Consider the following 119,868-nt stretch of genomic DNA (forward strand, 5'->3'; position numbering starts at 1 on the left):
TTTTGGTGCAAGATGTAGCCATGGACATGCTATGTGATCTGATGGTGAATTTGGGGTGACCCAATGCAAAGATCCTGAGGATCCATGTGGATCCGTGCTTTGTAACCACGTTTTAAATGGGGAGGGAAGGAAAAACACAGAAGGGACAAGAAGCACAAGAGGGGTGTGCGGAGAAGCAGCTGGCTAAGAATGCAGGGGAGGAGTTTAACGGGGTGGGGGGGAGGAAAGGAAGGCAAAAGTCCCCCCCCCCAAGCCAGCCCTCTCTCTCTCTCTCTCCCATCTGCATGTTTTCTCGGCTGCCTGCGAGTCCCTAGAGCACGGAGAGGAGGAGGTGGTGGGCTGGAGCCTGCACGCAGTGTGACTAGGAAAGAATTAGAAGGAAGGACTCGATCCTTTCCTTAACCCTCTGCTTGCCAGGAGGGCAGGGGATTCCCTGCTCTTTGTTGAGTTTGAGCAAACGCAGCAACAGAAGCGGGTGGGCAGTAAGACCCTGAGGCAGAATGCAGGAAAGCAGCAGCTTCCGCCTTCCCTCCGCCCGACCGCCCGATCTTATTTTTGCCTGATTTTTGCCTATTTTTGCCCCTGCGCTCTGGAGTCAGCTCCAGGGACCACACATTCGCTCAATAACACGCACAGACATTTCCCCTTACTTTTTAGGAGAAAAAATCTGCGTGTTATAGAGCGAAATTTAAGGTAATAATTTTTTTAAATTATTGGGGGGGCTGAGCCCCCCCAAACGAATTTTTGAGGGGGCTCGGGCCTCCTCAGGCCCCATGGAGTCGGCACCTATGTTGCCAATCATTGGCTGTGGCTTCACATGCTGTTAGTCTCCTTGCCTTCTGCTTAGGGCCTCTCCTGGTATGCCCCACAAAGGACCCTGCTTGTGGTTAACGCTTAGCTGGAATGAAATATTCAACGCAGCAATAGAGAAATTAAAATAGTAATTTATTTGTCAGACAAATAAATGAGAGGCTCAGTGGTACGTGGTTACCAAGCTCTGGCCTGGCCTCCTGCCATTCTGGCTAGCACTTATATTTCCTTAATCCAGCCCCCTTGCTCCTCCTGTGGCTGCCTCTGTCCAATCAGCCTGGTTGAAATTCCTATTGGCTGTTTGGTAGAACCAATCACAAGAGATACACCCACTTCCTTCTGTCCTTTTATGGAACACAAAGAGCTATATATTCTTATCTATAAATGACAAATAAGTAGTAATATATCTTACATATGTCTCAACAAGGAATCTTAATTACCAGCTCACCTCTTGCCCTCCTTGCCCTATTGCCTTCTAAAACAGATGGTTAATCTTAAATTTTTATCTTCAACAGATGTCAAGGATCTTGAGTTCACATCAACATTGAAAGATCTCCTTCATTTGATGGTTTCTAAACAAAAAGGCCTGACAACTATATATCAGGAGTGCTCGATGGCGTCTCCTGTCTGGCAGGAGGCTGGGCTCATTTGCCCCTCTGGTCTCCTATTGCAATATGACTCTATGAAATAAGAATCTAGCATTTCTTAAATCCTTTGCATAATTACATTTAAGCCAATATATTTAAGCTAATATATTTCATACATTATCATAGGTAGCCTTTTAAAAGGAAAAGAAATCTTAAAAGGATCTCAGTTTAAGAAAGAAACAGCTTTAAAAGAAGCCTCTTCAGTTTACACCCCTCCTTTCACAGCCAGCTAGATGCTTCTCCATTGCTCTTGGCCTTTCAACCTTAGGAAGAAGATATGGCTCATTTTACTGGGAGGCAAATGGTATTATTTTACTATTTATCCACCCTTAATTTAGTACTTTGCAATATGCAAGGTCAGTGTCTGTAACTCCCTTTTTTTACGACTTTGAGAATTGTTTTCTGCTATAAATCAGGGGGCCCCTTTCCTAGGAGGAAAAACATTGCCAAGGCCTTTTCTAAGCAGCTGGTCTTCTGCCTGGCATGAAACATTTGAAAATCTTTAAGCTTATTTTAAAATGCAAGCCCTGATTAAACATATAGAAGCTTTGATAAAAATGCAGGCTTATGATTAGATGCCTCACCACAAAGGACCTTAAGGTCCATGAATAATCATAGTTTAGAGGTCCAGGGCCCTAAGGAAGTCAGATTATCCTCCACCAGGGCCAGCGCCAGCGCCAGGGCCTTCTCAGTGATGGCTGCGACCTGGTGGAATGCATTGTCCCATGAGACCAGGGCCCTGCAGGATTTAACTTCCTTCCGCAGGGCCTCTAAGACAGAGCTATTCTGCCTGGCTTTCAATTTGAACTTAGCCTGATCTTTTATTCCCCTTCCTTCCCTCCCCTTCCCCATTTTAGGAAGATTTACCGCTCTGGGATCCCACAGCTAATTCTCCCCTGGCCTCCTTGCTGGCCCAAATAGGACTAATTTAGCCAGCTAGCCCTGGTGATCATCTAATGTTTATTGGATGGATTTCCCCTGTAAATTGATTTTTGAATTCTGAATTTATTGTTATTTGTGTTTTATACCGTATTTTATGCTGTTTTTTGTTGCATCAATTAAGTGTTTTAAATTTGATGTTAGCCGCCCTGAGCCCGGTTTTCTGAACTGGGAAGGGCGGGGTATAAATAAAAAAATATTATTTATTATTACCCATCTCAATGGACACCAGCCACCACTGCTTGCAGGTCTAAAGAACCAACAGAACAGACCTTGCTGAGCTTGATGGATAAACAGTCTGCTCTGCTCTAAAGCACCTTCCGATGATTCACACAATCAGGAACTTGAAGCCAAACTAGATAAAGCGATGGAGGGGAAGCCCATATATGTCCTGCCAAGGAAAAATGGTTTCCTCTGCATAAATCAATACATTTTGGTCTACAGAACTGAGACTGACGTGCTGTGGCTCAGCAAGCATTTGAAAAGGATTTTGCCTTCCAGGCAGCAGACTGATTGGAACACAAGGCTGGCTAGATCCAGTGATAGATTTTGAACTGCAGGAGCTCTCATCACAACCGTGCTTCATATATCACACTCATGCAGACAGGCAGAGAGTGAGCGAGCAAAGCACAACAGGCCATTGCAAAATACACAATTTATTAGGACCAGCATAACTGCAATCAACCTGTGTGTGGTTTCCTAGTAATAAGCACTATTGAACTCAATAGAACTTACCCCTGGCTAGGGATGTGAAGAAAGTTGACTTCTTTTGAAACTGCTTATGAAATACCATGTAAATTGCTATTTCATGCCCTCATTGAAGTACAGTGGTACCTCGGGTTAAGAACTTAATTCGTTCTGGAGGTCCGTTCTTAACCTGAAACTGTTCTTAACCTGAGGTACCACTTTAGCTAATGGGGCCTCCTGCTGCTGCCTCGCCGCTGCTGCGCGATTTCTGTTCTCATCCTGAAGCAAAGTTCTTAACCCGAGGTACTATTTCTGGGTTAGCGGAGTCTGTAACCTGAAGCGTCTGTAACCCGAGGTACCACTGTATGCACCTTGAGATTCTGTTAGCCTTCATGGGGTTACTGGAAAGAAGAAAAAGTCCCTACCCAGTGGTGGAACAAGCTGATTGGGCGCCTGGGGCGGCACGCATGTCTTGCGCCCAGAGGTGGGGCCAGTCACTCATGGGGCGGGGCCAGCCGGGGCAGGAAGCTCCGTGGGGCCTCCGAGGAGTCTGCCTGCCTCTTCGCACTCAGCCGCCCTACAGCTGAGGGGGAGGCAGAGGGCGGACTGTTTGGGGCAGCGCAGAGCCTGCACGCATAATCCACTGTGGCTCTCCCAGGAAAGATGTGTGGCTCAGGGGTGCTGCAGGCCCTGCGGTGAGTGCTGTCTGGCATTTTGTCACCCCCCCTCAGTGGTGACACCCGGGGCGTACCACCCCCACCGCCCCCCTTTCCTCCACCCCTGTCCCTACCAGAGAGGAATGGCAAGCTAAGCTGATGGACTATGCCAAAATGGCAAAGCTGACTGGAAAGCTCAGGAACCAAGAGGACAAAAACTTTTTAAAAAATAATGGGGAAAATTCATAATCTATTTAAGAGACCACTACAAGCAGATGAAAACATTAGCAGGATTTTAATCTCACTTGTAATGTAACAAATACTATGGGTAATGGGGTTGGATGCAAAATATAGAATATGGAATGATATGCAGTTGTAAATGTTGACAATAGGAGCCTGGAGGGGATGGGGGAAATCTTGAGATTCAGAGTAATCTCTATATATAGATATGTATTTGGATTATTATAAACTTTTATTTGTAAAATCAAATAAAAATGAGTTTTAAAAAAGCATTCATGGGGTTACAATGCCCTGGACCATATTTTCAATTCCCTCCCGGTAAATATTCAAATAATAATAAATAATAAATCTTTCTACATTAGCTTTGCTTTATGCAAGTAATCTCCTTTCCACATGCATGGGACATCGATATTAAAATTACATAAACCCAAACAAGTTTTCTGAAATCCTTTTCTGCTAGAATAGTGAATAAATATAACAATAAAATATAACTAGTAGAAAACCACAAGGGCAGCCTTGTTTTGTGTGATCTTCCTTGGGTGTCATCAAGCACATTCATTGATTTTAGCATGCTTTGAGTCAAGGGTTAGCTGGAGGAAAGGTATCCGAGAGGGTAAATAACAGGACAAGAGTATAAAGTCAAGAAACCAGACACATGACATATTGATTTCCATGGGGTGCTAGAAAAAGTCACTATTTGATCTTAGTGAGACTTATCAGCTGATGCCCAGAGATATCTGTTGGTGAAATAAAAACAGCACATAGCCTTCATTTGTGGTACTGTAATAAATAATAATATATGTCAGTCATTCAGAATCTTGTGTTTTCAGTCTGCAAAAAAAAAAAAGGCCAGGGTTGGGGAAGCTCTGTTCCTCCCTACAAATCTTTTGGTACTCCAGCTCCCATCAGTCCCGGCCAAACAACATCTAGAGAAACCACAGTCTCCCCATTCCTGCTACAGACTATTAAATTAGACAGCAAGAGAATTTGGAGACACTGAGATGGGATGTTTGACTCATCCTGGGAACAGAAGAAAATATACACTCTAGCAATGTATCCATTTCAATGTGGCTGCCCCTGTTCTGTGGAACAGCACACCTGTCGAGTTATGACAGGTGCTCATTATCTATACTTTCCAGAAACAACTGTCTTCTGATGGACTGTCCTAGCTGGATGTATGAGTCTCTACCATGGGTATCTACTTTGCATTACACACACACACACACACACACACACACACTTTGCAGCTCAGTGATAACAGCATCTGCTTTGCATGCAGAAGGTCCTAGGTTCAGCCCATGCCTGGAATCCCTGGAGAGCTGCTGCCAGCCAGCATAGACAATAGCAGCAAGTGGTGGGCCATTTTCTTTAGGACCGTGACATAGTTGGAAAGGGTTAAATTCTGCCTCCCTGTCTACAGTACTTACATTTTTCAAAACTGGATTTTTGCATTCATGCAATGAGCCAGGTGGTTCACACTGTCTCCCCTACATAGTGTATTGGTTAGTGTGTTGGAGGGGGCAGCAAACATTTTCAGCAGGGGTCCGGTCTGCTGTACCTCAGACCTTGTGGGGGGCTGGACTATATTTTTTGGGGGGAAATGAACGAATTCCTATGCCCCACAAATAACTCAGAGATGCATTTTAAATAAAAGCACACATTCTACTCATGTAAAAACACGCTGGTTCCTGGATCGTCTGAGTTATGTACTGAAGTTCTCACCCTGGGCCAGCAGGGGGATACTACTGTAGATAGTTCAGGTCCACATATGCAAATAAGGGATTGAACGTGACGTTCAGTGATTGGATAGTTATAGAAAATGGTTACTGTTGCGTTCTAGTGGAGCTCTATATAAGCAGGCTGGGTGAACCCTTCAGTTCTGTTCTGTTCTGGCCTGTGAATAAACAAGAGCTGTTTGAAGAATCGCTGTGTCGTCTGATATGTTCACCCACAACTTAACAGTCCGCAGGCTGAATTTAGAAGGATATTGAGCCAGATCCGGCCCCCGGGCCTTAGTTTGCCTACCTAGGACCTGTGAGAGCAGGGTTCAAATCTCATCCCTGAAACTCCCTGGGTGACTGACACGGGTCAGGTCAAACCCTTAAGCTTCCCTGGACTGAGACGATAAAACCTGAAGAGTAGCACACCATCCACAAAGAAGACTTGAGGGTATCTCTACCGAAATAACTGCTCGTTAACATCAAATTTGCTTCCTTTGCATTGTGACTCTGGCACAGCAGCCCTCAGCAAAAATACCTTCCGTTTCTCACTTGCCAGACCGGATTTGTGAGCACAGTCTTCTAGCTCAATTCTTCCAGTCAAAAGCTGCTCCTTTGCATCTATTTCCAGTCCTGCTTGAATGCCAGGAAGCAGAAGAACTATGGAATACAGTGTTGAGCGCTTTAATCAGTCCAGATACTTTATTAAATTGCTTATACTTTTCTCCAGTTCTGAGATTAGGCACACACAGTGATTCTTCCTTCAAGTTCTTAATTAGTCTTCCAATTTGTGGCTTGCCTGTAGCTTTTCATTGTAAGAGACAGAAGGGAGGGTTAGGAGACTGTATGATGAGAGAGAGAGAGAGAGAGAGAGAGAGAGAGAGAGAGAGGTCTCTAAACTGCGGTTGCTCAGAATGGAGGCTTTCAGTATTTGCTTATCCATTAACAACGCTCCCCCCCTTCAGTTTTGCAGCATATACCGTAACTTTCAGTTGTACCCTTCATTAAGCAGATGCCTCGCGCACACATAAGGAAGGTTGCTATACTCCCTGTTGTTGTTTTTAAACTACCTAAATTGGTAGAGTCTCAAACAGGTCTGGTCAAAGGTAGCCTAGACCAGTTCTGAATTGTGATTGCGCTTGTGTGCATGTCAGAGCACATAAAGTTAATTTTAAAAAGGAACAAGTTTAAGATGTCCAAAAAGGAACTAATTTCAGTTCACGTTTGTCCCTTTACAAAATGAACTAATTTGGTCCATTCGAGTGATCTTTGGCAAAATCTGCTATGCTGAAATACAAAATGTAAGTGAAGGCACTCCTGGGCTCCTCAGGGACGAAGGGGTGGGGCCTTAATGTAATAGGAAAACATTAAAACACAGAGGAATATGAATCATGATCTCTTATAAATTAATAATTTTATTGTCATTGTTATTTGTTTTGGTTTTTTTACATCTTAAGTGTGACCACTTTAGCCTTTCAGGCCTTGCCCGACAATGTGCAATTCAACAAGGGAGATATAAGCCGGTCTCTTTGAATGGTTTATAGTATAACAAAGCCCTTTATTTGCTACCCGCTTCAGAGTTCTGAATGTGGCTGCATGCATACAACCATCCACCCACATACTCCTACACAGAAAGGCTAATTTCTTCCCTAAAGACTCCCTATTTCCCTCCCAGAGCTATAATTCCCCAAGTTCCCTGTGAAGAGGGATTGCTTGTCAAACCACTCTGGAAACTGTGGCTCTGTGAGGGGAACAGGGGTCTCCTTACCACTCTCAGCAACCATCACAAACTCCTTCTCCCAGAATTATTGGGGGGAAGCCATGATTGTTTAAAGAGGCATCGTGGCGCTTTAAATGAATGGTGTGAACATGGCCTTGGTTGCACCACACTGGTTCTCATACGAGAATCTGTCGTTTTCAGTTTCTTCCAGTTTCTCGTTTTTCCACCCTTGAGTTTGGTTCTCCACATTTCCACATCAGTCTGCAATTTTTAAAAAACAACAACACACACACCCAAAAAGTCCTCATGAGAACTCATCAACATTTTAGGGCAAATGGTAACACCACATCACCCAATACATAGCATTACACCAGGATGGGAGACCTTTCATAGCCTGAGAGCCGCATTAATGCCTGGGCAATGTCCCAAGGGCCACCTGTCAGTGGTGGGTGGGGCCAGAGGCTAAAGTGGGAGGAGCAGAGAACGCAAATTTCCCCTTTGTCTAGTTCTATCCACAAACACATCTCTCTTATCTCTCCCTTCCAGGCAAGCAAGAGGCATTTTCAGGAGTTCAAGGGCACTTTCCAGCCAGGCAAAAACACTCCAGGGAGAGGGTAAAGCAGGGCTGTTATCTGTGTTCTTAGAACAGACATGAGCCAGAAGCTAAGAAAAGGCGCTTTTTTTCTACGTTACATAAAAAGGTGTAGTAGCAGGAAAAAGCACGGCCAGATGAGGGCTGCAGGCAGTTACCAAGATTTCTCTGCCAACCATCTCTTCCCATGGAGCCTCAAGTTGCTTTCTGCTTTTTGAGCTGTCTGCTTCTTTGTCCGCACCAGAGCTTTGATCTCGATGCCGCCAGCAGCTCTAACAAGCAAATCGCAGCAAGTGGCTCTGGTTCTCCCAGGGAACTGTTTCCAATTACACAATCTGCATTTTTGTTTCGGGATGAAAGGGCAGCGAAGTTGGCTGCCTGAGAGTGCCATAAACTCTCAGGGAGCAGAGCCTGTTTTGTCACTTCAAAGCGTCAGAAGCATCTGGCTTGTTAAAAGCCTAGTAGCAATTAACGAGTACACAAAATGCTATCAATTCAACCAAGAGTTCTTACCCGCCAACATTTCTCCGATGAAACTAGGGATGATGATGATGATGATGATAATACACTGCTCATCTGTCTGGGTTGCCCCAGCCACTGTGGGCGGCTTCCAACATATATGAAAACATAATAAAACATTAAACATTCAAAAACTTCCCTGTACAGGACTGCCTTCAGATGTCTTCAGATTTCCTTGGCTCGGGAGTTGCATAACTCCATACCCTCCAACATTTCTCTGATGAAAATACGGACATCCTAAGGAAAAGCGGGACATTCTGGGATCACGGCTCTCTTGAACAGCATTCTTTCTGTGGCACTCCTGTGGGGCTCAGGAGCCCAGTTATGTCACCCCTTTGCATGCAGAGCTGGCAGCCCCTCACCGTTTTTTGAACACCCTCCCTTGTGGAGTGTTCCTTCAGCCTCCTCTCCCCTCTCCTTGGGAGTCCTCCAGGCATCCGCTGCTGCTGCTGCCCGTGGTCTCTGAGCTGCCCCCTGCCTCAGGGGCATGGGACTACAGCAAGGGCTGGCGGACTGGCTGGCTGGGTTCCCTTGCCTGCTTGCTTGCTTGCTTACTCTGAGGCCACCTAAGCTCCTGGCAACCATCAACCCCTGGCAGTGGCGGAGCTTCATGCTCTGGCACCGGGAGGTGGAGAGCAGGTGGGGCGGGGCTGGCGTGTGTCCCAGGGGCGTGGCTTGCATTGTGGGGGCATGGTGGGGGTGTGGTGTCCAGCGCGGGCGAAGGGGGCAACCGCGATGGCACCCCACCGGGATCGCGCTGCCAGGGGTGGTGCGCTCCCCCTCACTCCTCTTCCTCTACCAGTGCCCCCTGGCCAATCCCGGAGGCACGATTTGCCTGAGGAGCTTGTAGCTGCGGCTGCTGCAACAAACAGCCCTACAAGCCTTTGGGAGGCAGAAAATGCAAGAGGGCATCAGAGAAGGGAAGGAAGTGTTACGGTAAAATCTGGGTGCGAGGCTGCTCTGCCACCCAGCTCGTCGGACTAAGTCCGCGGGTCCCTGCGGAGGAAAATGAGCTCAGCCGGAGACAGGAGCAAGCAGCAGAAGATCCAAGTTTATTGCGCAACAGGTTCAAGGCGAGATTGAACCGCGAGAAAGGGCTGACATAAACTTTTGAAACTTCCCTCCATGTCCCAGAATACAGTGCAAAATACATCCCAGTTACATCATGAATTAAAGAGAGGTTGGGTTACACAGGATTAACATATGGAGGAGGGAGGGGGGAATATGCAGAGCTGGAGATATGCGCAGATAAGCACATGCTGAGTACCGGTGATGAGAAGACAATGGTCCATGTACTGGCATTGCCCGGAGGAAAGGCTTGGCAGAGTGATTTGACAGGATTAGGGTCTTGACACCTTGCTTGAGGGATTATGCAGGACAGGGGAGGTGTGATGGAGTCCTAGAGAAATTGAGCAAATTGGCACGTTGATTTTCTATGAATTTTATAGATTTTAATCCCTTTTGACATTGACAATTGGAAATAAATTGATATATTGTAGCGAAGAAGAAGGTGAAGAAGACATGCCCCCCCTTCCGTATCAGTAGGAAAGAAGGACAGAGGCCAGTGTTGCCCAAGGCACCCCTGACCAGCATTCAAGGTACTTCAGGGTGCCCATAGCTGTCAACTTACAGATTTGAAAATAAGGGACCAGCAGCCTCGAAAATAAGGGATCCGCAGCCAAAATAAGGGATTTCCCCAGCACAGGTATGTTCAACTTCTGAGCCCCTCCAAGCCAAAGGCAGAAAGCCCAGCCAGCAGCCAAATGAAGCCTCAAGCGGTGGTTCCCACAGCACAGCAACCTGGCAAAGGGGATGCAGCAAGGAAAACCACTGTCACCTCTCTGCTGGGAAGCGCTGAGCAAAGGCGAGTCCCCAGGCAACGCGGCCGATTTGATTGGCACAAGGCATGCCAGCTCCACCCCCCCCCATCGTTCTTAGACTCCTTATTGGGTGAGCAACGCAGTCAAGCAACACAATTGGAGCCTCCCTCCTCCCTGGCCGGCAGGGAGGGAGGGAGAGGAGCTGCTTCCTTTGAAACCCGGGAAATTTAAGGGACATCATCAATAAGGGATAAGGGACTTTCCCACCAAATAAGGGACGGTTGACAGCTATGAGTATGCCCCGCACACTGGTTGAAAAACCACTGGTTTAAACTATTATTGCTCAGCCAGTTATGTTAATGATTATTTTGTCTTGTATTATTACTGATGTTTAATGTTTTATGTTACATATATTATGTTTTATGTTACATATATGCTTTACCACACAATTTCTTGATGAGATTGTGGTATATAAATATGTCTATAAATAAATAAAATTATTGAATGAAATACAGCAGTGGTGGGAAAGCTCGGCCTTGTAGACCTAACTACACCCAGTAGGCCAAATTAACAAAATTTTAACAATCCATTTCCAAAAGCTATAAATAGGGGCAATAATTTATATAGAGCAGGGATAAGAAAACAAACTCTCCCAGGTAAACAGATAAATCTGGAGTACTTGGCTCAACACAATGCAGAAAAAACATATTTGTGTCTGTTTTTGTAGGATGGTGCTCTCAGCAGCTCTAAATAATTGTTTTGATACAAACTTTTTTATATAAAAAAACCCCCAGTCCTCTCCCCCAACTCCCCACCCCACCCCAAGGCTGCAGTGCTTAGTGCTTACAAGGGAGTAAGACCCACAAAGCCACTCCCAACATAAAGAGGGGGGGTTGCGGGCTCACGCCCCCACCTACATTCTCACGGGGCTGGCTGCAGCTCCGGGGGATTCAGGGAATCCCCCGGGTCATTATTATTCATCACCCACAGCGGCCAGCCAATCGTCTGGTGGTAGGGGCGGGGTTACTAGAGGGCACTTAAGGTCGGGGCAGCCCTGGCTCGCCCCTTTCTTTCTTCTCAACAGCTGCGGTTTCCCACACACCCACCCTCTAGGTTTTCACTTGGACTTTGCTATGGACTTCGGCTGGTCGCCGCAAGGGGCCTGGTAGGAGTTTTTCCATTTGGCTAATTGGCTGTATTTTGGAAGCCACTTGGTTTTTTCGCCTACCTCGTAGCAAAACGTCACAACACCTTTGGTTTGGGCGGTTAGGCAATGGCAGGGGTATTGTTATGCAAATGAGTTGGGGGGGAGGAGCGCCATCACCTCCCCCGAGATCTTGAAGGGTAGTTCGTTAAAGGACTCCGGGGGGCGTCGCCTCGTCCGAAACCTATGGAGGCTAGGGCCTAAAGCGCGCTCCCGAGCGGTAACCCCTCGGGGAACGCCTAGGGATGTGCATCTCGGGGGCTCCCCCTGTTGGTGCTTAACCCTTCCCGGTTTTACCGGATAGTCTGATAGGTCCAATGCCTAAAGCCAATACCGCTCTTACCTGTAATCAATAAAGTTGTGGCCATTTTTCGCCCATTAACCTAAATTCTGGTGTCCAGTGTCTTTATTTCATCTGGAGGAGGGGGCGGGAATTGCCATGCAACACACTGAAATGTACTTCCTTTCAGGAAACTTGCTTGCACTACAAGGATAAGGTATCAAACAACTATAAGAAGTTTAAAAGCATCCTTTCAAATAACTGTCAAGTTCCTCCTAATCAGTCCCACACACAGAAGCTTCATTTCCCCATTTCAGAGCGAAATGATTTGGGCCTTGGATTATCTTTCTGAGGATGAAAGGGGAAAGAATCGTTCTGCTAGCTCAAAACACCATTCAATGTTGATTCAACACTTACAAAAAGAGGAAGAAGAAAGATTCCCACTCAAATGAAGCTCATTCTTTAAGAGATTTGCAAGGGTCTATAATGGAAGGGCTAATAAAGTCCTCCCAAGAGGGAATTTGCAAATTTGCAGTGAGTCTCATTGGATCTTTTCCAAACTGCTTGACAGAACCGACAGTGTGACTCATTAGGCATTAAGTCTCTTCTCCTTCTCCTTCTCCTTCTCCTTCTCCTGTCTGGTTTCCTTATAACGGGCCAAAAAACTCATATAACGCCCCCTCCCCTGCTGCTGGTCGCTCAATATATTCAGTTGTAACACAGGATGTTGGAACACAGCCCTCCTAGCCAAGGATGCCAACTCGAATAAAATATTGGGGGGGGGGTAAGCAGGTAAGCCCCACCCTGTATAATTAATCACATGATGTAGCACACACAACCATTTGCATGGAAATGGTTCCCCTCAACTTTGAGGGAGATCACAGCACCCAAAATGGCTGACACGATCTTGTGTTTAAAAACGGGATGTCCCGTTTCCCCCCCAGGACAGTTGACAGGTATACTATTGAACCACTCAGAGAACTGTAACTCTGGGAGGGGAGCAAGGGTCTCCTCACAGCTTTGGGGGAAGCTGTGAGCATTTAAAGTGGTATAATACCGCTTTAAATGTGCAGTGTGGATGTACGTAGCTGCAGTATAAGGCAGCTTCCTTTGTTAGGAGAGGCCTTCATTTATAACACAAATAGGCCTATTTCCCCCTTGTCAAACGCTGAAGAAAATGGAGTTGGATGGGGTGCCCTTACAGGCATTTGGGCATTGTGAGAACTACAGTGAACGTCCCTCAAGGTTATGACTGAGGAGATGACATTTTCAAGAACGGTGCAAACAGGAGTGACCTTTGCTTCCTCGTTTTTTTATCTTGCCGCCCTGCTGCCTGCGGCTATTAATTAACTAGCTGTGTTTCCGGAAGCATTCAGCCATTGAATCCAACGGCTACACTTTGTGAGGGGGATTCTGCCTCAGACAGATCCTACCAGCGGGGAAGATGTCCACCCGGTACCACCAGGCAGCTGCTGACGGCAATTTGGACCTACTCAGAGAAGCCACCAGAAAAGACCTGAACACCTCAGACGCGGATGGGATGACACCGACCTTGCTGGTGGCTTACCATGGCAACCTGGAGGCTATGGAAATAATCTGCCGAAGAGGGTAAATTCAGCAGGCTTTGATAGATGCCACAATGTGTGTGGTTTGTTTGTATTTTAAAATCCTAAAACCTGCAGGGAGAGGGATGGGATAACAGGCAATAGGTTCTTTGTTTTAGAGATGATCAGATTTCAGGAGATGAGGAAGGAAAATCTATATAAGAAACCCCACCCAGAAGTTGTATCCCATGCTAGTCCTACACAGAGCAGACCTATTGAAATTAATGGGCATTGATTTCAGTGATTCTAGTGGGAGTCGAACCTAGTTAGATACAACTTTTTGCCTTGTGTTTAAGACATAAAAGAGCCTGTTGGTGGTGCTGTCAGTTTGGGCTACCTGCTTGGTGGTGGAAGTCATGGCAGAGCCTTTTTAGTGGTGGTTCCTCATTTGTGGAATGCCCTCTCTACTGAGGTGTGTCTGTTTCCCTCATTAAGCACTTCTAGGGGGAATTTCTTTTTTTAAAAAATCCTGTTTACCCAGGCATTTGATGGATGAAAGATTCCTTGGAATTATCAGTTCTGAGAGCTGGTGATCCTTTTAGAAGGTAAGCTGTCGTTAGAAGTGTTTAACTGTATTCTTTCATCATTTACATGTTTGCCACTGTGGGCTCCTTTGGAAGGAAGGGTGGGATATAAATTTATTAAATAATAACAGCAGCAACCTAAGTAAAACCTGCTGGGTAAGGCCAATGACCCATCGAGTCCAGCATCCTGTTCTCACAGTGGCCAACCAGATGTCAATAACACTCCCTCCTTCAGTGGTTTCCATTTGCTGGTATTCAAAGGCATTACTATTTCTGATCGTGGAAGCAGACCATAGCCATCATGACTAGTGGCCGCTGGTATTTGTGTGCTCCATTAATTTCTCTAATTCTCTTATAAAGTAATCCAAGTTGGTGGCCATCATGGGGCTCCTGTGGGTTCGAATTCTGTGTTTAACTTGTCACTGTGTGAATAAGGACTTCTGTTCATCTGTCCTGGATCTTCCAATGTTCGGCTTCATGAGATGTCCATGAAGTCTGGGGTTAGGAGATAGGGAGATACACTTTTCGCCATCCACTTTCTCCCATGTCATGCATTATTTTATAAGCTTCCTTCAGGTCACCTCTTATTCCCCTTTTCTCTAAGCTTAAAAGCCCCAAACGCTGTAAGCTTTGCTTGTAGATGGATTCGCTCTACCTCTTGCTCATTTTGGTTGCCCTTTTTCCCTGAACCTTTTCCAACTCCACAATAACCAGAGCAGGTCCCAGGTTCTTGGTGGACTTCCTGCAGGGGTGTGGGCACTCAACACATGCCTAACTATTCTGACCCTTGAGGAAAGAAGGCATCATTTTGTAGAGCCAGGGTGCATGCAGAAATACTGAAGAAGGCTAGAAGAAAGGGCCATAGCTCAGTGGTAACGCATCTGCTTTGCATCCAGAAGGTCTCTGGTGCAGTTCCCCAGTTATCAGGTTTAGCACGTCTGTCACACAAGACACGCAATGCTGGCAGTTTTACTAATTGAGGTATTTAGCAATAACAGACTTTCAGCAGTCCGAGTTCCCACAACTCATTCCTCAGTGTCTGAGTCAGTTGATTCAACTGGCTTCCGGCTCCTCCCAAGGCCAGATATACGCCATGGTCCTCCTCCGCTTCCTGCTGGTCTTCTTTTGTTCTAATTGCTTGCTCTGCCTCCTACTTCTTGGAGACTCAGGTGCAGCCAATTCCTCCTCCTCTGGAGCTGAATCCAACCCGCTCCTACCACCTGCCTCTTGTTCCTGCATCTCCGTGCTGCTGCAAAAACCGAGAAGGGCTTATCTCACTTTTGTTGTGTAAAAGAATCAAGTTCCTGTTTTCCTCTGCCTCTTCCTCCCCCTCTAGAGACTCCTCTCTGCCGGCCAGGTCTCTGACACCAGTTGAACCCTACCTGGAACCCTGGAGAACCCTGCGCACAGTCTATGTAGACAAAACATTGCTAGATGGTCCCATGATCTGACTCAGAAAGGCAGGTTCCTAGAATCATAGAGCTGGAAAGGACCCTATGCTTCATCTAGTCCATTCCTCTGCAATGCAGGAATCTGCAACCATACGGGGATCAAGCATGTGACCTTACCATTATCAGCACCAAGCTCTAACCAACTGAGCTATCCTGGGCCACACCAGAACCATGGCTAGGAGAAAGTGGGGTGTACATGGTGAGCCTTCCTCCTGAACACTGGAAGGAATGCTCCCAACAAGGAAACCTGTTTAACTCAGAGGTTTCCAGTCCAAAGAATTCAGAACAAGGAAGACAATAATTTCTGTAGACTCAAAATTGCTTGTAGACTTAGAAATGGATTGAACAGAATTCAACCACGCTTATTTTATATATATATATATATATATATAGAGAGAGAGAGAGAGAGAGAGAGAGAGAGAGAATACCTGCAATAATGCCTTTAGCACTGACATGCGTTTGTGGAGGATGTAGGTGATCGAAATCCAGTTAAGAAGCAATCTTCTTCTAATTAGATTCACACAAAGGTACCTCAACCACTGCTTTGCAGTCTCTATTCATCTCTTTCAATCTGCTTGGTTTGGAATCTGCGTCAGTGCGTTGAACTGCTCTCTTGAACTTTCACAATGAAGGGCTGACTGAACGGGGGAGATGAATGTGGATTTTTGGACACATGTTGAATTGTTCAACGGGCCCAATGAGGAGGATAAGTATCAACAAGGAGGAAATGATAGTATGAGTTGGCGTGGACCCCAAGGGTCATGTAGTCCAACCCCCAGCAATGCAGGAATCTCAACACATGGTCTCCCATCCAATTTGAAACCATACCAGACCCTGCTTAGCTTTGCAAATGTGCTAGCAGTTTTATTGCTGCATCAGCAAGAAAGGAACCCACCAGCTTCCTTTTTATGTGTTAGCCCCAGTTTTTAAAATACATTATTGTTATTTATTTCATTTATGAATTGCCTCCTATGAGGCATCTCAAAGCGATTTCACAACCCAATAAAAACGTGTATGAAACAATTGCATATATGAAACAGGTAAAAACTGTTACACATACGAAAACAGATTAAAAAGTTACATATATAAAAACAATTACAAATCCAATAAGGATATTGACTGGGGGCCGTAGTACTGGGGGGGGGGTTGTCTGTGTAGAATAAAAGACTGATATGAGCTATGCTGAAATAATCCATAAAGCGAAGGTGGCTCAAGCCTAGGAGGCAATAGAGGCAGTTTTAGGGTAGTGTGACTGGTTCAGCTGCAGGGGGTGTTGTGCTGAGGGGGCGCCACAACAGTGCAGTATAGAACAGAGCATGAGATGTGGCAGGCACCAAATTTTAGTCTTGCACAGGGTGTCACTGAAATTTGACAGCCCACTGGGGACAAATGTACCCCTCTGTCTAGCCCTTGGGATTGTCCTCAGGCCCCAACTTCCCCAACCAACCACAAGCCTCACTTGTCCTGCTTTGCGTCCTCCTGACGTAATTTTGTCGGGCTGGAATGTGCCCTTGAATTGTAACAGTGCCTCTTGCTTGCCCGGTTAGAAATATGACTCTTGCTCATCCGCAATGCAGTTCACAATGCAAAAGCAACGGCAGATCCATTTAAAGGACATCAGGTGCACATTTAAAGCACATGATCCCTCCTCCGGGGGAAAAAAAAAAGAAAGAATCACCAGAAATGTAGTTTTGCTCTCACAGAGCTCCAGTTCCCAGCCCCTCTGACAAAATTCAGTTCACAAGATTTTTGGGGGGAAGAATCTTGTGTGCTGAATGTGCTTTAAATGTATGGTATGCCCTCACATGTGTAGATCCACCTGCTTTTTGCCTCTGAACCCACCTGTCAGTGCTGTTGTGCATTTTAAAATGCATGCAGGAAAATATTTCTTCAGCTGCATGTAAGCTTTATTTGTGCACATACAATCAGTGATCACTGGAGAGTCTCAGAAAAAGAGAACTCCAAATTCTCTGATGGAAAGCAGGTATACTTACAGAAAAACATACTCTGCAGCATCAGGTTCGGATAAAAAATAAGCTTCTAATAGGTTCGGTTCCTCTCTTTTTTATACGGGGAGGGAACTTGTCTCCTTCCTAGGCAGATGACATTAGGAGCAGAATACAAATCCCAGGAAGTCCAACTCCTGTTACGCTTATCAGTAAAAGCTCAGTGGCATGTTGGCCCCAGAAAGTTGTTCAGAACAGAATGTGGCCCTCAATTCCTCACTGCTGGCTTAGAGTGTTAGAACAGAAGGCAAACTTCAAGTATAGGAAGATAAAGCATTTCTTAGTACCTGGCTTTTGGGTGTGCCTTGCTCTGTCATATGCTATGTTTTATTGCCAATAAAAGCAACCTTTAAACAGTACAATTGCTTATCCTAAATTTACAGCCTAGTAAAATGAATTATCACTCTGTAGGCTTCACTAATGAAAAAAGGAACCAAGGCTTGTCATTGCCAAGGTGGTCAATCTATATAGCCTGCTTGGGCTATACCACTTTGAACTGACCTGGGTTGGGTGGGATGTCACATGATGAAATGTTCCCCTATGCCAGGGATTCCCAAACTGTGGTCTATGGCCCACTAGTGGTCTGCAAACATCATTCAGGTGGTCCATGGTGAACCTGTTAAAATGCAGTTAAAAATCATGTAGTGTCTAGTACAGTGCATTACAATGACTGCAAGAGGCGGAAAGATCATGACGTGGTCAGTAAATGTCAAGTGGTCCATTGGAGAGCAGCAGGAATTGGAATCCACTCCTCAGTGCAAAATGACATTTTGAGGAAAGGCCATCGCCAAGTGGCAGAGCATCTACTTTGCATGCAGAAGGTCCCAGGTTCAGTCCCTGTCATCTCCAGGTAGGGCTGGGAGACTCCCTCAAAACCTGAAGAGCCACTGTAACTCAGCGCTCATCCAGACTTCCTTTTGCACAGCACGTTCCAGGCACAACTCTGTGCTTTAAAGCTGCGTGTTGGAGTGGTTTTGTTTTTTGTTTTGGTCACAGTGCTTTCCCCAGGAAAACACATATCTTGCCCCTGAATCAGAGCAAAAGCCCAATTGCATTTGCTCCTATTCAATGGTAAAAGGGAAAACCCCAGGACAAAAAAAAAAAAAAGCCACTGCTCAGACATGGAGCTTTAAAGCCTAAGAAAAAGTGGCACAAAAGGAAGTCTGGATGAGCCCTTAGTGAAGACAGCAATGAGCTCGATTTTCAAAATAATGTTGCATGCCACTTCAATCTCAGAGCAATGCAAGATTCCTGGGGCTCCAGGCGTTCACCCACGGCTCGTGTTTCCTTTTGGAAATGAGGTACAGCGGAGACTGTGCTGTCTTTAGGATGCATGTTATTTGCATATATATATATATATATATATATATATATATATATATATACACACACACACACACACACACCGTATATAGGGACGCGGGTGGAGCTGTGGGTTAAACCACAGAGCCCAGGACTTGCCGATCAGAAGATCGGCGGTTCAAATCCCCACGACGGGGTGAGCTCCTGTTGCTCGGTCCCTGCTCCTGCCAACCTAGCAGTTCAAAAGCACGTAAAAAGTGCAAGTAGATAAATAGATACCGCTCCGGCGGGAAGCTAAATGGCGTTTCTGTGTGCTGCACTGGTTTGCCAGAAGCAGCTTAGTCATGCTGGTCACATGACCTGGAAGCTGTACGCCGGCTCCCTCAGCCAATAAAGCAAGATGAGTGCCGCAACCCCAGAGTCAGCCACGACTGGACCTAATGGTCATGGGTCCCTTTACCATACACACACACACACACACACACACACACACACCTGAGCCTATGATGGAGGGGCTCACAGCATTAACACGCCAAGAAGGTTTTGCTTCTTCCATGGCCACAGTCTTGGATGCCAGCAGAAATCAGCCATTACTCTCCCTAGAGCCATCCGACGCACAGTCCCTGCTTTCTTAATGTCTTATCACCATGCTTTTGTTAAATTAGTGACTCATACTTAGTGGCCATTTTCATGCTGACCTGGCTGTTCCGGCAATTGAATCCCAGCTGGAGCTGGGGATTCTGGGGGCTTGATTAAATTTTAACACTTACTAAATCCAGGAATTATGGGGAATCTGGCACCCCCAAAGCCTAAATTCTTTGTTCTCCATCACAAAGGCAAATCCTAAATCTCAACGAGCGAAACTATCATTTATAAAATGGGTCATCTTCCTGACTTGTGACTGATCACATTAAATTATCTAAGAGACAAACTCAATAAAAGTTTGTGCCTGGCCTGGATTTTATATAAAACCCTTTGGTATAAGACAACAGATGCCCTGCAGCTTATGTTGGAGAACATTGAATCACTGTGACCCGGTCTGCAGGGAAACCTATTTGCACAGACAGGCCCTTAATTTCACTGACATCAATAGGTGTAAAATGAGATTTTAACAGTTTAGCTTAACCCAGTTATGGGTAAACTCATGAGAAGCTATATAGTAGCCCTATGTCTGGATACAAAGCAATCAAAGGTAATTAGCAATAATACTTAGCATCTGTGTAGTGCTTTCGAGTGTTGACATGCTTCATGTGCATTATCTAGCTTACAACAACCCTGTCAGGTAGTATTATTGCCACCCATATTGCTCAGAGAGTGGCTTGCCTAGTGAGTTCACAGCAGAAGCAAGATCCAAACCATGGGTTGTGATATTTGTAGCTTACAACATGATCCAGTATAAATCTACCCAGAAGTTAATCCTGCTGAGTTCTATGAAACTTTCTTCCCAGTTAAGTGTGACTGTGTTTCTGATGCCTTACACAAGATCAGTCCTCTTAAAACGATTTAGTTCAGCAATTCCCAAACTGCTTTCCTCTACAGAGCACTTGAACGTTGTTGAGAGTTTTGGTGGAGCACTTAATCATTTTTCTGCCTGTTGTAGCAACTGCCAGTTCTCTGTGCTAGGTGATTTGAAATTGCATTTTTATTGCTTCTGTTTCTTGAATTGTATTTTATTGTATTGTAATAACGATGTACTTTGCCCTGAGTTGCTTAGGCTGCATCCGCATCGCACTTTCACAACCTTTCCCTAACTGTTAATTCCACATTACATTTGAGCACAAACACTTGTGCTCATTATATTTGAGCACAAACACAACATAAAAGGCACTTCTGAAACTATAGTGGAATACCTGCACAAGTTTAGCAACCATTTCCATATTATTTGCAGGTGGGGTGTTGTTGTTTTTTTTTGGAAGCAAATAACACTGAAATTAGCACTTAACTTGCACACTATGGTTCCAGAACATAAACACAAAATGCATTGTAAAATCAAGAACGAAAGCAAAACAAACCAATAACACCACCCCATAAGAAGGACGGACAGTTAAACTAGTATACATACCTATGTTGCCTGACCCCCAATTATAGGTGGCATCCCACTAAATTCTACTCAGAGAAACCCATTAAAATGAATGAGTATGACCAACCGGGGCCCATTAATATAAGCGGGTTGCACTGAGCAGAGCCTGGCAGGATGCAATCCCCCGTGGCGAGCTAGGGAAGGTAGACGTGATGGCATTGAGTGTTCTTTCCAGTTCGGTGACTCTGTAATTGTATGATTGCAAGATTGGGGTCTGGGCAAGAGTCTGCTAAAGCAGTCAGACAGGAGTTTACCCAAATAGTTGCACGTGTCTCCTTTGTCCAGAAGATTGTCAGATTGCTATCAATAGCTGCCTTTTGAATGACTGGAAAATTCCTGACAAGGGGGAGATCTTCCCCTGCATCCAAGCAGAGGATGTTTCAGACCGGTGTGTGTGTAAAGCACAGGGGGTCATTTTGAGCTAGGCTGAGGCTGAGGATAGGCAGAGAGCTGAAGCTTTGGGACAAACAGTATTTACTGATGCTGCCTGCCTGCCTGTCTGAGTATCTACAATAAAACAATGAACAGGATGGTGATACAATGACTACGGCAATTGACACAAGACAATATCACTAAGGCAACTATATGTAAACAAACAATAAACATCCATAAAAATGGCAATAGTAGTTTCTTTCCCAAAATAGAAAGAGGATGATGTCCTTTAGTTTGTTAAACCTCCTTTAACAAACTGAAGGACATCATCCTCTTTTTATGCTCCTCCCAATGGAAACATGCCGATGGGGATAGATATACCCCTGCTTTAAGTCGTTTACATATTGTATATTATTTACTATTGTATATTATTTACTACAAGGTTTGATGACTAAGCTCTTTAGCAACAAAACATTGGATTACCGGAATGACGTCCGAACATGGAATCACTGGTATATCACAAGTGGACTCTCTATTACTGTGTTTGCAATTGTTCAAGATAAAATCTATTTTGGAAAGAGAAGAAATGAGCACTGAAGCACTGATGTATTACAAGTGAACTCTTTATTTATTGTGTTTGCTATTAAGATAAAACCTATTTGGGAAAGAAACTACTTTTGCTGTGGCACCCCAAAACGGGACATTCTGATTTTATCAGGACAGTTGAGGGGTCTGGGATACGCTCTGAATATGTGGTGTATATTCAGCTCCAGTTGAAAACAAGTAATGCTTTCTGTGCAAATGTTTGAAAAACTTCTCAAGAGCAAATATAGTTGGGAGAACAAAGGCCTTGGGGGAAATAGATGAGTTCTATCAGAATTCAATAGCAAAGCATTAAAGTTAAGTATATAGAGCCAGGATGTGCTTCCTCTTACTGAATTTACAAGAGGCTGCCATGGATACAGACAGCTTGTCAGGAGCCACTGAATGTAAGTCTCAACAATTTATATTCAGAGAGGGAAACCTGCCCATATTGCCAAAGTCGGGGAGACAGAGATTGTAATGAGTGGGGTGCTCAGCTGCCAATGTAACTAACTGTATGCAAAAGGCTGTAAAAAGCAAATCCCTCCTCCCCTTCATGTAACATCATTGACATCATCATCATCATTAATTGAATGTATAGCTTGCCCTTCCTCTTCAAGGAGCAAACACATCCACAGCAAAACTACTTTAAAAACAAGCATTCTAAAAACAGCTGAAAGAGTTACAGTTAAAACATTCTAAAAAGTGTTAAAAACATTCAGTCACCCTGCGATCTCAGGGTTCCCAGGATCAATCATCTTCAGCCATCAAATGGCTGGGCAAACAGGAATGCTTTTCACTTCCTCCTGAAAGTCAGTAGTGAGGGAGACAGACTCATCTCACCAGGGTGGGCATTTCACAGGGAACCACCACCAAAAAGGCCTTGTCACAAGTCAGTGACAACCACATAACCCTCAGTGATTGTAGAGTTGAACCCGCTGATTGTAGAGTTGAACTAGATATTTAAAGTTTTATTTCAAAATATTTCCAGGCTGTTCCCAAGCAATGACCGGAATGGTTTAACCAGCCCTCTTCCCAGGAAACTCTGGGAATTTCAGCTCTGCAACAAAATAAAATGGGAATAAAGTGGCAAAAATTCCCCACACTTAGAAAAGTAGCTCAGCTAGGAATGTGCTGGCCTAGAAGCTGTCTCCTTAGTGAACTAGTTTTCGCCTTGCAGGGAAGAATTAAAAAATGGTGCTCCCAGCTATAGTTTGAAGTAGTACTATCCATTCTACCTTATTATGTTGCCTTTGGAAAACTCCAGAGTTGAGTTCAATTGTCTGAGTCCTTCATGTTTTGTTTCTTTCCAGAGGTAACCCAGATAAGTGTGACATTTGGGGGAACACTCCCCTCCACCACGCTGCCGCGAATGGCCACGTCCATTGCATAACATTCTTAATCAATTTTGGCGCCAATATCTTCGCCCTGGATAATGACATGCGTTCTCCTCTGGATGTGGCTGCCAGCAGGAACCAATACGAATGCGTCCGGATCCTCGACGCTGCCGCTACTGAGCAGAACCTCAAGAATCCCAAGAGAGTCTCTCAGCTCAAGACCCAGGCTCGGCGCAATGCAGAAAGGCAAATCCACGAATGCGAACTGCGTCAGGAGAAACATGAACACGAAATGGCCAGGAATTTCAGCAAAGGATCCATGCATTCAAAGAGGGGGACAGCCACCAGGACGAAAGTCTCCAGTTTCTTTGCATCCACTTCACTGGGCACACTGCCCCAAAAGATGAAAGACACCTTCACGCGAAGGATGAAAAAGAAAGAGGAGAATCTCGATGGTCAAGAAGCAAATCCCCAAGAGGGAGGTACCCCAGCCGGACGAACCGCCGTGATGGATGTGTTCAATGAAGAAGACGAGGAAGACCTGACCAAGGACTTCCAAAGAAAAAACGGCATTTCTGAAGATGACGACGAGCTGGGCCAAAGGTCCATCTTCCACCGGCCGGGTCTTGGCAACATTGTATTTAAAAACAACTTGCCCACCATGGGCAAAAACATTGACGCAATGATGCTTGAGAAAGAAGGCATCAGCTTCAAAATGCCCGATGAGTTGCTTCAGTTCAAAGAGCCTGAAGATGATGGTGGTGATGCAGATGCGGAGAACAATCCGGAAGAATCTTGGATCGAAGAGGAAATCAGGTGGGATGATGAGAAAGTGGAGACCACCCCCCTGGAGGTGTTTTTGGCGTCCCAGAACCTGAACGAATTCCTTCCCATCTTGATGAGGGAAAACATTGATTTAGAGGCCCTCGTGCTTTGCTCGGATGAAGACCTGAGGAGCATTCAGATGCAGCTAGGCCCAAGGAAGAAAATCCTTCATGCAGTTGACAGAAGAATGCAGGCTCTAGCAAACCCGGGCAAGGCTGGGGATACACAGTTATAAACCATGAAGTTCCTGCGTTGCAATAGCTCCACCAAAACCGCTGCAGGGTGCAGCTGTTGCAATGGTACTGCACCCTGCAGGGTGTTAGATCAGGGGTGAGGAACCAGTAACCATTCATCTGTTGGACTCAAACTCCCTTCAGCATGGCCAGTGAGTTGCAGTCCAGCAACAGTTTGAAGGGACACAGCTTCCTCATTCAATGTGTTTAGATTCTAGACAGCAGGGGATTTGAGCTTTTTGAAGCCGTGGTGCAACTTAACAGGTTCAACTGCAGTCTGCATGGTGATTGTTTTAGTGGCTCAGATACATGCATAGGACTGGTTTCTACAAGGGGACAGAGTACCGCCACTTCCATGATCATAATAGCAATTAAGGTTTCTACAGGTGATCTTTATATGGAAAAGCGTTGCGTGAAGAGACAGGAGAAGAAGGAGGTCATACATGCAAATGAACCCCATATTATTATTGCTAATATTATTATTTATTAAATTTCTATGCTGCCCCTCATCCGAGCACCAGAGGGTGGTTTACAACACAAAAACACAAAGCTAGATAGCATAGTAACAAACAAAAACAAAAGGTTGTAGATTGTTTAATTAGCCAAAGGCCTGGGAGAAGAGGAATGTTTGTGGTACAAGTTCCAGAGTGGTTTAACACTAAGTCTTTCTTCCAAGGGAAATCAGGGAATTGTAGCTCTGTGAGAGCTCTTCTAACAGCTGTTAACTTAACAGATTACACTCTCCATAATTCTTTGGGGGAAGCCATGACGGTTTCAAGTGGTATGATACTGTTTTAAATGTCTAGTGCAGGTGGGTCCTCACATTCCCATGCATACTATTCTAATGTGAATGTGTTTGTTAACATGCACATCTATGTATTCTCCAAATCCTAGTGATGAAACTCTAAAATGACACCATCCATGCAGCCGCTAAAATAATTTCAGTCAACACAGAGAGGGTAAAGGTAGGTTGATTGATGTGTGCTGGCAGGTTTCAGGTTATTTGCTTCTTTGAGCAAGTGTGCACAGCTTCCCCAGGGAAGCCCATTTTAAAACAAAGCAAGCATATATCTTCCCAGTACATGAAAATGAGATGTCATTCCATGAGACAGCCACTGTAATAACCAGCCTTTGTTCTCATGCAGTATATTTAAGATAGTGAAACCACCGCTGATTTATATCAGGCAAATAAAATTGGAACTTACAAAGCTGCCTTATACCAAGTCATTTGGTCTGTTTACTCCAATGCTATCAACATTCAGAGGTCTCGGGTGTTGCTCTGATTATTGGAGGGGGGAGGCTTAATGAAATCCACAGACCCCCTCCGTAACACTTCTTAATTTTAGTCATAACTTTCAAAAACACAGGCAGGGACAGAGGAAGGGGGGGAGGGGGGGCAGGCTGCCCCGGGTGTCAACACTGAGGGGGTGACAAAATGGCGGGCGGCACTCACAGCAGGGCCTGCAGCATGCCTGAGCCACGCGTCTCTCCTGGGAGTGACGTGGTGGCTTGAGCACCCGCAGGCTCTGCACTGCCCCAAACGGTTCGCCCGCCACCTCCCCCTCAGCTGTAGGGCAGCTGAGTGGGAGGAAGCAGGCAGACTCCTTGGAGGCCCCGCCACCCGCCACAGGGCACGCCCACCACCCATGGTGCCTGATCGGCTTGCTTCACCGCTGAACATAGGCCCCCACTGCCCCCGTTTAATTCAAGCACTGAATGTGAGTGGCAAAGGATTGATGTTCTGGTCCAAGTGATGTCTTCAGCAGCAGAAGTATTCTAGCAGGTGTGAGATCACAGTACAGTCTTACCTCAGGTTACAGCCGCTTCAGGTTGCGTTTTTTCGGGTTGCGGACTGCTGAAGCCCGGAAGTACCAGAACAGGTGACTTCTGGGTTTCGGCAGTTGTGCCTGCGCAGAAGCGCTAAATCGTGCTTTGTGCATGCTCAGAAGCACCGATTTGCAACCCGCGCGTGCGCAGACAAGGGTTGCGAACGCTGCAGGTTGCAAACGTGCATCCCACACAGATCATGTTCGCAACCCGAGCATCCACTGTAAATGTTCCGGGTATGGGTAAGCAGAAAAGGCAAAGCAGGGCAGAGTTCAGCTTCCAGCAATGCAAAGCAGAAGCAAACAAACAGATACTTGCTTCTGGTGATGCAAAAAAAGGTAAGACAAAGGAAAACAAAGACACATCCCTTTGTTGTTGTTGTTGTTTAGTCATTTAGTCGTGTCCGACTCTTCATGACCCCATGGACCAGAGCACGTCTCCCGCAGTTTGGTCAGACTCATGTTTGTAGCTTCGAGAACACTGTCCAACCATCTTGTCCTCTGTCGTCCCCTTCTCCTTGTGCCCTCCATCTTTCCCAACATCAGGGTCTTTTCCAGGGAGTCTTCTCTTCTCATGAGGTGGCCAAAGTATTGGAGCCTCAGCTTCAGGATCTGTGCTTCCAGTGAGCACTCAGGGCTGATTTCCTTCAGAATGGATCAGTTTGATCTTCTTGCAGTCCATGGGACTCTCAAGAGACTCCTCCAGCACCATAATTCAAAAGCATCAATTCTTCGGCAATCAGCCTTCTTGATGGTCCAGCTCTCACTTCCATACATCACTACTGGGAAAACCATGGCTTTAACTATACGGACCTTTGTTGGCAAGGTGATGTCTCTGACACATCCCTACCATACATGTAATGCATTGAAAGTGCCTGGCTTCCCCTTCCAGAATCCTGGGAGGTGAAGTTTGCTCCTCAGTTACAATTCCCAGGACTCTTAGCAAACAACAGTTCTCATGATTCTTTGGGAGGAAGACAGGTGCTTTAAATTTATAGTGTGTATATAGCCCAAGAGAGCATGGAAGTTCAGGTTGCAGATAGCACCTTGGACAGCTCCATGAGGAATTCAAGCTGGAGACTCAGAGCAGCAAGGCTCAAATGTTGCTTCAGCAACAAGCAGCCTCATAAGTAGAGCTGTACCTCAGGCTGGAAGGCTGGCACCGCCTCTGATGAGAGAAGTCTCTACACTTAACAGGGTCTCCCCAAAGATGGAGAGTCAGACCCTGGGATCACAACAGACAACCTCGGAAAACAAAGCATTGCAGAGATGAAGGCCAGACTGCCTTCTTCAGCAAGTATAAAATTACAGAGGGACATAGAGGCAGGGAGCCATGGGGATGAGTTCTCAGGCCCCTATAGCCTCTTGAAACAATAGCTTAAGACAGCTGTCACAAAAGGTATCTGGGCCAGGACTCTGGTAATTGGACCCCTGGACTCCGGCAGAAGCTTCTCCCAGCTCTGTTGACTCAGATATAGTAGCCAGGTGAGCCAAGAACTTAATATGGAGCCTTCTACATGCTGAGCATATGCTCTGCACCTGAACTGCAGGTCTTCTGCAAGTTGGCTGTAGCCCAGAAGCCCCAAGAGGAGGAAGTCAAGGTGATCAGCCTTAGACTTGATGAAGTGTACAAACGAATGAATAAAGTCAAGGTCTTTGGAATGGAATCAAATGCAAAGAAACAAACTTGAAGTCCAGATGATGAAAGACAGTTACCAGAGATGTATTTTGAATAATCTGCCTTTGTTCATTGCTGCAGGGTAATTAGTATTTGAGAGACAAATTTAGTCTGCATCGCCAGTATGTTACAATTTAGTGATATTACATACTGTGTTTGCATTGTGATGTTGTGAAGTACATAAGGAATTTTTTTTTGGGGGGGGGGGGTTGTTGGTGTACATTCTATTGGCTGCCAGGCATAGACCTTTTCTTTTTCTTTTTGCAAAGTTTTCAAATTCCTACAGACCTACATGTCAGAAATATATTGTGTTCATTTCCAGTGATGGCCAAACTTGGCCCTCCAGCTGTTTTGGGACTACAATTCCCATCATCCCTGACCACTGGTCCTGTTAGCTAGGGATGATGGGAGTTGTAGTCCAAAAACAGCTGGAGGGCCAAGTTTGGCCATCACTGATTTAGACCTTGACTTCATTTATTTGCTTGTATCCATTGATTGGTCAGAGATTAGGCCCTCCCGGTTGATAAAGTGAACTCCACGACTGGGAGCCCATTGTCTTCCAGTTGTTGCCAAACAACAATTCGCTTCACCCCTGACCATTACCCATGCTGGCTTGACTGATTGGCGTTGGAGTCCAGCAACATCTGACAGGCACCAGATCCCCCATCACTGTCAGGGGTAACCACTCTCTTGCCACCCAGCCATATGCTTGAGCCCCTAGTTGGCAACTGGCATCCTTCAGCAGCTACCACTGCCCATTAGCCATTAGAGCATATCTGCATCAGCATAACATTGTTGTTTGAGATCAGTTGGCTTCTTCAGGCTGTTAGTAAGGCTGTAAAGATCAGGTTGGCTAAAAGACACTCCATGCACACATGGGAAATAAAAGTAAAGCTGGGTCTGAAATTTTAGAACAAAACAAGCACCCTGCAGAGGTAGACCCTAAGGCCTACTGATAAGACTTCCATGAAAATGGTCCTCTCTCCTCTCAAAGCCATCTGTGCCAGAGGTCATCCTTGCAACCTGTGGCAGTGAATGCCACATATAAATTAACTGTTCTGCAAAGAAGGGCTTTTTGTTTGTCCTGAATATCCTGCCAATTAGTTTAATTGGATGACCCTGGGTTCTAGTATTCTGAGGTGAGAGCAACCTCTCTCTATCCACTTCTTAAACACCATGAATTATCTTCTGATCAAAATGCAAATAACCACTTTATCATGTAGCAAAATTCAGTAGATACCCATTACCAGAGATTTTCAACCAACACAGACTCACTTCAATTAAAAAAGAAAATAAAGTGTAAGAGGGGAAAGTCAGTACGTATTAAAGCAATACAAAATTTAGTGTTCTGTTACTCTATTTTTTCAGCAAATAGCGCTCAAAGGGATTTGACCCACATCACGATTATGATTTTTTGCAATCCTCCTTGATCCACTCAGTGTCAACAAAAGGCAGGGAAGGTAGGAGAGAATTGCAAATTCCAGTTATTATTTTACAACTGCAGCAAGCTTAATCATAGATGAGCCTCTTGAACTATTTCTCATCCTTGAGAAGATATGAAATTAAGCAGCCAAATGGGACTCGAAAATGTGGTTGGAGCCTATTATTATTATTGATAATAATTTTCAGCCTAATGCTTTGCAGCAAGAAATTATGTAACCTTCTAAAGATTTTTTTTGGGGGAGGTGAACCCTGTGTTTACCTCACAGTGAGCACAAGACAGAATTGAATAGTGTAAATCAAAACCAAAGTGGACAGAAAAACATATCGGTTATGCATGTGACAAAAGTTTGGTTTATTCTATTCTTCTATTTTAACTACTTTGTCCGCAACAGAAAGACTATAAAAAAATAAAAAGTTATACTGCAATCCTATGCATATTGATTCAAAAGAAAGCACCCCCAAATTCAATGAGATTTTCTCCCACTGTAAGTGAGCATAAGATTGTAATGCTATCATTTTTATTTTTTAAAAGACAGCTCCTGCTAAAAGTGGGAATACAACCCTAAATGCTACTTCATTCTCAATATTGTTTTGGTGCTTGGATTATTGGAAGATCTTCATTTTAGCTGCCAGCCGACCAGGAATCAAATATCATTTTCGCCGGGACTGTGTCTTCAATGGCCATTCCTAAAATAAACAACAATTGACATCACAGTCAACAAGGATGAGGGGAACCCCACAATATTTTCTGGAAGAAAAGAATGATCAGATCATATACAAGTATTTTAAAATCTGTCACTTCTACTACATTCCACAATACCCCAAAGAGTCTGCATATTAAGCAAATTTGCACATAAATTGGTCCATCTGATACAGGTGTGGGGAACCATTAATCCTCCAGATGTTGAACTCCCACCATCCTGACCATTGACCATGCTTGCTGGGGCTGATGGGAGTTGTAATTTAGCAACAGCTGTAAGACCCAAGACTCTAATACTATCTACACCAGCCTTCCCTAGTATGCTGTCCTCGAGATGTTGGACACCAACTTCCACAGTGCCACCATGCATTTGAAGCACATAACTTCCCCCAAAGAATCCTGGGAACTGTAGTTTGTTAAGAGGGCTAGGAACTGTAGCTCCCAGGGTTCTTTGGAGGAAGCCATGTGCTTTAAGTCAGGGTTTCCCAAACTCGGGTCTCCAGCTGTTTTTGGCGAGGGAGGGGACCGACCACTGGACCTGCTAGCTAGGGATTATGGGAGTTGTAGTCCAACAACAGCTGGAGAACTAGATTTGGGAAACCCTGCTATAAGTGTACAGTGTGTAAAAAGAGATGGTTGGACAGTGTTCTCGAAGCCACAAACATGAGTCTGACCAAACTGCGGGAGGCAGTGGAAGACAGGAGTGCCTGGCGTGCTCTGGTCCATGGGGTCACGAAGAGTCGGACACGACTAAATGACTAAACAACAACAAGTGTAAAAAGGTAAAGGGACCCATGACCATTAGGTCCAGTCGTGACCAACTCTGGGGTTGCGGCGCTCATCTTGCTTTATTGGCCGAGGGTGCCGGCATACAGCTTCCGGGTCATGTGGCCAGCATGACTAAGCCGCTTCTGGAGAACCTGAGCAGCGCACGGAAACACCATTTACCTTCCCGCCGGAGCGGTACCTATTTATCTACTTGCACTTTGATGTGCTTTCGAACTGCTAGGTGGGCAGGAGCAGAGACAGGCAACGGGACCTCACCCCGTCGTGGGGATTCAAACCGCCGACCTTCTGATCAGCAAGTCCTAGGCTCTGTGGTTTAACCCACAGCACCACCCACGTCCCTGTACAGTGTGTAAGCAGCCTCAATTACTCCAGAGTGGCAAAAAAGATGACAAGACCCCAAAGACCCTCACCTAATTAATTGGCCTGCTGACCAACAATTGCAACCAACCCATGTCCCATTTTCAGGAAGTTGCCCTCCATGGAGCAAGAACAAAGGCAGCATGGCCCTGCCCACTGATCAAAGGGTTGCCAGCTCCACACCCTACAGGCACGAAGTCCATCTAGACTGCCAGCTGTTCTCAGGGAAGAAAGGCACACGCACAACTATTATTTAGCACCCAGGCTGTTCCAGAAGTACTTTCATTCATTTAAGAACTCACTTCAAAGGGAACTACTTCCTCTCTGGATCACAGCTCTAAAGCTAGTCCTGCAGAAAGGGGACAGCTCAGTTGGTAGAGCACAAGTCTCTTAATCTCAGGGTAGTGGGTTCGAGCCCGACATTGGACAAAACATTCCTGCATTGCAGGGGGTTGGAATAGATCAGGGTTTCCCTAACTTGGGTCTCCAGCTGTTTGTGGACTACAGTTCCCATCATCCCTGACCACTGGTCCTGCTAGCTAGGGATGATGGGAGTTGTAGTCCCAAAACAGCTGAAAACCCAACTTTGGGAAACCCTGTACTAGATAATCCTCGTGGTCCCTTCCAATTATTATTCAAGTTGTGCCTGGTGCCGATTGGCTGATGCCCCGCTTGGTGTCACAAAAAACCTCCCACCCAGTTCCTGGAAAGATTTTGCACTTTTATTTTTTAAAAAAATGAGGCAAAGGAATGGATAAATGCTTAATGTGACAGCTTGCCTGGAAGACAGGGCTATCAGCTACTGGGGAGGAGGAGGAGGAGGAGGAGGAGGAGGAGGAGGAGGAGGAGGAGAAGAAGGAGGAGTTTGGATTTGATATCCCGCTTTATCACTACCCAAAGGAGTCTCAAAGCGGCTAACATTCTCCTTTCCCTTCCTCCCCCACAACAAACACTCTGTGAGGTGAGTGGGGCTGAGAGACTTCAGAGAAGTGTGACTGGCCCAAGGTCACCCAGCAGCTGCATGTGGAGGAGCGGGGAAGCGAACCCGGTTCACCAGATTACGAATCCACCGCTCTTAACCACTACACCACGCTGGCTCTCATGAGTGCTGTGTCACTCATGCCCTGCTCTAGGGCTTCCCAGAGGCATCTGAGACAGGATGCTGGACTCGATGGTCTAATGGCCTGATCCAGCAGGACTCTTGTTAAGTTCTTAAGTCTTGGGGGGTGGGGAGAGATAGTTACGATCAGAGCTCAAGTAGCGTACAAAGACGAACAATACATTCATTCATCTTCGCTTCCCTGTTGATTCTAATGGCTTCTGTCTTGTGTCTTCGAGGAGGGAAAGAGGCATGTCTGCCTTTGTTAAATGGGGGGAATCCGTTGTCAGTTTGAAGATAATCGCCAGCATTCTCACGCAAGGAGGGGGGGGGGATAAATAATAAAGCGTTGTCTTGCACTCTTATTCATGCACAGCAAGGGGCCATTCTTACCCAGGGATTTGAACACAGTGGTTTCCTCACGCAAAGCTGGTTTTGTTCCCAGCACCACCTCACCCAGCTCTGCAAAAATCTCTGCCTGCAAAACAAACACAGACCTTTTGTCATCTTCCGGGGCCACCGTTTTCTGAGGTTCAGACTGAGCACGGCATGGCTTTCAAAGCCAAAACAGAACCGCAAGAGGAAGGTATCGAAAGACTTCAGGGAACCTGAGATTTTGCAGGAAATCCTGTTTTGTGGAGTGGGGAAAGAGTTTCGGGGTCTCCCCACGCTGAGCTCTGGCCCTGCCTTTAAATACAGTTACAGGTTCTTAAGGGTTCTTCAGATTTCAGTCCCCACAGAAAACCAGGCCTGGCACCAGCACCTGGCACCCTCAGGTAGCTAGCAGAGACTGAGGGTCCAGATATCTACCCTGAATGGCTCAGTCTGTGTAAACCACCATTTTAACTTTCCCACAATCCCCCTGGTGTAGAGTCACTCCTGGGGATTGTGGGAAATTAAAATGGCAGCTCCAATGGAAGTAACAATGCTACAACAGGGGGATTGTGGGAAATTTAATTTGATGGAACGGTGAGGTAAACCTGTGGCCAGCGCCCCACAAAATATAGGAGTCCTTCAGAGGGTCCTTTGCCAAAATTTCCCCTCAAACTTGGGGTCATCCCCACAGAAATCTCCAAAAGTATTTGGGGCTACCTTGGGCAAAGGTGTCAGGAACTTCACTCAAAGTTTATTGGTAAAAGAAGGAGACACACAACTCTCCACTCCCCGCCCCTGCTTGCTTACCCCCGATAAAATGACGTCTCCTGATTCACGGATAGCAGCCTCTCTCGAATCGACGTACAACACAGAGTTCCTCATCACATCGTCGTCCAGCTCCCGCCAGTCAGGCCTGCTTGCTCCAATGGCTAAAAGTCAGAATCAAACAAATTGGAGATTTATCTCCCAAGATGAAAAGGGTTAAGACAATCACCCCAACCTTATGGGTACAATTTGTTCACAATTGACAATTGCCTTTAAATGACTCTTGCAGAGCAGGAGCGATATTAATGCTTAACACACAAAGGGTGCTGAATGACTCCAGGCTGAACCATGGGCTTCGTTCATGCTCTTGTATCATTTACAGTAGCCACATCTACACCATATACGGAAAGCAGTATCATACCACTTTAAACCCAGATGGCTTCCCCCAAAGAATCCTGGGTGCTGTAGTTTATTAAGGGTCATTAGGAGATCCCTGTTCTCCTCACAGACCTACGATTCTCTCTTTTTTTCATTTCACATTTATTTTCTTTTGCAACACACACACACACAACATTAAAAAAGAAAACTTAAAAAGAAAATACAAAACCAATACGAAAAAAATAATGAATATGTAACCATATTTCAGTTCTTCTTTTCTTCTAGTTGACTTCCTTCGTCCTCACCGGGGGGCTGCTTTCATATTTAGTAAACTGTTTCCTTCTCACTTCACCCCCCCCACCCCTTTTCTTTCCATTTTAAGCTTTTATACCATAATTTGTTTTGCAAAACTTAATCAAAACAAGTCCAGATATTAATTTGAGAGCACTGCTTTTTAAGATAATCTCTGTATTTTTCCCATTCTTTTTGAAATTTTTGTTTAGACTGACCCCTAATTGCATCTGCCATTCTAGCCATCTCAGTGTAATCAAATAATTTTTCTTGCCATTCTTTTTTTGTTGGTGCTGTCTCATTTTTCCAATTTTTTACAATTAGGGTTCTCGCTGCCACTGTTGCATATAGGAATTATTTTCCTGTTTTCCCTAATGATATCTGAATCTAGTATACCCAATAAAAAAGCTTCTTCCTTTTTTCTTTTTCTTTTTGCAAAAGTTTATTTAAATATTTTATTTAACTCTTCATATACCATATGCCAGAAACCCTTAAGTTTGTCACAGGTTCACCTACAATTCTCAATGAAACCTATGAACCTAGACTGGCCCCACCTCCGAGACCACTCCCCACATAAAATCCTGCCTGCGAAGATGGAAGCAGTTGGCTCAGACTGGCTCCATTCATCCTAAACTGGGATAGCTCACTTCAAGTTCAGCCAAGAGCGGAAGTGGCAAGCATACCAAAATGGAGGCAGGGTCTACTTGGTAGCACAAGGTCTCCCAGCCCCAAGTCTTCTCCTCACAACGAGGAAGCCAGACTTCTCATGTGCAATCCCAGACCCACAGATTTTGTTTTGGTTTTTTTCCCCAATAGATTTTTATTAAGATTTTAAAGGTTACAAAAAGAAAAAAATAAAGAACATATTTAAACAGAAAAAAACAAAGGGGGGAAAAAACAGAAAAAAGATGCAGATAATTAAAAAAAAATCAATCCTTTACATAACTTTATTTCCTTTGCTTATTTCCTTGACCTCCTCACACCTCCCTTTTTTGTATTCTAATTCAATTAGATATTTCAGCAAATCCTTTCCATCTTTATTTCTATCCTAATGATTTGTCTTAATATACTATAATTTAACGTTCTGTTCTTTCACCAATTAACAATCCATAAGGGCGCCTTATGAAGACATAGCTCTAAAGGGAAAGAGGGAAAGGGGGCAGGGGGAAGAAAAAACAAATTACGCATTCTTCTGCTTAACAGATCTTCAACTTACAGCTGATGCCACTGGTGGTTCTGGCTGTCTTGCCCTCAATAAAGAGCATGTAACTGTTTTACATATATTTTTACATATATTTGCGAACTGCTTCAGGGTGTCTCGTTGCAAATGAGTTGTAAGTGAAATTGACCAAAATTAATTCCAATAAAAAGAGCTCCCATCAGCTCGCAGCAAAAATATAAAATAAAATAAATAAAGAGCAGTCCTTCCCCAAAAGCACTCTTTCCTCTCAGATAAGATCCTGCCATACAGTTCTTCCTTCAGACAACTGGCATGATGTTAGTCAGAATCCTCACGAGAGGCAATAGAATCCTATACTACTGGATCAGGGCAGGCTTAGCTATTTGGCAAAGTGTTTTGTTTTGTTTTAATGTACCAATGTTGCACAATTTCAACCCATCATCTGGTTGAAAGCCCTTATTCATGTGACAATATTTGATTGCATCACTTGAAATTTTAGGAGAGATTTTGCTGTAGGGCTGTTGTTGTTGTTTTGTTTTCATCCAAAACCTATAATTAAGGAGAATAAGCCACCATCAGCCTCCTTTTAAGCCGATATAAAGAAAGCAACAGAAAGCAGCTATACAAAACAGAGAAAGACTCACATATTTTTCTGAAAACCTGCTCAAGCATTAGGAATGAGTTCCTAATGTGTGGTGACGCAAGGAGAGGCAGCCCTTTGTTTATGTGTTGCGGTGGTGAACGAGGACACCAATTGTCCCCTGACCCTTTGTGGTGTGCCTCTACACAATATGAAGAATCCATCACACAAAGCATTGATTATGAAGGGGTGGGTGGAAATCGGTCAGACAGTGATGAAATCTCGAATTGCACCTCCCATTCGCTTCCATGAATCCCTTTCTATGTCCTTGGCAGACAACGCAGGACAGAAGTGGAGTGGGCGATATGATGCAACTAGATTCTAATCAGAGAAGAAATTAATACACACAATTAGCTGAAGTTCATTAATCTCAGTGTAAAGAAGGGAGACATCTGCAGGGACCTTTTAACCCTGGGAGGTCACTTCAGGAAGTAAAATGAGAATAAACCAGAGTTCAAAGAAATTTTCCAAGAAAGAACCGGCCGGTTCTTCATCTGCTGTGAAGGTATTCATCAGAGAATAGAGCCAAACCCTGAAAAGAGATGTGATTGGTCCCCACTCAGAGAACTCACAATGGAAGGAGGAGCCAACTCCTAGAAGCCGAGGGCCCCCCCCCAATAATATACTTGAGGGGGCTGCCCCTCAAAGTTAATGGGCATTGCTGTTCAAATGGGATGTGCACGCTGTGTCTTGTGATTGACAGGGCAGGTTGGGGTGGTTTTTACCTAGGGCTCCCCAATATTATATTCAAATTGATGTGCCTATCATTAAATTCTGTACTGAATAATTAGTGAATGTGGAATACAGGTGAGCCTCAGGAATGTTTTTATGTTTTCTACATTGTGTATCCTACCGATTTTAACAGACTGCGGTACAATGTTAGTGTGCCTCGCATTGTTATTGTAAACAGATTAGCACCCCCTCTTTAAAACCAGTTAATCTGGATCAGCTAATCCTTTGCAAGATGCTTTAGCTAAAGCTCATTAAAGCAAGGTGCTTTTCTTTTTTCCTTTTCCAACTAAGCCTATTTCTGGGAGCAGTGCTAATACTTTTGTTGAATATTGACGGCCAATCTTGCACCACACCTAGATCCTTCTGCTCAAGGTTAGGACAACAGTCTCATTACTCCACTTATGCTACTGCTTCCGACTGTTTCTTGGGAAGAAAGGCTTGTTGTCACCGCTGACCAGCTGATAAGAGCATATGTAGCTAAGAGTACGGTGGATCATGTTGATGTCCCATCTAGTCCAGCATCCTGTTCTTACGGTGGCCAACCAGATGTCTGTGGCAAAGTCCCCAAGCAGGACCTGAAGCCACAGCTCTCTCCCCTTCCTGTGGTTGCCAGCAAATGGTATGCAAAAGCATTGCTACCTCTGACCATGGAGACAGAACATAGCCATCATGGCCAACAGCCATCAGTTTCCCCCTCCTCCATCATGGTGACATCAGGAGATGGACAAGTGAGTGGCTTTGCCCAGCTGAGATGTTGGCCAGAGAGGGGGAATCAAGGATCCTGACTCCTTGCTTTAAATCCTTCAGTAAAGGAGAGTCCATCACTTCCAAAGGAGCCTGCTTCTGTGTTGAACAGCTCAAATTATTTGGAAGCTCTCCCTAACGTTTAGCCAAAAAACCCTCCCTTGTCACTTTAAGGAGCTGTTTTGGAACACCAGAAAACAGGTCCCATCCCCCCTAGTGTTTGGACCACATCATGCTCCCTGGTTCCAACAAAGTCAAGCACCCCTTTACGTATCCAGAGAGAGAGAAATCCATGCACAAAGTGTACATTACCATTGATATGGGCTCCAGGCTTCACCCATTCTCCATGCAAAATTGGCTTTGTTGCCATTGTGACTGTTACGATCACGTCCGCCCCAGTGACAGCCTCCTGAGCAGAAGAGCAGACTTGGACTGGCCCATGAACTGAGTGAGCAAACTTCTCTGCCTTCTCCTTGGTCCGATTCCAGATCTTCACCTACAAGGGAAATGGAGCGGCATAAAATCTTGGCCTCAAGGAAGTCCTACAACGTGGACGGGGGACCTGTGGACACTTTTCCAGGAGAGTGCAAACACAAGAAAATGCATAAAATTAATTTGCCAGTCCCTAATGCATTCCTCGGCCAGGCTTGGCCCCATGCAATGGCAGTGAGGTCCAGGACTCCAGGACCAGGTAAAAGAAGCAGCAACATGCAATCAGAAGATGGACAGTGGCTTCAAGTGTTGTAACAGGGTATTTTATATCCCTGGGATCATAGAAGCATAGAATTGGAAGGAAACTGGAAGGTACCCCAAGGGTCATCTAGTCCAATCGCTTGCAGTGCAGGAATCATCCCTGACAGATGGCCATCCAACCCCTGTTTGAAAACCTCCAGTGAAGGAGAGTCCTTCTTCCCAGGTACAGTCTTACCTTGGTTGACAAACGCCTTGGGAGTTGAACGTTTTGGCTCCCGGACGCCACAAACCTGGAAGTGAGTGTTCTGGTTTGTGAATGTTCTTTTGGAACCCGAATGTCTGGCGTGGCTTCCACGGCTTCTGATTGGCTGCAGGAACTTCCTGCAGCCAATCGGAAGCTGCACCTTGGTTTCCAAACGTTTTGGAAGTTGAATGGACTTCTGGAACGGATTCCATTCGGCTTCCAAGGTACGACTGTAGTCCTTTCCACTATCAAACAGCTCTTACTGTCAGAGAGTTTTTCCTAATATTTAGTTAGACTCTCCTTTCTTGTCACTTGAATCCATTGGTTCAGATCCTAACCTCTGGAGAAGCAGAAAACAAGCTTGCTCCATCTTCCATGTGCCAGCCCTTGAGATGTTTGAATATGGCTCTCATATGTCCACTCAGACTTCAAACCAGCCAACCCAAGGCTTCTTAGATGTCTATTTTTTTGCTCTAAGAGGTGAGAAGAAAGGTGGGTGGTCTCTTGCCTCCACAGCTGAATTTTATTATTACCTCTGCAGCTGAATGGTATTCTTGCAATTGCTATAATCTCAAGTGGGCCTGGCCAGTCAAGGAGATAAGCAGGAGTCAACAATCTGTGCACGCACTCTAAGGAAGCCAGGCCAGAATGTCTACAAAGTAATTCCAACCTTTCCTTACTCTCTCCTCCCTTGTAGCACCAGGCCAGGCCTTGCCACCCCCACCAGGCACTAATCTGGCACAGGATACCTGATCCCATCAAAAACAACACAGAGTTCATTTCTGGAACGGAAAACAAATCCCCAGGCTACATCTTCAGCAGCTGTGAAAAACATGGAAATCATGGAAGTCAATTTGCTGGCAACGGTTTCTTTTTTGATCCCTGTAATGCTGGTGCTGACTTTGTTCTCTCTCAGATTTTCTCCGCAGGATGAGTAGAAGTGAAAGAAGAAAATAGTAATTAACTCTGTAAACTAGACTGTTGAAAGAGAAACTTATACAATATTGTAGTATACCTAAGAACCCTTGATAATTGGTTCGATTTTATCAGTGCTGCAGCCTCTGCTAAAATGTCTTATTCTTTCTTTGCAAAACTGGGAGTGGGAGGAACAAATCCCTGAGAGGCTGAGATGCCCTCAGAGATATCTTCTTGCATAACTCTATGCCATGATTTACACTTGGCTCCAGCTGGTGAATTTTGGGTGTCCTAAGAAACAAAGCAGACCCCACAATCTTGAAGTATGCCCACCCCTGATTAAGAGATTAAGGGGGGAGGGACCAAAAGGTGCCTGACAAACCAACAGGTACTCTGTGCGTGCTAGAAATACCTAAGGCAGAGGCTATTGCTGAGTGGTAAATTTGTTAAAAAATAAATAAAAATCAGTTGGTTTAATTGAACTTCCTACCTCCTTAAACGAGAACATCTCTGTGAAAATCTCATAGTGGCTGTTGGCTTGAACACCAGCTCCTAGGATACACAGCACTTCAGAATCCACCGGCATTAAGAACTGAAAATATATCCAACAGGGGAAGGTAAAAAAACTCGTTCATATGGCACCTTTCATATTAACAACTTTTGTCAACCCTAAAGTTCATAGCCTTTTATTGGGGTAGGGAACACCCAGCCTGCTGATCAATCCTGGCCTGCTGGGTGGGGGGGCGTTTCCAATTTGGCCCACCATGCCATTTTCCAGGGCCGTCTTTACCCGGGGGTGCAAGGGGTGCGAGACACCCGGGTGCTGAATTCTGGGGGGCACCAGGTCCCACTGCTGAACCCACCTAAGCTCTTAACTATCTGCCTGTTATGAAATAATAAATAATTTTGATCAAGCTAGAAAAACAAAATACATATATACCTAGGTATTACCAAAATGCATACCTACTGTTTCATTAAAGGCACTTGTCATTCACAACAGGGGTGCTTGTCAGACTCAACGACAGCTCTTGACATTAACTCTTGAAATTAACTCTTATATCAAAATATTATGTTAGGTGCCTAAACAATAAAGGTAAAGGGACCCCTGACCATTAGGTCCAGTCGTGACCGACTCTGGGCTTGCAGCAGTCAACTCGCTTTATTGGCCGAGGGAGCCGACATACAGCTTCCGGGTCATGTGGTCAGCATGACTAAGCTGCTTCTGGCGAACCAGAGCAGTGCACGGAAACGCTGTTTATCTTCCCGCCGGAGTGGTACCTATTTATCTACCTGCACTTTGATGTGCTTTCAAACTGCTAGGTTGGCAGGAGCAGGGACCCAGCAATGGGAGCTCACCCCGTCGCGGGGATTCGAACCACCGACCTTCTGATTGGCAAGTCCTAGGCTCTGTGGTTTAACCCACAGCGCCACCCGCATTCCACCTAAACAATACTTATAAGTTTAAGTGTAGTGGTGTTGTATACTTAAGTATAAGTATATTGTAAATAAATGAGCAAATAAAGAAGTTTGTTTCTTTTTCCTCCCTTCTTTCGTAAACAAGAGATAAGGCGTAAGTGTGGTGTCTGACATAAGTATAATAAAAGTTAATTTGGGGGCTAAACTAAATTTGGGGGCGCTGGGTGGATTTTTGTACCCCAACAGCGCATATGGTAAAGACAGCGCTGCCGTATTCCCCAAACCACAATCCCTTTCTTCGTCCCACTTAATAAAAAGCACCCACCTTGGTGGCTATTGCAGAAACAGCCGCCGTCCGTTTGGCTGTTATGACGCTACCATCCATGACCTTTCCAAAGGAGAACATCAAACAGAACGAAAAGAAAAACGGCAAGATGCAAGATTAAATACAAAATGCTTTTCCTCAGGCGTACAAGGCCCATCCATGCAACACCTTAAAGTTGTATCATGCCACTTTAAACAGTCATGGCTTCCTCCCAAAGGATCCTGGGAAGTGTGGCTTGTTAAGCTGAGAGGCACTAGGAGATCCATGTTCCCTGCAGAGAACTACAATTCCCAGATTGGATTGACAGCCAATCCCTCTTTCAAGGGAATACCCCTCACACATTGATAGAGGTGGGGGCCAAGCTCTTCGCCACCCTACATGTACCAGGCAGTGGTGACTAGGGCCCTGTGGGACTGATTGGAAGGGAGGCAAGGAGTCCAACAGTAGGTGGCGCCAGAGATAATGACAGACAGAGCCTGTCTATCCCCTAGTTTTGTCCCCATCTCCTACCTGATGGGTTCTGCAAGCACAACTCTGAGATTAGGGAGGAGGAGGAGGAGGAGGAGAAGGAGGAGGAGGAGGAGGAGGAGGAGGAGGAGGAGGAGGAGGAGGAGAAAGCTGACAGCCAGGGCCACCTCCTGGACTGAATGCAAGGAAAAAGGTAGGCAGGAGGTCAGCTGGTTGAGGGCAGCCTGAGGTTGGTGGAGCTAAAGCAGTTCAAATTGTGCCCACTGTTGCCTTGGGAGACTTACAGCTTTGAGAGTGCCATTGCTTGGCTCAAACAGGAGCACTGTTGCTTGATGGGAAGGAACTGCAGGATCCGTCACGTGCTCATAAAAGGTCACCAGCTTGGTTGTCAAAGCATCATCTTTCTCACTGTAGGCAGGCATGATCCCTAAAAAGCTTACAAGCAGAAGACAGAGGCGGCGCGATGATCATTCGAGTGTGGTCTCTTCCCTCAGCAACTAAGATAGCAAGTTAATCTAAAACTTTAAAGGAAGTGTAATGAATAACTTAAGTCACCAGGGCTGGCACAAGGTCTGAGGGCTCTTTCATAAGTGCTGGCCAGTGTGGCCATCTGCTTTTAGTGGCGCCCCTCCAGGAGGAGTCCTAGGAAGCTTATTTTCATGGTGCCAGCAGCTCCAGGAGGTAACAGTTTTCCCCTGCCAATGCCTTCATTGACACATACTGCCAAGCCAATGACTGGCACAGGGAGGACCAGAGATTTCCTACCCCTGTTTTATAGGCAGCCCAAGGCAGGTGTCAGCGAAAGACCTTGGAAATTATTTCTATGTTCATTTCTTTACTGAATTTTTACCCTGCCTTGTCACGAATTCTCTGCGGCGCTTTAGCAGAAATGCTCAGAGTTCCAGGTTCTTCAGTGTGGTGCAGTATATTTATTGTGAGCTATATATATACAAATATATACAATAATCTACAGGCTGTAATACACGAGCAGTTCATACAGTCAAACAGAGTACCTGGCTGCACCTTAAGGCAAATAGGAAGACCTTTCTATCTCTCTCTCTCTGACCACACACTTCTACACCACCCACTTACTGCTGGACAGGTTTCCCTTTTAAACCGATGACAGCCAATCAACAGCCAATCTTTCTGACTCAGCACTTCCATAGAAAGTATTGTAGGCTGATAGCAGCAGCTAGCAAACTCAAGCCTGCAGACTTACTATCTCACACAGCATTCTGTGAATTCCTCCCAAAGAAGCCCAGGGTAGCAAAGCGTTCAGGAACTTGTTTTCTCTTTCCCCCCACAAAAGAAGTCTTCTAAAATCGCAGGCTAAGCTTTTGCAACAATTTGTTTAAGGTTCAGCAAAGCAGGTTGGCAGGTCTGCTGTGGGTGTGTGAATTTGGAGAGCAGCATTTTCTGGGAGACAGTCCACACACACACACACACACACACACACACACACACACACACACAATGTTGCCACAATCAATCTGTTCTCATGTTCTAGCAGACCACAAGGCTGCTGACTGTCATTCTCAACAGCTCACAATTTGGTTAGCTCATTTTTACGTGCAAACTGCTTGGGTGACTGAATTCTACTTGGAAAGAACAACAGTTTGGAACTGTACAGAGTCAATCAAAGCAGAAACCTGTGTGCCATCAGCACAGTGAGCATTCATCCTCTGGGCACAACAAGGATTTTGGGGACACCCTAAAGACTCAGAGTGCAACCATAACACCCTGATTAATGTCTGCACAGGCAGTCAAGAAACTGGTGCGGAGAGTTCCAAAAATGGGCATTATGGGGTGTGTGGCAGAGCTGGGTCAGCCACAGATCTGCAGGATCCTAAGCCAATCAGTTTCCCAGAGAAGGGCTCAATTACACCACCTTGAAAGGTTGCAAAAAAAAATGTTCCTACATCTTCCAGCTTGGCCAGCAGGCTGCGGATGCTTCCTAGGCTGGCTTCATTAATTACAAACCTTGAAATTTTGGGTCCCCTCCATAAGGGTGCCAAAGTTTTGCAGCCGCTTTGTAGCGCAAACCCTGCATTTTATAGCGTGCCACGCCCCCAACTGAGTAATTAATACAACAAGCTGTGGTTCGAAGTTAACACCCAGAAATCCAAACTTGTCCAATTCACTCCAAACTGGTGCCAAAGTTTTATAGCTGTGTTGTAGGATTTTGTCGTTTCAGCGCTTGCAGTTAATGAAGCTTCCCAGGCCCTCTTCCAAGAATTCTCTGCCCATCTACAATCCTATGCCCACTTTCCTAGGAGTAAGCCCCACTGAACTCAACAGGGCTTACTTCAGAGAGCACACAGAGGCATAGAATTGTAGAGTTGGAACATACCCAATGGGTCATCTAGTCCCCAATGCTGGAATCGCATGTGCAGGCATGCACTCAAATGTGCGTTCATGGACTCTAGGGTCCAAAAGGGAACAAAATGGGGAAAGTACAGCCTTTGATGACTGTAGGTAAAAAAATTCTAAAAAGCAAAAGTGACCTTTTGCAATGGGTGGAAGACAGACAGCACAATTCTATGCATGTTCATTCACAAAACTGGATGCATGCGTTAGTCGTGCTTAGAGCGGACCCCATGAAATCACTTGTACTTAAAGTTAGTAACTGCTGAGAGCACAACTCAGCACTGCTCACTCCCTTTCTTCCCTGTGCAGCGAAAACAGCAATTGCTTTTATTATGAACACGTTATGAAATTCAGCAAAATAAAACCCAACAATTATATGACTATACCTGAAACTGGTTTGTACATGCCCGTCCGGATTCCTTATTTTGTTGTATTTACTTTACTGAACATTAACATGTGCCAATTTTAAATATATATGGTTTAAAACTTGTAAATTGTATGTGTAAGAATAGTTATTTCTTCTTCGTTGTTTGTCTTTTTTAATTGCTAAGTTGCCCCATCGATGTCAACACATCTACTCAAAGCGTGACTAACACCACAATTTTTAACCATGTCTACTCAAGGTCCATGGGGTCACAAAGAGTCAGACACAACTAAACAACAATAACTCAAAAGGAAGCTTTATTGAATGCATAGGGAGCTCATTCCCAGGTAAAGTGGGTTTAGCATAGCAGAGTATGGCTAGATCTAACCTATAACCAGATCCCATGGATTTACTCCCAGGGAAGCCCACGGAGTGCTGCGGGCACAAAAAGATCCCAGTTTCTCCAGGTTAATTTCGTCCGCTTAACGAACATCCGTAGCAAACGTCAACCAGCTTTAGTAGTGCTGGGAGCTGACCCGCGGTTGAAATTCTTGGAACGAATTCCACCGGGTCTCCTCTTATGTAAGACTTACTGTAGTTGGATTGCATTCAGCTAACTTGTACTCAGAGCGGACCAGTTAATAAGCGTGAATAAGTGGGGTCCATTAGATCCAATGGGTCTACTCTGAGTAGCAGTAACTTGAATCCAGGAGTGCCAGCTCCCGCGACCGGGGATACCCTGGGTCGTGGGTGCCAGGCACGCTGTACCGAAATATGTGGGTGCCCGGCCCCTTATGGGGAATTTTGTGGGTGCTGGGGCACCCAGAGTCCCAAGGAGTTAGCACCTATGTTTGAAACCCATTCATTATCTTTATTGCATAAGTCATGGCGGGTGGGGGGACATCCCTACAAACCGACCCCCCCCCCAAAAAAACCCTCCCACATCACCTGGGGATATACCTAGCAGGAAATCCCCATCCCGATCCCGGATCCTCACCCGCTGTACTTCTGGATCGGCACCACGGTGCGCACCGGCTGCACGACGCCTCCCTCGGCGCCGCTGGAGAAGCTGGCCAGGGCCGTGGCCAGGGCGGGGACGAGCCGGCTGGCGGCGGGGAAATGCTTCTCCACTTCTCCGGCCGCCAGGAAAACGGGAGGCGGCACGGCGAGGCTCATGGTGGGGACTGCGGAGAGCAGAGGCGGCGGCGCCCGGTGCCCCTCGACGGAGAGCCGCCCGCTGCCAGGCGCCCCCACCCGCCCCGTCTCGCCGCCCAGCACCCCCTGGCGGACGAGGCGCCTGCTGCTCCCGACGGAGCTGCTCCGGGACCTCTGAGCAGGGAACCCCCACGAAGGTCCTCGGAGGGTTGCCAGCTTCGATCTGGCAAAATACAGGACCGGTTGGGGGAAGCGGTTTTCTCCCCGCACCCGGTGCAGAAGTGACTTCAAAGCAAATAAACTGCAATCTGTTGCAACCTAACGGGGTGGCCCTCTGGAATTTGCCTCTCTCTCACACACAACTACCTGAATTTGTAAATCTGTCTGCACTTGGCTACCCAGAGCCCCGAGCGTAGCCAAGGGGGGCAGGGAGGGGCAGCTGCAACCCGTTAAATCAATAAAATTCAATAAAAATACATAGCAAACTGAGGTGTCCCCCCCCCAACAAAAATCCTGGCTAGACCCATGCCCAGAGCTTATGCATGACTTCCATTGTTGGAAGTCGCCCAGAGTGGCTGGGGAAGCCCAGCCAGATGGGCGGGGTACAAATAAATTATTGTTGTTGTTGTTGTTGTTGTTGTTGTTGTTGTTGTTGTTATTTCACGCACTCTTTCCAACACATTCGGTTGGAGAGGATCCCTAACGGCAGAGAGACAGACAGACAGAGAAGACCTGAAATAAAGGACAAAACTGTATCATTAGAGGACATAGCATTTTACACTGCAATACAGGACAATTCTGTATTATACAGGACAGGTGCAAACCCTGCTATGGACGGATCTACTGTGAAAAAAATGAAACTTAAGCTTCAGGGCCCCTAATCCTCGAGGGACCCCAGAAGCGACTTTAGTCCACATTGCTTAAGCTTTTTGGGTCTACTGGACCCAACTGGAGTTGCACGACTCAAATTGATTATTATTTTTATTGTATATATTTCAAAAGTCCCAAAGTTTGAGAGTCAGCAGCACAGGTGTTGTAAAGGTGTGGTGATCTGAATAAGGCAACAGTGGTGACCAAGACCTTGTTGTTGGTTGTGAAGGTTAGGCATGCCTGTTGATTTCGATGGGTTGCCCATAGCTAACTTTTACTTATAGCTGACCTGTTGATATTAATAGAACTAAGTTAATCATGTCTTAATTTCAAAGAGTCAACTCTGAGTAGGTCCAACAGTGCATAGAACCCAAAGGCTTTTTTTATTAGGCATTCCAGGCTGTGAAACTCTCTTCCCGCATGGGTTCCCTTAACTCTTGCACTCTTAAGCTAAAGGCAGATCCTAAAACCTTTTGACTCTGCCAGACTTAAGCTGTGGATTAATGTCCAGCCTCCCTGTTTTTATGCTCAGCTGTTTAGTCCATGCTTTGGGTCCTGTTGTGCAAATCAGACTTCGGTCATTCCAACTGGGTTTGTGTGTTTTTCCGTCATTTTGCTTTACTGTACTTCATGAACTTAAGGAAAGCAGGGAATGTATTGTGATGAAGATAAAAATGGAAAATTTAATGAAAACTATTTAAGAAAAGAAAAGCAGGGAATGAATTCTGAAATATAAATAAACTGTGTGCAAGAGAAAGAGAGAACCTTCTGTTGATGGGTGACTTGTAGATCATCCTGGGTTTAAAGTCACTGTCTTATGGTGCTTTCAGCCCTCCCAGGACAAGTGCTCTCACCAAGCTTCCCCCCCCCCAAAGAATCCTGGGAACTTTACGTACTTTGTTAAGGATTCTGAGAATTGTAGACACGGGTGGTGCTGTGGGTTAAACCACAGAGCCTAGGGCTTGCCGATCAGAAGGTTGGTGGTTCAAATCCCTGCGACGGGGTGAGCTCCCATTGCTCGGCCCTGCTCCTGCTAACCTATCAGTTCGAAAGCACGTCATGTGCAAGTAGATAAATAGGTACTGCTCCAGCGGGAAGGTAAACAGCATTTCCATGCACTGCTCTGGTTCGCCAGAAGCGGCTTAGTCATGCTGGCCACATGACCCAGAAGCTGTATGCCAGCTCCCTTGGCCAATAAAGAGAGATGAGCACCGCAACCCCAGAGTCGGCCACAACTGGACCTAATGGTCAGGGGTCCCTTTACCTTTACCTTAAGCGGAAAACACAGTTCCCAGGATTCTTTGGGGGAAGTCATGTGCTTTAAATGCATGGGGTGAACCCCCACTCCTCCTGCAAGGGTCATAATTTAACTTGCTTCCCCCAAACTGCAGTGGGGCACATACAAGACCTGGCTGCAAAGGCGCTTAAATGTGTGCTCCTGGTTGTTCCTTGACAAGTGGGTGGCAGTTTCTGGATGGTAGTACCGCAAATCACCTTTACAGAGAGAACAAGAGAAATGAATAGAGCATGCTTTAGAACAGCTGCAGATTTCGCTCCCGATCCTCGAAAATTAAAGCAATGTGAAGATTTATCAGAATTAAGGTTAATGTCCTTTCTTCTTCAAATGCAAGGGGGGGGGGGAGAAAATCAAATTTGCGAAACGATCGTGAGTTACAACTTAGGTGGCTGGAGGGTCAGCCCGCGAGCTAACTGCGCACAGCAGAGTTCCTAGTCCTCAGCTTCTGTTTTCGTCCTTTGCCATCCAGGATTCTACCAACTGCAAATGAGAACCGGACGTGTATGATGATTCTCAGCGGTGAACGATTATCCCCTTGATGGACTGGCCTGGGACGCTCTAGCCGCTTTCCTCTCCTAGTTTCCATGCTGGAACAGCGTTCCCTTACCTCTACGGGGCGGGGGCGTTTCCCTAGGCGCTGGGCGCGTAGACGCGAGATTATAGAAAGGCTCCGCTTTCTCTATGGTTCGGGCGGCGCGGAAAGAGTGGCCGCGCGGCGTGGGCCGGAAGAGCCTTCCGCTTCCTGGGCGGCCATCTTGGATTTCTTCCCCGGGGAGGCTCCGGAGGGCTCTGTGGCGGTCGGAGACCATGAAGCCCATTCCGGCGGCGGCGCGGTGCCTCTCGGTGAGTAGCAGCGCCCCAGAGGCGGCGGCGGTGAAGGGGCGGGATTCCGGAGCAAGACAGGCGCCTGGGCCGGGGAAGGCCCGATGGAGGAAGCGCGACTCCCGCTGCCCGGGAGCGACCTTGACTCGGGCCTTCGACCGGGGAAGGAGGAGAAAGGGAAGGCCGGCGCCTCATCCATCTCCGGGCGCCGCTGCTGCTTCTCGTCGCTCCTCCTTCTCAGCAGCCGCTTTGGGGAGAGAAGAGGGTGGTGGCAGACCCCTCTTTTGCGGGGAGGCTGGAGGTCCCGAGGTGGGCCTGCCCCTGGAGCCCCAGCACCATCTGAAGCGGTCAGTCGGCGTTTCCCCTTTAGGCGTACGCAGGACAGAATGCTGTTCGCTCCGGCAGGGGGAGAAATGACCGCTGAAAACGAAGGAAAGAAATCCCCGCACGAAAACACCCCCGGCCACAAATTAGTCTCCAGGGAGAACGGCTAAGCTATTTATTTATTTCGTAAAAAAATTACGCATCGCCTATTGCAAACAACGGCAACACATCCAGGTGCTTTACAAAAAGAGGAAACCAGAAAATTCAGGAGAAATTGCAAGAACAAGAAGCTAAAGCAGATTAAAATTCACATCAGCGTTTCTAACTAACCATCAGGGTAGGGTTGTCTTAAGTAAAAAGGTAAAGGACCCCCGGACGGTTAAGTCCAGTCAAAGGCGACTATGGGTTGTGGCGCTCATCTCACTTTTCGGGTCGAAGGAGCCTCCGTTTGTCCACAGACAGGTTTCTGGGTCTGCTCACCCCATTGTGCAGATTTGAACTGCTGACCTTCTGACCAGCAAGTCCACGAGGCTCAATGGTCTAACTCTAAACAATGTTTTTAGTGAATGCCTGCTTGATATCGATAGACTTGGAACATGGACATGCTTGTTCCTGGCATGTTTACTTTGTGCCAGTTATTTATTTATAACATTACTACATATATTCTCCAGGGAACTCAAGGAGCCATACATATTTTTCTTACCCAGTTTTATTCTCACAACAATCCTGTGAGGTAGTTTAGGGTGAGAGGCAGTGTTAGGCCAAAGGTCACCCAGTGAATGTCATGGATGAGTTTGAACCCTGGTCTCATAGGTCATAGTCCAACACGCTAACCACTACACCACATTGCTTATCTTTCAAATTTAATTGGTTGAAATGTGTATGGATCTAGCTTACCATTGTTCTCTCTTATTAGAGGAGATTTTATTCTCTCAAGACTGCGCCTAAAGTTGAAGCCCCTGGAGGAGCAGAGCGGTCAAAAGTACTGCTGCACCCCCAGGATCTTGAGGTTAGTCTGAAGAGGAAGTTATTTTGCATTTTGATATTTATGCTAATTAGAGCAGCACATAGCGGAGCAGTGTGATTTCACGTAGACTGATGTGTCCTCTTATAAATGCAGATTGCAAAACTACCAAATGGCTTGATGATTGCTTCTCTGGAAAATTATTCTCCAGTTTCAAGGATTGGTGTCTTCATCAAAGCAGGCAGCAGATATGAGACCGCCACCAATTTGGGAACTGCACACCTACTCCGCCTTGCATCTAACCTGGTGGGTTTCTTCTTCAACTTCTTTGACTTTAGATTAAGGAAGCAAAGTGTTATATTCAGCTTATTTAGTGTTGATATCCTAAAAGTGAAATTGGGAGGCTGGAAAGGGTGGGGAGGTGAGTGGAGTACTTTTGAAATTCTGGAAAAACAAACGTTTGTGCTACTGTGTTAAAAACCACAGAGGAGAATACTTTTTGTTATTTTCATAGGAGAAAAAAATGGTGTCAATACAAATTCAAGTAAAACAATTCTCAGGCTGTCCTGTGTGTAGCATCTACATGATGGGTTGCCATTTGCCCAGGCAGTGCTTTTGAGTATCATTATATTGCACTCTCTCAGATATCCTACTTTTTTTTTTCTGCCTCCACCCAATCAAATGTATATCCTCTCCTATCACTTCTGCTTTATGGGCCATTTGTTGTCCCTTCTGCACTGATCATACTTGTAGGTGTCACAGAGGTTGGCCACTGTAAGAACAGGATGCTGGACTAAGTGGGCCTTACTAATCCAGCCAGGCTTTTCAGTTAGTTGGCTTTAAAAGGCAAGTGGACAAATTCATTGAGGATAAGGCTATCAATGGCTGTTGATCTTCATCCCTGTGTACTGCCTCCTAGAATCAGAATGTCTCTGAACAACAAAAAGAGGGATGCTGCACTCATGCCTTGATTTTTTGTTTCTCATGAGACTCTGGTTGGCCATTGTAGGAAACTGGATGCTGAACTAGAAGGACTTTTGGTCTACTCTTATTTTCTTTTTATTTTGCTCCTTCTCTAGCCTTTTCTGCCCTTTCCTCACTCACCCTAAAAAAAATCTCCTTACCATTCCTCATTTTCTGATATTACTTTCCTCTTCTCTGCTGCCTTGACATCTTCAGGCAAAGACAGAGCTGTCTTCAAGCATACTTCTACCATCACTGAATGTCCATTGCCTCCAGCCCTGAACGCTTCTATCGCAGGGCCCCTCTTGGGCACTCAACATGGTGTCACAAGAAGTCAAGGAGGTGGCTATAGTGATCCATGCCAGCGACTGGCACAAGGCTTGGGGAACCAGCAGTTCTGCCTCCTCTTCTGCACCTGAAAGTGCAAGGTGCCAAGAGCTTGGACCAGCTGCTTGTGTCCCTTTGCTGTTACTCCCTCCTCAGCTGGAGCAGCATCAGTTTATTTGAAAGTTTTGGGCTGCACCACTTTCCATGACCACCAGAGGCCATTGGAGAACAAGACTGCTTTCTTGTGTTAAGGAACAGCAAATTAGCCTTTCTGAATCTCAGCAGACCCTGAAAATGTATCCAAGTAAACATCTTCATTTTCTAAAGAAATGATTTCTTCCCTTAAGGAGGCCCTGCTGGCAGATATTTCTAAGGACCCGCAAGCACAAAAGTGTCAGACGCTTTTCTCCTTATTCTCCTTGTCTCTAATTATTCCAAAGGCTTAGCTGGCTTTGAGGAAGACCTCCCTTTATTAATGGAGAGGCTTTTGGCCGGAGCACTAGCAGGCTATTAACATGCTCTAGCACAGCTGCTCCTGGGTCCCCTGAGCAAAGTGGAGGCTGGCCAGCTGATTAGCAGCACCTCCCACTTCACACCTGACATGTGCGGCAGCACAAAGATCTAGGCTGGCTTGCCTGCTCCTTTGCCCTAGTCCTGCACCACTAACTGTTATGAATTGCAGAGAGCCCTGCTGGATCAAGCCATTTCCATCTCTTCTAGCATCTTGTCATGGTGGCCAGCCAGATGCCTCTTCAAAGCCTCCAAGCAAGAACAGAATGCAAGAATGTAAACTCTCCTCACTTGTGATTCCCAGCAACCATGAAGGTTGAACATAGTCATCATGGCTACTAGCTGTTGATACCCTTATCCTCCATGATTTTGTCTGATCCTGTTTTAAAACCACCACATTCTATCACTGTTATCCGGGTGGGAGAAAAGGAGGTGCAGTCTTGCTACTTTCAGTTTTGTCTGGTTCCAGCATAAGGATTAAGTATATAATAAGCCTTCTGAATTTCCATAGGGTGTTTATCTTGCAGCATAACATTGACTTAACATGCTCTGGCTTACTCATTATACCTGAACAGTTTAGTGATGCAAGCATTAGCTGTGTGTATTTGGTTACAATACCCAGTGGCCAAGTTAAAAGATATGGGCTAGATATGACTGAAGTTTTGTTTTGATGCCTGCAGTTGAAAGTGTAATGTTGGTTTTTCTACAGACTACAAAAGGAGCTTCTGCTTTCAAAATCACCCGTGGTATTGAAGCTGTTGGTGGTAGCCTAAGGTTTGTAATTGTTTAATACTCAACTGTGTTTTGAATAATTACATGGAAATGGGATTCCTCTGATTATGGCAGTTCATAGTTGGATGACTTGGAATAGCCCAAGGCAGAAGTACTGAAAATAAGGGTGGGTGGGTTTTTAAAAAGTGATTTTTCATGTTTTAATCTCAAGGCCGGCTTCACTTAAACATCTCTCCACTATCCAATTTTAATTGCACTTCCCCCTGCAATAGTTCTTTCAAAAATGACTCCCAGTTTCATCCTGGAGTTTAATTATTTTGTTTTATATGTGCTTCCTCAAGCATGTTGGTATGTAGAACCGTAGCACATGGTTCAACAGTGATGATATCAGCGCAGAAAGGAAGTGTAAGGACAGTGAAAGAGAGTCCTGTATTTTTCATATATGCTCATATAAACCAGGGGAAAGGAGTCAGATCTCTAGAAACATATGACTTTGCTTGGGGCATGATTCTCGCTTAGAGTGAGAAGTCAGGAGTGGCTGTGTCTCAGCGGGACAGCGCAGGCTTTGCATACAGAATGTTTTTGGCTCAGTTCCCGGCATCTCGAGGAAGGGCTTGGAAAAAGTCTAGTAAAAAATCTTGGAGATTTTGCCAGACTTTGTAAACAGTACTGAGCTAAATAGACCAATGGTATAAGGTAACTTCCAGTGTTCCGTCTCTTTTACTGCACCTGAAGCTGGGTTGCAGGTAGAGCTGGGCAATATATTGATATATTGTCTAAAACCACTTTGAAGTTCACATCGTGATAATTGTTTCATAATATTTGAGCTGGCAATATCGTGTGAATCACAATGTGTGTAAGGGCTAGGCCAGTGATGGCCAAACTTGGCCCTCCAGCTGTTTTGGGACTACAGCTCCCATCACCCCTAGCTAACAGGACCAGTGGTCAGGGATGATGGGAATTGTAGTCCCCAAAATACCTGGAGGGCCAAGTTATCAGGCGATAGGCGATATCTGGTTTTCAACATCGCAATAAATCACCAGTTAAACACTTCAGTGTTATCACCAGCTAAACATTGCAATCTACCACAATGTCTAAAATTAGGAAGGAACTATATAGAGGTGAACAGGACAATGTCCAGGCAACTGCTATTGCTTAGGGGCCTAAAACAGATAAATGACAATCTTATCAATCATCACACACTCAGTTTCATCAGCAGACAAGCCAAAATGAATCCCAGTAGGACTTTTGGTTCTGGGCTTGCCTACCAAATGGTGATATTCAGGACAATCCAAAGTATGCCGATGAGTCAGTGAATACAAATAATGTGGGACTGCCAGGAGACCTGCTAGGAGGCAGAAGCAGCTGGCCATGGTGGTGGTATGTGTCAGCAGTAGTGGTGACAACCTGCAACGCCTGGCGGTGGCGGCACAGTCAGTGGTGGCGTGCGAGTCCTCATGGCGGCAACTGGAGGGGGCAGCAGTAGCAGCGGCTTTTATCTCCTTATTTAATATAGTGTTATTGCAAACTCTTGTGAATCAGAATCACATGGCTTGTATCCGGTGCTGACCCTACTTGGAGTAAACCAATTGAAATTAATCAACATGGGTAACTCGTGTTCATTAATTTCATTGAGTCTACTCTGAGTAGAACTTGATCAGATACAACGCTTATGTCTTGTTTTATGTTTCTCAGTCAGAAGAGTTAGCATTGCATAATTAGTAGTTTATTATATGGTTGAAAGATAACTATTCAAGGGGACTCTTACAATAGGCAGTATCCATGTGTACTAAATCTGCATGTGGGTATTGTGGTTTAAGATAGAAAACATTAATAACAAAACATTTAATTGTAAGCAAGCCCACAATAGGATTGTAAACAGAAGGAACCAGTAACCTCATATCAACTTTTGAAAAATGTACTTTTTCTTTTTTTAGTGTGACATCTACCAGAGAGAACATGGTTTATTCCGTTGAATGCCTGCGTGACTATATGTAAGCCTCTAGATGTGTAGCAAATCAGTTTTCAACGCATTCTGTAAGCATTCCCATTGATAATGCAACAGAACATCGTTGCATAAATAATTTTTGTTCCTGCCCTTGAAATACACAGTTTGACTTTATTCTGAGCTATAAATAACATGGCACATGTTTTTCTGTGGGTCTGTTCCTAAAAGGATTGTCAGGAAGAAAACACATCTATTAATTCTGCCCTTGTTTGTTACCTAACTCCCTGTGTCTCTCTCCCCCTGCCCCCCGCCAGTATTTTGATTGATTGTAAGCTTTTTGGTCCAGGAGCCGTGTGTGTTTTCCTTGAGGTTCCATGTAGAGACTAGGTAACTTTTGAGTCCGGTCTTATATTCTCAGAAGGAATGCCATTGAAATTTGTGTTAACCCACTTACCTTTAAATTTTTATATTTTAACATCAGCTTGCCCTTGATCTTCTCTCTAATATTTTGGAGCCTCAGTTGTTTGATCCTTTCTTGATATATGTTGTTCTTCCTTTATTCAGTGATACCGTTTTGGAGTATTTATTAAATGTCACAACGGCCCCAGAATTCAGGCGCTGGGAAGTGGCTGAGGCCAATCCCCGTTTAAGAATTGACAAGGCAATTGCCTTTCAGAACCCTCAAGTTGGTGAGTGTTCCTAGTCTGCTGGGGGCTACGAGGAGTATTTCTTTTAAGAATGTACAAGTATGAAACAATCCTTTTGAGTGGAATAGTTTCCCCCTGCCTATAGGTGGATATCACCGTTGGCTTTCCAGGATTGTGCTTGAGAGAGGTCTGTAAACGTCACTTCTCCAACTTAAATTTGTGTGCCCTCAACAACTGATATGGCTTTAAATTAATGATTCCTTAATCTTTTATTGCTGACATTTGCAGTGATAAAGGGGGCTGTGGAGTTCTTTCTTGGAAAACATTATTCTGTGCCAAGCAGAATTTAAGGAGCAGCATTTTTTAAAAAATAAATAAATGTAGGGCTGCTTTTTAGTGGAACAAAGGTATGTGTGATTTAAAACTCAGTGGACCCACACTAGGACCTTGGATATGCCTAAAAATATCTTTTCGATCCTTACCCAACATCTATGGTCCAGCAAACTATTTTGCAGATTGTTTAGACAGAGCTAAGTGACAGTTTGTTTCCCCAGGGTGGATTTGATTTGCATATTCTGCATGAACAGGGGCTTCCCCTTAGTATTGAAGGGGAAGCTCCATACAATCAATGAAAAACACATTTCTGCAGAGCACAGCTTGGGTACAAATGATTCCCTACAATAAGTAAACAAACCTTCCATTGTCTTATGCATAGGTGTTCTTGAAAACCTGCATGCAGCGGCTTATCGGAATGCCCTTGCCAACTCCTTGTACTGTCCAGATTATGTTATTGGGAAGATTACTTCGGAACAAGTAAGAGTTTAAACAGCACTTTTATACTCAATTATTGTAGATGAAGATAAACTTGGCACTAAAGACATCAACTTAATTGCAACGTTCGTCTCTTCCCTGCCCTCCTGCTGCTGTTTTGCTTCCAATTCTCATCAGCCCCAGTCAGCACAGCTTATGGTTAGGGATGATGGGAGTTGTAGTCTGGCAACATCTGAAGGGCCAGAGGTTCCCTGTCTTATGATTCATACTTGCTCAGCAAACCATGTGAAAACCAGGGTTTGATCCTGGTTTATGCAAGCCATCCTTTGCCTGCTTGAATGCAACTTTGGGTTCTGGAGATGTCTCTCTTCACAGAAGCAGTAGTAAAAGAACAGCTTAAATTTACCCTGAAAGTTTTTATTTGTAAGGAAGGTGCCATCTTTTTTGAGTACAGTGGTACCTCTGGTTACGAACTTAATTCGTTCTGGAGGTCCATTCTTAAGCCGAAACAGTTCATTACCCGAGGCGTGCTTTTGCTAATGGCACCTCCCACTGCTGCTACCGCGCGACTTCCACTTGCATCCTAGGGCAAGGTTCGCAACCGGGAGCATCTACTTCCAGGTTAGCGGAGCTCATAACCCCCAGCGTTCGCAAGGAGGACGATACTTAACACAAGGTTCCACTGTACTGGTTTGGAGAAGAATTTCCTCCCCTATCTGAGTGTATTGATCCTACCTGGACATTTTCCCTTACTTTGTTTTGGTTGATTTTTCAACAGTCTAATCCTATGCATGCCAACTGAGAAGCCCCAGTGAATTCAGTGGGGACTTCCCCTAGAGTAAGTGTATGGGATTGCAGTTATAAAGCATCATGTTGCATTTTATCACTTGTTTCCACAAGCCGTTGCACTTAATCAAAATATTTGTGAAGATGTTTAAAACTGGTGTCACTTAAACCAGTTCTGTTCCGAAATGCCTCAAATGCTAAGGCTCCTCCATGTGCTTTTTTGGAAGTGAAGCACAGTTATAGTCCAGGCAAACAACTTATATAAGGTAATTTTTTAAAAATGGCCCTGGGTAGCTCAGTTGGTTAGAGCTTGTTGCTGATAATGCAAAGGTTGCAGGTTCGATCCCCTATGGGACAGCTGCATATTCCTGCAGTGCAGGGGGTTGGATTAGATGATCCTCGGGGTCAGTTCCAGCTCTACAATTCTATGATTCCCATGTCCTGCTTATGAGTTTCTCGGAAGTATCTGGTTGGCCACTGTAAAAGCAGGCTGCTTGACTCGATAGACCTTTTGGTGTGATTCAGAAGGACTCTTAAGTTCTTATTTTAGTTATGTGGCAGAAATACTAACACGCACATCCTCCTTTTCATCACAGCTGCACCAGTTTGTACAGAACAACTTCACAAGTGGCAGAATGGCTCTGGTGGGGCTCGGTATGTAAGGCAAGATCTGTGTCTTGTGGCTGTACTGTGGTCTTTTAAAAGACAAAAACACCCTTTGCCGCAAACCTCTGGGTTGTTCGTCTGATGCTAACACTGCCTTTCAGGTGTCAGCCATTCTGACCTGAAGCAGATTGGAGAGCATTTCCTAAACATCCGCAGTGGGTCTGGCTCAGCTGGTGAGAAGGCCAAGTATCGTGGAGGTAAATGTGCTCTCTCTTTTTTTGGTACCTGCGTATTTCTTGATAATTCTGTAGCAGTGCTGCTGAATTAGATTGATGGGGTGTGTCCATCCTACCTTCTGACATCTTGCTGTGGGCCCATCATCTAGCCTTCAATCCTGCTGTACTTTTCACAAAGACCAGAGAATTCCAGCACATGTTATATGGCTTGTAGATAACTGTTCCCAATAGGCATATTACAGTTCGCTACGTTTTTATCACATCCTTCCTCCAAGATGTTCAGGGTGGGGCATACATGCTTCACAGGAACATAGGGGCCAATGCTCAATGCTAGAAGATCTGCTTTGCATGCAGACGGTCACAGGTTCAATTCCCGGTATCTCCAAGTACAGCTGGGAATTTCCTGTATGAAACACTGGAGAGCCACTGCCAGTCAGTGCAGACAGTACTGAGCTAGATGGCTCAATAGTCTTATTAAGCACAAAGCAGCATCTTTTCTTTGGGGGATGAATGGTAGAACATCTGGAGAGAACCTTTTCTGAACCCCTGGAGATCTACTTCCATCAGCGTAGACAATACTAAGCTGGATGGACCCAGTGGTCTGATTCGGTATAAGGCAGCTTCCTAGAACTCTGTGTTCCTAACTGCCAGGCTGGGGCTATTTTGCCATCAAGGGCATCCTTCCCCGATCAATCTGGTGCTCTCCAAACTCCCATCATCCCTGGTCATTAACCGCACTGGCTGTGGCTGATGGGGATTGTAGTTTTGGACTAGTAGTTTTGTAGTTTTGGGAAAAGCTGATCTAGGCCTTTGTCATCTGCTCTTGCTGGCAGTGATCATCCAGAGTCTTGAGTAGGGAGATGCCTTTCCAGACGCTTGCTGATGTAACTGGAGATGTCAGGAAATGAATCTGGGACCTTCCCCCTGCAAAACAGATGTTATCCCACAGTGCTGTTCCTAGTTCTCCTCACAACAGTCACAGAGCATATGACTTACCTTTCAGTGGATTCCATTGGCTGAGCAAGATGTGGACCTAGGCTGCCCTTATCTTAAGACCAACATTAGCCATCACACCATTTTGGCCTGTGCACTTTGACCTGCTGCCTGCTGGGCAAGTGCCAGATTCTAAGGCTGCTGTAGTTTTTCAGGGTACAGAAGAAAATGAATTTTCTTGTCTACTTGATCACCTTGAAAATTCAGTTTCATAATTCAGTAGCCATAATGTGTCTGTTGTTGACTTGGGCCTTGAAGATCTAGTGAAATTCTAAGCTCTCCCTATAGCATACTTCGTGGCAGCAGCATTAACATCCTATCTGAAAGTCACTTTGGCTTCTCTCTGAATTTGTGTTTTGATTGTGTTAGTTTTCAAACTGCATTCTAGGGAACTTTGTAGTTTCTTAGGAGGTGGCTTGATAACGCTACCAGTTTCATGGTGGGTTTGGGAAGGCTTCTCTGTGGACAATTTGACAGAGAAAATGCTATTATTGCAGGGATTGTTGATGTGTTATGCTTTGATGAGCATATAATGCCTCTTTTTGCCTCTCACTAAGGTGAAATCCGAGAGCTGAACGGCCATAGCCTTGTCCATGCTGCCGTAGTTGCTGAAGGAGCTGCTGTAGGAAGTGCAGAAGCAAACGCCTTTAGTGTCCTTCAGCATGTTCTTGGGGCAGGGCCTCTCATTAAGAGAGGAAGTAGTGTTACCAGTAAGCTCATCCAAGGTGTTGCAAAGGCAACTGCCCTACCTTTTGATGTAAGTATGTAGGCTTGCACCTGTGATTTTATTGTGAGCAAAAAAAGAGCAGAGAAGTGTAGGGTTGTATCCATTGTAAGTCTTACTCAGAGTAGAACTGTTAACATTAATGAACCTAAGTTAGTTATGTTCAGTAATTTCAGTGGATGGATCTACTCTGTGCAGGACCAGCACTGGATAAAACCTCTACCCGTTTATATTTTGGGAAATGATTATTTGGGAAAAGCATGCACTGGCTGGTTAGTAGCCACCAAGCCAGTTTTAAGGCTCTGCTGCTTAGATACAGTGTCCTAAATAACTCTGGACCCAGTTACCTGAAAACCATTCTTTTTATCTCTAGTGCCTTGTAAGGATGCTACAATCCACTAATAGAACCCGTTTAGTTTTGCCACAGCCTGATAATTATTGGCTTGTGGTAACATGGGGGTGGAGTGGCTTTTTCACTGCTGGTGTGGAATGCCACTCCTACTGAAATACGAGAGGCTGCATCAGTATTGGCATTCTGCCAACTGATGAAGACACACCTGTTTAGCCAAGCATTTCCTTGGACTTGGACTTCTTCTCTTACTGGATTAATTATACTTTTTAACTTGCTTGTTTCTTTTTAATTTTAATTAAGGGTTGATTTAATGTCCCAATGGAATTGTAATTGTGTGCTTTTTTTAATCAAGGATTTCATACTTGATTGTATAGTTGTTAAACCCAGTTAGAAGTAATTTTGGCATATAAGTGGTATATAAATTATTTAAGTTATTATCAGCAACGATGACAACAGACGTGCGGCAGACGTCCCTTTGGAATGAATGGAATTTCTATAAGGGGTCATGTGATAGAAGCTCCTAATGGTTTTTGCCAAATATTTTTACCAGAGCTGCAGTGTTCAGTGCAATTTTATAAAGTATCTTTGATTAAATGAACCTATGGATTTATTTTCTTAAGTAATACAAGTAAATTTGCAGCACAGAGGTACCTTGGTACTCAAACGGCTTGGCTCCCGAACAAATCAGCTCCCAAACACTGCAAACCCGGAAGTAAGTGTTCCAGTTTGCAAATGTTTTTTGGAAGCCAAACGTCCGACGCGGCTTCTGCTTGAGTGCAGGAAGCTCCTGCAGCCAGTTGGAAGCCACACCTTGGTTTTCGAACAGTTTGTGGAGTCAAACAGACTCTTGGAATGGATTAAGTTTGAGAACCAAGATACTACTGTACAAATAATTACAAAAGCTACATATGGCAAATGCCCTCTAAGAAGTGGCATTTCCCACTTCTCTCATACAAGGAGAATTTTTCATTTGAGATTATGGCTTCTGATTGTTTTAAATTTTTGCACAATTACATACATTAACTAAAATATGAACAATCAATAATAAACTAATGATAACCCTATTTCCTAGGCCTATTTCCTAACTCTGTTTCCTATTTTGAATTTTAGCCTGTCTAAACATGGACTACTTTAAAATGCCAAAAATATTTCCGCATGAAGAAAAGAGCTTGTTGGAATATGCTAACTGAAATCAATTTTTTTTCGCAGGCAGCAGCATTTAATGTGAATTACTCTGATTCCGGACTCTTTGGCATTTACACTGTATCCCAGGCTTCAGCTGCTGGGGAGGTAAGTCACCAGTTGGTTTTCTCAGACCAAGTTAATTGGAAGCACTTTCAGTCTGCAAGTTCTGATAAGGATTTATATAACAATTGGTAGGGTTTTATGACAAATGTGTGTATTCCTGACACTGCAAGGGGTGTTTTGCTTTCAGGAAGGATGTGCTGAAAGTAGAAAATGTGTCCTTAAGTTGCTATGGTCAGAGGGATAGATGTACTTTATGATAGATATCTTTATGAAACATCTTGTAGATTAGCTTCTTTTAAAAAATCTCCTTAATTCATATGATTGTAAGTGGGCAAACAAAGTAATCTGGCTCTGGAAAAGACCATAGTGGAAGAACCCAGATTCAGTCCTTGGCATCTCCTGTTATAAGAAAGGGATCTAGTAGCAGGTGGAAAGAAGCCCCAGAGGCCTGCTATAATGTGAGGACCACACAGAGTGATCCTCTCTCAGCCCTACACACCCCAAGGGACAACTCTGGCTGCATATGTCTAATCAAAGTTCTAGGTATATGTAAATAAAGTGGGGTCAGGGGTTGAATACTGACTTTTGTAGCCGGCAGCAACATATTTTTATGTTTTTCAATCAAGGTAATCAAAGCTGCTTTGAACCAAGTGAAGGCAATTGCCCAGGGTGGAGTCACTGATGCGGAAGTCACAAGAGCCAAGTAAGTTAGCTTACCAGAGCTATTCTTGTGACCTGATCACAGCCCAAAATCGTATATTATACACATCCCTCTTTCTGCCCCGGCACACATTCCTGATATTCGGGAATTGTTGGTGTACATTTTAATCAGTTGTATTTTTAAGTAAAGTAAGAGCTCTTGCTTTTATGTCTAAATAAGAAACGTGCCTCTCATCTAGGACAAATGAGATAGGGTTGAGGCATTCAGGGAAGGCGGCGTAGCTCAGTTGTTGAGCACATGCTTTGCATGCAGAAGATCCCAGGTTCAAACCCTGCTTGCCACCCAGTTAAAAGGTTTGGGCAGCCTAAGATTCTAGAGAACTGCCAGCTGCTAGTCAGAGTAAGCAATATTGATAAGGTGAACAAATACTCTGAATTGGCAAATGGCTGTTTCTTATGTAAAATATACATTATTGGACTACTTTTTTTTAAAAAAGCAGCAATAGAACACTAAAATGTATAGAAAATCTACTTTACTCTTAAACTATGGAAATCTAATAAATTGTTAGGTTTTACATGATTTCATAAAATACATGATTACAACACTTTTTTGGCCTATTTAACTGAGGGTTGTTTTTCCTCCCATGAAGCTGGATTTTCTCTCATGCCTGCCTTCAAGAATGCCTTGTGATTTCCACAGTCTCACGGATGACTGTTTTAAAGTAATAGGCATCCTGTAACTATGTCAGAATTACAAAGTGCATTGCAGATGCAAGTAAGAATGTCTACAAATGCACTCCACGTTATCCTTTTCCTGCTGATTGTCTGCCATCATATTTACAGATTCCTAAGCAGGCTGCTGTGCTCATTTTCCTCAATATTCTTGACAGAAACCAGCTGAAGGCGGCTTACTTGATGTCTGTGGAGTCTTCAGAAGGCTTGCTTGATGAAATTGGCTCTCAGGCCCTGGCATCTGGGGCATACACATCACCAAGTGCTGCGGCCGAAAAGATTGATTCTGTGGCCACTGCTGACATTGTGAATGTAAGTAAGGTGTCTGTAGATTACAACATAATCAGCAGCTTTGTATTTAGAACGGTTTCCCCTCTTCCTGTTTTCTGTAGCGCTGACAAAATAGATGACCTGCTTCTTGAGTTGGCCAGCAGTCCTCATAACCCTAATTCTGAGGGACAGGACTTTGCTCCGGTGACTCCCAGTCTCTGGAATGCCCATCAGAGCTGTATCTGTGAAGTGTTGACCCTAAATGTTTCCTTCCCCCGACACTTCTGATGGCACTTGGCTGGTGTTACCCTTTGCGTTTGGGTTGCATTCCTCTATCTGGGTTTGCTTCTCATTTTTGTCTTTTGCCAGCTGCCACAGAGACCTGGATTTGGTAGAATGCAGAATACAAATATATTAAATGAAGACCAACGCTGGCTTTCTGCCCCACAAATGGCTCTTCCTACACCCGCTGCAAGCCAAATTCTAACCCAGCAGTTCCTTTAAAGCTCAAAAACAGCCACTCATCAAATACAGTGATTCTGTTTGCTGATTACCAAGCAGATGCTGCCTCAACCGCCTAACAGTTTGTCCTCTGCTATCTTTCTGCTTTATTTTTCAGGCCGCAAAGAAGTTTGTTAGTGGGAAGAAGTCAATGGCAGCTAATGGGGATTTGGCAAACACCCCTTTTGTGGATGAGTTGTAAGAAGTGGAACACGAGGCACAGCCTCAAAATGGACTCTGTTCTAAGACAGTTGTGTTGACTGTCATCATCGTCCTGTATTATTTATGAGTTCCTAATGCTTTGGCGCTGTAGGTTACTTTCAGTACACTTACACCAAATAAAGTGCAGAGCTCATCCTCTTAACAGGATTCTCAGTATCTTTGTGTCTTCTGTATTGTTATGCACTTAAAGCATTTTCTATTGCTCTTACAGCAGCATCTGGTGTTTAATATGGAATTGTGTAGGTTGAGCACAACCCTGAGTATCTGCTTTTTTGTTCTGAACCAGTTTGGTCTTGTGGCTGGTGAATTGGTTTTGGATCGAGGAAGCCCAGGTTAAAACCTCACCACAGCCAAGGGGTTCATTGGATGGCCTTGTGAGAGTCAAAATCTCAAGAGAATTGTTGAATGCCTTTAATTCTTCTAAAGTTCAAATGCTTAAAGCATTTTAAAATAATGGGGTATGTAAGTGTGCTTAATTAATCGTGCACACTTGACCTGCTTTAGGAACACAAAGAGCTAGTTGAAATGGGGTGTATATGTACAAAATATAATCCCTCCCTTTGTGGTGATGGAGGGGATTCACAACATTCCAAATTCTTCCTTGGTGTTGACACCAAATTTATTGAACTGTATAAAGCGTTAAAAAGCGGCGCTGGGATGGTTTTCTTTCCCACTTTAAAAGGTAGGATATAAGTAATTAAAAGAGGGGTCAGAAATAAAGTAGGCGTGGCACCACTGGGGAAACTTTGGTTGTTACGATAATCCAAGGGGCCCTTGACAAGCTTGAGGATTGTACATTGTTTGGTGCATGTCATACCATCAGGCTACACGGACCAGAATTGTGGGGTGCAGGGAACCCATTCCTGCATACAGATAATGAGTTTCCAAATGTGTGTGGGTTGTGTGTGTTGCAGTAAAATGCTAAGAACAGAATTCCCTAATCTTTGCTAATGGTTGAGCTAAAAAGTGGCAAGGGTTAGATTAATTTCGAGTCCGGCATAATTCATTTTGAAGTAATACTGTTTCTTACCTTCACAAGCAGAAGATGGCCAAGTTCTGCTCTTGCAGTTGTGCTATATAGCTTGGCTGCTAGACTTCCAGAGACATGTCTGTATGAAAATTGACTGTAGTTATTTCTCCACTGTTGAGATTATTCTCTCCCTCCCTCGAAAGAGGGAGCATCGCTTCTTTCAAACACCCAAGTTTCCTGCTCGCCAAACAGATGAAACCCATCAGTTGGCGGAGGGGTTGTATGAGTGAAAATCCAGCTTATAACTGGATCCAGTTTCAGAAACCCAGTTCCTGGCGGTGCAAAACTGGATCCAGTCGCCTCATTCAACTTCTTGAGAAAAGTTTTCAAGCCAAAATGCATCCGACACAGTAGAGGAGGAAGATGACAGTGATGGCGGCGCAACACCTTTTAGCATAGTCCAATATGGCGATGAGGACGTTAAATACAAACTTGAAATGTCAGCATCACTTTCATCTTCAAAATCTTTATGAATAATAATGTCGTTACCAATGTCTGAGCCCACGGTAAATGTGTAGGTTTTCCTTTCAAAGATGTGCCAGTCTTTAGAGATCCACTTGAGTTGCTTAGAAGTTTCAAAAGAAAGTGATGGTACAGCTTTGACATTAGGAAAAGCATCGGCATGTACAGTTCTGTTAACAGGAACCTCAGTGACTTCGGTTGTAGTATAGATCTCATCACTACCGAAGCTGACGACATGGCCCCCACCAATAAGCTCCTCGTCGTCACTAACATGACAGCCGCGATCATAATCTTCAGAGTCTTCGCTGCTTGACCAAGCTTCTTCACTGGTGTAAGTTGACGTCCTGAAATGAACACAACACAGAGAGTCTTGGAAAGCAGTTATGTTGTAAGGATTGCTTCTATTTGATTCATAGAGGACAGATCTTAAAGAAGTACTTTGGCCACTTGTGGCATTTAGTAACTCGGGAAGGGGTTGCAATTCAGTGACAGAACATAGCTTTGCAAGCAGAACAGTCCCAGGTTCAATTAAACAATAGTTTCATTGGAAACCTCTTCCCTCTTCTGGGGGTGTGCTTGCAAAAGAGCTTTCAGATAACCCCTGTGATGCACTTTGAAGTCCCAACAATTGGGGCTTCAAAGTGCAGTATTACCTGATGTCATTGTGGTGTCAGTTGATTGGATGACCTGCTGTGGGGTTGGGAGAAAGGATGTATCCCACTGGCCAGAAAAGGTTCCCCACCTTTTGTATAGAAAGACCAGAGGCATGCCTCAGTATATGTCTGCTTCCCCTGTTGCTATACGTTTCCTGTTTGGCCTAGATTATTTCTATCATATTACCAATCAACATAGCCTACTATCAACACCCTCCTGTATTTTAAAAATAAAGCAGCTGACCCTCTACTCCCTGCACTTCTGGCTTCCGTGCTGTGTTTCCTCCACCTCTTTTCTAACATAACATTACAAGCTCCTTGGAGATGGGGAAAATTGTGTATAATAATTGTATGCATTAAGTCACTAGGTGAGAGCAGCCTATTAAATATAAATTATGTGCTTGGGAAAAGCTAGTGCTCTGCTACTTCAAGGTCTGCAAACAGTGCTTAGGTGGATTTTGATGTCAAAGAGACCTCTTTACTGGTTAATTTTATAGGGTGTGGGTGGTTGCAAAGAAGACTTGCATTGGTGACAGCCATCAGATGAAATACTACAGCTCATCCGGTAGCTCCTATGAACACTGGCCCCTGTTTCTCATCCTAACAGCTTGGGTTAGGACACCCCGTTCTTCTATCCCTTATTTCCTCAAGTCTTGGAATTAGGAGGAGGAAGAGCAAGAACAAGAAGCTTCTGCTAAATGCTACTGGGGACTCTGTTCATTTTATTGAACCGAGTTATCCCAGTTTATAGAATAACTGTTACTCCATGTGATCCTGAATATTAATTTTTACACAACATCACTCCATTGTGTGGTATGTGTTTTCCAATTTCTTTTGCTAATTACCAATGAAACTTTCACAACTGAGCAAGGGAGTAATGCTGCTGCTTCCCTTACATCATCTAACTACTGGCTCATTTTTAGCTGTTGTGCTAAGTGGGGGTTGTGACCTTTTTCCAGCCAAATGACCACCTTCCCTTCTGGGCAACCAAACACCTGGGGGCTGCATGCTACTGATGGAGCAGGGCCCGAGGTGCTGCTGCTATTATTATTGTTGTTGTTGTTTTATTAATACCGCCCTTCATCATAAGATCTCAGGGTATAAATAAGTAAATCAAAACAGCAGAACAATACCTCCCCTTCCCACATACACATTTAACAGGCTGTAGGATATTAATCAGCCAAAGGCCTGGTTGAAAAGGAACATTTTTGCCTGGCGCCTAAAATATATAATGAAGGCACCAGGTGAGCCTCCCTGGGGAGAGTATTCCATAAATGGGTGGAGCAACACATGCAGATTCCACCTTCACATAGTAGTCTAGGTTCTCTGTGCACATACCCTTCTTGATCCTCTGCCCAGGCAAGCAAGAGTCCAAGGGCACCTGCCAGCCATGCAAAAAGATTTAGGATGTGAAGCACAACCAGTGCTCGGGTGGTCTGGGAAGAGTCCCAAGGGCCAGATAGAGAAGCTGAAGAGCCACATTTGTCCCCAAGGCCTGAGGTTCCCCATCCCTTCCTTCTCAACATTGACAGGCAGCGGCTCTTCAGGGTTTCTGATGGGGTCTTTATACCCCTTGTAAGAGAGAGCCCAGGGATTAAGCCTGGAGTTTTCTTCATGCAAAGTGTATGCACTTCCACTGAGATACAACACATTTCGGGAAGTTGACATGGTCAAATAATGTTACCATTAGATTTCCAACCCTCCCCTTCCCCCCAGCACTCTCATGACCTTTACCCAAACAGTGAACTAGAAACATATGGTTTCTTACTCTCCTAGCTTGCCTCCCTTTCTTTCAGGTATGCTGTCGATGGCAGTTTCCCATCGGACTGGTAATTTCATAAATTCCCTGTAAACTTGGATCTGCAGAACGGTCCCAATGAGAGTAGTGTGCAGAAGCTGCCTTAGCTCTCGTAGTGTCCACCCTAGGACATTAGCATGCCCAATTTTAATCAGGATGTCACCTGGAAGGAAAAGAAAGCTATTAGTTTGGGGGAAGATGTTTGCAGAATGCACTCTTGGCTTGTTTAACCTGGTAGTTCCTACATCCAGTGCCTGCCCATGGAGGTACTCAATGGCACTCAGGACCAGCATCTCCCCACCCCCACCATATTAAGTGTAACAACACATGGTGAGTACCGTCACCATTTTTTTCTTTTTAATAAAATAAGCACTGCCTACATCTCATTGATGGGTGGTGCTGGTCCCACTCAGTATAGACTTGTTCAAAATTAATGCTTACGACTAATTTGGGTCTAATGCAACAAGCAGTGGAAGAGAGGGAGTTCCATGGGAGAGGTTTTCCTCTGCTGCTGTAAAAGCTCTTTCTGTTCCTACTACATACCAGCCATGCACCCCCCAGGTTTGAGGTTGTTTCCACCTGCTTACCTGGTTGGAGTTTCCCATCTCTTACTGCTGCACTTTTCTCTACCAGGCTTGAGATCTGGATGTAGGGCCCGTTCTGAATGAGGATTAAGCCTAATCCCTGCTCTCCCATTTGGATATTTGTCTTCACAGTGGCACTTAAAGTATGTTCAGATCCACTCATATCTGAACTGGTATCTTCATCTAAACGAGAAAGAAAGCAATCCACTATTGTTTGCGCCTGCAAAAGCTTCTGGACGGACATACTGCTTTATTAGTGCATGCCCCCTAGCTTCTTGCTGAAGTCCTGTGACTTTTCATACCAAAAATGTTCTGGACTGCCCCCCCCCGGCTTTTGTTGCACTTTGGTTCATAGGGACCCTTGACCATTAGGTCCAGTCGTGGACGACTCTGGGGTTGCGGGGCTCATCTCGCTTTACTGGCCAAGGGAGCCGGCGTACAGCTTGCGGCTCATGTGGCCAGCATGACTAAGCCGCTTCTGGCGAACCAGAGCAGCGCACGGAAATGCTGTTTACCTTCCTGCCAGAGCGATACCTACCGGTATTTATCTACTTGCACTTCAACGTGCTTTCAAACTTGCTATCCACGCGTCCTGGTGGATAGATGGTCCAGTGTAAAACCCTGAGCAATGCAACATGTCAATGATTAAATACTAGTGATTTAGTCAATGACATGTTGCGCAATGCACTCCCAACTCTCCTCCCACCAACCCCCCTCCAATCATTCTGGCGGGGTCCATAGTCTAACCCAGGCTTCCTCAACCTCAGCCCACCATATGTTTTTGGCCTACAACTCCCATGATCCCTAACTAGCAAGACCAGTGGTCAGGGATGATGGGAATTGTAGTCTCAAAAACACCTGGAGGGCCGAGGTTGAGGAAGCCTGGTCTAACCACTGTATAAGTTTCATGCAAGCAAATCAGAATGAATGCTGAATAAACTGGTTGCCTGGCAGAGCCTCTAGTCACTGCTGTAGCTCTTTGAATCTGGTGACACCCAAGAACAAAATCCCTGTTGGATCAGACGGAAGATCCACCGAGTCCAGTCTCCAGTCTTCCACAATGCTCAAACATATGCCTTTGGTAGGGCTGTCATACTTTTGGGAATTTCCCAGACATAGCCGGTATTCAGCCCTTGTAAAGAGCGTCTGGGTCAGATGTCCGGGAAAATCTGACTGTATGGCAACCCATGTCAGAAGTGTGGATTTTGGCAAATTTCATTAATAAAGCTCAACAACTTTTGTGTCCGGATTTTCACTTTTTGAAATATGGCAACCCTACATTTGGGAAGCTTACAAGGAGGGGGCATGCTAGCAACAACCTCCCCCCCCACAAACTAGAAACTGGTATCCAGTGCTAGGGTGTCAGTGTGATTTACTGCTGGCTCACTTTTTGACACCCTAGCACTGGATACCAGTTTCTAGTTTGGGGGGGGGGGGAGGGAGGTTGTTGCTAGCATGCCCCCTCCTTGTAATTTGGAGTTAACTCTTGGCTGAGTGCCAGGCCAAATAAACACAGCAGTTCATCTCCAGTAGGTCTTACCCCATGAATCGGTGGCTGAAAGTGCCCCCCTCCCCACAGTCATCTAAATCCCCTCCTCCCCAGGGCTTTCCCCCAAGCAATCAGAGACTGTTTCATGCAGCCTATCACTGCTCCACCTGTTTCAACCCTCTTCTGATTATGGGAAATGGGGGTGGGGGAGGGGAGCTGGTTGCAACAGGAGGGGGAGATACCCATGACTCTTCACCAACCTGACTAATCTCTGCATCTTGGTCTCCCTCCTCCCACTCTTCTGCTTCAACTACTGTCTCTGAACTTCTCTCCTCTATAGACTCTCCCAGCTCACTAAACCCTGTTGCCTGTTCAGCTTTCAGTATCACCTCCTTGCAGTCTTCTCTCTTTTCTCCCTCTGACCACTCATTGTTGTTCCATCACCACTCCCCAGCCTCTGAGACTTCTTTCTTTGGTGGTTCCCCAGTTGGTTCCTCCCACCATTCCTCTGCGCCCAACCAGTCCATGACATAGGGTGCTCAGGGGTGGAGCATCTGTATTTCACATAGAAGATCTTTGTTTCAGTCCCTGGCATCTTCAGGTAGGGCTAGGATAGATTCCCTCCCTGAAACCATGAGAACCATCAGTGCTAACAAACCTGTGATAGATGGACCATTGGCCTGATTCAGTATAGGGCAGCTTCCAATGTTCCTATGGTCAACTACTTTTGAGCATCCTGCCTAACAGGTGTGGATAACTCTATCCTCCATTAATTTGTCTAATTCCCATTTTAAACTATCGAAACTATTGAGCACCCCAACATCTGGTGACAGTGAATTCCAGCAATTAATCTTGCACTGTGTGAAGAAATCCTTTCTTTTGCCACACTCACCTGTGTCCCAGCTGTAATAATCATCAGAGTCTGTTGATGAGGTTTCTTCTTCATCTGCTAAGGAAGAGAATTTGGACATGTTGCAAAGCTCATGTGGCCTAACCCTCTCGGCCAGATGCGGGAGAACATTTGGCCCTCCAGATGTTGCTGAACCACAGCTTGCACCAGTACCAGCAAGCATGACCAATGGGACAGGGAGGATGAGAGTTCTACTCTGCAACACCTGAAGGACCAAAGGTTTCTCTGAGCACCTGCTTCAAGCATACAATTCTCCTTAGCTTAATCTGCTTCAAGACCCAGTTCCCAAAACTTAAGCTCAGAGTTATAGAGCAAATCAATTTCATTCCAGATGTATTATTTCCAAGGGTTAGGACCCAAAGAACTGTGTGAGACATGCTAGCTTTCAAAAGACTTTCCCCAGAAAGCACTGGAGACTGCTGTTGGAGAAATGTGAGCCCCAAAAGCCCCATTGGGCATACTGGAATTAGTTGCACAGTTCTTTGGGTCCTGGCCACGATACCAGTCTATCAACATCTGAGAGGTTCATTTAGGAATCCTGAAAAGAAAACAAGGAGTGTTCATGGAAGTATGGAGCTGGAAGGGATCCCAAGGATGGATTATCCAGTTCAACCACCTGCAATGCTGGAGTCACAGCTAAAGAATCCCTGGCAGATGGCCACCCAACCACTGTTTAAAAACCTCCAATGAAGGAGAGTCCACCACCTCCAAGGTTATCCATTCCATTGACTCACAGCTCTTACTGTCACATTGTTATTCCTAATGTTTAGTTGGAATCTCCTATCTTGTAGATTTGAATACATTGGTTCAGGTCCTATCCTCTGGAGCAGCAGCAAACAAGCTTACTTCACCTTCCATGTGATAGCCCTACAGATATTTGAAGATGGCTTTCCTATCACTTCTTTTTTCCAGGCTAAACATACCCAACTCCCTCACCCATTCCAGACCCTTAATCATCTTGGTTGCCCTCCTCTGCACATGTTGCAGCTTGTCAATATCCTTCTTAAACCATGGTGTCCAGAACTGGACACAGGATCCCAGGTAGGGCCTGTGTTGAGATGCAAACCCATAATTCATGGAGCCAAGAGTACTGTATAGGACAATGTGGTCACAGTCCAGTGCCATCTCAGTGTCAATCTCAACAGTTCCCATCAAAGAACTGCTGGCATTAATGAGAGCAGAATGTATACACACCTTACATTTAAAGCACATGGCTCCCCCAAAGAATATTGGGAACTATGTTTAACTAAATTGCCCAGCATACTTAACAAACTACAGTTCCCACATTTCTTTGTGGGAGGTCAGGTGTTTTAAGTGCGCTTTGTGTATACAGATGTTTAGAAGAACCTTAAACAAATTCTGGTGTCATGATTACCTGGTGGGAAATATGTTGTACTTTTGAAAGACAATTTTTTTTTTACAGATGGTCTTCTGATGGATGACCATTTGACAGATGGTCTTCTGACAGACGGCCGTCTGAGAGATGGTCTTCTGAAGGCTGGTTGTCTGAAGGATGGTCGTCTGATGGATGGTCGTCTGAAGGATGGTCGTCTGACAGATGCTCTTCTGGCGGATGACCTTCTTCTGTCAAATGAAGCTCTCATGTCGGACAACCGTCTTCTGGCAGATGATCTCCTTCTGGCAGTTGAACTTCTTCTGTCAGATGACCTCTCTCTTTCATATGACGTTTGTCGCATAGATGGCCTTCTTTCATAAGATGAACCTCTTCTACCAGAAAACCTCTGGTGGTCCATGTTGACAAAGCCTCCGTGGATTCTCTGTGTAGCCAAAGATGTTCAGAGAAATGCCTCTGGAAAGCCTTTTGGGAAGAGACCACCAGCCTACAGTGTCATGTGAAGGGAGAACACTACGGTAGGCAAGTTGACATTGATGCCTAGTAACAGTTTAGAATACTAGTACTGTGGAATTCCAAGATTCTTGGAATCTCCAATGAACACAAGAAGAGCAAGCGAGGTCAGGCAAAAGACCCATCTAATCCAGCATCCTGTTCTCATAGTGGCCAACTAAATGCCTGCAGGAAACCCACAAGCAGGATTTGACCACACAAGAACTCTCCTCTCCTGTGGTTCCCAGCAACTGGCATTCGGAAACACCTGTGGAGGTGGAGCATAGTCATCATGAATAGTAGCCACCAATAGCCCTCTCCTCCATGAATTTGTCCAATCCTCTTTTAAAGTCATCTAAGTTGGTGGCCATCACTGCCTTCTGAGAAAGCAAGGTCCATAGTTTTACTAGGCACTGCATGAAGAACTTTCTTTCCTCTGTCCTGAATCTTCCAACATTCAGCTTTATTGGATGTCCACAAGTTCTAGATACCTTGCAGGGTAATGCAGAAGCAATCCAAAAGGAGCTTTTATTTTGGAATGAAGCCAGTTAGTCAATATGTGCTTTTCAGGAGCAAAAACAATGCAATAGAAAAACAAAAAATCATAATCATAGATTGTGTGTGGACCACGTAGAAAAATCAAGTACTCAGGCTGCATATACATCGCACCTTTAAAGCACCTTTGAAGCACACCCTCAAATAATTATGAGCACTGTAGTTTGTTAAGGGTTGCTGTGAATTGCAGCTCTGACAGGTAGACTATAGTGCCTAGAATTCTTTGTGCAGGGAAATGTGCTTCAAAGGTGTGTATGCTGGACCAGTCTCCATAGATTCTAGAATAAAATGGTGTGTGTACACAGCCTAAGTAGGGACAATACTTAGGGCCCCTAGCAGAGGACATATCACTTGCTACTAGATTAAAAAATGAAGATGCCAAGAACTGACCCGTGCGTATTCAGCTACTAACACCTGTCTGCTGCTACTGCAAGGGTTTTCCCCCATGGTACTTTCCAAAGCCTGGCTCTGAAAGTGACTTGAGCTGGAATGGGGTGGACAAGAATAACTTTGGAGAGAGGAGCATGTCTGAGGAAAAATTAGTAGGTGCAGGACAGGTTGAGTACCCCTTTTACTGATCGTCCTGTGTGAGTGCCTCTCCTTCCTGTTTGCTAATGTGTTGTTCTGTCCTATGTTCCACTGCACTTACTTCCAGGTAATTCTGTGCAGGACTGCAGCTTGCATATGGCACTTTTATACCTTGCAATTTGTGCGGAAGGGTCTAAAAATAAACTGGATAGACAGTCTGCAGCTTAAATGTCACATGGCAATTAGGTTTCCATGCACCAGTGTTATGGGTGTGTATTTCTAGATGGCCATTGAAAGGAAGGGGTGTTGCTATGGCTAAATATATTTTTAGAATCCATACAACTCTGTGGCTTTGGAGTTGCTAGACTTGGCAGTCTAGAATACCAATCACTGGCCAAGCATCCTACACCCTTGGTAGCAAGTGGTTCAGATTTAGATTTCTGGCTACTTGTAAAAGAGCAGTAAAATGTAGTTAGCAAATTCACTACACACGCTCTTGATCTTATGTATTGTTCTCTCTGAGGTGGAAAATATATGGCTGCACCATTTCAGATTGTATTAGGTGGCCTGCCTTGCCCAGGAGAGTCCAGGAAGCTCAGCTGGCAGCTGGCAAGGGTCTCATACCCCTCCCCTCGTTTTGTCCTCACAACAGCCCTGTGAGGTAGGACAGGTAGCGAATGGGGATTTGAACGTGGCTTTCCTAAAGTCTTGCTCCAGCACCCATAAAAATCCTTAGTACGTAATTAGTCGTATAATAATAGCGCAACTTTCCTTTCCTCTTTTCTCAGTTAAATTCCCCTCAGTAAAAATAAATATATTTATTTATTTAAATGAACTAGCCCCGCCCCTTTCCCTTCCCCAACGCTTCTCCCGTCGCCGAGCCCCGCCCCTAAGCGAGCCTCAGCCCCGCCCCGTCCTTTAGCACCGCCCCTCACGTGCTCGCGCAGCATTACATCTCTGCAACCCCGCCCCTTGAAGCCTGCCCTCTCCGCTCTAAGCCCCGCCCAATGCTCTTGCTGCTGCCTCCGCCGCCGCCGCCGTCTCCTTAGCAGGCCCCGCCCCGTCTGGGACATTGTGTGAAAGGCGCGGGGAGAGATGAGGACGAGGGCGTGAGCTTTCGCTTCCGGGTTGCGCGGCGGCTGCTCGGGTTTTGCTTCCGGCGCCGTCCCGAGTCGGGACGCGGGGGGGCCCCGAGCCCGCTCCTGTGGCAGCGGCTCCCTGAGGGCGGCGGGGTGACGGCGAGCGCGTCTGCTGCCGAGCGCGGAGCCGGAAGGCGAGCCGAGCCATGGAGCCGCGGCTGTGAGGAGCCCCCGGCCCGGGCCCCGCTCTTGGGAAGCCGGGCCGAGGCCGGAGCCGGAGGACATGGACAAACTGACCATCATCTCAGGATGCCTCTTTCTGGCCGCCGACATCTTCGCTATCGCCAGCCTGGCGAACCCGGACTGGATCAACACCGGCGAGTCCGCGGGTGGGTCAGAGCACGGAAGGACCAGGCAGGACGGCTGGCGGGAGGAGGGCAGGAGGGGGGCGGATCGGGTCTGCTCGGGGCAGCGGGGTGGCAGCCTGGAGGGACAAACGCTGCAGCCGCTGTGGCGAGGGGCTAAGTGGGGCCGGACCCAAGGCTCCTAAGCGGCCGGCTGCTGCAGGGACCGAGGTGCTGCGCGCTGCGTGGTCTGTTTGTGTTTTGGAAGAAGAAGGGGGGGGCACCGAAGTGCATTGGGAAGAAGCAGGGGAGGCTGGATCCAGCTCTCCCCACGAGGTCGGTTGTTGTGGAAATCGGGGCATCTAGACATTCACCGTGACCCGACACTGTTCCTGTGTTTGGGGACCGGAGCAGTTCGGGGTTGGGGGCAAGGGTCGTGGCGGGGGACTCCAGCTCCCCAAGCTGTTGGCCACGGTGGGAATCAACGTGCTGGACTCGATGGGCATTTGGCTTGTTTGTGTTTTGGAAGCAGAGGAGGAGCAGGAGGCGAAATACTGGGGCAGGCGGAGGGGGAGAAGCCCCAGTATTTCGCCTCCTGCTCCTCCTCTGCTTCAGATCTCTGCTCCTCTGGCCAGATCTTGCTCTCAGAAACCTAACCTTTGCCTAGGGTGATTCTTCGTAGAAAATTGCTGCTTGCTGTCTTGCCTGTTGGTGATTTTGTTAAGTCCTTTCATCATCGCCGTGGAAAGGAGGGATGAAACACTACCAAATAAAATCTGAGATTGGAGGCTTTTAGCTGGGAAGTCAAGGGAATCAGTGGTTAAATAGAACTTCCAGGCCCAGAGGCAGTATGCCAGAGAATATAGAGTACTGGGGCAACTTTAGAAGCGGTCTGTTACCTTCATGCCTTGTTTATTGGGTTTCCAGAGGCATCTGGCAGCAAATGATATTGGACTAGCTGAGCCTTTAGCCAGATCCAGCATAGCTCTTCTTGTATTTGGGAACAGAGAAATAACTCCTCACCCCTTACTACACAGAGTCATCAAGCCATTTCCTTGGAGATGCAATAAACCCTGTTGGGGGAAACCACTGATGGAGTGGGGTTTGATGAGAATGGGTGAAGGATGGAGCAATTTCATTGTTAAAGTTTCTACTGCATCCTTATGGCTTTGAGGACTTTGGCTGCAAGTCAGTTAGCAAGGCCCAGAGGTTATCAAGTCTAATCCTCTGTCTGAAAGATAGGTCCATCATGACACTAGCCCTCTCCAGTTATTCAACATCTAGACTGCATTCAGCTGCAGCTGAAAATCAGTTATTGTGTAGAATGTGAGTTTACTGAAAATAAATATAATGTTCCACTGTTTGTTGTTAATGGGAGGTTCTGCCTCATAATGTGTTTGAGAAATGAATGTGCAATCCTGGCATGGCATCTGTGATAATTTACAGACACGTAGGAAAACAATTATCCTAACAGCTTGGAAGGGCTGCGCATCAGATAAGCGATGAAAGGCAGATGACACTGGCGAATTATGTGAGTATAAATTGTGTTTAGGCTTGCTATTTAGTCCTTCAAAAATTGGTGTATGCTCCTTGCGTATGATGGCACACTAGACTTGCAAAGATATTATTTTTAAAGGATCAGGGGAATGAAATTTGCAAACTGGCATCATTCGGGTTGGGGGAACAATTCTTGCTCTATCCATAAAGGGCAGTCAGTCCAAGCTGTTCCTTGAGATGTGGCAAGTGAACAGGGCTGAAAGTAGTGGTTTGGATCCAGAGTTTGTGTGAATGGAAACTGCTTGGGCAACAGAAGTTTCCTTCACTATGCACCCCCTGAAAAATGTTCTTTCCTGAGGTTCAGCTGGGCTGCCCTGAAATTTTTGGAGTATGGTGTGTGGGAAGAAAATTGGACAGAGACTGCACAAGCACAGAGATAGGCAATGTTGTTGGACTATAACTCCCATCTGCCACAGTAAGAGTGGCCAATGGCCAGAGATGATTGGAATTGTAGTCCCAACAATGTATGGAGGGCATTGCATTGACTACTTCTACCTAAAAAGAGGTACTCTGGCTTGAGTAACCTGGGTTTGGAGAGCTTAGAGTTCTTGAAACCTTTTTTTTGGCATTATATTGCCCTGATAGGGAGTGAAAGTCAGAGGGGAATAGACAAGGGAAATGCATTACTAGAGAAAGAGAAGTTCAACCTGAAATAAAGGTTGCATATGTGTGTGTGTGTGTGTGTGTGTGTGTGTGTTGGATACAAAAAACTATCTCAACTGTGGTCAGACAACATCTGTGTCATCTTTGGACATGTACTTGCATATTTGACCCTGAAGAAATAAGGGCTAGTCTGCCATCTCTTAACTGTACTAAAGCAGATACATTGTTATGGTGAGATATATTGCTGAAGGAATTTATCCCCCCCCCCTTTCAGCTTGATGAATCTGAATTGGATCACTATTTGCTTTGTAAATAAATGTGATAATGAGTAGCAGCCACTTGAGGCTATACTGGGATGTCAGCATAGGGTTCATTGGTGCTGGTGTTTAGTTTTTCTGATGCAACTATAAATGCTAACCTTTTTGTGTGTGGGTGAACTTCCTGAAATAAGGACGTAAATTGCAGTGCTAGAGGGTACAACAACCAGAATAGATTTAATTAATGCCATGGAGTTCACCGTGTTGACACGCAGTTAAGTCTACCTGATACCAGAGGCTTACTGTAGTCCTCAGGGACATTTTATCCCCCTTTTGTCTTATTTCTGACAGTACAGTCTTAGTTTTATGATAGCAAGTAGCACCATTTCCTTGGCGTGCTGATGTTTGTGAATCTTGGGAAGTGCTGAGAAAAGGTTTTTTAATTCCAACAATCAGCTAATGAAAGTGTTAAGCACCCCTCCCATTAGTCAGTTCCTTTTAAGGGTTGGGCTTGTGGGAAAGTGGAAGGCCTTCCAATGATTGTGTGTTCTTTGGAAGCTGGAAGTAGCCTTCTGACAAAGACGGACGACAACTCATTGTTGTATGTATGTGCCCGTGTGATCAATGTGTATAGGATGATTAACAAATTTACTCTGATCAGCTTAGAATCTTATATTTGATCCATGGGAAAAGGCACTGGGAAATGGAGATGAGAGAAGCTGGGAACTACTGCAACCATTTAGTAAATCTGGACAATATAGCTGTTATTTTTCCTCCCTTTGCTTACGTTTTCTTCTGATCTCTGCTTTGGAACTGCAAAATTTCAGTGTAGGGTTATGCTTCACACATTTTTTAGAAGACAGTGAGTCTCTAAAGTAGATGGTTGCAATCTTATTGTGTGTTTGTTGTTCAAGTTACATCGCCCCCTGTCCTCCAAATCTCTGTTATCCTTTTCATATTTTCATCATTCGATTTGTCAGTTCCATCAGGGCCTAAATAAACCAACCACAACATACAGTGACCTTCCGGTCCTCAAAAGTGCTGTGAAAGTACAGAGACCATTCCATCTTTATGAGAGTAAATTCAAGGATTTGGGTCTCCTTACCTTTTGAGGATGGGCATTGCAAAGCAAGATGGTTAGCAGTGAGGCAGTCATTGGGGACTGGAGCATGTATGGCCGCAGGCATAATAATTCACTCTCTGCAGGAGCTGGATTGCATTTTTTAAAATGCATCAAGGATGTCTCTTACATTGTGTGCTAATGTAATGTTATTGGCCTTCATGTTTTTCCTGAAGTTTAATGCCAGTAGACTTCGCTGTAGACGTGATTGTTTATCTAAATATTTTCATTTAGTCACATTTTAATAGTATATAGTTTTTCCGCTTTCTTAGAGGCCTCCCTGTGGCAACAGCAGCTGCTTTCTACTCCTTTGCTTGTTCGCAAGAATGCGGTAGATAAAAACTTGGTAGCGTTTGTAGCATTATTTGACATGACTGTCCTAAATAACCAGCCATTGTTTTTCTTGGCAAATAAATAAATAACCAGCCATTGTTTTTCTTGGGAAAAAATTTGTGGAGCCTGCAAAAGTCAGGTATCTTGTTCTGTTTCTGTGTAACAGTGGTCGCACACTGCTTTTGACATATACATTTCCACTGGGCACTGTTCAGCCATTGGATAGAATGCATGCAAACAGCAGCATGATTTAATTTCATAGCAACCTAAAATTGGGCTACTTCCAATGAAATGGAGGGCACCCGAAAAGTGGTCCTATCTGGGGAATTCCCTGAGATACCTGTTCTTTATTTAGATGAAACAAATGTACACTCCTTTTCAGCTGCCATTAATGGCTCTTCAAAGTGGTCCACAATAACACAATCAAATGTCGAAACAGAATAAAAAAAAATCCTTCCAGTAGCACCTTAGAGACCAACTAAGTTTGTTATTGGTATGAGCTTTCGTGTATGCACACACAAAAGCTCATACCAATAACAAACTTAGTTGGTCTCTAAGGTGCTACTAGAAGGAATGTTTTTATTTTGTTTCGACTACGGCAGACCAACACAGCTACCTACCTGTAACCACAAACAAATGTGTTTGTGAGGCCCTCACAATGACTGTTCCCATGAAGTGTATCCAAGAAGTATGTCCAAGTTGTTTGTGAATATTGTTCTTCTGCCCAGAGAGAATTCCCAAGAAGAGATTAGCCTGTTCTTTAACTGATTTTTCTTGGGAGTAACAGAATCTGTTCATGGTCCTGGGAGGCTGTGTTCACCTGAGTCCTTTCACTACTCCTTCTGGCTGTTGTTAGTCAGATCAGGGATGAGGAAGCTGTGGTCCTCCAAATGTTCTTGGAATCCCAACTCCCATCATCTGCTGGCATGACCAATGATTACAGTTTATGGAAGTTCTGGTCCAACAGCATTTGGAGCACCACGGGTTATCCCCCCCCCCATCAGCCAGAGGAGGATCTGCTCAATAGACATTGTAAAAGAAAGCAAGTTTTTCAGGTTAAACACTCTCCCTTATTTGTACTGTACTTCTCTGCTAGTCATTAAATATCAATTAATTTGATGCTTTGGCTGCACTTCACGAACCTTGCTCTGTTGTGTTTTTAAAACGTGTTGCAAAGGTGCTAAATATCCTTTGTAACCTTAGCAAATCTTAAGCTTCCACTGATTTTTCTCAAGCACTGTACTGTTTAGTTGGCATTTTGGTGAACTTTGGTTTAGTTTGCTATTTCCCTCTTTCAGTCCTAAAGAGAGAGAAAATTAATAGTCTTAACAGCAGAAGACACCGCAGCGTATGAAAAGAACACTTCATACTATTGCTTTGATACTGAGTGGACATCTGGTATGTTTCTGCTAAAGTGGCACAGTAAATATTTTAAAGTGTGTCTTTGTTCCAGTGGTAAATACTGTTGCGTCTGGGCGTAAAATGTGTGGTTTTAATACTCCGTTAACAAATTGTATTTGTATTTGCAAGCGGCTCTTCTACCAGTTGGTTCCCAGTTGGGTAGATAAGCAACACAAACTCTGAATTAAAAAAACGCAGTAAGAACAGCAATTAAAAACAGTGGATTGAAACTTTTAGCTTTTTTGGATCCTGTAAACAAAGGATGGGGAGTGTGTGGTCTACCAGATGCTCCCACAAACTCAGATAATCCCAGACAATTGGAAAGCAGGCAGGGGCTGATGGGCAGGAGTCCAAAAGCACCTGAAGGGCCACAGATTGGAGCATGAACAGGGGTCCTCAGACATGCTCCCTGCGTCATCAGATTACATTTCCTTTTAATCTGAGGGGAGTTTGCCTCAGTGCAGACTGACAAAATGGGCAAGGCCTTGCTTTTGACTAGGCTTTCAGCTTACTTTAAAGAAGTATGTTGCTTCTGAAGCTCAGCAAAACTGCAGGGAATGAGACAAGTAGCTTAAATAATGCAAACTGCCGCTATGGAAAAGATAGCTCATGGAACGCTAGATCTAGTTTCTTTGTTATTTCTGAACTATATGCAAGTATTTAGGCTGCAATCTGATGTGCATTTATCTTTGAACTAAGCTCCACTGAACGCAAAGGGGGTGCCTATCTCAGCACTTCTCCCTGGAGATCTTTTGAACCTTACCAGGAATTAAATCGAAGAATGTGCTCTACCTGTGAGCTTCACTTAAGTTGTGTTGGACCACCATGATATAAATACTAGAATTGGGAACCTTTGGCCCTCCCAGATGTTGGACTCCAATTTCTATTGACACTAGCCAGTGGGCAGTTAATGGAAGTTGCAGGGTTCAAAATTAGCAGGGCTCCAGGCGCATTTTGTGCCTAAAGATTCTCCATTTGCAAGCACCTCAAAAAGTCTGGGTGTCATTTCTTGCGCCTGGCTGACACTCAAGGATTACTGAAATGTATGTGCTTTGAAGCTTCAAAGTGTATGTTAAGGATAGACAATATGTTAAGGAGCTTAACAATAAAGAGTAGTGTGTTTTGAAAACTGAAGTATGGTACCAATATTTTTGATGTAAACACCAAATGAAACATGTATTAACAGTTTCTGCTAAAAATGTGATTTTAACAATGTGTCACTTAGGTGAATTGCGTATTAGTTCATGCTTATCAAAATAATAAATAAAAAGTGTTGTCGACCCCCCCCCCCAGTGGCTACTAGACATTCTGTTTTGGTCCCCACACCCAGGTCCCAGAAGCCATTTGCCTCCTAGTTTTTTCTATCCCAGTTTCCAACACTGGGAAGTTGTATTCCAACAACATCTGGAGGGCCACAGCTTCCCCATCTGTAGGTGCCTTTATTTAGGGCAGAGGGAAGTTGTGCAGAAGAGATGTTTTGACATTTTAAAGCTGTAACTTGATTGCTGGGAACTGGAAACACTTGTGAGTTCTAATTGCCTGTCCCCGCCCCAAAGCAAACCGCTTTTCAATGTATCAGAAGGGAAGCTTGTGTGTTTATGAAATCTCATAATGAATGCCTGTGCCTTCAATTATATTTCAAGCAGTAGTCAAGCAGCTGCCTTGGGAGCATCTGTTCAGTGTCAGTGCGCAACACAGAAAGTAACGGCGTTATACCTGTCGTGAAATTTAGATGCTAAATCCCTGCGGGTAACTCAGCAAAACGAGGAACGCTCACAACCACTTAGACTGATACATATTTTCACATATGGCCATATTGGCTGCAATTGATATTTCAGGCATGCCGTCGTGTTGACTTGTGTGCAGCTACTGTTAAATAGTAAACTTCAGTTGGCTGTGCAACTGTGAAATGTAATATTTTTTTTTTTTTTTGCAAGTGACCTTGCTCCTCTTCTCATTTAAACAGCCCTGTAAGCTGAGATACTGTGACAGTAATAAGTTATGAATTTTAATGATGTATTTTAACTGCCAAACTAGTTTTACTCACACTGGCATCTTCCAGCTTTCCTAGAGCATTTTCCATATGGACGGTTGGTAGTTTATCAAGCCGTTAATCAAAGAATACGGTCTGGGGATAGGTTGCTGTGCTGCATATTTAAAACAGGTCTATTACATTAAAAAGTTGCCTTCCTCTGAGTTAGACCATTGGACCATTTTGCTCAGTATTGGCCACACTGACTGGGAGCAGATCTCTAGGGCATGGGTAGGCAAACTAAGGGCTGGATGTGGCCCAATTGCCTTTAAAAAAAAATTGCATTCATTTTTCATTTTCGTTCATTACATACATCTCAAATTCTTAACATTTGCTGTATATTCCTCCCTCCCTCCCCTCCCAGACTTCCCCCAACTTGTGTTTCTGGTTTGTTTCTGTTTTCACCCACTTTGCTATCTCTCAACAGAAAAAGTTATTAATAACATAACATCAAACCTTGAAAATATAGAAATAAAATTAAATACATCATCTTATTTCACGATCTTCCAAACATTTTCTGATGCGAATAATGTGAATGTTTATTTAAATCCTGCCATCAAGTCTGTTGCCTTTCTTTGTTTCTGCAAATATAATATGAATGGTTCCCAATCTTTTTCAGAGTATCTGTTGTCTTTTTCTCTTAGTCTTTCTGTCGTTTTTGCCAGTTCTGCATAGTTCTGCAATCGTCTTCTAAATCTGGCCCACGGACGGTCCAGTTATCGGCATGTTTTTATATGAGTAGAATGTGTCCTTTTATTTCAAATGCATCTCTGGGTTGTTTGTGGGGCATAGGAATTTGTTCATTTTTTCCCTTTTCAGAATATAGTCTGGCCCCCCACAAGGTGTGAGGGACAGTGGACCAGCCCCCTGCTGAAAAAGTTTGCTGACCCCTGCTCTAGGGCTTCAGACAGGGAGCATTTCCCAGAGATGCTGGGGATTGAACTTTGCATGCAAAGAAGTGTTGGAACGACAGTGAGACTTGCTAGTCTCACTGTCCCAACTCCTGCAATTCTCAACAAGAAGATGCTCTACGGCTGAGCTATGGCCCTTCCTCAGCATTGCACCTTGTGTTTTGCACATTTGCACTTCAGAAGTAGGTGCAAAACAGCAGTTGTGTTTCCTTACTTACGGCATTTACAACTGGGGATATTCTCAAACTCCTTAAGTCTATAAATGGAATGTAGTAAGGAACAGAATGAAAAATCTACATTTGTGGTATTCACTTCAGCATTGGCTACATTAAATGGGAAAGCCTGGCCACAGCGCACCATGTATTAGTTATTTCAAGAGTCAATTACTGCAATGAACTTTATATGGGGCTCCCCTTGAGCTTCATCTGGAAGCTGCAGTTAGTGCAGAATCCTGCAGCATGATTGCTGATAGGAATGAGACCTTGTCAGCATATATATAACCCCTGTGCTCCGAGATCTGTACTGCTTCTCAGTTGTCTACTGGTCCAAGTTCAGTGTGTCGCTATTAGCATATAAAGCCCTTAGCAACTTTTTAGCACCTGCTAAAAATATTTTTGTTTAGATAAGCCTACCCAGAAATCTGGAATGTTGACGTGTGCTTTAATGTGTTTTTAGGTTTTTGCTGGTTTTAATTTTTGAATGTTTTAACTGTGGATAGCTCAGTTGGTAGAGCATGAGACTCTTAATCGCAGGGATGTGGGTTCAGGCCCGACCTTGGGCAAAACATTCCTGCATTACAGGGGATTGGATTGGATGACCCTCGTGCTCTATTCTTGTGAAATAGTTGTTCTTAACTGTTTTTACACATCTTTTTATTCTTTTTGTAAACATCTTTAATGCAGGTTTCCTTGCAATCAAACAGCATACAAATTTTATTAAATAAATAACAGTAAGTCGTGGTTTATTATGAATGAGCTGCATTTGCTTCAGATTCACTCCTCCTATGCTGCCAATGAGATAATAGCTTCCCATTTTGCCCAAACCAGGAATCATGTTTATTAAAATCAATCATTTATTATATTTTTATCCCACCTTTCCCCTGAAGAGTCTTTGCCCTTGAGGAAGACCTTGGTCTGTACGCATTGGGCAATCTTTACAGAATTAAACTACAATATTTGAGCACCAGCTGGAGACCAGTTTCATCCTTTCCTCTTCAAAGTTATCAGCAGATCCAGAAAGGTTCAGTAACTGCTTTTTCAAGCTCATGCAGATCAGAGACTGGGACAAATGCTTCTTATAGCCAGTGAGGAGGTAACAGTTGAAGTCCAGTTGTGTGATCTTTTCCCCAGCCGAGTGCATGGTTGACATCCTCACAGCAGATTTATTAAACGCTTTACAGTCAGCTAGATGGTTTCTGCCTCACCCTTGAGGAAACATGGCTCTAATGAAATCTGTCTTCCACATTTATGTGGGTTTGCCAAATAAATAGGATTAATAAAGAGAAGACATTAAGTTGATGATATTGGTTCCTCCATCTGAAACAAGAGCAGCTGAATAAAACATTTAATATAGCTGTTGCCTGATAATCAGTTAGGGTTAAGATTTGGCATAAAAACTTAATTTTGCTTGGTTCTTCTAAACTAATATGCCTTTGAAATTAAACATTTGTCGTTACGCACTTCAAAATGTTCTGTAATGCACTGGTAACATATACTGGTGAGTGGCATTACATTGAAGGCTCCCAGAACTCTTATTTGCTGGCATGATCTGCAAAGTCTATAACACAGTTCACCCTGGTGTGCTTTATATGGTGCACAAAACCTTCTTCAGTGGTGTTTGCTTTGTAGCTCTTCTTTGAGCTGAAGAAATGTAAAATTTTCTGGGTATTACATTGTCGTAGGTAAAATGGTTTGTATTTTTCCTGAGATCTCTTTGGTGAGGGCATATACATAGAAGGCCTGGAGATGTAAGGAAGATAATGGAATTGCCCTTTGATTTGTATTGAAAGCACAAAATAAAACTTGCAAAATAAAACTTAATTTCTTGGTGTACCAGCTGCAGCACATGTCTTCTGAGGTCATAGATTTTGCCAAACCTCTATAGGAGGTGACTGAGTTCCTCTTTTTCATTTTGAGATAGAAGGTTTAATTTGTATATTCTCCTGTTTTAAAAAGCTGTTTATACAATAATATATTTTAACTTTTGATTGAGAGCATCTTCAGCTGGTGGGGTGGGGGAGTCACCCAGATTTAGTAATAAAATGTTCTAGCATGGTGCTTGCATTTTAATGCCCACTAAAATAAAATAAAAGATTGTTTCGGTGTCTCCGAGGAGGATGCATAGTTGAAACATTTAGGCAATTTTCATATAATAAATAAAGTGTCTGAAAAGTAGCAATTTAAGTCCTGTTTCTCTCCTTTTTCTGTCATCATTACATACATCAAAAGTATTGGAATAAAGGAAAGCAAATCATATGTAGCCTTTGGCATTGGCTGATTCTCATAAATGCAGAAAATTGCAGACTGATTTTATTGCAATACTGTTGAGAGATTTTATTGCTTTAGTATGGATTCAGTCCTTCCCATTGGGTATGAATGGTCCCCCCCCCCTTTTTAAATAGGGTGGCCATCTCCTAATCCCATATGCTCACTCATAATATTTGATAAATCAAATGGAACGTCGGTGTTTCTAAGCCTGGAAACAAGATCTAATTGTGGGTTTTAACAGCCTTCTCCTCCATATTGCCAGGTCTGCAGAGGTGCCTGGTGGTCCAGTGGATTAAAAATTTGAGACTAGCACCTAGGAATCTGAAGGTACATAATCCCACCCACCCACCTACCCTATACCATACTGCCAGTGATAGGGTTAAGCCTGGCCACAACTAAGGTGTAGTTCAGTTATACCCCACCCCCTTGTTGATAGGGAATTGATTTTGCATCTATATTAAGGACCAAACTCATGAACATATTACTGTATCTTGAAATGTAAATAGCAGGCAAGAGGAAGTCTGAGTAGCCACGTGACTGTAGGGATCTGGGCAAAAAACCCATCTCCTTGGAGCGACTGTTTGCATTTCAAGAGAAGCTTCCACTTTATGTCCTCAGAGGTTTCCCTTGGAATGTATGTAGTAGCTTCAGAGAGATGATTTTTGTCAGGTCTGTGGCAAGAAGGAGAGGGAGAGGTCAGCTTCTGTTTCTCTCTCTCTCTCTCACACACACACACACACCAAGCATGCTCAGTTTTTCCAGGGACTGCAATTTTCATAAAATTAAAGCTTGTGTATTAATTTCATCCATGCAATTAATGCCTAGTTTGGCCCTAGGCCATGGGCATTGTATGTGACTCACTGTATGGTTCTTCCCCTCTCCCAACCCTAGTGGTCACTCTTCTTCTTACTGGAAGGTGTCCAGAAAGTACCATTGTCAATTCCTTGTTGAGGGGTCAACACAGCCGAGCACAATGTAAACCCAATAATTGCACCAGATTGAAGCGATTGGAAAGATCGCTTCCAAGAAAGATGATTTTTAAAATTATTATTCTTGTCTAAGCCACCAAGTTGCAGTAGACTGCTTACCACTGGGCAGCGACTTTCAGATTTCTCTGCAAATCATATGTAGTCTGATGCAGAATTGATGAGCATCAACCTGATGAGTGAACAAAAGAATCTTGGCTTAGGTGTTTAGGAACGAAAAGGACTTGGAGGGGAATTTTAGTGGTCAAGACATAGACCTGTTTCTTTCTCTCTCTTGCTTTGTTTCCCAGTCTATGCATTTGTTCCCTAGAATATAAAAAAGGTGGCATAAACCTATACGAGTTGTTTATTGTTACTACGTAATTAGCTTAAAAGAAGCCACACTTCATCCAATTGCCAAGTAAACCTCATTGGAAAAATGTGATCTGTTAATGACTCCTGGCTTATTAAAAGCAGTTTCCCTTGCAGTCAGTACTTGCACATGAATAGGATTATATAAAACATTGACTTGCATTTCTGCCAGAGTTAGGAAGAACTGTGGGTCACACTTTTCAACTTGGCCTACTTTTCTTCTTTAAAATAGGTAGCAGAGGAACTGTTCAAGTTTTCCTCCCTTTTTAATTTCTATCCCTTTGACAGGCCTGTAACAAAAGCAGCTAGATGTAGTTCTTTTCTTCTGCTGTGGGTTGCACTAACTGGCCAACTGAGCTTCAGTGCTTTGAGGCAAAAGTTGCACATAATTCTGACTTCTATTGCAATGACTGGGGCTTAATCCCTACTGTATAAGTGTTGTATTTGAAGAGTTGGGGTGTGATAATCTAAGGCAGAGAAAAATGGCCATAGTGATCAAAAGCTTGAATACAAATGAATGAAATAACAAGGGAAGAGAATCCCATTCATATTTTAACTGAGGAACACTTGCCACATACATGACAACATTTTCATGAACTGTTTGAGCTATGCATGCCACCGTCCTGTTGAATGTTGCCCAAGGTTCATTGGAAGAAATCCTCCATCTGAACAAAATTATTGACTCAAGGTCAAAGTGCGACTTGAATTTTGATAGTTCTAAAGATGAGTAGCTGTCAAGTGTTATCTGTGCACATGCAAGGATGTGTAGTTTGTTCAAAGGGATAGCTGTCTGTATGCAAGATATTCTGCAGAAGTTACATATTGCCAATGACTTAACAGTCAGCTGTGATGGTTATATTTTAAAGAATTTGTGGAATAGATTTGGCTGTTTGAGAATCTCTGCTTGCTCCACCCCCACCTCTTTTTAGCATTTTTTCATCTTTAGTTCAGTGTTGAAGGGGCAGAACATCAGTCCCTCTCTACAGCTTCTCTATCATCCTTCAGTTCATTTCTCCCTCTACCATCCCAGTCCATACCTCGTGTTAGAAATTAACCAGGCTCCAGGCACATTTTGCGACCGGCATGGGTCCAGTTGCGACCATGTGGAGATCTCTGGCTGCCAGGTTGGTAATTGGGGAAAGCAAAATACCACATGGAGAAGGATCTGAAATATTTTTCTTGAAGCTTGAAGTAGGTTTTTTCTGGATTGTTTTATTTGACGTTTTAATGTGTTGTAAACTGCTTTGAGATTTGTTATTTAATATATAAAGTGGTATAGAGATGATGATGATGGTGGTGATGGTGATGATAATGATAATAAACAACTTCATTGTAAAAAAGAGAAGGCAGCTGCCTAACAGAGTGGTTGTGTACACAAAGAGAGACAGGAGAACCTGTTCTGAGCTTCCTGGAGGAGGGTAGATATGCTACTAGCAATTTCAAATTTTGCAAGGACACATGATAAGGAAGCTGGTGGGTTTCTGTGCTCAGCAATGCAATGGATTCTTCCTCCAGCTGGCTCCACTCAGTAGATGTTTTAGCCTTACCATAAAGTGCAAGGTAGTAGTTTGGGTTTTCTACAGAAGTATGGTCCGTCCCCCCCATAGAGGCGCATGGCTATCTTTCATTTATGTCAGATAAGGTGAAGGTGTACTCATAGTCTATAAACAGGGCAAAAAGGCTAAATCTGCCAGTGGCAGCTTGTATTTATCCCATAAAATTCAATCTGACAACTGAGCCACAGAGGCTGGTGATAGATGCTGCTCTTCATAATTTAGTCCAGTCTTTGGTTGCATTTCCTAGTTGTGTTGGGGAATGCACACAGAGAAGTTGTGAGACAGGTTTTTTTAAAATATTTGTATTGTTTTGATATGTTAAAATTGAAAGCTGGAATGGAATTGCTTTATTGGCATGCTTTATTCAATCTGCATGATTTTATTCTGAGTTCAGAAATTAGAGGGGCATTTACTTCTGATTCTTGGCTGTATAGCTGGGTCAGAGTTACTAGCATTCTTTTCTTTTCTGGATAATGTCTCTGAAATTGGGCAGGCTTCACAGTGCAGAATGAGAGCTGCTGTACCATAAATAAAGCACCATATGAAGATGCAGCAGGAGCTCCATCTTTCACCCTTTTCTGAAGAGCTTCCCAACTCCTGCATCCCCTTTCCTGGGAAGTCGGCCACACATCAATCACAACACATGCCTGCATTGGAGATGTCAGCCACTGGTAAGTTCATTTCATTCTTCCTTACAACCTTTCTGAACGAGGTGCCGTCCATATGTTTTGAACTACAACCCCCATCAGGCCTTGTCAGCATGGCTAATGGTTGGAAATGATGGGAGTTGTAGTCCAACAACTTCTGAGAAACCAGCAGGTTGGGATAGTCTGCCATTTACTATTTGCCCATCTTTTCCACCTTAGATATTTCAGTTGACTTGAGACTTAACGCTTACAGGATGCTGGGTTTATACTGGTTCTGTACAGTGAGGTTCATGCAGAACCACTTTTAGATTTCCTCATGCTAGCCAGCCATTGATTCATCAAATTCACTACTGATTGCCTTTCCCATCATCTGCTACCTGGTGGGAGATGCTAGGGATGAAATCTGGGACATTTTGTATTCAAAGCATTGCTTTGATAGTTGCTATCTTTGGAGAGTTCCACCTGTGGGCTCCATTATGTATACAGTTGTACTTTGGATCCCAAATGCCTTGGTACTCTGACATTTTTGATCCCAAATGCCACAAACCCAGAAGGGAGTGTTCCTGTTTGCGAACGTTCTTTGGAACCCGAATGTCCAACGAGGCTTCTGCGGCTTCTGATTGGCTGAGGAGCTTCCTTCAGCCAATCAGAAGCCACGCTTTGGTTTCCGAACGTTTTGGAAGTCGAACAGACTTCCAGAACAGATTCCATTCAACTTCCAAGATACGACTGTGTTCCTTAATGTCTGTCCTCTTGTTCAGCACCTTTACAAGAGGCTATGAGGCAAGGTCACTGGTGTGCCTGGGCCCCATCTGCACAATGCATTTAGATCAACATCTTGCCACTTTGAACAGTCATGGTTCTATTTCCACTTCCAGATTTTAACCTCGCAAGAACTCTGTGAGGTAGTGACTAGCCCAGATTACCCAAATAGCTTCATGGCTGAGTTGGGTATTTGAGCCTGGGTCCTCCAGTCCAAACTCAAGGCTGGACGGCCGTAGTTCAGGTTTCTAGTTCAGGTTTCTCCCCTTACTGTATGGCTACCAGCTTCATCATGGCCTCCCACTTAGATTTTGTTGGTTTGGGGTGGACAGTGTATTTTGGTGATAATTAGGAAAACATTTTTAATAATGCTGCTTTCTATTTTCAGGTAGTTCTCAACAGAGTGGAATGCAGAACAGTCCTGAAGATGAGAGTTCAGACATGATTAAAACATGTGGTCAAGCTGCTGATGACATCCATGGCCCCAGCGCAACTCATTACCAAGGAGAGAGGCTGTGGCAAACAAAACTGGAAGGTTCAAGAGGAACTGCGCCTGGGAGAGCAGAAGACAGCCAAAGTGTGTGAGAAGCCAAAAGCCTGGACTTCTCCACAGTCTCGTGTTGTGTTGAAAGGAGTAGATCCATGAGAATTTGCCCAGATAAAATGATGGGCTAAAGCATGTGGTGGAGGTGGTTGCCTGGTTCAGACATCACAGAGTTACTCCATGGTTTGTTGGAGCATAAAAGACCCGTGAGCTATAGTGCTTGCTCCCTTCTTTTCCTTCTGAAGTCCTTCCCCGCAGAGGAAACTTACTAGTTTCTAAACCACATTTTCCTTGAAGCCCAGACAAGGAAACTGGTTAAAATGTAATCTTCAAATCAGGATCAGGTCCTGGTTTTACAATCTTGATTTGTAGGGCGTCTTGATTTCCTGGTTCAGACACCGGAGGAAAGTGCCGTTTAAGAAACCAGAAGGTTTCTACGGCCAGATGTACAGGAGGTGGAGTGAGAGAGTTGACTGTACACAAAACCTGTTGCTGTTAATGCTTGTTGATGCTTTAACATATCATGGTTTGTTGGAGGGGCTTTTTACATCTGAAGCAGGCCAGTGCATTGCTTCCGTCCCCTTCACAAGCAAGGAAACATTATGCAATCCTTGCCTGGCTCTTGTTTCCCCCCAGCTTTGCCCTGCGTATGACAGCAAGAAGAATCTGGGCTTTTACAGCAGTTTGGCAAAGCCCTTTCCAACTCCCCTATGAAGAAGGCTGCTGAAATATCATTCACAGATTCCCATAGAGTGCTTGCTATCGGCAGCAGTGGGTGGAATGAGCAGAATACTCTTGGGGTGTTCTGCAGAGCAATGCCTGTGAAAATTATGTGCAGATGGAGTGGAGCCTGCGTCATTGGCACGTGTGGTGCCAGAAGTAGCAAGACGACAGTGGAGCCCTGTGATACAGCAGAAGCATGCAGGACCTCATCCTTCTGGAAATGTGGGTAGCGCTAATGGGCTTTTTCTTGCCTATTGCAACAAGAGCTAGAAGTTTGCCTTTCGTATCCATTTCAAAAGGCATTTTCAGGACTGCAGACGCTACCAGACTTCAGTACATTTTATCGTTGAAACTACGTTTTGCAGCATGCTACCATGTCAGTTTCTTGACAGTTCTTCATTCCACAAATAAAGAGAAGCAGAAGTGTTGAGAGTGGGGCATTGCTTTTAGTCCTGTTCTCCCCGCACCGTGTCCCCAGGCTTGCTGGTACTGCTATTTTCCTTTGTGAACCCTTTCTAGCTCCAGAAAAAAGGATGCATCTGGCAGAGCCTTTTGCCCTTTCCTGTGGCCAAGGAAATGCAGTGGACACCGTCTAAGAAAGGGAACTTGAACAGTTTAGCACTTTTAACAGCCATAGTATGTTACTTCATTTTCCAAGACAGCTGGCTACCAATCCCTGCCCAGATATGTCAGAGATGAGGAGCCTGAAGCCTTCCAGATGTTGGATTTCAGCTCTCACCAGCCCCAGCCAGCACAGTCAGGGATGATGAGAATTGTAGTCTAACATCTGGAAGGTTACAGGTACCTGCTTCCCTGAGAAGATGTACAAGGTAGGTGGCCGTGGACCACTGACCTGGTAAACTGGCCACTTGCCTGGCCTGGCTAGCAAGCTTCCTGAGTGTATTTACCTAAATTAAAGAGGTTGTGAGAAACAGACATTGAAATGCGTCGTCGTCCCCCCAATTGCCAAAATCTTTATTTAAAATGTATATATTCAAAACTCTTAATGGCTGTGCCACACTGGCTGTTGATTGCACTGCAAAATCTCCCAGTTATATTTCAGTTCTTGCAGCTCCTGTTCTTGCATATCTTGTTTGCCTTCCCAAGTGTCTTAATGTGCCTACATGTATTGGATTCTCCTTCAAGGTGTGCATTTAGTTTGCCTCTCTGTCATCCTCCAACAGTCTCTCCCCCCCCCCCTTTTGAAATACCTTTCAGTTGTTGTTCTCAAAAATCATGTTGGTTTGGCATCAACACTGTTCAGAACTGGGTGTGTCAGAATCCGACAGAGGACCATCTTGAGATTGTCTCCCATGTGAAAAGCTTTCCCTTTCCTTGTGCATTGCCATATCTTCACTGCAGGGGTGGAAGACCTGTGGTCCTCCAGATGTTGAACTACAGTTCCCATCATCCCTGACCATGGTGACTGGTGCTCATTTGGAATGGGAGTCAAGCAACATCTGGAAGGGGACAGGTTCTCCATCCATTCTTTGTTGTGTCCAAATATAACCAAATGCAGGCTAGCTATTGTAACACTACTAACGCCCCAGTTTATTTACCTCTCCCTGGATGGTCTTTGTTGGCAATTTTTTTGCATGGCTTACCAGGCGTTTTAGTGATTCTTGGTGACAAAGAGTTGTTTACAGTAGTTTGTTGGACTGTTAAAATTAAAATGCAGATCAAACAATAAAAAAAATCCAGCACTCAGCAGCAAGATTGGCAACAGATGTTTTTATAACATTATGAAAGTCTACGTTTACGAGCAGATCAAGTGGAACAGAGCTACAGAAGGGCTATACTGGGGCCAAGGATTGTGTTCAGTAAAATTCCACTACTGCTCACAAGGCCATTAACAGTTTCTTTAAAAATTGGGGCAATGTATCCCTTACATTTTGGTATGCCAATTATTTTCAGTCTATAGCCTTGCTTTCACTCCAAAATAAATCTGTGATCTGTAGTTAAGTACTTATGGGTGGGTTATTTTTTATTTTTATTTTTGGCTTTCTCAAGAATAGTCCAACTTAGCAAGTTTCTGGAATAGAAATGGAGTCCCAGTTACAAAGTGTGAAAACACTGAATCTTGCATTTTGTTCGAAGTTCTTCACACACATCTCTTTAAATTTCCAGGGTTTCCTTTCTCCCATTCAGGTTAATTGGTTCTCTTTAGGCAGTTTTATTAATGTTGGCTCAAAATCTGTCCACATTTTACACAGATAGGATTTATAGGAACTTTCCTTGACCGAAATTGGATCTTGTTGAGGCGTTATGTGTGCAGGGAGACCCATTCAGAAAAAGGGGGAGAAGGCCAAGGTTTTCTTTGGGTTTTGTAAATTGACTACTTTCTGACCCACTTATTTTTAAAATGGGATGCAGGAGCTAGTTCCCACAAAAGTGTGGAGTCTAGATGTTCTCACTCAATATTGCCTTGATTTTATGTTTTAAATATTTTTCTTTCTTGGCTCTCTTATTTTGAGAGTGGATCCTGACTTGGGTCACATCCACAACATAGATCTAAAGCACATGGCTTCCCCAAAGAACTGTGGGAACTGTAGTTTCATCCCCCACAGAGCTACAATTTCTAGCACTCTTAAATTACAGTTCCTGAGATTCTTTTAGGGGAAGCCATGTGCTTTAAATCTGGTTTACATGTGTAGATGTGACTTCGTTTCTAATTCTCTCATTACTACCTGTGGGAGACTCAGATGACATTTCTAGCTTGCCTTTTGGATCCTGTCATAAAACAGTTTAAAAGGAACAGGATGATAAAAAAAGCCACAAAATATGGAACCACCCAGAACCTGATAAGTACCGTATTTTTCGCTCCATAGGGCACACCGGACCATAGGGCGCACCTAGTTTTTAGGGGGGGAAATAAAGAAACAATTCCCCCCCCCCCAGCCCCAAAGAGCAAAGAAGCCAAGAAAGCGAGCGGGATCCCGCTCACTGTCTTGGCTTCGTTTTTAGCCGTGGGGCTGGGGTGGGGGAAGCCCGAGCTTCCTTCGACCCCAGCCCCCCAAACAGGTCCAGGAGCGGCGGCAAGATTGCGTGCAACCTCGTCGCCGCTCCCGGAGCTTGCGGATAGCTGCCTGAAGCCCGGGGAGCGCAACGGGAGTTGGCGCTGCGCTCCCGGGGCTTCAGGCTGCTATCCGCAAGCCTTCAGAGCGCTCAGAAGGCTTGCGGATAGCTGCCTGAAGCCTGGAGAGTGAGAGGGGTCGTGCGTACCGACCCCTCCCGCTCTCCAGGCTTTAGCGAAAGCCTGCATTCGCTCCATAGGACGCACACACATTTCCCCTTCATTTTTTGAGGGGAAAGAGTGTGTCCTATAGAACGAAAAATACGGTATGTCAGCCAATTGAGTATAAATGATGTTGACTGCTGAAACAGCCAGGTTTTCACAGCTTGCCAGAAGCCAAGCAGATGGGAAGCCCGGCAGTCAGTCCTCCTCCAAAAGGGCATTTCAGGGTCCGGGTGCCATGACCAAAAAGGCTCTGTCTCTTGTGCTTGCTTTGCCAAATGTAAGATGGACAGAATACAAAGAGCAGGGTTTTTGTTCTGAGGCAGTGTTGGGGTACCTTTCTCAGCCCAAGGGATGCATTATTGCTGACCTGCTCCTGGCACCCTCTCTTGACTTGTGGTCTCTGGGGAGACCCACAAGGGGCAGATAGAAAGACCTTAGGAGTCTTGTTTGGCCCCTCGGCCTGAGGTTCCCCATCCATTTTCCAAGTGCATAGGCAGGGGGTGCTTATAGGGGCAGAGAGGGTCCTGTGTCTTTTCTGTGCTGTTGCTTGCTGTTACTAGCCACCTGGCATGTGCATTTTGAAAAGGGCAAGCCTTTAGAGAAGCCTTGCAAACTCGGTTCAAATGATAAGACTTTTGACCCACTTGTGTTGGTCAGGAAGCCTGTGTCCTTGTTCCACAGAGCTCCTGTTCAGATGAAAGAGCTTTGAGCAACTATGAATCTTGAGACCCTGCCTGTATATTTGTGTACATGTGTATTAAAAATGGAATCATGTCGATGGTCTCCCCTTGTTGGGACAACTAACATAGCATGTTTCTGAGTTGCACAGAGCACCGCCTAGTTTTCATGTCTGGGGTGCTCCCTGGTAGCCTAACTGAAGGTGACTTTCAGACTTATGAGTACTTGCATGCATGTATACTGTCCATGACTGTAATAAACACCATAAAGTCTGAGCAGGAAGAGTGTGTTGGGTGCCTGGTTTGAAAAAGAACCAACCCAGTGTTCTGATGTGTGTCTATAGCAGATCCCTGTGTTAAATAGTCTCAATCCCTGCAGAACAGTATTCAATGGAAGATACCAATTTGTACCCTGCTTTGGTACAATACACTTTGAGGTATCCTGAAACTCTGGGCTATTTTGTGAAGCTAATTGTTGGAAGAAGGCTCATTGTTCTTGTTATTATGATATTTATTTTTTGAGTTTTTATATTGTAAACTGCCTTATGATCATTGGATGAACAGCAGTATAAAACTTTAATAAATGCTACTGCTACTACCACCATGTGAAATTGTTAGATGTTTTTCAACATGGAGCAACTCAAAAGGAGAGGTGTAGGCTGGCCAGATTTTGGAGGAAAGGGATCGAGCTGGAGATATGTCAAGGTGACTGCTTAAAGCTGTAATATGATACTCCTTCCTATGAGTAAGCCTCTTTGAACACAATGCGGGTGGTGTCTGAGTGTAGAATTGCACTGTAAATATAAACACAGGGGAAGACTAGAGTATCGGATGAAAGGGCATTCACATGAGGGGCAGCTGGAGGGGGGCAAGGCAATTAGTTAGGTGTCCTTTGGACATTGGTAGCTGTAGAGGAAAAATGTTCAGGGAAGAGCCTAGAGAGAAGAAAAAACAATTGCAGAGCATCAAGTCAGTGGAAATGTCTGAACACACACAAACTTAAAATGAAGACGAGAACAGAGAAACCAGCGAAGACCAGTGAGAAGTATGTCGGGACAAAACCAGGGTGGGAGGAAAAGAGGGAAATGGACAAATCATTTTTAGTAGTGTCTGCAGTAACTGATGGCTAAGCAGCTGAAAAATGCTCTCCTGCCAATGTTAGTGACAAAGTGAGAATCCGTTTGCATGGGGTTCAGGGGCAAACTTGCTCCTCACCTATCCGTGCCCCCAGCTCCCAGTGCAGGCACCTCCCACTTTGTGAGATGTGGGTTTTCTGTAATTTGGGAGCTTGTGCATGACGGGGATCACTTTACATATCTGCGTGAAGCTAAATATAGCTGCCTTACGCAGGAGCAGAACAGCTGTGTGGTCATTGTAGCTTCTGGCTCCGATGCCCCAGAGCGAGGGCCAGAACTCGTTTAACTGGAAAGGTGGAGATTGGAGAACACACTGTTGGTTCATGCAACAGGCTGGTTACTGGCCTACGTCAACGGTGTCTTTAAAGTTACTTGACATCTCTCTCTTTCTCTCCCTTTCTCGCTGTGTGTTCTTCCCCTTGCAGCCTCTTGCCATTACGAAAACCCAACGTTCCGGATTTCAGTGGTAGTTGTGATTTGCCACAGTGCTGGTGTGTGTGTGTGTGTGTGTGTGTGTGTGTAAATCATTTCTAGCTCAGTTCAGTATATTAGCGATGGGACAGGCACTTAATTAAACTTTGTGCTAGGCAAGAATACCCTTCGGCATGAGTCCAAATGCTACGCTTCGGTATGCAAGAGCTCAACAAAGTCGTCTTTATGCTTTCCAGAGTGCTGCCCGAGAGTGACTTTTTTCAGTGCCTGCCAGTTCTATCTTGTCTGGAGGCAAACATTTGGGGAAATGTGCTAGATGCCCCTAAGTGGTAGAGGGGCTGGAGTAGCTTTAAATGTCATTGTGTTAAAGCCCAGGTGGCCATTTTTTTCTCCTCTTGTAACTTGAAAGATCAATGTGCCGGATTCCCTCTATTTTATTATATTTTATTTTAAAGTTTGATTTCTTTATTTCATTTCTGAATCACTTCTCACAAGGCACCCAAAAGCGATTTACAGTATAACATACCGTATTTTCCCGTGTATTAGACGAGGATTTTTGACTAAAAATTGTGTCAAAAAACTGGGGTCGTCCAATACACGGGTAGTGGCATGGGGGGGATTAGAAGTGGTGTGTCAGCCAGCCGGTTGGCGGGAGTGCAACTTCCCCTGATGCTACCGCAGTGGGAAACGATCTAGGGAGTGTTTCCTGCCCACAGCTGGGGGGGGGGGGAGAAGCTGCTAGCCAGCTGGCTGGCTTCCCCTGATGCCGCTGCGTGCGGGAAACACTCCCTAGATCATTTCCCATGCGCAGCGGCATTGGGGGAAATTGCACTCCAGTCAACCGGCTGGCTGGCTTCCCCCGATGCCACTGCGCGGGGGAAACACTCCCTAGATCATTTCCCGCACGCAGCGGCATTGGGGGGGAGAAGCTCAACAACTTTGGGCCATCTCCCCTTATTTTCTTAAAACTGAGCCCTCCAAAATGGGGGGGGGGTCTTATACATGGGGGCATCTTATAGATGGGAAAGTACAGTACATAAAACAATTGCATATGTAAAATCAATTCAGTTTGAAGACAGATACCAACTGGGATAAAGGTTTTAGAAGGTTTGTTGAAAGTGGAACGTCTTGAGCAGGTGCCAAAACGCAATAGAGAAGGCATCTGTCTGATATGCAATGGGAGGATGATCCAAAGGGCCGATGTTTCCAAGAGCATGCAGAATGGACCTCCTGATATGATGGTACCTGCAGGATGCCCTCTCCTCTAGAATGCAATGAGCTGATCTTGGAGGTATCCTGGTCCCAAGCTGTGTAGGGTTTTGTACACCATATACCTAGCCTGGTATCTAATTGGCAGCTGGTGCAATTAAATAGCTGTTGTAGGGCGGTTTGCATTGTGGACTGTGTTGCTGGAGGAAGTTTTGGTGTTCTCCATGGCACCTTACAAAGTTTCATATGTATAAGCAAACTGGGCAAGTTCTCTTCTCTCCAGGAACTCACACATGACAACAGCGGTCAATTCTTTTTGTGAGCATAATTGCAGGACCACACTAATTTAGTAACACACGCAGTGGTTATTGCACAAATAATAGCTCTGTTCAGGTGTTTGCTGAACTGTCCTGTTTCCAGGGTCTCTGCCAGCGGTGAGCTTTGTGTGTTGAGAAGGAAGATCTGGTGGAGGAGTCTTTATGCTTTCAGCTGAATAATGGGCCTGTCCCTTAAGACCATTTGGCCAAATGCATGAAGATCATTCCTTCACACCTCCCACACACTGCCCATCGGAACAGAGGAAATGGGTTGGAGCTGGCCTGTGTGTGTGGCCACATTGAGACACTCTTCCCGACAGTGCTCCTTGTCTATGGCCTCCTATGCTTTTTTGCCTGCATTTGTGGATCTCTGGAAAGGCACAGTAATGGCTGTGATATTTTCATGTCAGAGCATCTCTAGAGACTGACATGCTTTTACGGTGCAAGTGCTAAAGGAGTGTGATGATTTCCCATTCTGAGATACTAGTATCTTCCAAATGTGATGTTCCTTGATGCATCCTCAGTAAATAGCTGCTAGTTAAAGAGGGGGAAAGGCCAAAGAGTATTCAGATACATTAGAAATGTTCTCCTCATTGATGGAATAATAAGTCAGTCTCTGACTGGTGCATTCTGTGCCTTGATTTTCCTCTTAAGCAAGTGATAATGTGCTTTACACCATGTCTGGCAAGAGCTGAAGGTTGTGGAGGTAAGATTTATGAGTTCAGGACACAAAAGTCTGAATATGCTTGCCTCTTAATCTGTAAACAGAACAACCTGCCCGAAGCCCATTTGAAATAAAGCCTCCATCTATCATGCTGTGTTCTGAATATACATTCTCAAATTACATCTTAAGAAGTCTCAACAGAAATTGGCTGTATTCAGAGCAATACTAGTAAGGTACAGATATAGGGAATACCTGCACCTCTCTGACTCCGGATATGGATATACCGGTACATTTCCTCCTTAGTATTATTAATGTGGAGGGCTTTTTAAAGCATCCGATCTAAATGCAACCTAATGGTTACTCAGACAATATTATTACATTTTCAGACTGTGTGTGTGTGTGTTTTGAATGGAGTCCATATTTCTCTTGTCACATATCATTTTTATTGCCAACTGTTTCCCACATGCCCGTTCATGATGCTTTTTTTAAAAAAAGGGGGGTATATGTTGTAAGATAAAGCAATATTGAGTAAGGTGAAGCAGTATTGAGAAAGTTAACTAAGATAAATGTGTATGAGGCTTAGTTATCTCAAACAGGTGAGGACATCAGCTTATATCTGGCCTGTGCCACTTCAGATGGATGGGGTGGGGCATGGGGGGGTCTTTTACAAATGGACGCACGGCACTTACTCTCTGTACCTAGAGAAAACATAGAATTGTAGAGTTGGAAGAGATTTTGAGGATCATCTAGTCCAACCCCATGCAATGCAGGAATCTCATACATTCCCTATACAGTCGTACCTTGAATCTTGGACGCCTTGGCTCCTGAACAAATTGGCTCCCCAACATTCAAAACCTGGAAGTTTGTTTTCCGGTTTACGAACGATTTTCGTCTGGTGTGGCTTCCTGCAGGATCTTCCTGCAGTCAATCAGAAGCCGCACTTTGGTTTCCAAATGTTTTGGAAGTCGAACGGACTTCTGGAACAGATTCCATTTGACTTCCAAGGTACGACTGTACATGGAAAACTCATACGTCAAGGAGAAGGTTTCTTTCATAGCCTTCCTGACATTCTAAGTATCTATGAATAATAATTGGTTTTTCTTTACAGCATTCCATCATGAGAGCTCCAGTTAGCAGTTTGAAAGGGTGCAGGCCGGGGAAAATTGTACCTTATTGCCTATTTGTTTTTAAATCAAAGGATTTATTCTCTCACAAACATCTTCTGAACCATCTTTAGGCAGCAGTTCACCTCTTAAATCAAGCCGAGGAACAAAGCTGCCCAGTCTTTCCTAGGGACTAGAATAAGGAAGAGATTAGCTGCATCTTGTGGATGCAGTGCAGGTGTGGGGGAACATTTGGTGCTCTAGAAGTTGCTGAACTGAAACTCCCATCATCCCTAACCATTTGGCCATGCTTGCTGGGGCTGATGGGAGTTGTAGTCCAGTGACAAGTGGAGAGCCAAAGCTTCTTCACAACTGGTGTAGAAGATCTGAAAGGGTTTTTCCTCCAATGTTGTGTTCAAAAGCCACCTCCTAGAAATCCTCTTTTCCAAATTAGTGGAGGAGGATTTAAAACTGGATCTTTAGCGTCTGTATTTGACAACTCTGTGAGGCAGGTTAGGCTGAGAGCTAGGAATTGGTCCAATATCACCCAGTGGATCTCGACCAGCATCCTAACCATTGCACCGAACTACCTCTTTTTTGAGGCTGTAGATAGGTTTGTAACTTGCAGGACAGCAGTAATCCCCAAAACTGCTGAGAATCTTTCAGATAAGTTGGTGAAAGTGGCTGCTGGAGACTAACTGATGTAATGCTGTTGACATTCTACTGAACTTTAACTGATGTATGTAATTGTGTGTTACTGGAAGAACTTGCAGTGACCTTTTGGTTAATACACATAAACTGTCTTTGACTTTGTCTCTCTTGAAGCTGCTGCCTTTCGTTGATTCTCATTGGGTGCTTGCAATTTCCAGTATTATGAAGTATTTTATAAAGTCTAGCCTTTAGTTCCTCTCCCCCTACCTCAACTAAAAATCCCCAGACACTGCCACCTTTCCCTGCAGGGGAGATCCTGCAAGCTGTTCATCATTTTCTGGTGCCTTTGCCATAAACCTCTTCAGGCTCTAAGGCACCTGCTTTTTGGAGATTGGGCAAACCATGCATCCAAGATATTGGGTTGTAGCCAGCTAACTTTTACTCAGATCGATTAATTTCAATAGGTCTACTCTAGGTTGGTCTACTGGGTACTAAGAGCAAAGCATCCCAGAGTTCCCTGGGAAGAGGGATGGATTAAATCACTAAGGGAACTATTGCTCTGGGAGGGGAAATAGGGGTTTCCTAACAACTCTCAACACCCTTAACACTTCCCAGGATTCCTTGGGGGAAGCCCTGGCTGTTAAATTGGTATCATGGTGATTTAAATACTGCAGATGTTCCCCTAAGGCAGCTTCCTGTGACTCTTGGTATTGCTCCATAGGACATATTTATTTATTCGTTTATTTTATTTATTTATGTACAGTGGTACCTTGAGTTAAGAGCTTAATTCGTTCTGGAGGTCTGTTCTTAACCTGAAACTGTTCTTAACCTGAAGAGCCACTTTAGCTAATGGGGACTCCTGCTGCCGCCGCACCGTCACCGCATGATTTCTGTTCTCATCCTGAAGCAAAGTTCTTAACCCGAGGTACCATTTCTGGGTTAGCGGAGTCTGTTACCTGAAGCATCTATAACATGAGGTACCACTGTACCACCCTTTATCCAAAGATCCCAGGCTGGTATACAACATTCAGAACACAATAGATGGAGCATAATAATAAAATAATCCTAATAACAGCCCCCCGCCCACATTTAATAGCCGTAGATTATTTGATGGCCAAAGGCCTGGGTAAAGAGTAATGGCTTTGCCTGGTGCCTAAAGTCATATAACGATGGCGCTGGGTGAGCCTCTCCGGGGAGAGCATTCCACAGTCTGTGTCTGGGGCTCTGCTTCCTCCTCCCTTGGCCATAGATAAGTAGTACAAAGAGAAAGCAGTCTCTTACCAGTTACAGAACTGTTTAATGAACGCAGCAAAAGAACAAGCCCCCCTTCTCAGAGTGCAGGTGCTCCCAATTCTGGTTTTGCCCACTTCCCTCTAGTCACTTCTGCTCTCTCATCTCCTAGCCACCTGATCTCTCAACCATTGAGCCTTTTGCGCAGTTACCTTAGCTAATCTCCTAGCCTTGGGACTGAGAGGCTGCACATCTTCCAGTGATAGAGAGTCTGCTAGCTCACTCTCTTCCCATTCTTCTTCTTGCTGTTCACCTCCCGGTTCTGCCCAACTGTTGTCTTGCAATCTGTGCCCCTCCACGACCCATTGTTCCAAATCAACACTACTCCACTGCTCCTGTGGAGTTTCAGGATCCTGGCCATGAGCAGGGGGAGGGGTAGGCTCCCACTGTTCCTCACCAGAGTTGTACTCCTCAGACTGGTCTCTGACAGTCGGGGAGCCACCACAGTAAAAGCCTGTTCTCATGTTGCCACCCTCCAAACCTCTTGGGGAGCAAGGACATGGAGAAGGGCCTCATGACAAGTGCAGGGTTTGAGTTGGTTTGTATGGGGAACGTCAGTCCTTAAGGTAATGAGGTCCTGAGCCATGTAAGGCTTTATAGATCAGCACCAGCACTTTGAATTGGGCCCAGAAACTAATTGGCAGCCAGCTTGAATTGTATATGTATGGAGTCAATAAGTAAGGTAAAGGACCCCTGGACGGTTAAGTCCAGTCAAAGGCGACTATGGGGTTGCAGTGCTCATCTCGCTTTCAGGCCGAGGGAGACGGTGTTTGTCCACAGACAGTTTTCCGGGTCATGTGGCCAGCATGACTAAACCGCTACTGGTGCACGGAAGACCGTGATGAGTGCCAAAGCGCACGGAAACGCCGTTTACCTTCCCACTGCAGCGGTACCTATTTATCTACTTGCACTGGCATGCTTTCTAACTGCTAGGTTGGCAGGCGCTGGGACAGAGCAACGGGAGCTCACCCTGTTGCGGGGATTCGAACCACTGACCTTCCGATCAGCAACTCCAAGAGGCTCAGTGGTTTAGACCACAGCGCCACCCACATTACCACCAACTGTAAGAATGACTCTTACTTGATGAATGACTCTTGTTTAGGGCCCATCTACATCAGTATTGGCCACATTGACTGGCAGCAGCGCTCCAGGGTTCCAGACGACTCTTCTCCCCAGCCCTACCTGGAGATGTTGCGAGTTGAACCTGCAGGTGCTACACCGCTGAACTATATCCCTCCCCCCCCTCCCTCTCCAAGGGGAGCTGTTTTATGCATTCACCTTTGCCTCCTAGCATTCTTGGACCCCCTGAAGCTCCCTTCCCTCTTTCCTATTTGTATACTCTTCAGAACAAGGGATAAGGCTGTCTTCAGATGCTGCTGCATTACAAATTATTCATCACGATTTTTGTTCTGCCTTTGGGGGGGGTAGGAGGGGTGGCACTGTTAATGCTGTGCTCTCAGCCCTGAGCCCGTCTGAATAATTCAAAGGTGTTAAGAAGTGGGAGAAGAGGCAGGTGCCACTGTCTGTGTTTTTCCTTCCTTTTTATTGTAGGCACTTCCTTTTTTTTTTTTTTTTTGTTACCTAGGAAACCAGCATCGGCTGGCATGTTGATGATCAGGTGGAATCCAAAGTAGTTTCGGCTGTCAAAGGTATATTCCACCTCTGTGAAATTATCTCTGCTGATCAATTGAATAGCCCAGGCTTTTATCGCCTTTGCTAAGTTATGGACACCTTCCCTCTAGCTCCACTCCTCCTTTCTAAGTTTTGGCCTGAATCTGCAGTCCAAATGCATGTATATAATTATCTCTTTGAAATAGTGTCCGGTGTTAACGGGTCCAGCAATGTGTCTTAATCGGAGTTTTAAGACATGAAGAAAAGCATTGATGGCCCTCTAAAGGTGTTATGCAGACATGATAATCCCTATTCACACGAACAAGAAATTTAGAAATGCTGGGGTGTAGGAAGTCATATTCGCTGACTCCCTTGGCTCATTCTTACAGTCAGAGTTCATCTCCGACTGCCTCCATCAAGAAGGGATGGGGATGACTTTCACTGTCATCTTGTCTACATCGGAGTCTTGGGATCACCTAGAACAGGTACCCCCAAACTCGGCCCTCCAGATATTTTTGCGACTACAACTCCCATCATCCTTAGCTAACAGGACCAGTCGTCAGGGATGATGGGAATTGTAGTCCCAAAACATCTGGAGGGCCGAGTTTTGGGATGCCTGATCTAGAATATTCTTGGTCAGTCTTTTCCATTGGGCTCTTGAAAGATTGTCTTTTATCTCTTTCAGTATTTTAAAATGATGTGGTGCCAATGACAGAACTGTTTGAGGAGTCCTGGCATTCTGCACATCTCTTAACTCGGTGGTGTTCGCATGGTTAATACCATTCTGTCTTATGCCCCACCGTGTTTGTTAAGATATCCTCTGTTGCCTAGGAAAAACTTTCCCTCCGATTCTCTTAGCCTTCTAGTGAGCCCCAGTATCACACACAGGTGTTGTTTTTTGTTTTTATGGAATTCTGAAATCCATCAAAATAACACAGTGTTACCACTGTGTGAAAAGGATGTTTCAAAGAGATCCTGAACTTAGCAGAGATTGTTGACCTTACCACACCCCTTTGATTTAGTTGCTGAGTCAGTCCTCCAACTGTGTAAAAAAACGGGAGTTGAAACAGGTTAATGAGTTGTTATCCCAGATACCCCCTCAAATCATGTTCCTGGAAATGTGCATTGATGTTTGCAAGGAAGGTGTGTGCGTGCAAATAATTCAGGGATAACTTAATTAATAGTTACATTATGAATTGAGGGGCAATAAGAGAAGTGTCGGCTTTAACCCAAAAGAGAGAGTTTACTTTGGCTCAGCAGCCGCCCATCAGAGGATGTTCACTAGTCACGACTTCTTTTGCCATTTACTTCCACGTCTTCCTCCTGGCACCTGGGTGGTGGACATTAGATACTACCAATTTTAGGTGATGATGGGTGGCTTGTCTGTTGCTACAGCCCGAGCCTTTAAAGTTAAGCTAGGTTCATTCCTCCCTGCAAATTCTCACCTGCAATAACATTCCTGCTGGCCAGCATAGGGTCCACGGAGACTCTGTTGGCTGCTTAGGTCTCCACATGTTTAACTGAGTGGAAGTAAACAAGCCGTCCTTTTGATGCTCCCTATGGAAGAGATTCCACCAACCTCCGTTCTTTGCAGAGTTAAATGGAAAACAGAGAACACTCTTGTTTTTTTCTGCTGTGAATTCATCCTGCTCTTTCTAGGAAGGAAAGGCTGCCCTCTTACGCTGTGGCTCAGTTATACCGTAGCCCGGACAATGTTGTCTTTTGAGAATCGTTGTCTTGAAACAGAGGTTGAGTTGTCACTACCCTACCTTTTACAAGAATGGTTGGGATTCAGTTTCCCATACAGAGATCTATGGCGGGGCAGTGAATGGGCCTCTTTCTCTTCAAATGACAGGGAAATAATTTGTCACAAGTGGTTGGCAAGCAGGCATTATTCCGTTTGAGGGGGTTCTTTTTGTTGATTCTTCCCATAAACCCTGAAAAGTTTTTATTATTATTATAAAGCTAGTTGGTAACATTTGCATTAATTTTATAGCAATTACAGGCATGTTGTTTTTAGTTTCCTTGCATAGGCTTGGGGTGTATATGGCATTTGCAGGTTTCCCTATAAAGCAGACCCCCCCCCAAGAGTAATCCTGCACAGCAGCTGTGACCCAGCAGTTCCAGACCCCTCCAGATCTCCTATCTTGGATTGCCAAAGAAGTCCAAATTCGTGTCTTACAAAAGCAGCTTCTTTTGATCTCTTCTGAGGAGGGGAGTGTAGCTGTTGATGGTTTTTGTTCAGTTTGATAAAACTATATTAGAACGAGACGTGCTCAAATACACGCTGCATAATACCTGTGCTCAGCGGAGATTATATAGCGTACAAAGGTGGGTTCAGAATTCATAAAGGATCTTGTGGATCTGGAAAAGTAATTCAAAGGATCAGGCAATTGGAGCATCTTCCCTCTGAGAAAAGATTAAAGTGTTCGACATTTCCTAGTTCATTTCAAGTCATGGCGGTGGGTGGGGATGAAGACACACAATAGGGGAGGGGTGGGGGAGCCCCATTTCCCATCAATCCCAGTGGTCAGGCAGTCAAGTTGGAATCCAGCAGTGTCCAGAGTGAGACGGACACTCTTTCCCTGCAAGTGGGACTTGTAAAATATGTGTGATACTGAGAAAGTGGGTAGAGACGATCTGTCCCTTTCCTACGAAATAAGAACTTGGCAAAACTGATTCCACCCAATCTAAATCTACTCTGTGTTGAATGGCCTATGACAGGGGTCGGCAACCCGCGGCTCCAGAGCCGCATGTGGCTCTTTTACACCTTTGCTGCGGCTCCGGGGCGGATACTAGCGAGGAGAGGAGGCACATTGTGCGCCCCGACACTTCCCACTGTGGCGGGCGCTGTACTGGCTGTGACGTCGCATGGGGGCAGTGCGTGCGTTAGTCACACAGCGTCCCGACGTCACCTTCCTGCCTGCCCGCTACATTGTAAGGCGCATGTATGCTGGTCACTGCATTGAAAGGGGGCATGTACGCTGGTCACTGTTTTGAAGGGGAGTGAAGAACACACACACACACAAAAGGTAACTTGTTAATTTAACATTTATTTCTAAGAGGAGGAGTAATTCTCAGGGGTCAAACAAAGAAATAATAAAAAAGTGACAAAAAAGTTATTTTTATAATGACGAGTTTTGCGGCTCCCAGTTTTTTTTCCTTCGGAAACGGGTCCAAGTGGCTCTTTTTGTCTTAAAGGTTGCAGACCCCTGGTCTATTTAAATGTGAAGGTTCATTATTGTTCCACAAGATGTGTATGTCTTTAAGGGCCAGAGTAAATAACGAGACCCAGTTTTACAGCTGTGAAACAGCATAGCAGGTGCTGCTAAGTTGTGTTAATTAAGCTGTGTCAGCAATTGGGTATAGTATATAAAGAGCATCACCTAGCTCTCTCAGTACCCTGGGGGTTGGTTTGGTGGATGCGTCATGCTTATTGGTATGTTTAGTGTAAAAGGAGTTTTTGTTTAAGTTATTTTTTAGTTCCTTGTAATGCGTGGTCTCCCCAGCAAGCTTTGTGCAGCGCAAGTAAACTGCAAATACCCAACACTCTAACCCTGGCCCACAACCTCATGCATTCCCCCTCCCAGGCCCACTAAGGGTCATTTCCCCCTTTTCCCTCCCTCTACCTATTTCTTGCCCAGGCACCTGGTTGGCAATATTGCCATTCCCCAGGCCAAAAACATAAGAAAAGCCCCGGTGGATCAGGCCAGTAGCCTTTTTGGTTCAGTACCCTGTTCTCACAGTGGCCAACCAGATGCCGGTGGGAAACCAGTAGGCAGGATTCAAGCACAAGAACACTGCCCTCCATGCAGCTCCTGCCATAGTTTGCAGCAACTGGAGATACCCAACAACCGACACAGCTGTCATGGCTAGCAGCCATTGGTAGCCCCAACAGAACATGCTCATTCCTCATCTGGGACGATAACCCCAAACCATTTTATTGAATACTGCAGCTTCTCACACCGCAGAAAGTAGGGTCGGAAATAGTGAGAATGCTCATATTTGTGGGTGCACAGGAGCTAAGTAGGATTTGCAAGGTAATTGGTTTCAACTTGTTAAACCATTTGCATCTGGAGTACACTAAGTGAGATTTGTTCAAACGAGAACGCTTTGCTCTTCTAGCTAACAAGAAGCACCTGAATTCTGTGCTGTAAACACATGCAGTCGTGTCGCGCTGGCCTGCTCCTTTCGTGAAGGCGGCTAAATTGAAATAGATCTCCCAGCACCAAGCGAGGCGTATTAATTGCACAGCCTTATTTTATTATCTTTGGCCTAATTTTCCGGAAAATGAAGGCTGTGCGCTGTGGCAAATCATTAGGACATTTGTAACAATCAAGAGTAGCCTTTGCTGTTATGTGAGGCATTTAGAGCTGTGTCAACTGACCTTTTCATTTGCCCACAATCTGTGCAGCTCTTTTTGGAAAGCTTCTGGTTTGAATGGAAAATGCACAGCTTGGAAAATTCCACTAGTTTCTACCTGCAGGTGGTGTCTAGAACAGGAGACCCCAGGCTGCCAGCCTATAGACCTTGCATTGCAGTTTATAGCCAGCCATACCCAAATTCCTACTGTGGACAAGTTGTTGTTGGAGGTGCTAGTGGCAAAAAAGGGCAGGGATATGTGGAATCTGACAACAATTCCAAACTGCTAGCTTTGGTTGCAGGGAGGCAACATCTGCCCTGTGGTGAACAAGCAGATGAGCGTGAGGATTGTCCGTGTTGATGCATTTGCGATTTGGTGGCCTCTGTTACAGACTTGCCTGAGCCCATTCTCAAGAGAATTCCTTAACACTGTAACTGTGACATCTGAACAGTGACTACTGTGTTTGCCTGTGTGCATTTCCCACAAACAGACAATGACTCTGCCTGCAGGTGCTTTTAATCAATTGTGTTATAGTTAGTCTTAAGGGAGGAGTCATTAAACTGCACAGATCATAAGACTTTTTTCTCTCGCCTTCAGTGTTAAACCTTTTAACTTCATGCCCGAAGGTGAGTGGGCAGCAAGTTGGAGCTGAGAAGAAAACGTCCTCTGCTTTGCAATGCATCAGTTTCCTGGGCTAACCATGCTGTCTAGACGCACTGATTCTTTTTTCCCCTCTGTCTTGGGCCACTCTTGCTATCTGCAAGCTTTATTCAAGTGCCTCTGGATTCTTGGTTGAGGAGGGGAAATGGCACAACCATCACATTAAATGTTCATAGTGATTTTTAACTGTATTTTTAATTCTTTTTATTTATTACATTGTATTCACTGCATTCTGTGGAATTCAAATTGCAATACAGTAAAATGCAAATGAAGCAATAAAGTGTTATTGGAAATCATACAGCATCTAGCACAGCACAGTACAGTTGCTACAATGGACAGAAAAATCATCAAGTGGCCCACTGAGGTGCTCAGGAATTTTCAGGTGGTCCATGGAGGGGAAATGTTGGGAGCCACTGATCTAAACTTTCTACAAAATGGCTACTAGTCTCTTGGTTCAGAGGCCATGTGCCACAGAATGTCAGCTGCCACGTGGCAACAATGGCCAGAAGGGCTGTTAGCTTAATTTCCCCCAGAAATATCTGGGTGGCCATTGTAGGGGGAGACAGAATTGACTTTTGGTGTAACAAAGCCAGGGCTGCTCCTAACTTCTTGTTTTGAGGAAGCGGGTGAGGACGGGCAGAGAGAGAAAAAAGGCACACCGGTTAATGGGTTCTTGTCTTGTCGTGTGTGTCGTTTCAGGTGCTCTCACAGTTGGCCTTGTGCGACAGTGTCAAACCATTCATGGACGTGACAGGACCTGTATTCCTCCACGGTTGCCTCCTGAGTGGGTCACCACCTTGTTTTTCATCATCATGGGAATCATTTCACTGACTGTCACATGTGGCTTGCTAGTGGCTTCCCACTGGCGAAGAGAAGCAACTAAATACGCACGCTGGATAGCATTCACTGGAAGTAAGTCTGCCTTCTGGGCTCCGGAGTAGATCTGGCAGCAGGCCAAACCTCTGGGAGTCACCTTGGCTTTTGGGAAGTCAGCAGAGGGGAGCACCTGTGTCTGAGATGCTTCCGAACACCTTCCTTGTAACCTGAAACCCCATGTGGACCCTCCTTTCCCTGGCAGGAAGCTGAAAACTCTTCCCTGTTTTCAAGAAACCTGCATGTACTGACTCCTTCTCCAGAATCTGCCATTGGTTTCTGTGACCTGAAAGAAGGAAGGGTTTATTAGATTTTATATTCCCCCCAGGGAGGTCTAGGTAGGATACTTTCTGAGTTTGGGGGGTGAGGGGTAAGGCTCTTTTCTCTCACACACAACTAGGTTGCAGTATCCTAGTTTCGTCCCTACTGCTAAGCCTAATTTGGGTTCCCCTGTCAAAGGTCAGCACGCTAACAGTGGAGGGCATGGCTGGCTGAGTGGAACAAAGTGAAAAGGAACATTCCACCGGGCAATAGTTCAGAATTTGTCCACTCCCCTTTCAGAGCCACCTGAGCCCATGATCAACCACAACATCTTGTGGCAATGAATGTAATACATTAATTACTCCTCCCACACAGCCAGCCTTTAAGTACAGCTTTGTGCAGCCCATGAAGGTATACAAGGGAAGTCTGCAAGCCCCTGCTGTCCAGATTAAAAGGTCTCAAGGCAGGGATGGCGCTGTTTCCCTCATCAAACTCCTTCGTATCCAAAGCAGAAGCAGATTTCCCCTGCTCTGGTGCAGCTCCTTCTTCAAGCCCTGTAAACCAAATATTGGCTACTTCACGGAATGCTGCTGAACATGAAACTCACTGTCCACACAGGATCCAAAAAGATTCGCAGTCTGTGTTTGCAATATTCACTTAGTTTTAACTGTCTACAAGTCAGGCTCATCTGGCAACTTTTTTTAAAAAAGTGGCCCCTGTTAAGTATGAATGCAGATTAATAGCAATTGCTGCTGAGTTACACAGTACTTGCACTGGTGGCTGGTGACTGTTGGCGCTGGTGGGGCATAAGGCAGGGAGGCCAGTGGTAGGTGGAGTCAGTGCCAGTGATAAGCAGAGCCAATTACTTCTGGTTTTGCCCCTGTCCTTCTCCCTGCTGAGTTCTACAAGCAGCAATGCTGAAACTGAAGAGGAAGAAGTTTACAGCCTGTGCCACCTCTTGAACTGGTTGCTTAGCAGTTCTTGTTTTATCTGTAAGCCACTTGAGTCCCATCAAGGAAAAAGGTGGGGGTATCATTAATAATTATTATTATGGTAGGCTGTTTGAGGGCACATGAAGGTGGTTGGGCATTTGTCCTTATGGGCCAGCCTCCACTGAGCATATGCAAGCTGTCTTTGATCAAACCCATTTCTCACTCCACAAGTTAGAACTTACCGCATATTCACAAGCCATCAGTCACTGTGGGCTTACTCAGCAGTGCAGGTTGGGAAATTTAAGATCAGAAATCCTGCTTTCCATGAAGCACCCTTCTCCAAACCATTGTGCATGTTTGGGGGTGGGTAATTGGAAGCTTATCTCTTTATGCAGACTAATTATAACAGATAGGACCCGTTTCAAAAAATGGAGGAGGTGCACATGCATGTATTAATAGGATTGCTTTATTCCCTGCTTTTTGTTCTAGTCAACAACAGTTTCACCTATACCAGAAACCAATTTTCTGCAAGTGTCTGAGCCTAATCTACTGCAGGATTTTGAATATCCCCAAGTAAAAAAAATACATTATCTAAAAGACATACTCAGGATGTCCTGGGCAGCTGCATACAGTATCACTGAGAGCTAGTATAAATAGAAAAATGGATAAAAGGGAGAGTGAGGCGTTGTGGAGTTTTGGGGTTCATACTCACCCTTTTTTCTTAAATAATATACTTCTGCAAGCCTGAGTTTGCTGAGATCCTTCTAAAGGAACATCAGAAATGGAGTAGAAATGTTGGAGGAGAGGGCAGTACTGTCAGTGGTGCAGAGCTCAGGTGCAGAGTCGGCCTTTCTCTGAATTCTATTTGCTGAGAGAGGGGCTCCTTTTGCCCTATTGCCCCATGGTTGGCTTGCCAGAAACGTCTTGACTTCTGGGAGGCACTCTGGTTCAATGGTAGAGCCATCCAACTCTTGATTCTCTACTTTGCATGCAGAAGGTCCCATACTCAGTCTCTGGTATCCCCCAGATAAAAGGTTCAGGTATCAAGTGATGAGGAAGAACCTCTACCTGAGACCCTGGTGAGCTATTGCCAATTGGAATGGACAGTTGTACCAAGCCAGATGGGTAGGTGGTCTGACCAGGTGCATGTCCACTTCTGATAAGCATGGGCATAATGCTCCTTTTGTGCTCTACAGTGGGAGGGGAGTGATGCAGCTGTATTGGGAGGAAGAGCCTGGCCAAGGTTGAAGGTTATCTACACTGGGTCAGCAAGCCTAGAATTTTATCCTGTGTGATCCCTTGGGAACATGAAATTCCCAAGGGCAGGTGTCCCCTCCTTGCCTCATCACATCTGGGACCCACACAGGCAGTGGGATAGGGTAGTAGAATAGGCTGAAGGCTTGTTTATTCCAAAGTGTGCTGTGCCTCTGACCCGAGCTAAATCAATTAGAAGCCGAGTGGGCTGTTTTCCAAACCTCCTGGTCAACGCACACCCCTATCCTGTTCTCCTAGCAGTGTTCATTTGGGTGCTGAATTAACAGAAAGCTTTAAGCTCCCTCTAGTGGTTTTTCAGCTGGAGTCCTGATAAACTGAATTAAGATTGGATCGGTAGACTGTCTGTTTCAGGTAGGTGTCCCATGGCTACTATAGCGTTCTTTCTTTGACATTAGAAGCCATCGGTCTCCTAGCTAGTGCCTAGGGTGTGACCACAAAATATTCGTTCCAGTTAGCATACTGCCCCCCTTGAGGTACAGCATATGTGTGTTTTGCGTGGAATGTGTACTGTGCTGTCTTCAACTTACATATTTTTATACATCAATACCCCATCTTTTAGTGAACATTTCCAAGATGGCTTACAGTTAAATCAGGAATCCATGCTTTAAAAAGCCCCTGTTGATAAAACTGTAGGACAGAACATCACACTAAGAGTCCAGCCATCTAAAATGGAGAGCAACTGAAGGTATCATGATTTACTATTTGTTTACTGAGCCTGGTTTAACAAGAAAATCTTCAGCTGGCATCTAAAACTCAGGACGGTGTTGGGTAAGTGGCCTTAAGGAGGGTATTTATTGCTGGAGCATACTGTTACAATGGCCTTCTTGCCTGATCTCTAATGATGGTGGTGGGAATGATCGGGTAGTACAGAGGTTGCCAACATAGCACTGATGGGCATACAGGCACCAACAGAGGCTTTTCATGAGGCATTCTGTAACTGAGGTGCCACCACTGAGAAGGCTCTCTACTTGGTAGCCGTTTGCCACATGGCAGCTGGTGAGGCACCCAAGGAAGACCCTCTGCCAGAGAATTGTAGGGTTGGATGAGACCTGTGAGGTTTTCTAGTTTAATCCTTTACTGATGCAGGAAATCTGAGGTTCTTAAGTTACGGAAAGGTATATATGCAGACAAGTAGTCCTGGTCGGAGTGCCTTGCAACTTGGGAGATACCCAGAGAACAAAGAGCAACATCTATGTAAGGATCTGTTGGTTTGAATGCCACTTTCCTCTAAATCCCAATCCTCTTTTCTTGTCCTTTTGAGATGTAGTGGGATGAAACTTCCAAGGCCTGCAATCCGTGGTTGTTGTTTAATGCTATGAGCTATCAACATGACTTTCCCTCTCTCACACACCCCAAGGACTAATCCCTGTTTTGTTTTTATTTTCTTCCAGTGATCCTATTCTGCATGGCGGCCCTAATATTTCCCATAGGATTTTATATCAACGAAGTGGGCGGCCAACCTTATAAACTGCCGAACAACACAGTGGTTGGGTCGTCGTACGTACTGTTTGTTTTATCCATTTTCTTTACAATAGTGGGACTTCTATTTGCTGGCAAAGTCTGTTTACCTGGCTGACAAAGGTCTAGATACTGCTTCACTCGGTCATGAAGGAGAGTAGGACGCCTGTCGCTATCTCGGAAGGATGCCTGCGTTGGGCTGCTGCAGTCTTACCGGAACGAGGAGGTCTCTGATGCGTTCTCACTATGCACTTTGGATTTATTTTTGTTTTTGAACGGAGAGCCTTTCCCACAACCAAATACAGACAGACAGCCTTGACTCATCTCCTGAGCGTCTGGATGCGGTCAGGTGTGCACTGTGATAGAAACTAGTGTAGTGGAATAATTCTTTTCTACACTGAGCAGCGTTATTGCCCCCCCCCCACCCCCCACATCACTGTACTGGACCCATTTTAGATAACTTGACAATTTTGAAAAATCTCAAAAGTATTTATGAACTTTGGTCGACCAGAGGTTTGCCAAGGGAGTTGGAAGTGGGGCTGGCCTCACTCTCTTTAGGAGATAAGCATCTTCCTTCTGTGATAGGCAAGAAGCATTTGCCGCCAAAAAAACCAACCAACCAACAGCTCAACATTACACTAACTGCATCCTGAAGCCAATTGATCAAAAGATGTTCTCGGAAATCTGTTACGACAAAAACGTCTGCCTGCCATCTCTCTCGCCAACCCCAGTGAGCTCTAGAAACACCGTGGAACGTCAGGGTGGCTAGGAATTCTTCATTTTTTATATATATATATATATATATATATATATATATATATATATTGCTGATGCAGTATACAGAATATGTATATATATGTTTATGTGTATATGTGTGTGTGTATATATATACACACACATATATATACACACAGACACATGTTTCTGGAAGAGAGCTCTTGAGCGCTTTGCTAGCAAAACACTGTGGTGTGTAAAACTAGAACTCAGTAGTAGAGGGGGGAAAGTGAAATAGAAAAAAACAACACAAAGCCATTTCTCTGAAGGCTGCATAGCTGGGAAAGTCTTCAGTTTACCTCATTCTTTGTAGCAGCCCTTGGTTTTAACAGATGTTTTGTTATAGGTACAAACAACTCCATACCTTTCTAGGTGCAATTCTAAGTTAAGCTAAGAGGGTTTTGTTCTTTATATGGTAATTTATTTGTATATTGGGGATAGAAGGCAAGTTTGTGTCATACTTTGCAAAGGTCCGTTCCCAGTATTGGGAAGTTACACTACTTAAATTATGGGCAACTGAAGTGGGTTGATTTCTCTCCATCTCTCTCTATTTCTCTCCTGCCCCAACCCTCTTTCCACCTTGCCAGCTCTTTCTGGCTTCACTTATTAATATGAATTTCTCCACAGAAAATCTACCATGAGATATCATCTCAAGTTGGCTACATAACATGAACTGGGTGGTTGGGCAGTAAAAGCTACAAAGAGGGACATACTCTTCTTTCACGTGCGAGTATTAAGTTAAATCCACTGGTACAAAATAGAGAGCCATATGGCCACTTGACGTCCCCGTGCTTTGCCTTGTTCTGACACTTAACGTAGGGCTTGCCCACATCCAAGGGGCCTTTGCAGTTTGTAGCATCGTCTCCCCTCTCATCCTGGTCCCTTAAGAGAGTCTGCCATTGCCAACCTCCTTCAGTAATGGAGGCAGCTCCTGTTTTCTCTGCTCTCCGGCCAAGAGAGCACTTATGGGCCCACCAGAAGTGAAGAACGACCTGCAATAGCCAAAACGGAAGATCTGAGCAACAGTCTTTTGCCAGAGTGTTTCTGAGCAGCAGCACCTGCCTGCCATTCTGGGCACGGGCAGCCCCCATTAAAGCTCCTTAATTCATGTCATCAGGCCCAGCAGCAGCGGTCTGGTTTTTGTAGCTCCATTCATCAGCAGGCCCTTTGCCAGGATGTGGGCTTTGGCAGATGCCTGATGGTTTTGACCCTAGGCGCCAGCCCTGCTCACTTAAGTGATGGCAACTGAGCGGAGCTGGAACATCAACAACGAAACCCCACACTATTTTGGAAGAAGTTGATAACCTTTGAAATAGTGTTGAATGCTAGCTGCTGGTCCTTTAATGCAAGTTGCTTAGGTCACTGCTGTTGTACTGTCAGCATAACACATGGTGTTGCTCTCTATTCACGGGTACAACTGATCACTGCAAAGATGTCATAGAATTGTAGCGTTGGAAGGGACCACAAGGAATCGTCGTAGCAGTGGGAAAATGTAAGGTTACCAGGCCGGCAGCATCTCATGCTACAATCAGGCACTGAGGGGAATTGCTTCTGGCTTCAAGAGAAAGATCCTGACCAATTTTCATTTGTGTATGCAAAATTTGCCGTGAAAACGAGGGTTCTCTGGTAGAAAAATCATGTGTGATTTTCAGAACAACCTTCCAATCATGCAAACTTTCCCATCACAGTATTGTTGCCAGAGGCTGACTTGGATGTATCAGATTCCTTTCTCTGTAGAGTTTATGGATGATTGTGATATATATATATATTTTGCCTGGAGTATTTGTTTTTTAAAAAATTAACCTGTTCACTCAGCTGGCTGAGGGGTTCTTCACAAAAGAAATTGTGAGCGCTGTTGAATTCTGTCAGCTTTCCTAAAATGACACCCAATGTGGGCTTGCTGGTTTTGGATGTGAAAGTTCTTTTAAAAATGCGCAATGTTGGAGAAAACTGGATTGCAACAGGAAATCCCATGCAGAGCTCTGGGGAGATCTTCATAGTTTAATGGGGTTAATTTGTTCGCATTTATGAATTGGTACTTAAAAGGGATGAGCAAGCTGATAAAAGGCCTGGCAGCTATAACCTGTTCTATTAAGGGTAAAAATGACACCTTCTCCAAAGGATTATTGTAAATAGTTCCATGGAATAATATGGAGGTGGTGCATTTTCCTAGAAGTTTTATCCCTGGTTTGTTACCTGCCTGGGTTCTTTCTAGGGCTGCCAGTATTGTTACTGCCTCTTCTCCTGTGCAGCATGACACCCAGAAATACAGCTAATGATCTCTCTTCCTGCCATGGATATGAAATTATATTAGAAACCTTCACCTGTTTAATTTCTACATATCAGACTGCTGTTGTAAGACACAGGAGCAGAGCTTTTTTTTAAAAAAAAAAAAACAAAAACTGCAAACTCTTGCCCTTTTACTACATTCTATGTCTTGCCATAGTTATCGACATAAGTACCCTACAATTATCTGAATAACTGTATGGTCCTCTTTTCATACCTTGTTTGCTGCAGGTGCTATTTTGAGAACAGGAATTGGAACATTTAACCTTGCACAATCTCTGCCTAAAAAGGCAGAGTGAGTTATGGCTGGGCCAAATCTCTTGCAGCCCTCCCTGCCTTCCTCTATTCTTTCTTAGTGTGTATCTCCCCACCCCACCCCAAATTCATACCGCCATCACCCGTCTTCATTGGCACCATCTTTCAGACGTGGGATCTTGCACCCCTATCCAAAGCTCAGCCTGCCTTTCTACGTTAGGAAGCTGAATTAAACCCCATGTCCCCTATTTGGAAACATGTGCAAATGGCATTACTTTAGAGCTCTTGGTCGAGAAATAGGAAGACCGTGGAAGCTCACTAAATGGACATTTATTATTATTATTATTATTATTTTGGAAGAACCAGGAATGCTCCCAAGGTCCCATCCTTAAACTATTAAATGGAAGGATTTAATATAAGCTGGCCTTGACTTGAGTTTGAAACTGTCCTGAGAACATAGATTAGCAACCTAAGCTGATGGATTTGTGTTCTCTGCTAAACAGGAGGTCAAAGGGTATTGGGAGATGGGTCACATGTATCCAAAATGCATCATGGGAGCCTTAGTAGGGGCAGCGTCAAGACTAGGGCAGAGCGACGTCTGCTTTTCAGCATCACGATATATCACAAGCTAAACATCATGATATACCGATATATATGAAATATATGTCTGAAATAAGGATGGAACTATGTAGAGGCAAATGGCATAATGTCCTGGCATCTAGGGGTCTAAAACTGATACGGTTTTTCTTAACATTAACATACTGTTACAACTGTTATTTTATAGTAATCATGAGAACAGCGATGACCTGCTTCACGGTTTTTCCCACATTGTGATTTTTTTTTTACATAGCCAGACATCGTGATTCACGATATATCACCATGTTGAACATTAGGAAACTGTTCCCACAAGGCGGACTTCAAACTGATTTTGGACAGTGTATTGATACATCACCCAGCCCTAGTCCAGACCCCCGCGCCTGCTTACATGGGGGGCATATTTGCCAGAACGACCTCACCCCATTGTCCCCTTCCTGTAGATCACCACATGGTGACATTTTCCTGAGTTAACTAAAAACAGGTTGGGAAAGTTCAGAAGAAGAGCATCTGCCAATGACCTTCTGTGATCATGGAATGTGTCCAGTCTGTATATTGTGAGCGGGAGCCTGGCCTGTCTACAGGTATTTGTGAAAACCAATATAGCTGCAGAATGCATAAATAATTGGTGTGTTATGTTTGTTTAACTTTAATTTCAGTCATTTGGGGGGGGGGGTGGATAATCCTTCTAACTATAAAAATGAATGGGAGGGGCAGAGAGGATCAGCAGTTGCTTTTAATAAGATCACATGAAATGCAGTATTAATTTATAGCAGAAAGACCATATCTTGTAAACTGTATATAAAACACAGTTTTATGGTGCAATTGTTTGTCAACATTCTGTCTGTTACTTTTGGGGGGGGATCAGCATTGTTCCCCCCCTTCCCCGTACCTAAGAGCATCATGCTAAAAATCTGCAAAGAAATATTTGTCGCTTGTATTTGCACAAGGATTTTTTTTTTCTCTTTTTGGGGAAAACCTGTTACAGGCTTTTTAATAAATGCCTGTCCCTTAATTCAGTTCAGCGTGTGCAACTTTTTTGCCCAGCAAAATCTGCATTGGTGGAGTGAGCATTCACATAAAGCCTTTTGAAATTCTGCCAGCTTTACTTTTAAGAGCAAATTATTTGTATTAGTCCAGTCACACTTACTTTGCTGCTATTTCGTGAATGCCCCAAATTATTCACATGACTCCGAATGCTTTTAACATCCTGGTTCTGGTGAAATGAAGTTCATTCTACAGTCATTTTGACAGGCTTATGGTAAACTTGTACGGTCTCTATTTCTATTGTGACCAATAAACTTCACAGCAGCAGCTCTTCCTCCCCACCCTGCTTTTTTGGAGTCTTTTGTGAGATTTCTCTGAAAAAAACCAAACCTGAATTTGTGTCTGTTACAATACCATTTTTTTACTATCCTGTTGCCATTTTAAAGCCTTCTTTTCAGGGTTGAGGGTGGGGAAGACGGGAATCTTGAAGCTTAGGCCTTATTTTCCAAATTTACGTCACTGGAGTCAAGCCTGAGATAAAATTGTAGAGTTTAGGGATCTGTTTCCAAGCATTTCTGTTTTAATGACTTCGGTGCACTGCTAAAGCTCACTTTCACACCCCTCTCCTTTCTCCAGTGTGTTATTTCAGTTGCTGTTTTGACCTGCTGTTTAAAAAATATAAAGTTGTGTGAAGGATCCCAAAGCAAAAAGATGAAGGAAATGTCATTTGCAGATAGGTTTTCCTGCCTTGGAGTTGCTCGTTCTGTTTCTGCTACTCCAAGAGATCATAAATGTTTGGGCTCAAGGTCTTCGTGGTGGTCTTCCCCCTTTCCACTGCAACCATATCCTTTTCCAACTGTTAAGGATTATTTTCTAATTGGTTAGGACATTTCTCTCCCCCGCCCCAATTTAATTTCCAAACAAATTGTTAATACAAACTGTATAAAATGAACATAATTTTCTTCACTTGTATTTTTGTTATTGAGCAAGTTTATCAAAATAAATTGTCTACTTAAAGAAATCTGGTTTGATTTTGATTTTATTTTTAGGGTGGTATATAACTGAAACCTTTGCTTGCATATAATTTATTTACTGTGTGTGTGTGTGTGTGTGTGTGTGTGTGTGTGTGTGTGTGTGTGTGCGCGCGCACACACACACACAACCTCCTAACAGAAAGTGTTCTGACAGCCTTAAAAAAAGTAAAAGCAAGTTAAATACCAAATAAAGAGGCAAACAGGACATAAATATGACAAGAAAACAAAAACTCACCACAAAAGTTAAAACAGATTTAGAAACAGAACTGGGAAACTTTGAATTATTTGAAAGGCTGGGATGGTTAAAACTTTGCCTGGTGCTGAAGACACTGTCAGCATGTCATTGTCATAAACCTCATTTTATTTGCATGCCACCTTTCCATAGTTAAAACCAGTGCCTTTTTTCTCCTCTAAAAAATGTTTAGGGATACTTTCATTTTCCTACTCATATTGAAATACTGCCCCTCAATGAGGCCAAACTTAGATTCACAAAATGCCCCCCCCCCGGGGGGGGGGAAGCACTGGTTAAAACCATCCTTGAGGTGCCATACAACATGGGGAAAAAATACACAATTAGAAGCATAACAAAAGTCATAAACTAAAGAAAGCTCATTGGAGAAGTACACAACCACACTGAAGAATAAATCCACATAAAAAGGTCTAAAAATAAAGACACGAAGTGCCGGTAATATCAATAACAGCAACGGCAACATACCCCAGCCTGAAAAATCTTCAGCAGCCTCAACTTTCATAACTGGAGATGGTCAGGCCAGGTGGGAAAAGGCCAGCAAGGGTCTTCCAGGCTAGCAGGTCTTCCAGGACTTGAAGCAGCGGAATAGCCAGGGGTTTTATTTATTTATCTCCTTTTAAAGAATCATCTCAAGATAAAGATAAGAGTTGGAAGCAGCCCAAATGATTTAAAAACAGTTAAAAACAGCAAATACGTTTGAAATATATACCCATGACTGGGTGGATGCGAAGGCAACAACGAGGAATGACTTGCCAAACAGAGAGAGAAATCTGATTTTTATGACCTGTTTGCGCTGTAAGGATTCACTTGGAAATGTCCTTTTTTGTTAAATTGTCCCTCCTTCAGAGAGGAAACTCAGGAGCCCACATTACACGAGAGGGAAGTATAGCAGCATGCTTGGGGAGGGGGGTGGTACCCCTTTAACTTCAAATGGGACAACAGAAAACCCATTTTTAATTTGTTTTTATTGCATTTCCTCCCAGGAGCTTAAGGCGGCGTACGTAGTTCTCCCTATTTTATCCTCACAACAACCCTGTGAGGTAGGTTAGGCTGAGACTGACTGGCCTGAGGTCAACCAGTGAGCTTCATGTCTGAGTGGGGATTTGAACCCTGGTCTCTCAGGTCTTAATCTAACACACTGAACCACACTGGGAAGATGTATTTACTGTTCTTGGCACATCTGCCAAAATTCTGATGCAAAAAATCCTGTCAGTTACAAAGGCAAGAATTGGGAACCTCATGCCCAGGGGCTGAATACTGTATAGCGCTCCAATCCTCTCAATGCGGCTCTCAGAAATCTCAGGTGTCACACCCTCTGAAGCTGCACACACACACTTCACTGTTTCTGCTTCACGTTTTCTCTGAAAGTTTCTTGCCCAGCAGGAATGCATCCT

The 119,868-nt window shown here is 44.7% G+C and overlaps 5 protein-coding genes across 8 annotated transcripts; 3 read left to right on the top strand and 2 right to left on the bottom strand.

The window, feature by feature from the left end:
• Positions 1-12,717: 12,717 nt before the first annotated feature.
• Positions 12,718-25,356, top strand: ANKS4B (ankyrin repeat and sterile alpha motif domain containing 4B). Its single transcript, XM_081840401.1, has 2 exons — positions 12,718-13,440; positions 23,067-25,356. The coding sequence occupies exons 1-2, from the start codon at positions 13,277-13,279 to the stop codon at positions 24,148-24,150; spliced, it is 1,248 nt and encodes a 415-aa protein (XP_081696527.1). The 5' UTR covers positions 12,718-13,276; the 3' UTR covers positions 24,151-25,356.
• A 4,067-nt stretch (positions 25,357-29,423) lies between these two features.
• On the bottom strand, positions 29,424-45,192 carry CRYM (crystallin mu). The gene is made up of 8 exons (XM_081840015.1): positions 44,935-45,192; positions 41,491-41,641; positions 40,739-40,801; positions 39,488-39,589; positions 37,458-37,641; positions 33,223-33,344; positions 32,434-32,518; positions 29,424-29,782 (listed from the first exon to the last, which is right to left on the bottom strand). Exons 1-8 carry the CDS (start codon positions 45,111-45,113, stop codon positions 29,718-29,720), a joined length of 951 nt encoding a protein of 316 aa, XP_081696141.1. The 5' UTR covers positions 45,114-45,192; the 3' UTR covers positions 29,424-29,717.
• Positions 45,193-47,925: 2,733 nt separating this feature from the next.
• On the top strand, positions 47,926-62,739 carry UQCRC2 (ubiquinol-cytochrome c reductase core protein 2). Its single transcript, XM_081840419.1, has 14 exons — positions 47,926-48,102; positions 49,322-49,414; positions 49,526-49,675; positions 51,879-51,943; positions 53,839-53,895; positions 54,414-54,538; positions 55,212-55,309; positions 56,650-56,707; positions 56,821-56,916; positions 58,446-58,645; positions 60,174-60,254; positions 60,839-60,915; positions 61,763-61,916; positions 62,494-62,739. Exons 1-14 carry the CDS (start codon positions 47,941-47,943, stop codon positions 62,575-62,577), a joined length of 1,500 nt encoding a protein of 499 aa, XP_081696545.1. The 5' UTR covers positions 47,926-47,940; the 3' UTR covers positions 62,578-62,739.
• PDZD9 (PDZ domain containing 9) lies at positions 61,923-73,299 on the bottom strand. Of its 4 annotated transcripts, none has more exons than XM_081840423.1 (7): positions 70,969-73,299; positions 70,899-70,938; positions 69,506-69,559; positions 67,128-67,307; positions 66,511-66,703; positions 63,628-64,433; positions 61,923-62,256 (listed from the first exon to the last, which is right to left on the bottom strand). In XM_081840423.1, exons 1-6 carry the CDS (start codon positions 71,275-71,277, stop codon positions 63,929-63,931), a joined length of 1,281 nt encoding a protein of 426 aa, XP_081696549.1. In that variant the 5' UTR covers positions 71,278-73,299; the 3' UTR covers positions 61,923-62,256; positions 63,628-63,928. The 4 variants fall into 4 exon arrangements, with proteins under 4 accessions (XP_081696549.1, XP_081696548.1, XP_081696547.1 ...); XM_081840422.1 differs by having other exon boundaries at positions 69,506-69,562; XM_081840421.1 differs by having other exon boundaries at positions 70,899-73,299.
• Positions 73,300-73,587: 288 nt separating this feature from the next.
• MOSMO (modulator of smoothened) lies at positions 73,588-118,211 on the top strand. Its single transcript, XM_081840134.1, has 3 exons — positions 73,588-73,920; positions 108,195-108,407; positions 112,228-118,211. Exons 1-3 carry the CDS (start codon positions 73,815-73,817, stop codon positions 112,410-112,412), a joined length of 504 nt encoding a protein of 167 aa, XP_081696260.1. The 5' UTR covers positions 73,588-73,814; the 3' UTR covers positions 112,413-118,211.
• The last annotated feature ends 1,657 nt before the right edge of the window (positions 118,212-119,868 follow it).

Source organism: Podarcis erhardii (genome assembly GCF_964252035.2).
Source record: "Podarcis erhardii genome assembly, chromosome: 14".
NCBI lineage: Eukaryota > Metazoa > Chordata > Lepidosauria > Squamata > Lacertidae > Podarcis > Podarcis erhardii.

Bases quoted from the DNA above. Each gene is read 5' to 3' on its own strand.
- CRYM (XM_081840015.1), bottom strand. From the start codon at position 45,113: ATGAGCCTCGCCGTGCCGCCTCCCGTTTTCCTGGCGGCCGGAGAAGTG. The intron at 41,642-44,934 runs GTGAGGATCCGG...TCTGCTTGTAAG, and splicing joins CCGATCCAGAAGTACAGCGG to CTTTTTAGGGATCATGCCTG. The intron at 37,642-39,487 runs GTAGGAAGTTCA...TTTCCCTTGTAG, and splicing joins AGATGTTCTCGTTTAAGGAG to GTGAAGATCTGGAATCGGAC.
- PDZD9 (XM_081840420.1), bottom strand. From the start codon at position 71,277: ATGGACCACCAGAGGTTTTCTGGTAGAAGAGGTTCATCTTATGAAAGA. The intron at 66,704-67,127 runs GTAAGCAGGTGG...TTTTCCTTCCAG, and splicing joins AGATGGGAAACTCCAACCAG to GTGACATCCTGATTAAAATT. The intron at 64,434-66,510 runs GTAAGAAACCAT...TGTTCATTTCAG, and splicing joins AAGGGAGGCAAGCTAGGAGA to GACGTCAACTTACACCAGTG.
- ANKS4B (XM_081840401.1), top strand. From the start codon at position 13,277: ATGTCCACCCGGTACCACCAGGCAGCTGCTGACGGCAATTTGGACCTA. The intron at 13,441-23,066 runs GTAAATTCAGCA...GTTTCTTTCCAG, and splicing joins GAAATAATCTGCCGAAGAGG to AGGTAACCCAGATAAGTGTG.
- UQCRC2 (XM_081840419.1), top strand. From the start codon at position 47,941: ATGGTTCGGGCGGCGCGGAAAGAGTGGCCGCGCGGCGTGGGCCGGAAG. The intron at 54,539-55,211 runs GTGAGTGTTCCT...TCTTATGCATAG, and splicing joins CTTTCAGAACCCTCAAGTTG to GTGTTCTTGAAAACCTGCAT. The intron at 60,916-61,762 runs GTAAGTTAGCTT...TATTCTTGACAG, and splicing joins GCGGAAGTCACAAGAGCCAA to AAACCAGCTGAAGGCGGCTT.
- MOSMO (XM_081840134.1), top strand. From the start codon at position 73,815: ATGGACAAACTGACCATCATCTCAGGATGCCTCTTTCTGGCCGCCGAC. The intron at 73,921-108,194 runs GTGGGTCAGAGC...GTGTCGTTTCAG, and splicing joins CAACACCGGCGAGTCCGCGG to GTGCTCTCACAGTTGGCCTT. The intron at 108,408-112,227 runs GTAAGTCTGCCT...ATTTTCTTCCAG, and splicing joins CTGGATAGCATTCACTGGAA to TGATCCTATTCTGCATGGCG.